The sequence below is a fragment of the Mytilus edulis genome, chromosome 12 (genome assembly GCF_963676685.1).
Source record: "Mytilus edulis chromosome 12, xbMytEdul2.2, whole genome shotgun sequence".
NCBI classification, from domain to species: Eukaryota; Metazoa; Mollusca; class Bivalvia; order Mytilida; family Mytilidae; genus Mytilus; species Mytilus edulis.
Window position 1 is genome coordinate 49876182 of NC_092355.1, and position 144179 is coordinate 50020360.

The 144179-nt window shown below is 32.2% G+C and overlaps 5 protein-coding genes and 4 long non-coding RNA genes across 9 annotated transcripts; 7 read left to right on the top strand and 2 right to left on the bottom strand.

Moving 5' to 3' along the window:
• Positions 1-11019: 11019 nt before the first annotated feature.
• LOC139497666 (glucose dehydrogenase [FAD, quinone]-like) lies at positions 11020-24711 on the top strand. The gene is made up of 5 exons (XM_071285898.1): positions 11020-11109; positions 12260-12439; positions 15761-15972; positions 21676-21865; positions 24527-24711. The coding sequence occupies exons 2-5, from the start codon at positions 12298-12300 to the stop codon at positions 24709-24711; spliced, it is 729 nt and encodes a 242-aa protein (XP_071141999.1). The 5' UTR covers positions 11020-11109; positions 12260-12297.
• Positions 24712-25978: 1267 nt separating this feature from the next.
• On the top strand, positions 25979-28777 carry LOC139497184 (uncharacterized). The gene is made up of 3 exons (XR_011657708.1): positions 25979-26099; positions 27528-27695; positions 28595-28777. It is a non-coding gene; the product is annotated as an uncharacterized lncRNA (long non-coding RNA).
• A 727-nt stretch (positions 28778-29504) lies between these two features.
• Positions 29505-32930, top strand: LOC139497183 (glucose dehydrogenase [FAD, quinone]-like). Its single transcript, XM_071285277.1, has 4 exons — positions 29505-29721; positions 30173-30347; positions 31656-31881; positions 32677-32930. The coding sequence occupies exons 1-4, from the start codon at positions 29560-29562 to the stop codon at positions 32822-32824; spliced, it is 711 nt and encodes a 236-aa protein (XP_071141378.1). The 5' UTR covers positions 29505-29559; the 3' UTR covers positions 32825-32930.
• Positions 32931-39376: 6446 nt separating this feature from the next.
• Positions 39377-45488, top strand: LOC139497667 (glucose dehydrogenase [FAD, quinone]-like). The gene is made up of 4 exons (XM_071285899.1): positions 39377-39455; positions 41518-41729; positions 43331-43520; positions 45319-45488. The coding sequence occupies exons 1-4, from the start codon at positions 39377-39379 to the stop codon at positions 45486-45488; spliced, it is 651 nt and encodes a 216-aa protein (XP_071142000.1).
• Positions 45489-49054: 3566 nt separating this feature from the next.
• On the bottom strand, positions 49055-61363 carry LOC139498715 (uncharacterized). Its single transcript, XM_071287242.1, has 9 exons — positions 61121-61363; positions 57774-57982; positions 56899-56995; positions 56102-56282; positions 55246-55325; positions 53717-54507; positions 52957-53096; positions 52331-52524; positions 49055-51305 (listed from the first exon to the last, which is right to left on the bottom strand). The coding sequence occupies exons 1-9, from the start codon at positions 61236-61238 to the stop codon at positions 50833-50835; spliced, it is 2283 nt and encodes a 760-aa protein (XP_071143343.1). The 5' UTR covers positions 61239-61363; the 3' UTR covers positions 49055-50832.
• Positions 61364-73065: 11702 nt separating this feature from the next.
• On the top strand, positions 73066-75334 carry LOC139497668 (glucose dehydrogenase [FAD, quinone]-like). Its single transcript, XM_071285900.1, has 3 exons — positions 73066-73195; positions 74037-74262; positions 75187-75334. The coding sequence occupies exons 1-3, from the start codon at positions 73066-73068 to the stop codon at positions 75332-75334; spliced, it is 504 nt and encodes a 167-aa protein (XP_071142001.1).
• Positions 75335-92094: 16760 nt separating this feature from the next.
• On the top strand, positions 92095-97333 carry LOC139497185 (uncharacterized). Its single transcript, XR_011657709.1, has 3 exons — positions 92095-92245; positions 95767-95785; positions 97190-97333. It is a non-coding gene; the product is annotated as an uncharacterized lncRNA (long non-coding RNA).
• A 22247-nt stretch (positions 97334-119580) lies between these two features.
• On the top strand, positions 119581-124460 carry LOC139498717 (uncharacterized). Its single transcript, XR_011657998.1, has 3 exons — positions 119581-119792; positions 122261-122464; positions 123537-124460. It is a non-coding gene; the product is annotated as an uncharacterized lncRNA (long non-coding RNA).
• A 13405-nt stretch (positions 124461-137865) lies between these two features.
• Positions 137866-142540, bottom strand: LOC139498718 (uncharacterized). Its single transcript, XR_011657999.1, has 3 exons — positions 142415-142540; positions 139890-140093; positions 137866-138817 (listed from the first exon to the last, which is right to left on the bottom strand). It is a non-coding gene; the product is annotated as an uncharacterized lncRNA (long non-coding RNA).
• Between the last annotated feature and the right edge of the window lie 1639 nt (positions 142541-144179).

Sequence of the window (144179 nt, forward strand, 5' to 3'; positions counted from 1 at the left end):
AATCAAAGCTTAAAAGCTATTGCGAAACTGTCTGTTTTAGAGGTGGCGTGAATCAGATGTTTATACTAAACAATTCCAAAGATCTATTAGAGTACATACAATCTAAGACTCTTTTATCTTACAATAGTATTACAACACCTTTTCTACACTTCACACAAGTACTCCCCATTCCAAATAAAAGACAAATTAAAAGAGTTGGTAATGCTTCGATTCATAAAAAAGAATAGCACACTCAGAACAAGTATCTTGTCTTTGGGAGGAACCAATCTTACCTTAAAAAGAATTCCTCACATTCTCGATTTCAACTTTTCCAACATATAGTATTTATGGTCTTTAACTCAGCCCAATAGAGCTGGAAACAGTTTGTTTGTTTTACATAAAATATTTTAGGTTTTTGTAAAAATCAGATGAATGTAAAAGACGGCAAACGCTGCAGTAGATCGACCTGTTACCTTAGGCCAGCCTTAGATAGACGGAACTTGCAAGTCAGTTTGCGATCTCGTGTAACAAAGAAAATGAGGGGTTCTGTTTCTATATGTTTACTTTAAAGAACGTCTATGACCATGCGCAATTCTTAGTTCTCTACTATCAAAGTCGGAACAATTAAGATATGGCAAATAATGAAGAAGAGAGACAACTCATTGTTGCCTTTAATAAATGTTGTGTAATAGTACTATGGTACAAGCGGTTTAAATACTGGAGCTATCTTTGCTACCATTTCCATAAAAGCAATAGGTTTTATAGAGAACACAACAGTCCCGATAAAACAGTGATCCCGGCACAACAATTTTGAACGGCAACGGCAGAGCATCAGCCGTCATACATACGTATATAGTTTATACTTTGACTTTGAATTTTACGCCATCATGAGTTGGTTGGCCGTTATGAAATAACCTTTTCACAAATGATATCGGATATGTTCCTTACGTCGTAACTATAATCCCCTTCCCTTTAATGAATGTGACCTACCGAATTAGACTATTTACCGGATTTGTTCTAACATGAGCAACAAGGCGGGTGTCACATGTGGAGCAGGATTTGCTTACCCTTTCCGGAGCACCTGATATCACCCCTATTTTTGGTGGGGTTCGTGTTGCTTATTCTTTAGTTGTCTATGTTGTGTAATGTGTACTATTGTTTGTCTGTTTGTCTTTTTCATTTTTAGCTTTATTTTTTTATTTATAAGTTTGACTATCCCTGTGGTATCTTTCGTCTCTCTTTTACTCTATATATAATTTGATAAGTAATTCATAACACTTGAATATGTCGCCAAGACTAAATGACATCACGGAATTCCAATGGATGGCAATTAAAATTTCTTAAATTTGATTATTTAAGGGCGAAAGTTGTCTTATGTGAAAATGACTACTTTACACATTTTTTCAATTTCCGGGTCAATACCTCTGCAGGTGGACTTTCAGTCCCCGAGGGTATCATCAGCTCAGTAGTTAGAACTTCGGTACTGACATCATTCAATAAATCTTTCTAAAGTTGTCCTTTTATTAATTTTGAAATTATTAAGAAACTAAGATTTTCACTTCCTTAGGCAAAGTTGACTTTAAATGGGTTTGGCTATTTATTTTAGGCATTTTTGTCACATAACTCTTCAACGGTTTCGGTTTCGGATTTTAAATGTTTGGCCCTTTGAGCGTTTTGGAGGAAGGTAAATCCAGAAAAAGCGCTTCGGATGCTGCATGCATAAAATTTATTTTACATGTTGTTTCCATTTTTTTACAATAAAAATGACTATGAATCTAATATTAAATTTGAAATTAAAATTTACCCTTCAACTTACGTGCATTCACATTTAAATTATGTTTCGATATACAAATATTTTACTAAATTATGTTTCGATATACAAATATTTTACTAAATTATGTTTCGATATACAAATATTTTACTAAATTATGTTTCGATATACAAATATTTTACTAAATTATGTTTCGATATACAAATATTTTACTAAATTATGTTTGAATCCCATTGTATATCTTTCCTGCTTATAGACAAAAACTAAACATTTATCTATTATCTATGACATACAGGTTTTCATAAGGAATAACAAAGCTGTTGGAGTTGAATTTATAAAAGATGGAAAGAGGCAATGGATATTTGCAAAACATGAAGTTATTCTTTCAGCTGGATTCATACGCTCTGCTCAGATTTTGATGCTCTCGGGAATCGGCCCTCGCAAACATCTTCAACAAATGAAGGTAATATACAAAAAAAGGTGTTTTAACGTTTTGCAATTGAGATTAAGTAGGATATCTCGCACGTTTTTGGTAGCTTTGCTTTTGTTTTGTTTTTGCTTACACATACATTCTAGTTGAAACCGATTAACTATGTTTTTCGTTACCGTTGGTCCAAAGCAGAAATTGAAATGAATGCCACTCACCAATTTCATGCAAACTTTTGTTGGATTTAAACAAGTATTAATCGAAGTAAACAGCTGCACAGCTTATTCATATTCAGATAACATTTCACTTCAATCTTCAATGATTATTTACTGCTTTTTACTATCTTTTGTTTATTTGTGTCGTCTGCGTGCTTTATCATTGGTGTATATGCTATACTTTCATTGATTTGTAGTTGATTGGTTTCTTTTATGTTAATATGTACACAACTCCAAAATTCAAAACGTGATAAACAGTTTTGGAGTAAGATGTACTTATTCAAACAAAAAGTGAGAAGCATTGAAATGTTTCGTCCAGACAATACAATAGCTCCTTTGAACATAAACACCAACACACGTGTTTTACTCTACTGAATATACATATGCATACGTTGCCAATAGTAGTTTATCAAGGTACACATGTCACAATAAAAGGTGATGCATGTACCATATGACTATATAATACCTTCCTGCAGCAAGCGTTTAACTAACTAGTACAAGTGAACACGGTTACCAAGGAAGTCGAAAGTTGAAAGTCGAAAATGGCGGGAGATACGGCCATTTTTAAATGGCGACCGCTTGATCTCTACAAATTTATAAAAAAACAAGAAGTAATTGTAACAGGATGGTGTTACGAAGTCTCCCAAACAAAGCTCCCATAACTCGACATTCATATGGTCCCATGTTCATTTGATTTGATTTTTTGTCCCATACAAGAATATATATGGCTTACGGGTGTAGATGACCTTCCCTTTAATTTCATTTGATTTGTTTTATCGTCCATTCAAAAATATCTATGGTTTAGGGGTGGGGATCTGGACCGTTTACAAGATAAAAGCATATTCTCAAATTGAAGGGGGTGGGGATGACCCCCAGGGACTCCCCCTATATTTCATGTGATTTGTTTTATTGTCTATAATCATTTCTGAAGACTGTATGTATCTATGACTTACAGTTTTCAAGTTATATTCATTTGAAAATTTTAGAAAATAAAATTCCATAGGGTTCTATAGTAACCCCCTCCCTTCTGTCTGCCCCCCAAAATACCCCTCAATAGACCCCAATGCACAAACGAAAGATTGATGGCTTATAATTACCTAGACATATTAGTCTAACATCCTATAAAACCTTAAGTTAATCTGACCAGGGGTTTTGCAGAAATGCTGCGGACAAGTTCGTTTTTAATGTGGCGGAAGAAAAAGAAAAAGAAAAAGAAAAAAAGAAGAATAAAAATAATAAGAACTGAGCAAAAACGATAAGTCTCCAAACTTTGTTTCGGAGACTTAAAAATCGTGAAAATGATATTAGAGAAGACATTGATATGAAACCTAGTTAATAGAATAACAGTGCTGATTCCAATTGTCTAGTTGAGGAACATTTTTGAAAATATTACCCATATTGAAAGGCTGCCATCTTGAAAAATCTTGAAATTTTTAAACCCAAATAGGTAGCCATTATTCGATAAAAATAAAAAATGTAAAGTGACAAAAATATACAAATTTAATTGTTCGAGCTATATCAACAGGACAAAAAGCGAGCCTATCCCCCTCCCCTCTCGAGTTTTTTTTTCTGTTTTGTAGCGGGTACAAATAATTTTATATTTTCCGACAATGTACTTTTATTGTTTTTATCCAAAAGTTCACACCCAACACTTGAAACTTGTGTTTTTAAAATTTAAATCATGGTCTTTAATGCTTAAAAGTAATCGACATAGTTAAAACGCGGACCACGAAAAGGATATTAAAATGATCTATTACGATAAAAGCCATATTCATACTACCGCTTGTTCAACATAGAATAACAGGAGAAGTTTATTTTACAAGTACAACTAAAGCACAAAAAGATTTGTATACCTGTCATTTATAAAAGTTGGCTGATTATAGGATAATTTGTTTTGTTGATATTGGAAAAGGTGGTACATTGTACTTATAAAGTACTTTGAAATGTCAATTGAATTTTTTGAATTTTGTCACGTTGTACAACTGGAAATATTTACATGTAATCAATAGAATTTTTAAATGTTCTGTAACATATGTGTGAATAATTGTGATAATTTTCTTTGTCTGCAAATTTTTTTGAAAAAAGTACAATGCGTACTGACTAATTAGTTAAACGCTTGCTGCAGGAAGGTATTATATAGTCATATGGTACAAGCATCATAGATGACAAGAACTGTCATCTGAGGACTTCATATATTGATGGTTTGGAAGCTATCTTGAATGATAGCCATTTAACAAACATGAATTTTCAAGATGTCATTATTCGCTATTTCTATTAATTCACTGTTTGCATTCAAACTTTTTTGTTAATTTAAATTGGATATTCACAAAGTGGTCAGATAAGGCGTGCACATGTAAAGGAATGTTCACATATATCAGTTTTGCTTGGAAAATCCATGTTGACTGAATATTTTAAATAATGAAGAATGGAGATCCTTTAAAAATTCAAGGCTTTATTTATTGATTTGATTTATTTCCAGCAGTTCTTCTTGTACTGTTCTGCTATTTTCCCTAGCCAGGTTCATGCCAAAAGGAAACCTGGATGAATACCGTCAGTTAGGAGTGTGAAATTGGTTTTAGACTTTTTTCAGGTTTTCTGTGTTTTCCTTTTTTTCACTGTTGTATTGTAGATGAGGTCTGTGCTAAAATATGGAGAGTGGCGGTTAGATTAATCGTTTAGACTTCTTATTTCATGATTTAGTTGATATACTTGTTTGTTTAATTCTGTGTCTTGATCTACAAAAGTCTCTGGCTGAGGGTGACCTTTTTGTTTGTTGTATTCCAGGATTGAATATATAGGGTCTTTAAAAAAGTTACTTTACAGCCGGGGTATTTTTAAATGATGTTTATTACCTTGTTAAAATATTTTATTATGTGGTCTATGGTTTCGTCGCCAGTTTGTGATGTAATTGATATACACTTTCCTTGTTTAGATGTGAGGTCTCAAGTACCAAGCCAAACGTACAGCCAAATGTTACCAAGAGTTTTAACTTGTTCTGCAATGATATTTTCCAAATATTGAACACGTTTCTGGACTTTTTTTTTAGAAGATTTACTCTTACTCCACCATATAATTTCCCTTTCGTGCTATCTGTAAGGACTACCCAGGTACGGGTTTTTACGTCACCGTAAGGCAGCCTGTATTTTACCAGAAATGTTGTGAGACTGTTTAACGACGTGAATTTCCTTTGTTATATTTATCAGACAACGCACGAGTATTTACAGATTGAAAAATGAAAATATATATACAGCCAAATAGTGTTGTACCGGAATGGTTTTGTTGTTGTTGTACCTCCGGCGGGAAACATTTTACATTTGAATCGCAAACTACTTTGAAAGTCAATGTGTCCGTTCGTCCCACTTCAGGTTAAAGTTTTTGATCGAGGTAGTTTTTTTTAATGAAGTTGAAGTCCAATCAACTTGAAACTTAGTACACATGTTTCCTAATATATGATCTTTCTAATTTTAATGCCAAATTAGACATTTTCTTCCCATTTTCATGGTCCAAATAGCATAGCAAATTAAAGTGCGGATGGGGCGTCCGTGTACTAGGGACACATTCTTGTTTTTTGTAAGATGCAAGGATATTTTTTTATGTAATTATTATGTAACATATATGAATGAATATTTAATAATTTCAAAGCTGCTAACGTATCTTGTCATATACAATAATTATTTCTTGATTGCAACTCTGAAAATATTCTGATTTCTTCATGTTCTTTTACATGTTCATTAATACAATTGAATACTTTTGATACTTATATTATCTCTCTGTTTTCCGATAAATATTAAAACCAGAATGTTCTCTCCTCAGTCTATGATAAAAATTCACAAAATCACGTGGTTAAATCTTCAGACATAATTAATTTACATGTTACCATTACAAATCTATATGCACAATACCACATTATAAAATGACTTAGACACACACGATATACTGGGGTCGTTTCAAAACAAAATAATAATTGCGTTGTCATTATACTTGCTTAGAAACTTTCACACCAAAAACGCTTATAAGCATTCACATAATTAAAAACACATATGTTTTGTGAAAAGGCAAACAGGTTCTAATATTTTAACGATTTATTGACTGCGACTTATTCATTGTTGTTTTACTTTCCAATTTACTTTGATTGTTGAATATACAATGCCACGTGGTAGCCTAGCCATAGAAGGACTGTATCAAAGATGGAGATAACTCCCTGTATAAATGATGGAAATCTTTCGAGATGTTCCGAGAATTGTATTCTGACTTCTAGCCGAGATATCGAGTGGCACAAAGACACATCCTAAACACGCCAATATATAAGCGGGAACCCCTCAGGGGGTTTGCGCAAAAAATCCATCATTTAATTGACGACGAAAAATAACCAAAGAACCTTCGAAAGCTATGGGTAGCAGAATCGGTGGTCGTTTGATATTATTGTAATAGGCGTATACCCTTTTCGATTGCAAACTAAATGTCAATTGTTTTTCATACACAATGATATTAAAATCGTTACAAAAATCAGAAGATAGTTTTTTCGGCCCTTTTCTAAAGTCCTAGCTGAATCTCCCCTTGCATAGGTAACTTGATTTTTATGATAGAATTATTTGCCCTCACTTCACTCAGCATTGAATTTTTCATGCCAGACGGGAGAATTCAATAATTTTACCATATTTGCTGTTATACTTTAAGTGGGCATTTAGGATTGAATCTAACTGGAAATTGAAGTTTGATTGGCTGCGTTGAAACATGTCATTGACAATCGTATTACATCCCTGTGTCTTTAAAAGACGCAGAAGACAAATTTGGTAAAATTCAAATAGATTTGATGGAGAATTCATGCTTATATATCCCATTTGTACATCTTGAATAAATATTACAAGAATTTCAATTTGTACAATTCTTTCAAGAAATGCACAAAAGTATGGTTTGCAGACTGAATACAGTCAAAGGGGGGACATGCACAAACGTGTACGATGAGCTGTAGTTCTGTCACTTTTACCACCCAATACAGTTTTAGATGTTTGGTTTTTAATGAACTTGAAGGCATCGATGATGCAGAACCCTTACCATCAATCCTTATCTTTACAAACTATAAAACTATCTTCATGTATGTGAACACCGATAGCCTATTGAACCACAACGCAACATAAGGTCCTAGAACAAAAAACCATTACGAAGATGGCATAGTAAACTATAGAAGTTAGTAAAGGCACCTCAACCAAAGCATGATAAAGTTGTTGAGACAAAAAGATGCCTTCCATGCTCTCATACTTATCCAGTTCATAGCCTGTGGAAAACAAGTCCCAAGAAAGAGAAATACAGGGAAATAGATAATAGACTGCAAACACTGAAAACAAGGTAACATAATCAGTTTGACGAACTTTCTACTGTCGAGTATGGCGATGCTGCTTCTCATCTCATGCACATTGGTTAAGACTTTGTATTCTCTTGTATATTCAATAATATGTTATGTATTACTGTGTGAGTGCTATGATTAATGTCATGTTAGTGTACTTTTGGTGCTTTGTTTAGTGTTACTAAAAATTTAGTGCATTGATTCAAAGAATGATTTAAAAATTATTATTTAAATTTCAATTGATTTTATTTACTTTTATATTTTAATGTTTGCACCAAAATAAATGCAATTGCTTGTGAATACCATCACGCCTATAAGTTCTTTCGAATATTATTTACACAAAATGTGCTTTGAAAATATTTTATGAAATAATGTAATATCAATTATTTTTCTTTATTTTCCACAAGAGGTACCTGGGTTTTCCTTGATTCATCAGTTCTGTGTTTTTACAAAATAAGTCTTCATAATCCCATTGATAACATACAAAATATGTAGGAATAACCAGAATAAACCAGATAAAATGTGATAAAGTAAACAAAAGACATTTCCGTATATTTGTCCGCTACAGAGCATATGCCGATGACTTTAAGTTTAAGTTCGATACCAAAAAATATATATCAAAATATATCGCAAAACACTTTTGGGGACCCTCCTGAATTTTTAGTGTGGATAATATTTGGCGAATAAGTACTCTTAGACTAGACATTTCCCTGAAACATTTCATCTTCGATTTGTTAGAAAACGTACCCGAAGTTCTCAATGTCAACTTTAAATAGTCCCACGTAAAACTTTGAGCCCTACGTTCATATTGAAGACAAAATATTTTCCACAAATGAAAGGTTAGAGAATAGATGGCAATAAGTCCAGAATAAAAAAATGTTTAAAAAATATAGAGTTAAACGGGCCAAAAATAAAGAATATGTGGTTCTAACATAAAAAGAAAAGAAAAAAAAATAATCGCCTTAAAATTTAGAAAAATACAGAAATGATGGACCGTATTAGTTAATGTACATGCCAAATCAAGACCATTCACAAAAGTGTCTTAGTTATGTATGTTTTTTTCGTATTCATTTTTCCTATTCTAAAATTGATGACTATTAGTATTGTAATACATGTAAAATATATCTACTGCATCCTGTCCTTTTTCAGTTGACCTTTGTCGTGACACTTTATGTCATTCCAAAAGGCGCTTGGGGAACTGTTGATAACTACTTTTTATTATTATTATAATTACATGGTTCCATACTAAATATTAATATTCTTTGTGATAAGGGGCTACCTTAAAAACTAAAGATCGTAAAACAGAATTCAACAATCACAACTTGTAAATGGACATCAAATTGCACACACGGTTTTTGATGGTAAGTATCGACGATACCGTCAGTTTTTTGAGAGCACTATCAACAAAAAAGGTTCCATCAGTCAATTTTTGTGTTAATGTATGCTAACTAACTCTATCGTATGACGAGTTAAATATCGAGAGTAACTCTGATTTATATATTTAGCTTCGCCCCGAAAATAACACACGGTTTCATATTGGAATTATCGTTTTAAAGGAGATGATAAGGTTTCTCGTAAAAATGACGGAAATCCTAAGTGTTTGGTGCATCAAAGTCATGCTTTTTTTCTGGTAAAAATATTGTTTTCCACAAATTTGAATTAGCTAAATTTTCGTATGTTGATTAAAATTGTATTTTAAACTGAACAGGATGACCTTTTGTCGAGTTTGATGACACTGCCGGATCAAGAAATTTTGCATAAATGGGAGCCCAATGACTACCTAAGAGGGAGGCCCGCTCTGGTCATGTTTAAGTCATTCCCTATATAATCAACTTAATTTTTTCCCGGAAAAGAGGTGCCTGGACCCCCTGGACCCCCTGGCTCCCCTCTAAATCCGCCTCTGGATGTTGAATATTTATACAGAAATTTAGTTCAAAAACTTTTTTAAGAGTTATAGGCAGTTGGATTATAAAGTATGGTAACATTAATGCGTTTCTTTTGTTGCTGAGTGCATATAACATCTGTAGAACTAATTCTCATTTTATTAATATCTATATATACTGTTTTGTAATCTTTAAGTATTTTCAATGATATTAAGTTATAAAATTAATATATAAAGTTACGAAATGTCCCAATTGTGCATTTGATTAGAAAAAGTAGCCAATGTACTGAAGTTTTATTGAAAATTGTAAATGATTGGGTTAAGAATTATAGGATTATAATAAACACATTATTCTAGAGGTTACATGCATATACGTGAAACCTGGGTTGCTCTAGATTTACACATCGATAACCTCAGTCTAGAAAAATGTGTTTGATCCTATAGTAATTTTATATAAGTTACTGATAGTTGTTACTAAATTTAGTGTTATTATTAAATCAGACTATATCACGTATCTAATGTTTTATAGGTACAAAAAAAAAGAAATTAAAACAATGAAAAAAAAAAAAAAAAAAAAAAAATGGATTCCCAAGTAATGATTCAAATGGTGAATACCAACAACTTTACGTAGCGTTCACTGTTTAACCTACTCCAATATTTGTGCTAGATTGTTTGCATCCAGTTAAAACGAAAATTTAGAAAGCAAATCATGCGTTCGCGAGTATTAAAAAGTAGTAATTTTTGTTCTATGATAAGTTTTGCATTTTTTGTCGTTTTTTTTTCAATATGCTTTGTCTGTGTGGCTTTTTGTGTTTCTTTCTTGTGTGTGGTTTTGCTCTAGATCTGTACTGATACATCCAGTCGTTGTGTTTTTCAGCCGTGGTAAATGTTTCCTAATATATTTGTTTGATTCTATAGTGATTAAAATAATAATACAACGTAGACTGCTTTATCCCTATTTTGACATTTTTACCTATTATGTCTGGTTTTTTTTCTTAAAACATCGCTGTAGACTGTCATAATAGTGAGAGTTTGAGCTAGCTATAGAACCAGGTTTCACCATGCCAAAATGCTTGAACCAAGACAGTAACATGACAATTGTTGTCCATTTATTTGGTGTATTTGAGATTTTGATTTCGCCCCATGACTCGGGACATTCTGTTTTGAATTTTCCTCAGAGTTCAGTTATGTTTTGTGATTTAACTTTTTGTTCATAATCTAACATGCTTCATGTTTGACATGTACGAATACTTATCGAAGAAATGAACTATTATGCATAACATGTATTTATCGACTAAATGAACTGTAATTATACATAATCATGTATTTTTGTTCGTCACATATGCTCTGTTAAAATACACAAATATATCAGTAGGTGTTTTACCTGGTAAGTTAAAGTATGCATAATTTTTTATACTTTGTTGGATTGTTACATTTTTTTTAATGAGAACTACTGAAAAGTTAAGAATTAGAGGAGACGTATATTTTAAGGTAAGCTTTCTTTTGTAAATTAAATTTGTTATTCTGAAGATAAAAAAAAAGAAGTTAGAACTTCAATATTTAAATGGACAGTTTAAATTCCTAATCGTTTACAGTTTACTTTAGACATTTGCGTTTTGGAATTCAATTACTGTAAGATATTTGATTAACCCTTTCTTTTTAAATAGTATACATTATATCGGTAAGAAAAACATGGTTCTAATTTTTCGCGATGACATTAATAGATTTATCATAAACATTTTTTATTGATAATTATTCATTATTTAGAAAAAACTTGATATTTCTCAGCGTTTAGAAAATGGCTTATTCTTGTACAAAGTGATAAATAATCAAATAAACTTATCATAAATACCAGGAATCAATTTTGTATATACGCAGACGCTCGTTTCGTCTACAAAAGACTCATCAGTGACGCTCAAATCCAAAAAAGTTAAAAGGGCCAAATTAAATACGAGGTTAAAGAGCATTGGGGACCAAAATACCTAAACGTTTTGTCAAATACAGCTACGGTAATATATGCCTGAGGTAGAAAAGCCTAAGCATTTCAAAAATTCAGAATTTTGTAAACAGTTAATTCATAAATATAACCATATCAATGATAATCCATGTCAGTACAAAAGTGATGCTGACATGAAATATCAAAACCCTTTCAGTTCCACGTTAAATTATTTACTAATTTTTAAAACGATCACTATTCGTTGAAACACTTTTCAGTCTGAAATATTCGCAATAAAGTTACAAGTATGCCTTAAGCTACATGTATACTACGGAGTTTATAATGATCACTTTCAACTTGGGCTTAAATCCTCATCAAACATGCCCAAGTATTGTCTCACCTATAATTAGAATTCAATATGAATAATGAAGAAATATTTTCAAAATCAATAATGATAGTAATATTTATAAAAATGAAAAAAAAATATATAGTCAATTATAATCTAGTTTATTTTTTATTGATATTTTTACCTGGGTTTACCTGTAAAATGAATGCGCGCAAATGTAATCAAAAGCTACGCGCAAACGTAAAACACTTTAATCCCCAAATGCGCGCAAACATAGTGCGCCCGTTAACATATTTCTTTTCAGGCTTAAATTTAATCAAAGGTATCAAAATTTAACTTGATCTCTTTATTTTTTGTAGATATTTGTTATTTTCAGCCAGAAATTGGTCATTATAAAATGTTTTTCGCAGAAGTGATAGTCCGTAAATCGGCAATTGCATCTCTTGTTTACTTTCTTGCAATTATTCTTCCTGAACGGAAAGTAGATCCACCCGGAATCTATGAGAAACCCTTCACAGAAATGTATGATTATATTGTTGGTAAGCTTTTTTGAGGTGACTATTTTTGCTTAAAATAAGAAATCATGTAGGGTTACTACAGCCGGCAAACCTCGGATGACTCCGCTAATTGTTTGACTGAAAGGTTTGACGAGTGCAGCTTATTTTTAAAACGAAATAGTTATCAAAGGTACCGGGATTATAATTTAGTACGCCAGACGCGCGTTTCGTCTACATAAGACTCATCAGTGACGCTCAAATCAAAATAGTTATAATGCCAAACAAATAAAAAGTTGAAGAGCAATAAGGATCCAAAATTCCAAAAAGTTGTGCCAAATACGGCTAAGGTAATCTATGCCTGGGATAAAAAAAAATCCTTAATTTTTCGAAAAATTCAAAGTTTTGTAAACAGAAAATTTATAAAAATGACCACATTGTTGATATTCATGTCAACACCGAAGTGCTGACTATTGAACTGGTGATACCCTAGGGGACGAAACGTCCACCGAAAGTGTCATCTTTTTTTCTTCATAAATGATGGTCAATGTTGTGGATGATGAAAATGTCGGTTAACGATTGTATACCTGTATTCATGATACATTGTCCGACCATTTAATGTGGCAATATGTAACTTTAAATCAACGAGGTAAATTTGTTTGTAGTCAACATGTTCAATATATACTAATCTTGTCATTTGAAATAGACTCATGATATTTTTTTTCATAATTTAGTACACATATAGTCAGCTTTTATTATACATGGCATATGGTATCAAATATGTTTCTTTTTCAAAACCTACTGACATTTAATAACATCTTATTTTTAGAGGCGATTAGGTCTTTTAAAGAAATGAGAAACTGGGCGCTCTGAATTAAAACCGATCATAAACTTTTGTAAAATTACATCAATATTGATGTTTGTTATCATGGTTAATTAGAATACTCTACATACCTTGCAATATTAGATATACGTCACCTGTAATCAATCTCGTGTTTGACTTGTTAAAAGGCAGATCAATGAAATATTGGTATTCCGATAAAAGTGTTACGCGTAATGTATTTGTTTAAACAGAATTTTTTAGACAGGTCTGACTATTTTCTTTATCAATTCAATTGATGTTGATAGGTTTTAGACACACGTTAACTTCATATTGAACTGCTATCAAGCCGTTAAACGATAAAGTGAACTGCTATCAAGCCGTTAAACAATAAAAGAAACAGTCTGGTTCAATCAAAGACCAAGTGTGCTTCAAATTTTCATTGTGTCTTTGACCGATAAATAGACAATAACTGTTCAGTGTCTTTAAATATCAGCTGTATTTGTATGAGGCTCAGAAACAGATGCAGTGCGAGTTTTAGCGAGATATTATTCCTGTTTCGAGCAATTTAAAGAACATAAACAGTTATTAATTGTCTTTATCCTGCAATCAATATTGTATATTGTTTTTGCTTTGACACAAAAACTCACATGTTTGAGCTCACCCGGCCCGAAGGGCCAAGTGAGCTTTTCTCATCACTTGGCGTCCGTCGTCGTCCGTGGTCGTGCGTCGTCGTCGTTAACTTTTTACATTTTGAACTTCTTCTAAAGAACCACTGAATGGAATGAAACTAAACATGGCATGAATGTTCCTTATGAGGTGCTGACCAAGTGTTGTTACTTTGTAGCCGATCCATCATCCAAGATGGCCCCCAGCGGGGGACTTAGTTTAGCATATGACCCTATGGGAAATATATCCAAATGTCTTCTTTTAGAGAACCACTGAATGGAATAAAACAAAACATAGCATAAATGTTCCTTATGAGGTGCTGACCACGTGTTGTTACTTTGTAGCTGATCCATTATCCAAGATGGCCTCCAGCGGAGGACTTAGTTTAACATAGGACACTACGGGAAATACATACAAATGACTTATTTTAGTGAAACACTAAATGGAATGAAACCAAACATAACATGAATGTTTCTTAATACGATACTGACCAAGTGTTGTTACTTTGTTGCCATTGCAACATTCAAGATGACCGCCAGTGGGGGACTTAGTTTAATATAGGACCCTATGGGAAATGCATACAAAAGTCTTCTTCTAAGGAACCACTGAATTGAATGAAATCAAACATAGCATGAATGTTCCTATCCTTATGAGGTGCTGGCCAAGTGTTGTTACTTTTAGCCAAATTTTATATTTTTTTATATGATTTCAAAAACCCAAGTAGAATCATGTGAGCGATACAGGCTCTTGAGAGCCTCCAGTTGCATTTATTGTCAATTTAAAATTCCCTGAAGACCTCGTAGGAATACTAAAATCACACATTCAGATTCAGCTGGAGACGGGTTAATAAAAAAAGAACGTCGAATAGTCAACAATAATACATCGCCCGAGGTGAATAATTATCTATTCTAACATGACAACTTATTTCAACAGTAGAAAAAAAAATAACAAAACATTGTGTAATTTTAAACAGAAGTGGACGAGTTGTTCTACGCTTCAGAATATGAACCGAACTCGACATTCACGTAATATGTATGCTGAAATAGACATGGTTGATTTTCTTAAACATGTAAACATTCAAGTTTTGAAGTCGATGATTGTCGTCTTAGAAAATACTGCTATATGTTTGACTGTTTGAATCAAAAACATGATTCTTATTTCTCTGAAGAAATGTTCGAAAACTAGCAGAACGTATAAAAGTAATCGCGAATTCGCATAAGGTAAAACAATACGTCATTGGAATGCGACTGCAATACACATCCGTAGATCACGTAGAAATTAATAAACATGTTGTTTTCTATTTTTTACATCACTGAGTCGATACCTCTGCTAATGGACTATCAGTCCCCGGGAGTATCATCAGCTCAGTAGTGAGTGATTCGGTACTGACATGATTTAACAAACTTTACTAAAAATTTTCGTTTATAAATTTTCAAATTATTTTGCAACTAAGGTTTCAACTCCCGCAGGCAAAGTTGGCTTAAGATGAATTTGGCTATTTCTATTAGATATTTTGACATATAGCTCTTCAACGATTTTCGGTACTTATACATCTTCGGATTTTAAATGTTTGGCTTTGAGCGTTCCTGATGAAGGTAAATCCAGAAAAGCGCTTCGGACGCAAGAAATTATTAAACGTGTAGTTTTCCATTTTTTGTTCATACAACACAAGTCCGGCAGTGGGTGGAGCTTTAGAGCGATATCTGTATAGTATACAGATACAGCATAGCGATATCTGTAAGGCTGTATCTGTTTATAAGACACCCAATTTTGGTTAAAAGAAGTTCTAAAACACGACTATTTATCAAGTGAACTTACTGTACGGCTAGCGACTACACAACGTAAACTTTAGTTTTTTTTGTAATTATATTTTGTAGTGGGAGCTGGTTCTGCAGGTAGTGTAGTTGCCACTCGGCTTTCGGAAGATTGTGATACTTCAGTTCTTCTGCTGGAAGCTGGAATATCAGATTTGGAACCTGATGACGTAACTCAAATACCATCTCTATGGGCTTCCCTTATAGGTTCAGAAAAAGATTGGGGATATCGTACTGTTCAACAAAAGTACTCCCATCTTGCTTATGAAAATGAGGTAATATCTTTTTTGATATAAATAATTTTTTGAATAAAGTAAATATTGACAATGGAACTTCTCATAGGAACTCCTTTTACGGCTAAAACTGTATTACTTTTACTATGAAGTTTTGAAAAAAATCATATCCTGGAATTGAAAGTTCATATACCTTACTATTTTTTCAAAGGCCAAATTATAGGACTGTGCGGCATATCGATCTTCAACGTGAATATGCCCCGAACTTCTCATAATTTAAACTAACACTAATATTCATAATTACTCCTACTTCCACTTTAGGGTTACCACATATTTCAATATAATCAATATACACATGTATATTTACTGGTAACATTCCAAAGTTATGTCTCTATGAGATGCAACACAAAGAGCATGACTTGGAACCAGTATGTAAACAAAATTAATTTTCTATAAATAATCTAGATCTCCCCAAAAAAGGAGTAGTTTGAGAAACAGCTGTATTTACAATACACAACCTAATCAAACATATATTCAAATAGAAAACTCTCTGAAACCAGTTTTTCTCACATGAATACTCATTTACCAGAATTATAGCCTTATAGAAATTACTGCATACACTCAAATTTTTACTTCACAGTACATTTTTATACCCTCTCCCCTATTTCAATTTTTGAGAAATTTGAAACTCTAATTATTGACAACTTACCCTATTTAAGATAAATATAACTATTTACACCACTGGGTCGATGCCACTGCTGGTGGACGTTTCGTCCCCGAGGGTATCACCAGACCAGTAGTCAACACTTCGGTGCTGACATAAATATTAATATTGTGGTCTTTTTTATAAATTTCCCGTTTACAAAACTTTGACTTTTTCGGAAAACTAAGGATGTTCCTATCCCAGGAATAGATTACCTAAGCCGTATTTGGCACAACTTTTTGGAATTTTGAATCCTCAATGCTCTTCAACTTTGCACTTGTTTGACTTTTTAAATATTTTGATATGAGCGTCATTGATGAGTCTTATGTAGACGAAACGCGCGTCTGGCGTACAAAATTATAATCCTGGTACTTTGATAACTATTTACACCACTGGGTCGATGCCACTGCTGGTGGACGTTTCGTACCCGAGGGTATCACCAGCCTAGTAGTCAACACTTCGGTGTTGACATGAATATCAATATTGTGGTTATTTTTTTATAAATTTCCCGTTTACAAAACTTTGAATTTTTCGGAAAACTAAGGATGTTCCTATGCTAGGAATAGATTACCTTAGCCGTATTTGGCACAACTTTTGAGAATTTTGGATCCTCAATGCTCTTCAACTTTGTACTTGTTTGGCTTTTTAAATATTTTGATATGAGCGTCACTGATGAGTCTTATGTAGACTAAACGCGCGTCTGGCGTACAAAATTATAATCCTGGTACTTCGATAACTATTTACACCACTGGGTCGATGCCACTGCTGGTGGACGTTTCGTCCCCGAGGGTATCACCAGCCCAGTAGTCAACACTTCGGTGTTGACATGAAAATCAATATTGGGGTCATTTTTATAAATTTCCCGTTTACAAAACTTTGAATTTTTCGGAAAACGTAGGACTTTCTTATCCCAGGCATAGATTACCTTAGCCGTATTTGGCACAACTATTTGGACTTATGGATCCTCAATGCTCTTCAACTATATATTTGTTTGACTTTATAAATATTTTGATTTGAGCGTCACTGATGAGTCTTATGTAGACGAAACGCGCGTCTGGCGTACAAAATTATAATCCTGGTACTTTGATAACTATTAACACCACTGGGTCGATGCCATTGCTGGTGGACGTTTCGTTCCCAAGGGTATCACCAGGTCAGTAGTCAACATTTAGGTGTTGACATGAATATCAATAATATGGTAATTTTTATAAATTTCCTGTATACAAAACTTTGAATTTTACGAAAAACTAAGGACTTTCTTATCCCAGGCATAGATTGCCTTAGCCGTATTTGGCACAACTATTTGGACTTATGGATCCTCAATGCTCTTCAACTATATATTTGTTTGACTTTATAAATATTTTGACATGAGCGTCACTGATGAGAATTTTGTAGAAGAAACGCGCGTCTTGCGTACTAAATTATAATCCTGGTACCTTTTATAACCAATTAAGATATAAATTCACTTTAAATGTTATAGAGATGACTGCTAACATCTGATTTTTGCATAACTTCCAGGCATAGTTATTGTTTTCCGCATAAAGACATTTGAAATCATAAAATCATAGCATTTACAAGTTAAATTGTATGTTTTATGACCCAGGGGTAGACAATTTTTTTTTTTATTTTTTATTTTTTTTTCAATAGTCAGGATTTAACATCACCCTTACAGCACCACCTGACTAGGGTGTTACAGGGTTTCAAATATATAACAACAATAGACTATTGTTTTATCAAGATTTACACAAACTAAAAAATAAATATTTTGAAAATCTTTTTTTTTTCTCTCTCTCTTTCACACTCTCTCTCTCCTTCTTTCTCACTCTCTCTTTCTCTCTTTTTTTCACAATCTCTTCATATAGAAATATCTATAGATTATTTTAAAATAGAAGAAAAAAAAAAGAAGGTTTACATGTGCTATGCATATATTACATGTTGTTTGCTCTGTTCCATAAATAGGTCAAAAAGATATATATATTGATATAAATTTGGTTGTTAGATTACCATTCAGGATAAATAATTAGCATAGGGGCCCAAAGTTTTTCAAGTTCAAAAACTTTGTTGTATTTTCTTGCTGTATATAACTCTAAGTTATAAAAGTTTCTCAGTCTATTTTTTAATTCAATTGCATTTGGAAGCTTTTCTTCTAGCTTGCATTTATATATGTATTTTTTGGCAAAAATTACAAGAAAATTTAAAAATAAGCTTTCTTCTACAAAACCAAGAAAAAAGTTTTTTTTGTTAAAATCAATGTTAACATAGAAATTTTTCAGGCAAGCACAAAACAAATATAAAAAATTTGATGTCACTTGACAATCATAAAATAAATGTCCAATAGTTTCATCTTCACATCTACAAAAAGAACATAACTTTGTATCTTTGATTTTAATCTTATATAAAAATGTATTTGTAGGAATAGTCCTATGTAAAAACTTATATTGGAAATTATACAAATATGTATCTCTACAACATTTCTGAAGTATACAAAAGTATTTTTTCCAGTCTTCAATGTTAGAATGCAGCTCATCCTCCCATTTTGAAAATTTTACAACTGGAGGATGTGCACATTTTACAATAAGATTATTATATATGAATTTGATATTTTTACTGCTAGTAATTTTCTCCAAAATTTTTTCCTGCGGAGTAAAATTTTCTAAGTCAGTATCAGTGTTTTCCCTAATACACTGTTTTACCTCCATAGGGATATTTGATATTAAACTGTAATAGTGCATATAATTATTTGTCTGAACTTTTTGTTTAATCTGATCAAATGTGAAAAAATCTCTTCTTTGATGGTCAAAAATGTGACAGAGGTTTTGCACACCGGCAACTCCCCATCTGTTAAATAATGAGAAATCTTCTGTTTTCACAAAATTCAAGATATCCATCGAGAGACACTCCTTGACATCAGTTTTAACATGTGGTTTAGATGAGTGTAAAGCTTGAAAAACATCTTTCCAAAAAGGATTGCTGAGTTGATTTCCAATCTCTAAAAATTTGAAGTTTTGTAAAGAAAAAGATCTTGCACCCCCAAATTTTTTCAATATCAACTTAAGAATATTTTGCCAGTCCCCATTCAAATTTGAAAAAAATCGCCTCACCCAACCGACTTTAAGATAAAAGTTGAAAGATTGTAAATGAACCATTTTCAAACCTCCCTCCTTTTTATCTGCAATCAGTGTATCACGTTTGATTTTTTCTGTTTTTCCATCCCATATAAAATTAAAGAATAATCTGTTGATTTCATTCAACATGGATTGACATATATTAGGTAAAGATGTAAGCAAATGAATCAATTTCGGAAGTGCAAGAGTCTTAATAACAGTAACCTTGCCAAGTAGTGTTAGCTTCCTATGCTGCCAACTTTTCAATAATTTTGAAATATCAATGATTTTTGCTCTGAAATTCAAACTGGGCATACACTCTAGATCCAAAGAGAAATTTAATCCTAAAACCTTAAAGTTTGAACAGGACCAGCTTAGATTTGTTTCAGGACATAAAACCAAGTCAGAATATCTCTTACTTCCAATCCAAACAACTTTTGTTTTAGTTGTATTTATCTTTAATCCTGAGACTTTGTGAAATTTTTCAAAACAAGAAAGGGTCTCTTTTAATGAATCTTCACTTCCATCCAGTGTAAGAAACGTATCATCTGCATACTGACTAATGAGTGGCAGATTCCCATTTATATTCACCCCTTTTATTTTTGGATTCCCTTTTAGCTGTATGGCAAGTAATTCCACCCCAATAATAAACAAATAGGGAGATAACGGGTCCCCCTGGCGACAGCCTCTTTCAAGGTTGAAAAATTGGGACATATTACCATTATTAATGACACAGCTCTTTGCATCTGCATAAAGCACATCAAACCATTTACAAAAAGAAGGACCAAAATTAAAACTAATCAAAGCCTGCTTTAAAAAATCCCATTCTATAGAATCAAAGGCTTTTTCGAAATCTACTAGTAATAACAATCCTTCTATATCATTTTTTTCTAGATAGTGCATTAAATCATATAGAAGTCTAGTGTTCTCTCCTATGAATCTCCCTTTCATAAAGCCCTTTTGTGTGTCACTAATAATGGCGAACAGTACCTTTTTAGCTCTACCAGCAAGAACTGCAGATGCAATTTTCATATCTGTGTTCATTAAGCTGATCGGTCGCCAGTTACCCATGTACCTCCTATCTTTCCCTTCCTTAGGAATACAAGTAATAATACTTTGGTATTGAAAATCTGAAAAATGGCCCAACTCATATCCAAATTGCAGAGATCTAAAGACAAATGGACCAATATCTTTCCAAAAAAATTTGAAAAAATCCACTGTAAATCCATCAGATCATGGAGACTTTCCATTTTGCATCTGTTTTAAAGCTTCCCCACATTCCCTTAAAGATAAGTTTCCCTCACAAAGAAGTTTTTGTTCTGCACTGAGTTTTATGTCATGTTTAAAAAATTGATTGTCATCATTACTGAATGACTTAGATGTATAAAGTGTCCTATAAAACTGCTCCTGTTCAAACAATATTTTAGATTGATCAGAAATTTGATTACCTTGGTCATCAATGAGTTCAGACAATTTTACATGTTTTATGCCTCTGGGGCCTCAAATTTCCTAAATTATTTTGCTGTTTCTAGCAGTATAAAATATTTAGTACATATTTAGGATAGAACACATTATTGTTAGTATTGTTGAGATATTTGTGTATTGCTAGCTTGTATTTTCTGATACCGCGCAGACAAAAAACGCAGATTTAGCCGTTACTGCTTACTATTTGGTTTTCGACAGGACACAAACACCCCGAAGCCAAACCCGATATGAATTTCATTAACCCTATTAATACCGTATTAGAACAATTGAACTCTGTGTAACCAGTTTATCCTGATTTTGTTATATCTATTCAAATTCAATATTAGCAGACTATCAACCAAATTTATTTTAATTTAAAACTGAGAAAAAATATTATGATATTCAAAAATACTTAACTTTTTTGACAGGAAAGATGCACCTTTTATTTTTCTATTTCATATATCATAAACATAGAGAGCTTACATAGCACAAGGCAAAGTGCTTGGTGGTTCATCGTCGATAAATGCACAAAATATTGTAAGAGGCAGTCGTAACAACTATGATCAGTGGGAACACGAAGGGGCAGTCGGTTGGGGATACGACGATGTTCTGCCCTTCTTCAGAAAACTCGAAAATGCTACAGATACATCTTACGGAGACTCAAGTAGGATATACTTTTATTCTTGGAGAATACTATTGTAGTATTATATTTACCAAACCAAACTTTACTCAAGGCTAGTTAATGAAGACATCCAACTAACGGAAATATGTACTAATTTTTACGAACAAAAAGACGTTGAATACTAAAACCGATGCTTTATTACTATTTGAGTTGTAATTCTATCTGCTTTTTCATTTTTTTCTCCGTTTAAAACGTTAGGATATATAATAAATTAAATGAGAAATAACATGATGTCATATTATTAGTTACATGGTGTATTGTTGACCTAATACGATATATATCGGGTGAGTAAATTCTATACGTGTTGAGAGTTAACCCATATCGAATTTACTGACCCAGATATATCGTATTACGTCACTAGCACTTGTGTAACGAATTTTTCCAAACGAGTATCTACACATGTGATATTTTGACTAGCGGCCTAGAAAAGTGATCATGTCTTAAAAGTTAAAATACTACTTCAATTTGTCCATACACAACACAAATGCCAACAATGAATTTTGTTTAGCTTTAATGAATTCATTTCGATCGTTCATTACATGTATCAATTTCTTCATCTGTTGAATCCTATCTGATTTCTTTTTTTCTTAAAAGGCCAAGTGAGCTTTTCTCATCATTTGGCGTAATTCGTCCGTTGTCCATCGTCCGTCGTCGTCGTCTTCGTCCGTCGTACATCGTCCGTCATCGTCGTCGTTGTCGTCCGTCGTCTTCGTCGTAAACTTTTACAAAAATCTTTACCTCTGAAACTACTGGGCCAAAATCAACCAAACTTGAAACAAATGTGTCCAGTGATCCGGCCAACCAACCAAGATGGCTGCAGTGGCTCAAGATAGAACATAAGGCGGTAAAATGTAGATTTGGCTTATAAATCTGAACCCAATGCATTTAGAACAAATCTGCCATGGAGTTAAATTGTTTATCATATCAAGATAAACTACCCTGTAATTTCAGATGAATCGGACAACCGGTTGTTGGGTTGCTGTCCCTGAATTAGTAATTTTAAGAAAACTTTCCGGTTTTGGTTATTATCTTGAATATTATTTAGATGAGATAAACTGTAAACAGCAATAATGTTCAGCAAAGTAAGATGTGCAAATAAGTCAGCATGACCAAAATGGTGATTTGACCCCCTTAAGGAGTTATTTCCCTTTATAGTCATTTTTTACCAGTTTTTCTTAAATTTTTGTTATCTTTTACAAAAATCTTCTCCTTTGAAACAACTGCGCCAAATTTAACATAACTTAGCCACAATATTTAATAAGACTATCTAGTTTAAAATTGTCTGTGGTGACCCAGCCAACCACCCAAGATGGCCGCCATGGGTAAAAAAACCAGAGTTTGGCTTTTAACTCTGAAACCAAAGCATTTAGAGTACATCTAACATGGTGTTAAATTGTTTATCTATCTGCTCTGTAATTTTCAGATGAATTGTACAACTGATTGTTGGGTTGCTGCCCTCCGATTGGTAAACTATAAGGACATTTTGTTTTTGGTTATTATCTTGAATATTATTATAGATATAGATTAACTATTAACAGCATAATGTCAGCAAATAAAAATCTACAAATAAGTCAACATGACCAAAATAGTCAGTTGACCACTTATTGTCCTTTATACATTTTTAGCAATTTTCATTAATTTGGTAAATTTTTGTAAATTTTTACAAAATGTTTTCCTCTCTAACTAAAGGGCCAAGTTCATTAGAGAAAATTGCAAGTAGTAAGAATGTGCAGTAAAATAAGATCTACAAACACATCACCATCACCAAAGACAATTGTGTCATGAATCCATCTGTGTTCTTTGTTTGAGATGTACATAGACCAAGGTGAGCGACACAGGCTCTTAACTAGTTTGTTTTCTAAGGAAATTAACACCATTATGCCTACAATAAAAACTTGGTAGCTTTAACTAGGTTTTATGAACTTATTTCAACTTTTTATTATTAATTTCCTCCTCTAAATAACCCTTTCAGAGTTTTCCTCAACACTTTGTTGTTTTTATGGTTATGGGATCTTTTTTGTTTTGATACTTACCTCATATGGTAACTAAGCATTTAAGATAACTAACCCTATAGTTTTTGAGACACCTTATATCAAATACACATAGTCAGTCCTTTAACCAATCAACTATAGGAGGGAAGAGTAGAGTTGTCATGCCATTAAAATAAATTTACAAGCTGTTTTGTTAGATTTTGAAAATCATTCCACATCTCTTTATTGTTGTAATTAAATTAAAATTCCTTGAAAACCTAAGGTAGATGTATACCAAGCATAGAGGCCTTAGCCAAGTTGGCCATAACCTTTTAAAACTTATATTCATAATTCCATGTTTTTCAAATTCTTAATATTATTTATAATCTAGCTGTTTAAATTCAATGCAAAATGAAGATCTGAAGTATGAAGCTATTACCTATGATCTTTGGTAAGGTTTAAATGTTGCAAATAATATGGAGCAATCTTATATTATTATTGGCAAAATGAGTCTTTATACATATATATATACCCTTTCTATATACTGCTTATATTTCTTAAATCAATCACAAAGTACACCAAATTATCACAAATCATGAACAGAAGGATTGGTTTATAATCAATTGCAGACAATTTCGTTTCAGTCATATATGAAAGTTCAAATGTTTTATAGCTTTACGAGGACTTCATGGACCTATAGTAATAAAAGAGACTACTGGGAGTATTTTACAGTCATTTTACCAAACAGCGGCAAAAGAAATTGGATTTTCTACAGTAGATTGTAATAGTGATGATCCGATAGGTAGTTTACAAGTTAATAATTTAATTTTGAATGTAACGCAACCTCTGATTAGATGATTGTTTTTTGTCTATCAGCTCATGGACGTAATTTCTTCATGTGACCGTGACGTCTTCAACGTTGTTTTTTTATAATTTACTCTGGCTTTAAATTAAATTATAAGGAATGACTGTAATATTTTGTCTGTCTATTAGAAATGACATCATAAATGCCGTGCACACAAAACAAACAGTAATATGCTAAGATCTGATATGTAGATTATTAGGGTGGTTTTTCACTATAATGAATACACATACGTGTCTTGCACGGTCGGTAGTTATTATTTAGAGCGATCAAAGAAAACTGAAAACAAGAGTTTACAGTTTGCTGCCTTTATTCAAATCTAGTTAATCTATTTTACCATTAAACAAGTCAAAATAAAAACAAAATAAGTAAAAACATAAAATGAAGGATGCACTTATGCTAAAAAAATAAATCTACAATTTAGTATTGATACTGTCAGTCATAAGAGCATTAGTAAAGGAACAGAGTGAGCTAAATTAAGTCCTGGTTGAATCGGACCGGGGTTCTTAACAAATTAATTTGTTTAATGAAACTATCAAACAAAACTCTCAGAGAAGTGTGATTATCAACTAGTTAAAAAAAGCAGGTTTAACTCGCCATTTTTTAACAATGATTTAAGTCACTTTAAAATTCAACATAAACGTCATGACACTTACCAAAGAGGAAATCCTTGATAATAGGTCTGTTCTATGTTCCTTTTGAATTTCAACCAAAGATATAGAACTATATCTTACATAACTGTATTCAGTACCCATGGCCAATAAGTTTCCTTACAAATAACTGTATACTGGTAGGTCTTCCAATTACTCCACGAAACCTCTTTCTAAATAATAAATATCTATTCCATCAGCAATCAAAGCTTAAAAGCTATTGCGAAACTGTTTGTTTTAGAGGTGGCGTGAATCAGATGTTGATACTAAACAATTCCAAAGATCTATTAGAGTACATACAATCTAAGACTCTTTTATCTTACAATAGTATTACAACATTTGACTTTTTCTACACTTTACAAAAGTACTCCCCATGGCAAATAAAAGACACATTAAAAGAGTTGGTAATGCTTCGTTTCATAAAAAAAGAATAGCCAACTTAAATGCAAGTATCTTGTCTTAGGGAGGAATAAATCCTTCCTTAAAAAGAATTCCTCTTATTCAAACAAAACATTCTCGATTTCAACTTTTCCTACATATAGTATTTATGGTCTTTAACTCAGCCCAATATAGCAGGAAACAGTTTGTTTGTTTTACATATAATATTTTAGGTTTTTGTAAAAAATCAGATGAATGTCAAAGACGGCAAACGTTGCAGTACATCGACCTGTTACCTTAGGCCAGCCTTAGAAAGACGCAACTTGCAAGTCAGTTTGCGATCCCATGTAACAAAGGTAACGAGTTTCTGTTTCTACATGTTTTACTTTAAAGAACGTCTATGACCATGCGCAATTCTTAGTACTCTACTATCAAAGTCGGAACAATTAAGAGATTGCAAATAATGAAGAAGAGAGATAACTCGTTATTGCCCTTAGTAAATGTTGTGTTATAGTATTATTGTACAAGCGGTTTCAATACTGGAGGTATCTTTGCTACCATGTCCATAAAAACCATAATAGGTTTTATAGAGAACACAACAGTCCCGATAAAACAGTGATACATGCACAACAATTTTGAACGGCAACGGCAGAGCATAAGCCGGCAATACATACGTATAGTTTATACTTTGATTTTGAATTTTACGCCATCATGAGTTGGTTGGCCGTTACGAAATAACCTTTTCACAAATGATATCGGATATGTTCCTTACGTTGTAACTACAATCCTCTTCCCTTTAATGAATGTGACCTACCGAACTAGACTATTTATCGGATTTGTTCTAACATGAGCAACACGGCGGGTGCCACATGTTGAGCAGGATCTGCTTACCCTTCCGGAGCACCTGATATCACCCCTAGTTTTTGGTGGGGTTCGTGTTCCTTATTCTTTAGTTGTCTATGTTGTATAATGTGTACTATTGTTTGTCTGTTTGTTTTTTTCATTTTTATCTTTATTTTTTTATTTATGAGTTTGACTATCCCTCTGGTATCTTTCGTCCCTCTTTTACTCTATATACAATTTAATAAGTAATTCATAACTCTTGAATATGTCGCCAAGACTAAATGACAGCACGGAATTCCAAATGGACGGTATAAAAAGTTCTTAAATGTGTTTATTTAAGGGCGAAATTTGTCTAAAGTGAAAATGACTGCCTAACACAATTTTCAATTACCGGGTCAATACCTCTGCTGGTGGACAATCAGTCCCCGAGAGTATCATTAGCTCAGTAGTTAGTACTTCGGTACTGATAAACCTTTCTAAAATTGTCCTTTTATAAATTTTGAAATTATTTAGAAACTAAGGTTTTAACTCCCTTTGGCAAAGTTGACTTTAAATGAGTTTGGCTATTTATTTTAAGTATTTTTGTCACATAGCTCTTCAACGGTTTCGGCTTCGAATTTCAAACGTTTGGCCCTTTGAGCGTTCCGGAGGAAGGTAAATCCAGTCAAAGCGCTTCAGACTCATATTATAACTTATTTTACGTCTTGTTTTCATTTTTTTTTACAATAAAAATGACTATGAATCTAATATTAAATTTGAAATTAAAATTTATCCTTCAACTTAAGTGCATTCACATTGGAATTATTTTTCGATATACAAATATTTTACTATATTATTTTTCGATATACAAATATTTTACTAAATTATGTTTGAATCCCATTGTATATCTTTCCTGCTTGTAGATAAAAACTAAACATTTATCTATCATCTATGACATACAGGTTTTAATAAGAAATAACAAAGCTGTTGGAGTTGAATTTATCAAAGATGGAAAGAGACAACGGATATTTGCAAAACATGAAGTTATTCTTTCAGCTGGATTCATACACTCTGCTCAGATTTTGATGCTCTCGGGAATCGGCCCTCGCAAACATCTTCAACAAATGAAGGTAATATACAAAAAAAGGTGTTTTCACGTTTTGCAATTGGGAATAAGTAGGATATCTCGCACGTGTTGGTAGCTTTGTTTTTGTTTTGTTTTTGCTTACACTTACATTCTAGTTGAAACCGATTAACTATGTTTTTCGTTATCGTTGGTCCAAAGCAGAAATTGAAATGAATGCCACTCACCAATTTCATGCAAACTTTTGTTGAATTTAAAGAAGTCTTAATCGAAGTAAACAGCTGAACAGCTTATTCATATTCAGATAACATTTCACTTCAATCTTCAATGATTATTTACTGCTTTTTACTATCGTTTGTTTATTTGTGTCGTCTGCGTGCTTTATCATTGATGTATATGCTATACTTTCATTGATTTGTAGTTGATTGGTTTCTTTTATGAAAATATGTTAATATGTACACTACTTCAAAATTCAAAACGTGATAAACAAATTTGGAGTAAGATGTACTTATTCAAACAAAAAATGAGAAGCATTGAAATGTTTCGTCCAGACAATACAATAGCTCATTTGAACAGAAACACCAAAAAAAAAACGTGTTTTATTCTACTGAATATACATATGCATACGTTGCCAATAGCAGTTTACCACCGTACACATGTAATAAATCGATGACGTACATCAATCAATGTAATAAACAAAATCTAACGACATGAACACATGAGAAAACAAGAGCCACACATGTAGATATGGAAGCGCTTCTGCTAATCATGAGGTTATATAAGCGAATAATAAGCTTTTACAATAGGTTAAATAAACCCATCACGATTCAAACTATATACTTACACCAGACGCGCGTTTCGTCTACGAAAGACTCATCAGTGCCCCTCGAAACAAAAATGTTCAGCTAAGAAAATATCAAATATATGATATGTCTCCTTCTACAGATACCATTAAAAGTTGATCTGCCTGTTGGACAGAATTTGTATGATCACTTGCTGTTTGCTGTTCAATATAACATAACTGCGCCATTGAATATTAACAATAAAAAGGCTTCAGAACCAGAAAGAATTCTTGATTATATTTTCAACAGAAAAGGCAAGTAATGAAACTTGAAACATTTAATGATTTTTTCAGGTTCCAATTTTTCATGCTTACGTTTGTATTATTTTTATCAAATGTGCCACGAAACAATAACTCAAAAGTGATAAGATTCATTTATTGTGTAGAGTATTATTTAAAATACCGTTATGCATTTGCATAATATAAAGTAAACAAAATTGAATACAAAATTTTTAAAACAGGGTATTTGGTACAGACGTTTGTTTTTATTTACTTAAGGATGTACTTAGGTGAGGTTTTGGAATTATTGTCAAATGTTCGGACTTCTTGGTGTTTTTCCATACAATACAATGTAAAATATTTTGCCCCATAACACCCATTTATTTTTTCATATAAGACTTAATAGCTCATGAAAGGTCATTTACCAAAATTTTAGACGATTCTTAATTTTCTTTCTTTAATTTTGAGACCTAATAATACCAATGCAAACATAAGGTAAAAGTCAGAGTCAGCCTTTTCCCGCCATATTTTAAATCTCAAATATCTCGAAAAGGAGGTCCATGACATATCAATATTTTTAACTTATTTTTATCCTTAGTTGATGCTCTACCAGCTTATAGTATCAATTTTAACTTCTTAATTTATTAATTTTCACCTAACCTCACCTAAGTACATCCTTAAGACCTATCAGTAATGCTTGAATAATAAATACTAAATACAAATAAACAACACATTATAACGGTCTAAATAGAAAACTATGTTTTATCATATGACTACGCCGAGAAAACATATGAAAAGTAAAAATTGACAAACCTTCGAATTATAAACACGTCTATATCAATATCTTAATATGTATTTTGTAGGACTTTTTTCAAGAAACGCAGTTGAAGGAATAATTTTTCAAAATGTCAACCCGCTATATACAAGAGGTCCACAAATTGAACTTCTGTTAACTAACCGGGCCTACGAAGAGGGTTTTGTTCGTAAGCAATATCCGGCATTTAAAAAAGAAGTATATACAATAACTTTAAATTAATATTAAGTATCTTTTTGAACATTTTTTTCTGTTCTAGGACAGCAGTCTAGTTTAGCTGGAATACAAACCACAGATTAACGTACCAAAAGACTGTACTTTTGAACTATTCTATTCTAATCTTATTTTTACAAATTTGAAGTGTATATAATATATGTTAAATATGTCAATGAGTAAGTCTCAATAATATTTAAGTTATGTTTAACCCCAGACAAACAATTTGCGTATCGTAATTAAATAATATTGAAGAGAACTTAATTTGTTCTCTAAACAAATATTTTTATCGTGATTGAATTTTGTTAAATATTATTTTTGCAAAAAAATCTATTTAAATTTAAAATCTAAGGCAATGCGGTTCTAATAACACGACACACATAACATTAGGATGTTTTACACATGATTAGTATTTCGTACAAATGTTACATTTCAGATTGTAAAAGAACATTTAAAACGTGTTGCTGAAAACAGTTTCATAGCGAGAATGTTCTTATTACAACCTAGAAGTAAAGGTTATTTGCGGCTTTCGGACAATTCGCCATTTAGTTCTCCTATTATAGATCCACGATATCTTTCTCACCCAGAGGACATTGAAGACTTTGTAAGAGGTATAATAATGATGTAACAACTATTCTGTAACACCTTGATAGAAAAAGTAAAATAACGATACTGAGCTCTAAAGGAAAAATCAAAACGGAAAGTCCCTCATCAAATGAAAAATTAAAACGGAAAGTCTCGAATCAAATAGCAAATCGAACACATCAAACGAATGGATAACAACTGTAATATTCTGGACTTTGTACAGGCATCTTCTTATGTAGAAAATGGGGAATTAAATCTGGATTTATAGCTACTCAACCTCAACAGTCGTATTAAATTTAATTGTATTGACATCGATGTTTGAACAAATCAAACAAACAAAAAATGTCAAAAGTAGGGGTATAACAGTCAACACTTGTTATAATATTAATCACTATAAAAACAAACAAATCAACAAAGAATCACAAACAGGCAAACATACACAGCACATCAGTAAAAACGAAAATGAAGATTAAACAACACAATGACGGGATGTACAAGTACTGAGCCTCGTCAAATGGACTTTACCACAAACAGTATTAACAGTAGAATGGAAAGTATTGTTCGACATGTACTTGATTGAAAGTACCAGTATTGCAATAATTGACATTATCTATCGTTAAAATAGTGTTTTTGTTTCAATTAAGGTGGTACCCAACACTTTAACTAATAAAATAAACGGTACCAATTTTCTTGCAGCAGATGCGCATTTCGACAATACATGTCTCTTCAGTGATGCCTTTAACCAAAATATTTGAAATCCAAAGCTTACATAGAAGATGAAGAGCTATAATCAGAAGGGTCCAAAAAGTATAGCCAAATCCGTGAAAGGAATCGGAGTTTTGGATGAGGAAGACACATTGGCTCGTTTAATTTTCTTAACATTTTGACAAAGTATTTACTTTGACCCTTTGACTAAAAAATAAAAGAATCTAACAAGTTGAACCAACCGTTTATATCAGAAAAATTACACTGGTTATATAGCAGTTTGACAAACATTTATTTTGATCATTGAGAAGCTTAATACTCCCTTAACAACAAAATATAATTTAAACGTTTAGCTGATTTTACAGAGTTTTCTCCCTGTAGTGTTAGGTACCACCTTAATTTATTGTTTAATTTTAAAACTATTCCCTTTGTGAAAGCAGTCCAGATTTTTTTTTCACTTGTCAATAGTCAATTGCATACGTTTATATATTTTTACAAAATTCTGTAATCACAATTATTGGAGAAAATTTATTTAACAAAAACACACAATAAACTTTCTGTCAATAAGATATTTCACATAAGGTATATCATACGCTATTGTATTGGATCACGTTCAAATATAATTTCAGGCATTCGGTTTATGCGTTCATTAGAACAAACTCGAGCATGGAAATCTATCGGGGCTACTTTGGTTAGACAAGATGTACCTGGACATTGTAGTGAAGACATTTTTGATTCGGATAATTACTGGAGGTGTATTGGACGTCATTTTATGACAACGGCATCTCATTTTATAGGCACCTGTAGAATGGGGTCAGTTAATGACCCGTCGGTTGTTGTTGATTCAAGATTAAGGTATAGTTAATTTCACAACATATTTTGTATCGTACCTCAAAACATCTACAACTGTCTTTTCAAAATTGTTATTCATAACAGATAATAATTTTTAACAACGTATGAAATGAAAGGTAAAGGAACCGCTACTAATTGGACTCTTATATTTTAAGATTAAAAATTATATCATGGAGATATTCCGAATGTATTCGTCGTCGTCTGCCAGATTTTTGTACATTGATGCTTTGTATCTTCTGTAGGTTGCTTGCGATTCAAACAAAACATCAAACACTTAATGAAAATAACCTCATGTTAAGATATTGTTATGCGTATGATATTATAAGCCAATACAAAAAGATAATGTTTAAAAGGTACAAGGATTATAATTATACATTTTAAACTTTCTTCTTCATATTCTTAATTTATTGTTAATTCTGTTATTCAAATATCGTTAATGTAACGAATACGAAGTATGCAATGTTCGTGTAATTCTCTGCTTCAGTTATGTTGTAAGTGAACATACTTGTGAATAATTTAATTGTTGATGTATCACGCCTTCTGGTTGGCTGAACGTCATAACGTGTGACCGTTACGTCCTAAACGTTTTTTTTAATTAATTATTCCTTAAAAATGGAATCTAGGATAACATTATCAGTACTGACTAATATATATTTTTTTGACTACTCGAAATAACCTTAAATAAAATATAAACACTTTTAATGCAGCAAAGATTCGATTTTATTTCATAATAGATATGAACAAATATTACAGTGGCCATTCTTTAGTTTTACAAATCAACATACTTTTGTCTAACAGGGTTATTGGTATCAAGAACCTCCGAGTGGCAGATGCATCCGTTATGAGATATCTTCCTTCAGGTCATACAAACGCACCAGCCATGATGATTGGGGAGAAAGCTGCAGACATGATCAGACGTGATAGAACGCACAGATATAACATCTAGACCCGTATTGACTCAATGAAATATTTTATGGATTGAGTCGTTGAAATTATTTAATGTCTTGATAAAATGTGCTGTACTGAAACAGAATAAAGACTTTTGAATTGAAGGTGTTCTTTCTGAATTTTAAATCTGTTAAGATGGTTTTCTCTTGACAGCGGGTAGATGTCTTAACAAAATTATACCATATATAAAGATAAGGCGTTTATTTACTCCGTCATTTGAAAATCAACACTCTCAGTGCTAGAAAACATTGCATACTAGATAAATCGTTTTTCTCGTTTTGGTAGTGTGAATATGTTACATTTCATTCTAAATTCAGTCTTAATTAAAATCTGCCTGTGTTTGTATATACACATTTGTTCGCACCAGACAGTTGTCAAGTCGAGATTCCAATACACCATTAAAAACGGACTAGATATAGCAGCAAAATACATGTGTATTGTTGGAAATATTCCTATACGACGAACCCCAGAATATATGTTGTTATCTCCCTAGTTTGAATATCATTATAATTTTTTTCCAGTCGTCAATCACTAATTTGTAAGACAGTTGTTGATGAATGCCATCTTACTTGAAACAAATTGCCGTTTTATTTTTTTGAATATATAATTTTTGTGAAAAACCAAATAGTTTAATTGATATTGACAAAATCGTATGAGCAATCCTAATCAGACATGATTCCATCATAGATACACAACTTTACTTGATTAAAAACTTTCAGCAAACTTACAATTACATTTGATAAAGACAACCTCTCGTTAAAGTACAAATAAAATTATATATATATACGAGAATACACAACATGCAACTAATACTATAAAAATGTCATACGCCGTGGTGCCCACCTGGTCATCCTTTATCAGGAACATTGAAAGCCAAACATTTGAAAGCCGTGTTATGAATACCAAGCCTCGTCTAAAAGTGACATGATAATACATAGACATTAAAAGGAAAACTGCAAAGGTAGATAAAATAACACCGCTAGCATATATGATATATTACTGAAACGATTGTAAAGTTGACACCGAGTATTTATCTTCATCTCTATAAGGTCTTTGCTAACGGTTATCTATACAATTAAACCTTTATCGGATCCTTAAATGCAGTTTTGTAAATGTACATACTCTGACAACTACCTCGTGGTTGCTTCGGTAAAATAACGAAGGGATGATTTCAATTTCACCACCTAGAACACTTGGTTTAATAGCTACATTGAAAACACTAACTCTCTATCACAAAAATCATGATGAGACACACAAGCCATGGAGTATCGTTGCAACTTGATCATATATATTCCGTATAAAGGCGCTGCTTTTTATTTTTCTTAAAAAAAATGCAAAGTTTAGAATTAGGAAGCTGAAATGATCTCCTTTGTCATAAAAATTTGTTTTCAACTGCCCCTTATTGTCGAATTTTAGGTGTGAGTCAAGATATGAGGCAGAATTAACTGTGTCTGTTGTATCCGTTATCTTAGATTCAATGTGATAGATGCGTATAACATGGATCGAACCGCAATTTAAATGCTTCGACGATTTACATTCAACAAGTCTACACATTTGTAAAGTAAATGCTGCGAAGGTCTGTTTGGCTTTTCTACACGTACACAACTATTTGCATTGAGACCATTACCGTGACGTCAGCCTAGTCATTTACCATGGTTTCTTTTTGTAGAATTTTATGCTTCCTTATTCATTTGTTATTTGATGTTGAAATTGACTCACCAAACAATAGCGTTGGATTCGTCTGTGTGCCTAATTTAATTAAGGGGGTGTCTGGATATACACCTGAGGTTGCCTATGGTCAACCATAGGTACCTATGGTTTGATAATTTATACACAAAATATCAAACCATAGATACCAACGGGTAACCATAGGCCGCCTCAGGCGTATATTCAAACACACCCTTAGTTTGGATTAGCTTATTTACTAATTTCTGTTCACTAATAGATCTGATTTTAAAACTTAGATTTTACTTTTTGTAATTTGTATATCGTCGCTGGGCTTCTAAAATGTCGTATATGACTTTTTTGGCTAAAAATACTTCTTGACACCAATGGTCTGGGCGGGAGGAAATCTTTTGTATTACAAAATAGCATACAGTTAGACCAATCAAAATGTGCGAAACAAGACATATTACAAAATTGCCAATGTCAGTTCTTTGTAAAGTTTGCTTCCAAAATCTTGTATGAAAACTTGAAAATCGTTGTCGAATGGCTTTGGGAAAAAAATAATTGTACATTTCTCTATTTCTGTGAAAATAATTTAAGTTCTTGGATAATCCAGAAATGTCAAAGTTTTTATTTCACTGCTATTTACAAAAATGTTCAAGTTCACATACGACATTATGGAAGCATGCATTTTGCCAAAATTTTCAAAGCCTGTTTGTGAGATATTTTTTTCTTGAAAAATTTGTTATTTACAACATTTTAGAAGCCCAGCGACGTTATGCCTTCACAGGGAATCGAACCCCGCATTGAAATCTGTTATGTGTGAATGCCATTGACACATCGACAAAACCTGTCGGCTACAAATGGGTTTCAATCTAGTATTTTATTTCATATATAATAATGAACATATGATACATATGTAGTTAGAGTGCTTTACAGGTAAAATCTTAGAATAAGTTTATTTAAAATAGGATATTTATTTTTTCAAATATAGTTGCACAGGAAGGAAATCTAATTTTAAATAGATAAGTATTTTTCATTTCCTTGGCTTTTCAATGTTTTAACAGTAATAAATGAACATGTATCCAAGTAAAATCACAAATTTACTGAAAATTCAAAAAAGAGAGTTCATAATCAAATGTCAAAATCAAATGATAAAACACATCAAACGAATTCACAACAACTGTCATATTCCTTACTTGGTAAATGTAGGAAATGGTGGATTTAACCTGGTTTTAAAGCGCTAAACCTCTCACTTTAATGACAGTCGCATCATATTCTGTTGTTTTTACAACGATGCGAGAACAAATAGACATAATCAATAAAATAGTAAAAATAAGGTTACAGCAGTCATCACTGTGTTACAATCTCAAGAAAAACAAACATATACAAAAACACAAAAAATATCTATCAAATTAAAAAACACATGTCTTGTTTCGTGTGTTGGGCGTCAGAATAGATATATATGTATATTAAGATAAATATTATGTACTTTTTTTATTTGAAAAGTACTTAGTTAATTTTCGCTTTCTGCATCTTTCAACGAGGCATACATATTGACATTTAGAATAATGATGGATAATGGAGATCAACAGTCTTAACATTTAATAAGACCATAGAATTTTTTTAAGAAAAGCCAGGTGCTACAAATACATACATTTTATGTACATGATGTAGTACATATTAAGTGATTACAATCGAAACAATATTACTTTTATTATCAATACTTTCATAATCATCAGTCACATTTCATACTTACTCTGCTAAAAATACTGTCAAATAAAAGGTCTTAAATAAAAGGTCTTTTTAATTTCAAAAGACTCATATTATCTTCGTTGACCAATGAATTAACAAAGCTACATTTTCTTCGAGCAAGTTTAAAAGAACCGAAAGATTTGTAAGACGGAGCATTACTTAAAGAACAAGTAAGTTTAAAGTTAGTCAAGATACCCAAAGTTACAACAATTGTATGTATGTGAAGTTAGTGTCCGGTTCGTTTCATTATTAAATATTCAACTAGGTGTTAAAAAATATTCAACTAGGTGCTGTAACGTGTGTCGACATTCAACTGCCTAAGTTAAAATTAATAGAAATTTAAGTTCTTTAAAGAAAGATAAAATGCAGTCGTAGTTATACTTTTAAGACTAAAACTTTATGTTAGACATAAAAACAAATTTCAAAATATATCGCAAAACCCTACCAGAGACCCTTATGATTCTTTAATGGCGATAACATTTGGCGAATATGTAGACTAATTATGAATACAGATATTTCCCTAGAACATTTCATCTTCGATTTGTTAGAAACTGTAACAGTTTGCCCCTCCGTTTATATAAACATATTGGCTATTCCTGCTTGACCCGTTAATGTCCCGCATGAACTTTAGACGTCATACAACAATCACTTTTCCATTGTGCCGTCATATATTTTCTATTATGACGTCAAAATTTTACGGGAACTTTTGTGATGTGCAATAATGGCGGACAAAACGATGAGGTGTATTGAAGACAAAATATTTTCCCCAGATAAGGGCCTGAATGAGTTACAAACAAATTGAGATTGAAAAAAAAACCACAAATCATAACTGTTTGTTCTAGTCTAATGACATGAATGATTAATAAAAAGACATTAATGAATGCATTAAATCTTGAAAAATGTAAAAGTTTTCAATAAAATCGAATTCCTACAAAAATCATGAATCAGCTTGGCGCATCATCGTCAGGGGAAAACTTGAGATCAAATGAATTAAAACTTAAGATTATTTCGTTTCTTGTACGCCTAAAATTCCATAATATCTAATTTGTAAAAGTAAAATTTGTCAGGTAGGTGTTATTTCATTTAAAAATCTTTTGCATAACGAATAAAGTCAATATGGTGGCCTACTTCTTAGTTGCAAAATGTCAAGTGTACATTTAATGGGAACTACTAGCCAATGTACTGAAAAAATAATTGAAAGTTGCTCATGACTGGTTAAGCATTTAAAGGCTGCAACACATTTGTAGAGGTTATTGGTGTGTAAACTGGTATATCCCAGTGTATCTCGGTCATGCTGGAACTTGTTAAAAAAGATAGTTTGAGAATTGCAAGGAAATTAAAGTGCAGAACGTTATTCTAGAAATAATATAGAACATCATTTGTTTTTGTACCAAAAACATTCAGTCCTGAGACTATATTTATTTTGTATTGTCGAAAGAACACATTTTTGTACAGATTTTTTTTTTTTTTATGTTTTCCTATCAAAATCCTTAGTATCATGTTGGTTAATCAACGATGATTTAATTAATCAGAAAATGTTTGAAAATTTGATAATTGTTTACAATTGCCTACGTACTTTTTCAGTTTCATTGACGAAATTCTTGACGTTTACCAAAATTTACATACATTGAGACAATGAGCAAAATTCAGACATTTGTAGCTATAACTAATTTGTCTTCCAGATAGATGTAAATAGTGTTTTCAGAAACCCCAGACGCACCTGACATTTTCTGAAAAGTTAGACTCTTTATAAAGACAATTGGTGATACGAAATACAGACATACTGAATTCAATATAAATCTCAAGTATATCTAAAAAGAAGTAATTTTTGTTGTATGATAACTTTTGTATTCTTGTTGTTCGTTTTTACTAATATGATTAAATTGTCTGTGTGGCTTTTTGTGTTTCTTTCTTGTATGTGACTTGGCTCTAGATATGTACTTATACATCCCGTCATTGTGTTATTGAGCCATTGTAAATGTTTGTGTATATATTTGTTTGTTTTTACAGTGATTGGAATAATTACACAACGTTTACTGCTTTTCCCCTATTTTGACAATTTCCCCTATTATGTCTGTGGTTTTTTTTACACATCGCTGTATATATAATTAAATGTATACGACTGTCATACAAGTGAAAGGTTTAGCGAGCTATAGAACCAGTTTACCCCCCCCCCCCTTTTCCCCACTTTCTTAATTAAGAACATGATTGAACCAAGACAGGAATATGACAGTTGTTGTCCATTCGTTTGATGTGTTTGACCATTTGATTTTGGTCTTTGATTCGGGACATTATGTTTTGATTATTCCTCGGAGAACAGTATTTTTGTTTATAATCTAACATGCTATGACATTTACAAATACTTATCGAAGAAACGAACCGTAACACATAATCATGTATTTTCTTTCATCACAGATTATCATTAGGTGTAAAACCTGGTAAGTTAGATGATGCATACCTTTATATTTTGTTGTATTGTTACATTATCATTTGATAACAGCTTCTGAAAAGGTAAAATTTTTGGGTGACGTTCTTTTTTTTTAATTCTTTTTCGTTTTAAATGGAGATTTGTCGTTTTGAAGATAAAACATTCAAAAAGATGAAGTTAGGAATGTTATGTCTAAACCAGATATATAAGATTCATAACCGATTACAGTATAAATTTTACGTTTGTTAAACACGTTTTGAAATTCAATAAACAAATAACCTCTGAAGAAAATTTGTATTTCATAAAGTAAACATGTCATTACTTTTAGGGATTACATTGGTAAAAAATAGACATGGTTTTAATGTTTCTCAATGACATGCTCAGATAAATCATAAATATTTTTAATTGATAAATCATAATTGCAATTGAAATTTGATACTTTAAACTACATGTATATATACGTGTTATAGAAATTACTTCTTCTTGTACAAATTGTTAAAACATCAAATTCCTTTTCAGTTCCTTGTTGATATGATATATTCCTTTCCAGACGTAATTAAAATCAAGATAGTTGAATTCAATTGGATTGTTTTGAATCTTTTTGTAGATATTTATCACCCAATAGTTGGTCAACAGAAAATGTTTTTCGCAGAAGTGATTGTGCGAAAATCAGCAATTGCATCACTTGTATACTTTCTTGCGATGGTTCTTCCAGAACGGAAATCAGATCCACCAGGGGTGTATGAGAAACACTTCAAAGAAATGTATGATTACATCGTCGGTAAGTTTTTAACTTTTTAGTTTAGACAGATAACTTAGGTTTGTGATCGTACAAAGATATTTGTTGAAGATTGCGTTCTTTTTTCCCATTAATTATGGTCAGTTTTTTGCATGATGAAAATTTAAAAGCTTTAATACGATAAGATTTCATATCAAAAAGAATGTACATTATTTCATGATGAATTAACAAAGAGTTTACATGTAAATACGCATAGTGTATTTATGTTTATTTGGCAATGTTAAAATTCTTTCACAACCAATGTAATTAGTAATTAATAGGGATGTTAAAAGATCTAATACTCGGATACTCGGTCATAATACTCGAGAACCGAAAAGTTTAGATTTTAGGTGAGATGCAGTGGTTTTTTTTATTACCTTTCTTAAACATATTAACGAAAGACAAACGTATTTCAAACATAGCTTGATTCTTTGTCAATTAAACAATGAATTACCGACCGCCGTTTCTACAAATAACCTATATTATAGCAATCATTATTTGTGTACGTGTTCATGAACCAAGTTCCAATAAAATTAAAAATATTTGCATATAAGTCCGACTCAGTAGACAATATATGTATCATCTGTTTCTAATGGGTTTTTTTTTTATATACGACTTGTCCATTAATTTGTAAACAACAATATTGGACTTCAAATTACAAGTGCTTTTTCGTGTTGCTCGGTCTTATTTTTTCTGTGTTTTGTTTTTCTGCACTATCAGTTGTCAGTCTATTTTCGACTTTTGGGTTTGAAAATGTAATACTTTTGCATATTTATAAACTGTAAATTAAACATGTTTCAAAATAGTTAAGTGTCCAATGAAGAGCAATTCAATTAATTTAAGTGTCCATCTCATACCAATCACGTTTACATAGAAGTCTTGATTAATAAACAAAGGTAAGTACGGCTTGTGATGAGTTAATTATCAATCCATGAAAGTGTTGTTCTGTGTACAAACACCGTTAGAAATGTCTCTAATCAGTTGCGTAGAGTTCACCACATGTCAATATGATTTTGTTCTGGTTTTCGCTATATTTTTTTGAAAATGAACTTTATCTTATACTTAATAGAAAAATGAAATAAAAAAAAATAGGTCACCGTTCATTTGCGCTCACAATCTGCCTTCGAAAGAAGCATACATTTTTGATAATGTTGTTTTTTTCTGTTGAACTAATAAGAGAAATAGCGTTAATATCGAAATAAAAAAAGAACTTAATTACGGAAATCGCTTAAATTTTACAATTATTTAGTTTATGTACTGCTTATTCGTAAACAACAATAAAAAAAAAATAGGTCACCGATGAGTTAAAAAAGATATTTCAATTTTAATGCAAAAAATAGCATTTTTGCACCAACGTGAGATAATTTGGAGCTTTTTCAATGGTATCTACATTTTAAAAGTCACCTGGGGCCAACACGAATCGATTTTTTTAAATGATTTTCGTACCATATGATAAAGTAAGAACTACTCAAGGTAACTAATAAAATTTGTAATGAAAAATAAATGTTTATTTTTTTTTTCTAAAAATCTTATACACGCGAGCCTCTTTAACATATACAACAAACTGTACTCGAGTACTCGGCCTTCCAAGCCAGTACCAGTCGAACAATTGACATAACAAAAAGTTAATAGCTGAATACGTCTGTTTCAATTTAATTTTCAAGGTGCAAGATAGCTTGGTTTCAAAGTTCACTCCAGTAGCAGACCTATCTTAAGTTAAATCTTTCGCCGTCATCATAAATGGGACAATCCAAAGTCCAAATGTGCTTGAACACTACTTTGATTTGGGTCCTTAGACCATTTAAAGCAGTTTTAAAACACAACAACTTATCAAGTAATTTTACTATACAGCTATTGAATACATACATCTGTACGAATAGGTAAACTTTGTAAGAAGAGCAAACTTTGTACGAATAGGTACACTCTAAACGTAAAGGTTAACTTTGTATGAATTGGTAAACTCTGTACGAATAGGTAAACTCTGTACGAATAGGTTAACGCTGTAAGAATAGGTTAACTTTGTGTGAATATGTAAACTATATATGTTGTTTGTTATATTTTGTAGTAGGAGCTGGTTCTGCAGGTAGTGTTGTTGCCACTCGATTATCGGAAGAATATGACACTTCAGTTCTTTTGTTGGAAGCTGGAATGTCAGATTTGGAACCGGATGACGTAACCCAAATACCATCTCTGTGGGGTTCTCTTATAGGTTTAGAGAAAGATTGGGGATATCATTCTGTTCAACAAAAGTACTCCCATTTTGCTTATGAAAATGAGGTTATATCTTTTTTATATCAATAATTTTTTTGAATAAAGTTACATAATGGTGTCTTTTTAAAATATGCAGGTGAGCGATTGACATGTTTACAGAACTATTGTCGAGAACGAAAATCAATATAAAAATAAATAACATTTGAGTCAGGTTGAAACGGTTAAGTAAGAGAATCGACATTAGTTCAACGTTTGTTTAATAGAATAAGAAACATATATATTAAAACGGTTCAATAGACTGAATCAAACAGTTTATGCTAAGTATTTTAAGTCAAACATGTGGTTTTGCTGAAAAAAATCGTATACCATTTCGCTTTGGTGACAAATTTCATACCAGTAGTTCATATTTGTATGTTCGATTTGTCAAAATCACAATCCAATCTTCTTTCCATCTATTGTAGCATCCGATAATGCGACTAAGTGTGGATTTTAAATTTCAATTATGAATGCCACGAATGCATATATTGTTATACACCCATAACAGAGAACCCTTGTTTAATTGGGGTGTTTTATGTTGTTGTAAGACATGTAAACACGTTTAAATAAGATATAAGATGAATTGGTATGAGTGCCAATGAGACAACTTTCCATCCAAGTCAAATTTATAAAAGAAAACCATTAAAGGCCAATGTACTGTCTCACACCAACCAGCAAACTGTAAAGGCTCCCATAAATTACTAGCATAACATCAACAAGTGATAATACACTGAACTTTTACATTTGACTTATGACACAATCATGACAATGTAAATACAAAATTAATAAAATAAGGTTTGATATGTAAAACAATTTCAATCAACCATAACTTGATAACAATGCCCCCACACGCAATAATGTACAGAGGTTAATGAATAATTTTGTTGTTAGGTATATACAGTAATGAAGATAGGAAATATTTATTACAAATTAAATAACTTTGTTGTTCATAGTACAATAACTGAAGTGAAGGGTAAGCAGATCCTGCTCCACATGTGGCACCCGTCGTGTTGCTTATCTGATAACAAATCCGGTAAATAGTCTAATTCGGTAGGTCACATTCAAGAAAGGGAAGGAGATTGTAGTTACGACGTAAGGAACATATCCGATATCATTTGTGAAACGGTTATTCCATAACGGTCAACCAACTCGTATGGCGTCCGTAAAATTTACGTAGGGATGATTTTAACTTCACCATTTGGAACTCTTGGTTTAAAAGCTTCCTTGTGAGCAGCAACCCTCTAGCAAGCAAATCATGATAGGAAATGCAAGCACGGGAATATCATATCAATTGGGAGATATGTACCCCGTATGCAGGTGCTACTTAAAAATTGAAAGTTCACAATTGGAAAGCTGAAATCATCTGTTTTGTCGTAAAGTTTTGTTTTTAACCGACCCTCATTGTCAATTTCTAGATGTAAGTCAAGATATGAGGCCGACTGAACTGTATCTGTAGTATCCTCTATCTCTAGTTCGATGGGATAAATGCTTTCCACATAGTCCCCAATTTTGAATTATTTAGTGAAAGAACATCATCTATATAGCGGAAAGTAGAGTTAAAGGATATTGCTAATTTCTTATCTTCTTTAGATGCACATCTTAATTTTACTAATTTTTTTTTATTAATATAGAGGGCTTACATAGCACAAGGCAAAGTGCTTGGAGGTTCATCGTCGATCAATGCACAAAATATTGTAAGAGGCAGTCGTAACAACTATGATCAATGGGAACACGAAGGGGCAGTCAGTTGGGGATACGACGATGTTCTGCCCTTCTTCCGAAAACTCGAAAATGCTACAGATACATCTTACGGAGACTCAAGTATGATATACTTTTATTCTTAAAGAATAGTTTTGTAGTATTTAAACTTACCGAATTTATACAGCTAGGTAAATTTCAATAAATGATCTGTTATTTTGCATTTGAAAGAATTAACATTTGTAATATTTTAAAGCTACTAAATTAACAAAAATGTGTACTTACAAATTATACGAACAAAAGGACATTGCACACTAAGAACTAATTATGATTAAATGGTGTATTACTATCTGACTTGTGATTCGATCTGCTATTTCAATGCTTCTCCGTTTAACACTTAATGATATAGATATACATATATATGTGTGTATATCCAACTTAAAGAGGAACATCATGGTTTCATAAAAATTTAGTTTTCTATGTTTTGTCATGTGTTCTGTTGTTTGTCTGTTTGTCTTTTTCATTTTTAGCCAGGCGTTGTCAGTTTATTTTCGATTTATGAGTTGGACTGTCCCTCTTGTATCTTTCGTAGCTCTGCATTGCTGTCAACATAAATTAATTTACAAGCTGTTTTGTTAGATTTTGAGAATTGTGGTCATTTGGATCTTTGTCAATCATTCCACATCTCCTTATTGTTGTAAATAAAGTAAAAAAATTGCCAACCTAAGGTTGGTATATACAAAGCAAAGAGGCCTTAGCCAAATTGGACTTACACTTTTAAAACCTATATTTATAATTCAATAATTTTATATAATTTGCATATCTGTAAATACTTAAATTGGATTGGTCATTTAGAATTTTTCTCTTAGTTTACAATTGGATAAACCATGTTTCCGAAACTACTTTCGTAATCTGTTCATGCGCGATACACAAGCTTGCAGGAATCCAGGGATTTTCAATGGTGTCTATTCTATTGCATATATAAGAAAAATAAAGAAATAAATAAAATGTGCTAGATCTTGGAAAATGTGTAAAGTTAAGATAAAATTCTGCAAAATGTGATGAATGATTCGGCAAATTTACGTCATAACAAAACACGACGTCATTCGAATGAAATTTTCGTTGGAAAGATTATCTGGTTACTTGAACGCTTCAAGTTCGGATAATAATTCATTTAAATAATTTTGTTGAGGTAGGTGCTAATTTATTTTAGATTCCGTTGCAGCTTTTGAACATTTATGGATTTTGGAAAGTCAATATGGCGGCCAACTCCTTAGTTATGACATTTTTCTCATTTGTGCATTTGATGGTTATTATATATAGTAGCGTTTACACAAAAATATGTAAATTAGGTTATTGGTGTGTAAACCGGGACTCATATTCACAAACTTTAAACAGAGGTCCTTCGGACTCTATACAAAAGTCCGAAGGACTTTGTTTATTCTTTAGTTTTCTATGTTGTGTCGTGTGTGCTGTTGTTTGTTTGTTCTTTTCATTGTTAGCCATGGCGTTGTCAGTTTGTTTTAGATTTATGAGTTTGACTGTCCCTATGGTATCTATCGTCCCTCCTTTGTGAGTTAATCGCAAATATCAATTACCTCTGGAAAAAAAATAATCCTATAATGTTTTTTTTTTATTTTTAATAATTTTCATACTGTAGCTATTTTGATTAAATGTTAAATGAACATCTTGAGTAAGGGGCTAACACCTTTTATCTTTGGTGAGTTTTTTTTTAAGTAAATGGAATGTGAAATTGTTATTGGCAAAATGAGTTTTAAAAAAAAATATCCTTTCTACATACATGTACTGCTTGTATGGTTTTATCAATCACTAAAAACTTGAAAATATCAATACAATTGGTTTATAATCAATTGTAGACAAGTCTGTTTCAGTCATATTTGTGAATTCATATGTTTTATAGCTTTACGAGGACTACATGGACCTATCAACATAAAAGAGACTACTGGGAGTATTTTACAGTCATTTCATCAAACAGCGGCAAAGGAAATAGGGTTTTCTACAGTAGATTGTAATAGTGATGATCCGATAGGTAGATTATTAGTTAGTATTAATGGTGTGGGTGGTTATTAACTATCATGACTACCCATGACCCATAAGGGTCTTGAACGGTCGGTAGGTGTTATTAAGAGCGCTCAAAGTAAACTAAGAATGAGAGTTTACAGTTAGTCGCCTATATTCAAATCTAGTGAATATATTTTAAGATAAGCCCAGTCAAAATAACTAGAGGCTCTAAAGAGCATGTGTCGCTCACCTTGGTGTTTGTGCATATTAAATAAAGGACACAGATGGATTCGTGACAAAACTTTGATTTGGTGATTGTGATTTGTTTGTAGATCTTACTTTACTGAACATTCTTGCTGCTTACAGTAATCTCTATATATAATGAACTTGGCCCAGTCGTAAGGGTGGAAAATATTTTGTACAAATTTTAAAAATTAAAAAAAAATATATGAAATTCTTTAAAATTGACAATAAAGGGCAATAACTCCTTAAGGGGTAATTTGACCATTTGGATGATGTTAACTTATTTGCAGGTCGTACTTTGCTGCACATTATTGCTGTAAACCGTTTATCTTTTTCTATATTAATATTAAAGATAATAACCAAAAGCTGTAAAATTTTTCTTAAAAATACCAATTTAGGGACAGCAACCCCACAACGGGTTGCCTGATTGGTCTGAAAATTTCAAGGCAGATAGATCTTAGCATAACGAGCCATTTTATCCCGTCAGATTTGCTTTAAGTGCTCTTGGTTTTAGAGATATTAGCCGAAACTGCATTTTACCCTATGTACTATTTGTTATCCATGTCGGCCATCTTGGTTCGCGGGCGGGGACATCGGACACATTTTAAAACAAGTTACCCCTATGATGATTGTGATCATGTTTGGTTAAATTAGTCGTTGTTGTTTGACAGAAATAGATTTTTTTTTAAAAATACAAAAAATTATGAAAAATTGTTTACAATTAAAATTGAGAATGGAAATGGGGAATGTGCCAAAGAGACAACAACCCGACCATAGAAAAAAAAACAACAGCAGAAGGTCACCAACAGGTCTTCAATGTAGCGAGAAATTCCCGCACCCGGAGGCGTCCTTCAGCTGGCCCCTAAACAAATATATACTAGTTCAGTGATAATGAACGCCATACTAATTTCCAAATTGTACACAAGAAACTAAAATTAAAATAATACAAGACTAACAAAGGCCAGAGGCTCCTGACTTGGGACAGGCGCAAAAATGCGGCGGGGTTAAACATGTTTGTGAGATCTCAACCCTCCCCCTATACTTCTAGCCAATGTAGAAAAGTAAACGCATAACAATACGCACATTAAAATTCAGTTCAAGAGAAGTCCGAGTCTGATGTCAGAAGATGTAACTAAGGAAATAAACAAAATACATAAATAACAGCAGACTACTAGCAGTTAACTGGCATGCCAGCTCCAGACTTCAATTAAACTGACTGAAAGATTATGATTTCATCATATAAAAATCAGGCACAATCCTTCCCGTTAGGGGTTTAGTATCATACCATCATAACATATATGAGAAGAACATAACCCGTGTCATGCCAACAGCTGGTTTTTGAATAAATGTGTTTAGTTCCGATGCATAGACCCTATAAGTGAATCAATATTAACGCCAAAATATGCAATCTTTAATGACCTGACAACAGTATCGTAACTATATCCCTTCTTAATAATTCTATTCAAAGGTTTTGTTAGTTTTTGAGGTGAATACTGACACCTTTGTGCTTTATAAAGAATATTTCCATAAAAAATTGGATGTGAAATACCTGAACGTATAAGAAGTCTGCATGTTGAGCTATATTTACGAATGATATCCTTATACCGATGATAAAATTTAGGAAATGTTTTGACTAGTTTGTGATATCGAAAACCCTGGTGTTATAATTTTTCAGTAATACATATATTTCTCTCGGTAAAATCTAAAACATTGTTACATACACGAGCGAATCGTACAAGTTGAGATATATAAACACCGTAAGATGGTAAAAAGGGAACGTCACCATCTAAAAATGGATAATTAACGATAGGAAATTAATTTTAGTATTCAGCTTTCCGTTAGTGATATAGATATCAAGATCGAGGAAAGGGCAGTGGTCATTGTTAATATTAGCTTTATTTAAAGTAAGTTCAACAGGATAAATTTTTTTAATATACATACTGAAGTCGTCATTATTGAGAGCCAAAATATCATCCAAATATATAAAAGTATTATTAAATTTGTTTATCAGATGTTGTTTCGATGGGTCTTTACTTATTTTTGTCATAAATTGTAACTCATAGCAATACAAGAACAGGTCCGCAATAAGTGGTGCACAGTTAGTCCCCATTGGAATTCCGATAATCTGACGATATACGGAATCTCCAAAGCGAACAAAAATGTTATCTAGTAAAAATTCAAGGGCATATATAGTATCAAAGCATATCCAATTGACATAGTTTTTTTGTTTATTGCTACTAAAAAATGACCTAAAAGAGTTTGAACATATATATTCACATTCTGACTTTTTAAATGCCCATTTAATTAGGTGTGTGGATTTTTTCTTAATGAGAATGGGAGGCAATGTGGTATACAGGGTAGAAAAATCAAAACTTTGAACAGATTTAAAATCACCAGTATAAGCATGCAATTTATCAAGTACTTCCAACGAGTTCTTGACACTCCAAAAGTAATTAATTCCACTATTTTCGAAGGCCTTATTTGAACAATTTATTATCAGGTTTTTTTATTGTACCAAGTGTGCTGGTAAGAAGAATAGACAATTTAGTAGTGGAACAATGGCTTGAAGACGAAATAAATCTATATTTGTAAGGTGTTTTGTGTAGCTCCGGAAGCCAGTACATAGTTGGGACTTTCATTGTATTTGGCTCTGCTTGTAAAGCGGTAGCTAAAAGTTTATGTTTGTTACAGATGTCGTTTTCTGAAAATGGAGTCAGTTGGAATGTTGGTGAATTGGTGATTTCTTTTTTCAGAACCTCAATGTAAAATTTACGTCAAACAATACTAATATTATTAGCAGCTTTATCGGCCGGGACAAAAACAAATTTCTTGGCTAGTTCTTTTAGTTTATGTTTGATACGAGAAATAATATTTTTTGTGGTTATTGTTAATAGTAAAATGTTCTTTAAAATGTTGAATACGTATATCAACTATCTTCATTACTGAAATAAAAAAAAGAGTCCAAAGATTTTTTGTCAGCTTTTTCCCGTTTTATCCATTTTATACAGTACGTATGGAGTGAGTCGTCAGTGCCGTAACTGGCCTCATCTGAGCGTTTCCCGGACTCTTTCTGACATTGAAACGCATTTAATTTTTAGCTTTTTTCGACAATATTCTGGTCTAAAAGCAAAAACATAGACTCATTGTAATTTATGACTTTAAGGTTTTATAGACAACATTGTAAAAAAGACCGATATGAACCTGACAAAATAATAATTAAAGTAACATAAAAAGGGTATGTACTCAAAGGGACAATATCCATTGTCAGAAAAATAAAATAAAATTGGCATGTACATGACACCGTTTCCATGGCAACGACCTCTGAATATACCATATTTGTGTATATTCTCATAAGAAGGATATTAGGGTATAATTCAACAAAAAAGAGTAAATGCATTTGTTGGAAATTAGTTTATTGGTAGTATTCACATGTCAACAACATCAGCATCAGGTAAATAACAAAAAAATATGAGATTACACAAACTTGTTCAAATAAGATATTCCAGAATTTCCAAATTTACTAAATTTTCACTGATTTTATAACAACCATGGCCTATATAAATGACATAAAATAAAATTTGGAATAATTAATCTTCTTTTTTTTTGTTATCATATTAAAGCCTTTACAGAAAGCTAAATTATTACAGAAAAAAAAGTATGGGTACATGATTTGGAAAAAAAGTTACAATAACAGAAAAAATATAACTTTACCTTCTCAAATTATGATGAGCTTGCCCACCTAATAATGCTGCAGAAGACAGTACATAATAGAAGTATAAAATGATTTTACCTATAAATTGTGGTTACTTTGCCCTAAGGATAAATTTAGTAAACCTAAAATATCAACTCAAGCCAAAAGATGGCAGGAATTTTTTTACTGGTTATATAGTGGAAATTTGGAGGGAAATTTTTCCCGTACTTTTCACTATTTTGTTTTTAAATATTTTTTTAGAAAATTTATGTCCAAGTTATTGGGAATAAAATATTCTATTTCTATCTTTGTCCAAAGAAATAATTTTAAATCTGAATATTCAAACATTTCCTTGTAAATGTTTGTATAATTCTGCTTTACTTGATGTATGATTTTTTTTTGATATTTTCTAAAGACAGAAAAAAAGTATATGTTAGGTAAGAAAGATCCAGCAGGACATTCTTTGGTATTTGAATGGTATTTGCCTAAGATGCAGATAAAAAAGCCCCCCCCCCCCCCCCTTTTAACTATTTAAATTAGGAATGAGACAGAGTATAACCCCCTTTTAGAGATATAACATTGGTTATCTTCCCTTTACACTTTTGGTCTGCAATCATATTATTTTATGTACAGCATAAGTAGTGTACAGTAGATTTGTAAATTTTAATGAAAAATCCAATAACCCTACGTCAAGCTAATAATAAACATAAAAAAGTACCCTTATTACCCATATGGTAGGATAATTTTCTGCCTTTATGGGGTCATTATTTTAGGACACAGCCCTTACTCAATTACAATTTGTTTTTTTTCATCTAAATGTTGATAAATCGTGAACAAATCTATCATAAGTTTGGTTATCTTCCCTTTACACTTTTGGTCTGCAATCATATTCTTTTATGTACAGCACAAGTAGTGTACAGTAGATTTGTAAAGTTTAAAAAAAAGTACCCTTATTACCCATATGATAGGATATATTTTCCTGCCTTTAAGGGGTCATTATTTTATGACACCACCCTTTATACTCGAATTACAATTTCTTTTTTTCATATAAATTTTGATATATAGTAAAAAAATCAACCACAAATAAAATCAAGCTTAGTAGTCTATTTTGTCAATAAAACTTTATCTACATGTGTATATTACAATTCATTCCTCCAAGTCATTCAGATAGGTTGATGTTGCCTGTATTATTTTTTTTGACTTTGTAACACGAGCTTTTGATGGATGTCCACATAATTCTGTAAATAGATTCTCTATTCCTTGTTGTCGGTCTCTTTTATGTGCCAGTTTAAGATGGCTTAGACCTAATCCACTGCTAGCAATTTTCGTTGCCATACAGTTCGTTATAGTTTTGCTATTTGTTAGAGGTCTCAGTGTTGTAAGCAAACCTTTTGTACAGTTTCTGTGTTGATACAACTGCATTACAGATTCATAAGTGCCAGAGAATTTGGATTTCAATACAAGACTAGGTGATATTTTCTAAAATAAGCGACGTAGAGCAACAACATCTTCCATTGAATCATGAGCGCTATACAGTTCACCAAATAAAGTGTTATAAATTTTTGGCTGTGAATATGACGGTTGATTTGGTATACACTCTTTGAAAAGAGGAAGTGTGTCAATAAATCCTTTCACTGATGACATAAAGTTATTAAGTAGACCATTTTTTTCAAGTGCATTAATTAATATTGGAACATCAAAAATTTTGGAGTTATGCCCAACAAGTACGGTGTTATGAATTTCTTTCAGAAAGAGAATAAAAGCTGTTAAGGCATTAGAAATTCCAATACTCTGAACTTCTCTATCGTCATGGTACATTTTCCCATTTTGAAACTTCAAACCAGTCACTTCTGAGGCTTGGGGTAATATTGGTCTAGCTGGTTTTATGTATTTGTTGAATTTAGTGTTTTGGCTGTTGACAGCAGACAACTGTATTATGTGAGAATCTCTGCCTGAAATAAAACCAATATAATCTAGAGGTTCAAAGTTACCTGTTAAACAAATTACATTTAGCATTAGTTACCACCTTTTTCAAAATATTGTCATGAGTTTAGAAGCATCAAATGTCAGTAACAGCAACCCAATTTAGATTTGAAGCTGACCATCTATCCCTGATGCATCTTCATGCAAGGTTGCTTGATTCTACCAAACATAGTCTAGATGCTGATATATGAACTTGAACATTGAATACAGCAAAAATGTGATGAAGTGTAAAATGTATGTCACAGTGATCTATGTTGATCAGTTGCCCACCTCTGTTCTTTCACCCTCCTTCCACATTTTAGCAAGAACTTCTGTTTTGAAAAATTGGGTTGACATTAAAGTTCTGTATTAGAAGAATCCTTTAAATTTCTATAATTCAAACAATTGTTTTCAAATTTAGCCAATGAAAAAAAAAACCAAAAAAACAATGTTTTTGTAGATCTCAAATATATATGACATTGGTTTTACACTAGTCATTTTTGGGTCCTTTATAGCTTGTTGTCCAGTATGAGCAAAGGCTCCATGTTAAAGACTTAGATGGAGAGTTGTCACATTGGCATTCATACCACGTCTACTCATATCTATATAATAACATTACATGTATGTTTCATTATACATTTGTAACACGTTATTTTAATTGGTTAACAATAATCTCTCATCATTCTAAAAGTAACCTTTATTTCAAAATGAAATGTAACTTCCTGATGACACTGGCTTCCACAATAAAGTGCACAGGTGAATAAAAGAAAAAACTGGGGAAAAAAATTCTTTTCATGATCCTTACAAAATAGTATGTTATTATTAATGAATGTTTTTTTTAGTAATTTTATAGGGTTGTAAAGGCATTTACTGCGAACATATTTTTAGAATGAAGCAAATCTGTGCTTCTCCAAAAAGTACTTCAGACAATTCTTTTACACCCCAGTAAATCTACAAAAAGAGGTATTCAAATCTTAAATACTTGGAGCCTTTTGTCATAATAAGTAATCCTTACCAAGTCCTGTTGTTTCAACATCAAAGTATGTCATGCTACTGTCATTCAAGGTTTTTGGTTCCAAAGGAAGATATTCTGGAGTAATAACTGGTGCAGGAATAGACTGAATATCATCCGATATTGCTGCATCAAGAGAACATCCTGTTTGATAGGAGACACCTTCTCTGACTTCTACAGATGCAAGCTTTTGGTGCCTAAATGAAATAAGATTTATTTCAATTATCAAGAAAAATAGTTACCCAATTTTTATATTTTTTACCATTTGGGTCTTATGCTATAAATATTAAATATTATTTGTCTTGAAAACTCCCATTTAAGTTATAAAAATATCAAATTTAATTTCAATACAAGCTTTTTACTGATTTTATGGAAATGAAAAAAGCAAATATATATATATGGTGTTTCAGTATTAATCTATGAGTTACTAGAGGCTTTTGAGGTTAATTGCTAGAAGTTGTACTTTTCAAGGGTTATTCCACTTTGAAAAATAAGGTTATTCAATAGATGTGGTTTTGTAAAGGTTATTCCACAATGAAAAAATATGGTTTTTCATTGGACATTATTATTTTTCTCATACACAGGTAAATAAATGGGTTATCTTTTGAAATAAAATATACATTAATTACATCTTAGCTTTCTTTTCCAGCCGTTTTCTTTTAAATGCTCTTGTAGGTGCCAATGCCCTCTGCTTTGATCGCTGATAATCTCTTAATCTGGCAAGGCGCTGAGTACGGTAACCTGGTGAAAGACCCAACTTCTTATTAACCTGAAAAATGAAAAATAACAAATAAGACTTCATATTTATATAAAACTATTTTTTCTTACAAAAAACAAAATAATAAGAGCTAAGTAAACAGATCTACACTACAAGAGCAATTATTCTTTTGAATGCTGACCTACAAAAACAAGACTGAGGTGTTATGTCAGCATTATGTAAAGTTTTCAGATAAGTTCTAATCTTTACAATATATGCTGCTTCTACATACAAAGATATTTGCCTTGGATGTTTATTTGAATTTGATGAGCCACAGTCAAAGTCCCATAACTCTTAAAAAGTTGTTGTAATAAAAAGGTTGGGAAATATGCAAATCTGCTATGTCTTCAGACAGATGGCCATGGGTGGACAAAGGACACCACAAACACTATGTACTGCCCACTTTTCAAGTAGGGGCTCTAATGAATATACTGTGGATTCATTTATTTTCGTGTATATCAATTTATGTGGTTTACTGAAAACTTGCAAATTTGTGGATATTTGATTTCATGGTTTTTCCAATCTCTGTATACATAGCCTATTACCAATATGTTATTCATGAAAAATTTAAATGGTTCACATGTACCCTCGAAACCCACGAATAATAATGAATCCAATGTAGTAAAACTTACATTAACTAGGTATCTGTGACCTGTATTCTTCTGGGCAACACTTGCTGCAACTCTGTAATTCAAATTTCCAGAAGAACTGTAATGAACATGCTTTGGTGCTTTAGCAGAAACCATTCTGTTGAAACTCTCATTAGCTTGAGTACTTCCGACAGTTGACAATTTAAGGCTGTTCTTAGCATATCCTTCAAAAACACTTTCCAGAGACTTTTGTAGACTTGCACCTGACAGAGGTTTTCCTTGAGGAAATGATTTAAAAACAGACTTTGGATTGCTGAGAAATTTACACCATCGACTTGAGCAGCATTGGTGATCGCCAAAAGGATGTTTCGAAAGTGCATTGAGATCTTTTGCTATTTGTTCTGGATTACCTTCACCTTGTGCTAATATATAGTTAAAGCAACTTTGTAAATATTTGATTATTTTAACTGTTAATACAGGATGATTTTTCTTGAGAGAGTAAAGACTGTTTCCAAGAATCTTCTTTAAGTGATTTCTATCAGATATCTTTTCAATGCTATTACTGATGTTTGCCCGTACTCGTCCTATTGTTGTTGAATCCTCATCTCCAACTAATGCAGCTACTGTACAGCCTTTACTCTGTACACCTTTCACCATTTCTATCACCATATCAGCCTCCATTCCCTTTGAACTACCTTCCCAGTTACGGTAGCATGCATGCTTTCTTGGACTTTCATTTCTGGATTCTGCTCTACTGCAAACTCTGCACTCTTTTGATCTTACGGAGTAGTTTATAATTTTCCCCGTCTCTGGACCAATCATGGAACAATGACCTAGTAATCAAAAATAAGTTCTTAAATCAAAACTGTTTATGATATGTATTTATTATGGCAAGCCGTTTTACTATTCATTCTAAAATCAAGATATCTTATGTAATCTGGTTTTTATAAGATTATCTGAGATATTTTGTTTACTACATATCAAAACATAAGATATTTAATAAATATTTTTAATCTTATAAATAATCTTTATATACTGAAGTCAAGGTCAGATGGCACCTGACAGTTGGACATGTTCACCTTAACTTTTTTCTCAATTGGACACTGAACCATGAAAATATGGTCAAGGACAATAGACATGTGACAGAAGGAAATTTCTTAACATAAGGCATCTAAATACAGATTATGAACATACAGGTCTTCAATCTTTAAAAATATAAAGCTTTTAAGAAGAAAATTAACACCACCGCAAATGCCAACTCACTATCCCTATTTTTAGCTTTCTGCAACAAAAGTCTCAGGCTTGACAAAAAAAAGGAAATGAGTTATGATCAGCAATAGCCAATACGACAACTATTCATCATTTCCAAATGGCATATTTGTACATGTAGTTAATGCTTGTTTAATTGATATTTCACCTCATAACAGTCCATTGACTCAACCTGACTAGAAAGATATAAATATTTGACATGAAAGACCATCATGTTTTATTTTGTTTCTTGGTGTTATCTGTAATATGATGTTATGTCAATGTCTATTTTCATTCTTATAACTGATGGTGTCTAGTTATACCTGATTTGCTGTCATATGCTCTACCACTTCCTCTTTTCTGCCATCCTGCATCTACAGCAACCACAAGTTTACCCTTCTTTCTGTAATTTATAAAAGTACTAGTAAATAAACTAAACATAATATAAAATGTAACTGGAGATGTCAAAGATTGTATAAATCAAATGAAATCGTCAATCGTAGTCAGAAATATATTGTCTTTGTGTCCAAACCCATATTAACCATAAGCATTATTGGATCAAATCATTTAGTCAAATGTTAGAAATCTAAATAACTTGAAGTCACATTCCAAATTTTTATAATGAAAACTGAAGATCTCAGTTACTGAAAAATAAAAATAATGTGTTTCTTATTTTTTACAGTGCATGAAAAATTTAAATTCAATCAATGCTTATTATAGTGTACTGTTATACCACTGCCTAAGGTTAGGGGGAGGATTAGGATCCAACTAACATGATCAAAAGCCACCCCCCACCCCCACCTATATTAAGTATGTATGTGCCTGTCCCAAGTCAGGAGCCGGTAATTCAGTGGTTGTCATTTGTTTATGTGTTACATATTGGTTTTCGTAGATTTTTTTAAATGTAAAATAAGGCTGTTTATTTTCTTGTTTGATTTGTTTTACATGGTCATTTCGGGCCTTTTTTAGCTGACTATGCGGTATGGGCTTTGCTCATTGTTGAAGGCTGCACAGTGACCTGTAGTTGTTAATTTCTGTGTTATTTTGGTCTCTTGTGGAGAGTTGTCTCATTTGCAACCACATCTTCTTTTTAATCATTATAATTTAAATTATAAGTATCCCATTGATGAATTTGAGTTAAGTTTAATGTTTTAATTTTTATTTATTTTAGGTACATACTGTTCTACAGCTGCCAATTCCTTCTCCAGTGCTTCATTTGTTGATTCCTTGGCTACCTCTTCAACAACATTCCCTACTTCTTTCAGTCTTGCACTAACAAGTTTATAACTGAATGCTGGAATATTTAGCTCTGATAGGAAACTATTAGCTTGTCTTTCTCCAAGCCCAGAGTGAACAAGGGCTGTAATAAAATAATCAAAGATACAATTATCTAAATAATGATGCAGTACAATTTTGATGAATATTTGCAGACTTTTTGATCTCGCAATGCTGATGATTTTTTTTAAATCATTTTTTATAGTTTTAGAACTATACCAGTTAATTAAAACATAAGAACATGTTTTTTTTTAATTTCCAAGGGGCATAACTCTTTAAAAAAGTTGATATCCCACCATTTTATAATTTATTTCAAGATATTGCTGATATTAACCTAAGAGTATAAGTTATACAAAAGTCTGACATGAACCGTACCCCCATAGAGTGCTAACAAGGCCATTTTCCATAAATCTAACATTTCCAAGGGGCATAACTCTTTGACAAAAAGTCAATCATCCAGCATTTCAAAACTAGCTCTATAGTATTAGTTTTATAAAAATCTTGCAAGAACTCTATCTGTTAAAATGCTAGCAAGTTTATATGACCGAATAAATATAATGGCTCAGATATAGTAATGTATGACATAAACTTTAACCAACTAAGTGAACCCTGAAAATGAAGTGATAGTGAAAAAAATTTGCCTGGATGCTGATTGACTAAATTTCATGACTGGATAACATTGTGCATTCATGTCCATGTACCTGTTGCAAGTTTACTGTTGACATCCCATACTCTGTCATGACGCTTTCCAGTAGGAACACTGTTTACATGCATACAAATGGTATTAAAACACTGTACCTGAAGAAAAAAAATGGTTGATTTTATAAAGAGACAAATGGTCAAACGTTAGTATTTGTATGACAAGAATCTCATCAAAATTAGATGTCATTACTCTCTTCCCATCTTTTCAATGTTACTTTTTAATGACAAAAAGGCAGACATAGCATAAATAGTGAGTAAGTCATGTCATACCGTTACATATACAAAAATGTAGTAACATCCTCGGTTTGTTATTAAAATGCTAGAAGCATGTCATATCAAAATCCTTCTTTTTTTTTATTATAATGCTTCATTAGGTATGAACATGCATATCAAATTGTCTTTTCCTATTTCACATTGGAAATTAATTTACATTATACCATTCAAGATTACAGACCCCCGGTTTTTAGTAGTACATGTACATGTTCATGTATTTTGTATATTTAATGCTCTCAAATAAAAATATAGTTCTAGCAAATTGTTTAGGTGAGTGTTGCTGAGGTCTTCAATGCATTGAACACAACCAGGGAGTTAGCACTCATCAATTACATATATATATATTGAAATTTAGTATTGACTCTTAGCTTTTAGAATGGGCTTTCTCTGGTTTGATTTTCTGAACTTTGACCTAAAGATTTGATTCTTGTTAAAACACATATGTTACACAATGTATTCCAATGATGACAATTGATCATTAAAATTCAGGGCTGTTCTTGAATCATAGATTGAAATTATTTTTGATGGATAGAAAGACAAGCTGAATTCATTCAAAGTGTTCAGACATTTTAGATTTTTTGTTTAAATCTGAATTACTTACTTTCAGTAGACATCCAAGACCATATGTCTGTATGTCAATAGTATGTCCAAGCTGTAGGGGCAAACCACATTTAAGACATGCTCTTAGACCAGTGGCAAGGACATCTAGCTCAACAATTCTTCTCCCTTCTCTCCAGTCCTCAGATGACCTAGTTTGTTTTCCTTCATTAGATACCTCTTCCTCCCTTGTTGCATTTGAGATGTTTGGAACTGCAATTATAAAAAAAACAATAATGAATGCAGGTACAATTTACATGTATACATTTTATATTCATTCATATACATGTATATATAATGTGTTACTGTGTTACTGTGTATATACTCTGAGTGATGATACTCCACTAGGATGCATTGCCGTCATTTTTGGAATAATTGTGCAGTTATTAACCATTACAGTCACATCATTATTGGTGTCATTAATCGTAAACATAAATGAATAATAAAAGATACAATGACGGAGAGATCCATATAAGTTCAGGAGTTATTATAATAGACAATACGTATGAAGGTTTAGTCTTGGGGTATGTCAACATTTTACATGCAACTGTTGTCTTAAATTAAAGTCATATGAAATTTAAAAATAAAACATACAATGTTTCATACAAAAGTACATGTACATATTTGAAAGGCTTTTCTGTAAATTTATTAAAATATATGTCCTCCCTCTTTCAATTTGTTTTTGTCAGGTTTTCTTTGTGCACTGTGGCAATAAACATAGAATAAAGAAAATTATTTTAAGTCTGGTTACATGATATATATTACAAATATAAGCTTCGTTTTGTTGTCAAACCCCCCAAAAGGAGACTAGTATATATATACATACATTACATATAAACTGTTCAAAAAGTTACAAAATGTCATTGAATTCAAATCAAGAAAGTCAAACCTATAATAAAGACCCACCCATATAAAGCCTTGTTATTGGAAGTAGCTTAGTTTTAATAATCAGAAATTTTTGTTTTTGTTTTTATCATGTTTATTAGAATCGGATGATGCACTTTCAATTGTCTAAAATTTTAGGTGTGATACATGTTATGTATTTACAGATTTTAATAGAATATATTTATTATTATGATTATAACTAGCTATTTTTATCAATCATGCTACCCACCCCTAGAAAAATAATTTTAGGCAACATTACTATTTAAATTCAAAGGGATTTATTTCCTAAACACATATATTGGTCAGGCAGATGACAAATACAAATATTTTGAATCCAGATTTTCCCCAACAACCTGTGTAAGTATTAAATTTTGATAAAATGATTTGATTGGTAGCATTAAACCCCCCCCCCCTGAAGTGAAATTATATATTCCCGTAAGTGATAAATAAGTACAATATATCCCGTCTTAAAATGCTGGAGACACGCATAAACATTGAATAAATGTTCTTATGTAAATTTTAACATTTGTACCGGAGCAACAATTTTTTTTTGGATAGGGAAAGGAGGCTTGGATTATCTAGATCTAGAATAAAGAAGAAGTTCAAATGTGTGCAAGTCATTCGTTCTGCATACTCAGTCAATTCTATGATTTTATTTCCCTGTGTCCTATACATGTACATCGAATCCAGATCTGTTCACCCAAAAATATGTTTACGTCCAATTATGTTTGTCCCTTTCACACCCTACATGTTCACACCCAAAGTCCTTTTGCACACTTTTTATTGGTTTTGTGATTTATAATAATTTAGTAATTGAGTTTTGGTATAAAGTATATTGGTATAAATAATTTTTGTTCATTTCTTCAAAATAAAGTGTTATTATGACAGGTTTTTTTTTGTATTGCGATCTTTTATGTTTTTCATTTAAATTCTTCAATGTTTTACTCATACCTGGCTACAGTATTAACATAAAAGGAGATTTAAAAAACAATCATGATTTTCAGGTCTGTTTGCACCCTATACATGTTCACACCCTACAATGTGTTTCTCGTACCTATCTGCAGTATTTATATCAAAGCAAGAGACCAAATTAAGCTTTAACCAATTAACAGCAATCATACATGTACATAAATAACATTTAATAATTAATCATCAATTTGATAAAAAATAAACAACATTTGATATGTCTCTTATGACACAATTTTATTCTGGAAATATATATAATTTTTCTAGGGAATGTATATACATATGAAAAAATATATCTAATAATTCAACTGGAATTTCAACAAAAATTGGGTGCAAATATGTAAGGCGCGAATGGACGTAGGGCGCAAAGGTGTGTGGTACGTATAGATTATGGGGTTTCTACACAATGTGACATTGATATTTTAAAATATCAGCCACAAGCCACAAATTGAACCTTTTTTACGAGTGAGTGGAGCAAATGAGCTAAATGTCAGTGGCGGATCCAGAACTTTTCCTAAGGGGGGGGGGCTCTGACTGACCTAAGAGGGGGCCTGCTCCAGTCATGCTTCAATGATTCCCTATATTATCAACCAAATTTTTCCCACAAAAGAGGGGGGGGGGGCGGGCCCCCCTGGATCCTATGAATGTTTCTCATTATGTCGAGTGGCTGATATTTTATGATATCAATTTATATAAAGGAGGAAACTTGATTATCTTTTTATTGTTCTGTTACTGGTCTTTTCCCTCGTCCTAAGACAGTTTTACACTTGACAAAAGCAAGCTTGATAACATCTCTTGTATTGTGACATCCCTGATAACTTCTCCTTTCACATTGTGACGTGGCTGATAACGCATGGTGTTGTTTTTAAGCCTTGATAGGATAATTACAGAGCGACTGAGCAGGGTTTATGTTTATTGAGCAAAATAGTCCAAATAATTATAAGGTCTGGCAATGCTATTTTAATTTTTTTGGGACAACCTCATAGGAAGGCGTCCCAGAAAAAAAATAGCCTTGCCAATCATAATTATTTTGACAAGGCGTGAAACAGACTTGATCCCTTCACATCCTGGGGCTAACTTCAACTTTTACAGTTAATAAAGATTATGAGAAAGTATTTGATTTTTAATGAAAAGGACCTTTGAAAGTGGAATTAAAATATGACTTGTCATGCTAGTCCAGGACATTTATTCTTGAAGGCAAATGTTAACCTTACTCAGTTACTGGTATTAAAACTCATTAGTCCAAGATTGCTCTGACGTCCAACGGTTTTTTGCCACAACTTGCACAAGCTGGCCAGTGAGGGCCCCTCAGTCCAAGATTTTCTGGCGAAACAGTCGTTGGATGTAAAAACAATCTCGGACTAATACTATATAAAGATTATCTTTATGGTCAACATAATTTTACGTATATAATTTATTCATTGTAATATTATATACAGTAGTTGTAAAACTTGTGTTGATGTTGTCGTGTATTTTTCGGGAATCAAATGGATTACTTACTGGAAAAATAGTTGTGATCATTAGAGTAAGTCGATGTTTTGGTCCATCGGGCATGTTGACTCTCCGACACCTTCAGATATCTTTTAGATTTGAAGCCATGCTTACGTATTCTTGTCATCACTGCAGCTACCAACGTTACGTTACAGCAGACGACTGTTGTTGTTTACAAATGGCGCCGGAAATTAAACGATGTCGTAATCGTGCGATCGCAAAATTATTTCCATAAAACAACAATAAAACAACTTTCATTTAACAAAAGTTTCAATATATTCAATCGTTTAATAAATTTTGTATTTATTATTTATTTGTACAATAATAAGTTTCGTATTTTACCGACAGTTCGAGTTGCGCAGAAAATTCAAATTCGTCAGGTTCATATCTCCTTAATGAGAATGTGAGGCAATGTGGTGTACAGGGTAGAAAAATCAACACTTTGAACAGATTCAAAATCACCAATATAAGCATGCAATTTATCAAGTACTTCAAACGAGTTCTTGACACTCCAAAAGTAATTAATTCCATTATTTTCGAAGGCCTTATTTTAACAATTTATTATCAGGTTTTTAATTGTACCAAGTGTGCTGGTAAGAAGAATAGACAATTAAGTAGTGGAACATTGGCTTGAAGACGAAATAAATCTATATTTGTAAGGTGTTTTGTGTAGCTTTGGAAGCCAATGCATAGTTGGGACTTTCATTGTATTTAGCTCTGCTTGTAAAGCGGTAGATAAAAGTTTATGTTTGTTACAGATGTCGTTTTCTGAAAATGGAGTCAGTTGGAATGTTGGTGAATTGGTGATTTCTTTTTTCAGAACCTCAATGTAAAATTTACGTCAAACAATAATAATATTATTAGCAGCTTTATCGGCCGGGACAAAAACAAATTTCTTGGCTAGTTCTTTTAGTTTATGTTTGATACGAGAAATAGGTTTTTTGTGGTTATTGTTAAAAGTAAAATGTTCTTTAAAATGTTGAATACGTATATCAACTATCTTCATTACTGAATTAAAAAAAGAGTCCAAAGATTTTTTGTCAGCTTTTTCCCGTTTTATCCATTTTATACAGTAAGTATGGAGTGAGTCGTTGATGATATTACGACACTCATTCCAATTAATAATTGACGGGGGACGATATTTAGGTCCTTTACTGAGGAATGATTTTAACTCTCGGTCTTGAACGATGTTAAGATCTCCTGCTATAACATGGGAAATGGGTCCATAAATATATCGGAGGTACTACAATTACATGAAGTAGGTGTATTTTCACTAATATTAACATCTTTACACAATTGACTATAATTAAACACAAATTTCCGGATAGATTTCTGGTAAATATAACAAATAAGAGGTAGCTCAGTATTGTCAAAATATCCAGGAATTTGTTCTTTAACAGAATGGTCGTTAAATATACTGGCAATATTTACAAAATCAAAACCTTTATTGACATACTTTATTTTAATAAAATGTTTTTTATGATCTTCAGGGCGATCAATTTTGGGAAATAGTTTAGAATAACAATATGCCATAATAATTTGAACAATATCATGCTAAGGACTGCTATATGAAATTGTGTTGCAATCCTCCAAAATTTTATTTAACTTATTAACCGGTAATGAACAGAGTTTTGTTAACAGATAATGTCTGCCGTTGTTTTTTGAAATAGAAATTAGGTCCGAAATATTGGTATGATTGGTCCGAAATTTTCTTTGATTGCGATTTGTTCTACGACCGTGAGAACGGTTTTTACGAACAGTTTTAGAAACTATATCCAAAATGTTAACGGAATCGGTTCTAGATATATTACCAATTCCCATGATATTATCATTAAGACCGAGAGGGTAGACTGTGTGTAATTTTTTAATCCAAATTAATTCAATTATTTTCCGTGATCGTACAAACTTTGAATGAGATTCACCAGGCTGCTTATTTACTACTTCTAAAGGTTGAACTGCTAAATATTTAAAAGGATTGTTGTGCTTCTTAAGGTGTTGGTAAATGATACTTTTGAATTTATTGGGTCTTTTAAAACGATACAGATGTTCTTGAATGCGTTTAGATAAATATCGTCCAGTTTCTCCTACGTACTGAATACCACATCCCGGTTTGTTTCATGTGAGTAAATAAATAATACTGTTTGTTTTTCAAGTTATATCAGTTTCAAAATTCAAAGAAAATGTGCGACCATTAAACGTGGACCTTACCGCATTGTTGGTGGAAAGACGGGGACATGTAAGTCATTTTTTGGCATGACACTTATTGATAGAAAGGTAACCACGATTTTTATTGTTAAAAATGTTAGAGATGGTAGTATTTTTAGAAAACCGATTTTGAAGATTGAGACGTGTAGATACCCTTTGAACAAGTTTAGTATTTAATATTTATCCATTTCTAAGCTTCATAATTGTTTTTTGTTAGTGAATTACATAAAGGAGCAAAGACTGGCGTTCAGAATATGAACCAGCATTCAATAATATTAGTTATGTAAAATTGATAAATCTGTTCGGCTAAAAATGTCAAACGCTATCAGTATTAATTATCCGAAAAAGATAGGGTAAATCAGGGTAGGACTGATGGCTGACTAAATAGTAGAATGGTGCTGAATATTGAAATACTACTTTTTGATAAATGTTCCTAAAGTAATTAACTAGAGCAGTTCTCGCTCGGACACACACTCCATAATCTAGTATATTATAAGAGCATAAACCTGAAGCAAGGGGAGGCACTCTACTGCCTCCACTCTGCACTAAAGACAAACTTGACCATTTTGATTATGTTGACTTATTTAAAGATATTACTTTGCTGAACATTTTTAGTGTTAACAGTTTATTTCTAGCTATAATAATATTCAAGATAATTACCCTAAACGGCCATATTTCATAAAAATCACAAATTTAGGAGCAGCAATCCAACAACGGGTTGTCCGATTCAACTGAAAATTTCCTGAAAAAAGACCTGATAAACTTTTTTACCCCAAGTAAGATTTGTTCGAAATTCTTTGAATTCAGAGATCGAAGCCAAATTCTAAATTGTACCCGTATGTTCTATTTTAAAATCTAAGGATTTTCTTATCCAAGGAATAGATTACCTTAGCCGTAAAGTATTTGGCACAACCTTTTGGTATTTTGGATCCTCAATGCTCTTCGGCTTTGTGCTTGTTTGGTTTTGTAGCTATTTTGATATGGGCGTCACTGGTGGGTCTTGTGAAGACGAAGCGCGCGTCTGACGTACAGAATTATAATCCTGGGGTGACAACTATTTACACAACTGGGTCGATGCCACTGCTGGTGGACGTTTCTTCCCCGAGGGTATCACCAGCCTCGTAGTCAGCACTTCGGTGTTGGCATGAATATCAATTATGTGGTCATTTTTTTTAAATTTCCTGTTTACAAAACTTTGAATTTTTCGAAAAACTAAGGATTTTCCTATCCCAGGAATAGATTACATTAGCCGTATTTGGCACAACCTTTCGGAATTTTGGATCCCCAATGCTCTTCGGCTTTGTGCTATTTTGATATGGGCGTAACTGATGGGTCTTGTGTAGACGAAGCGCGCGTCTGGCGTACAGAATTATAATCCTTGTGCCTTTGATAACTACTTAACCATGGTAGGCCAGGTTACCGGACACATTTCTTAATCTACATAACCCAATGATAAGTGTGGCACAAATCTTAAATTTGACTCAGCAGTTTCATAGAAGACGATTTTGAAAATGACGACAGACGCCCAGTGATGAGAAAAACTCAATTGTCTCTTTGGGTCAGATGAGCTAAAACAAAACAAGTGAATACATGAAGTGAGGGATGAACTATGGTGAAAATTTTAAAATCTACAATTTATTTTTGATAGTATCAGTCAAAAAAGCATTAGTAAAGGAACAACATGGGCTGATATTAGTCTTGGTTTGACCAAACCTGGATTCTAACCACCGAGTTTCCTTTTAACAATAAATTTCTTTAACCATGTTAACGAAACTATAAAAAAAAAAAAAGCTGTCAGAGAAGTGTGATTATCACATTGTAGAAAAAAACAGATTTAACCCGCCATTCTGGTTTTTGTACAATGCATTATTAAATCAGTTTTTAAAATCGTGTCAAAGGTTGATGAAGTCAAACCTCTGATTGTGTCATGTCAGGCTTATGGTTTTTGTCAGATTTTTGGAATCCTCTGATTTTATCCATTTGAATGCCTAAACAAATTTTTCCCATTTTTTTTAGTTATCTTTCACATGTATCATTATAAGCCATCTGAAAAGTCTTATAAAAAAGCGTTGTTATTTTTTTTTTTAAAGTTTTGAGAAATTAAACTTGTCAATGAAAAATCAAGAGAGAAAATTTCCCGCCAATTTTCAATGGCATATATCTCAAAAAGAAGCACATTAACCAATATTTTATTCTTGCTCTTTTGGTTCCTTTATTAATTCCCTATCAATATATACTAATGTTATGAAAAACTCATTACTTTAAAACGGAGTAGCGAACTTCCTTGAGACCATTTGGAGCTAAATACACAAAAAAATCTTATTAGAATTGCGACATTCGTCATTCATCAATATTGGTTGAATAAACTGCAGGGCATAGGTCATCTCAAATATAATTTGCGATTCCGATGACATTATGCTAACATTACGTGTGTTTAGTGTAACAAATTCATAACCATGTATCTCTGATGAATTTTTGTATGGTCACCAATCGTCAGCAATATATGTAAACATGCAAAATCGGTGATTTGGTCTTTGATTTAATACATTTTATGTTAACTTATAAGATTTTTGAATACTTGATCTTGATTGTAAATACTTATTATTTTGCATAAGGATATCACAATCTTTCTGAAAGATCAAAAATGGCGTAAAGCCTTTGTAGACTACGAAGTTTTAAACAGAAATACCTTAAGACAGATTATTAATTATACAATAGCAAATTGCCTTAAAAGTGGAGTCTAGCGTACACGTGTTATCCTTAAACACTAAATTTTTGCCTTTCATTCACCATTTTAGCAATTTTTTGGGGGGCACGTTAATGGCAATGCAAAATTAAACTAGTGGTATGTTTAATATCTGCCCTTTTAATCTGATTAACACAAAATTTGACATTTAATGACTTTTTCAAAAGAAAATTCGAAAACATAGACCTTAATTTTAAATGTATGTGTTGTTTGGCTACTGGCATACCAACTTTTCCTACAGTTTTGTGTTTCTGGTCTTTTTATCAATCCAAAGAACAAGAAACAACTTTTTGATTTTACAGATATTAAATATTTTAGGTTTCTGTAAAAATCAGATGAATGTTAAAGACGGCAAACGTTGCAGCACATCGACCTGTTACCTTAGGCCAGTCTTAGAAAGACACAACTTACAAGTCAGTTTGCGATCTCGCGTAACAAAGGTAATGACAACTCCTTGTTGCCCTTTGTAAATATTTTGCATCATTATAGTATCACAATCGGTTGAAGAGTGGAGTGATATCCTTCTACCTTTTCATAGGAAAATAGTAGGTCACACCAGTCATGCTACATTTTCATAGCAAAACATTATAATTAAAAGAGCAAACCGGTCGCAATAAAACCAAATTTGTAATACATGCACAATAACATTTTACGGCAATGACAGGGCATATCAGGGTAATACATACGTAAACTCTATTTTTATTTGAATATTACTCTGTATATAAATAATTTTATTAGTAAGTCATAGTACTTGAATACGTCGACGTCAACAACAAGTTCTTAAATTTGATTATTTAAAGGCGAAACTTTGTTTAACTACTTTACAATAAAAAGATATGCATCGAATATTAAATTTGAAGGTTGAAGAGTATCCTTAAAATTAAGCAGGTATTCGTATTCAAATATATGTTTCCATATACAAATAGTTTACTAAATCATGTTTGGATCCCATTGTGTACATATGTAACTATCCTGCTTATAGATCATGTAGTTTAACTAACTAAACTAATTATATCTACATATTATCTATGACATATAGGTTTTAATAAGAAGTAACAAAGCTGTTGGAGTTGAATTTATAAAAGATGGAAAGAGACGACGGATATTCTCAAAACAAGAAGTTATTCTTTCAGCTGGATTTATAAGCTCTGCTCAAATTTTAATGCTCTCGGGAATCGGTCCTCGTAAACATCTCCAACAAATGAAGGTAACCAAAAAATGTATTCTCACAAATAGTTTTAATTTTTATAATGATTTTGCACGTTTGCTTGGTTTTTTGCTTTCACTCAAATTTTAAGTTTAAAACGATTAACTAAGTACAGTTATGTTTCTTAATATAGTTAAGAAAAGTAAGTCCAAAGAAGAAATTGAAATCAGTGACACTCACCAGTTTCCTTCCAAATTGTGTTGTTATTTTTCAAATGAAACAGCAGAACAATTTATGTTTAGATAGTATCAACTTTATCCTTAATATGTTAAATGCAGATGTATTGCTTTTAACTATCCTTTGCTTATTTGTGTCGTATGCAGGCTGTATCATTGATGCGTGCACTTCATCCCTCATTGATTTGTAGTTACTTGGTTCTTAATTGATATACGTTTTGAGTTACACATATGGATAAGAGACCGTTTTCTGCCAATCATGCGGTTTTGTAAAAATATAAGCGGAGAATGAGCTTTTACAGAAGGTTAAATATTCTGCTCAGAATATATCAAATATGTCTTCCTTTACAGATACCATAAACAGTTGATCTGCCTGTTGGACAAAATTTGTATGATCATTTACTGTTTGCTGTTCAATATAACATCACTGCACCATTGAGTATCAACAATAAAAAGGCTTCAGAACCAGAAAGAATTCTCGATTATATTTTCAACAGAGAAGGCAAGTAACGTTACCCAACTTTCAATGATTTTTTTTCTGTTCTATTTTTTCATGATTACATTTTTTTTCAATTGTACCACCTAAAATTTACTCACTAAGATGATAAGATTTATATATGGTGTACATCTTCCGATTTCAAATGTTTGGCTTTGAGCGTTCCTGATGAAAGTAAATCCAGAAAAGCGCTTCGGACGCAATAAATTATTAAACGTGTTGTTTTCCATTTTTTAAATCACTGGGTCGATACATCTGCTGGTGGACTATCAGTCTCCGAGGGTATCATCAGTTCAGTAGTCAGTGCTTCGGTACTGACATGATTTAACAAACTTTACTAAAATTGTCCGTTTATAAATTTTGAAATTATTAAGAAACTAAGGTTTCAACTCCCTCAGGCAAAGTTGGCTTTAGATGAATTTGGCTATTTATTTTAGGGTTTTATGACACATAGCTCTTCAACGATTTTCTGTACGTATACATCTTCGGATTTCAAATGTTTGGCTTTGATCGTTCCTGATGAAGGTAAATCTAGAAAAGCTCTTCGGACGCAATAATTTATTAAACGTGTTGTTTCCCATCTTTATTAATTAAATTGCCATCATGCATTTGTTATATTTAAAGTAAACAAGATGTATACAACTTTTAATAAAAAGACAACAGTTCGTACATACGTTTTTGATTTACATAAGACCAATTGGAAATGCTCCAGTAACAATATGCAAAAAAACCTAATTAAAACCTTAAAGAAAACTCATTTGCTCTTCACATTATAACGGTCAAAATAAATGCATTGTTTTATCACATGACAACGCAAAGTAAACATATGAAAAAGGAAATAATAAAAAAGTTAGAACATAATAGTTATTAAACACGGCCGACACTCGGCTAACCGAGAGATTGGTCGGTTAATCTATATTGAGTATGCGGCTATATCGGCGGTTGGTCTGTTAATCGGGTTGGCTAAAGTCTGTTAATCAGATGTCATCGAGAAAATCATTGAAAGTTCAGCATGTTTCATAGTATAACTTTCTAAATATATTTTCATCATAAAAAGTATTCATGTCTAACAAAACAATTCAATGTACTGAATTCAGTGGTGTAATTTTTATTTTTCTAGCTTCGATGTACGATCTATAAAGTGAAAAGGCAGGTTACTCATCAATAAATTTATACACATTTTACACACATAAAATGTACACAAAATGACACATTGGTTAAATTTACTTGCATTCAATATTTTGAACATCGAAAAAAGAAAGGCATTATGTTTGTTAACCATATTGATATCATTGTGTAAAAAATCTACACGAAAATCTGTATTTTGGTGACATAAATCAATCTTTATTTAAAACCTGGTCTGTTAATGGGTCGGATGTATAAAACTCGGTCTGTTAATTGGTTTGTTAAGAGTTATGGATGGCAATAAAAGTATAATTTTATTGCTATATGGGGTGCTATCGGATCAAATGAGTAGGCTCAAGACGAGCGGCTAAAATATACGAAAACACCACATGAGCAATGAAACATAGCATATACGGAAACCACACATGCGATTGAAAATTGATAAAAATGGTTTCAAAAAGTGTAATATTAAAGTAATATTAATTTCATCCAAGAATGATCGCATATATCATGTTGATTCTGCTTAAGGGGGTTCGCGGGTCTAAATCATTTATATAGGATTTCTCTATATTTTTCTATAAATGAACTTTATCTTATAGTTAATAGAAAAATATAATAAAAAAATGGGGTCACCGTTCATTTGCGCTCACAATCTGCCTCCGAAAGAAGCATACATCTTTGAAAAAGTGTTTTTTTCTGTTGAACTAATAGGAGAAATAAATGTAATATCGAAATAAAAAAAGAAATTTATTACAGAAATCGCTCAAATTTTACAACAATTTAGTTTAAGTACAGCATATATCGAAATTATATTAAAAAATATAGGTCACCGATGAGTTAAAAGAGATATTTCAATTTTAAAGCCAAAAAATGGCATTTTTCCACCAAAGGGAGATAATTTGGCACTTTTTCAATGATGTTTACATTTTAAAAGTCATCTGAAGCCAACACGAATTAATTGTTTTGAATGTTTTTTGTACCATATGATAAAGTAACAACTACAAAAGGTAATAAATAAAATTTGTTATGAAAAACAAATGTTTAATTTTTTTCTGAAATTTTTATACCCTCGAGCCTCCTTAATTGTCATGCATGACACAAATTTGTCATCTACATTGGTAACTAATATATATAAATCAGAGATAAACGTCGTAATGTAACTAAACATCAGTAAGTAAAATATATTGGGATGACAAAATATGAAAAGAAAGAAAGAATAACGAGTAAGATAAACAAAATGTAGAAAAAATTGACATAACAATTTAAAGAGTACAGAAATCAACAAAACCCCCAATCCGGACCCTCATGGTATACACGAGAATCTGGATGGAAACGCAGAATATAGAATAATATATAAGGACAGTAGAGAGTGATACATTGCTAAAAACGAGAGAAAAATAATACTTGTTTAAGAATACACACATGAAACACCGATGACTGTTGAAACAGTAACGGATTGCGATGTACTTGTATTGGTGACAAATTCTAGAAGTTTACATGCGGACAACTATGGTGGCAGGTTAATGCCATTTTGCGTTTTAGCGCTTTAGCGTTTTCGCCTTACATATACTATATGGCGGAAACGCGAAATTGCGAAGTCGAAAATGCGAAACCGATTTCTCGTTTTCGACTTCGCGTTTTCGCTATTTCGCCCTATAGGATATGAAAGGCGAAATCGCGAAAACGCGAAATGGACTTCACCGGCCACCATAGACAACTGTAGTTCTCCTCTGCACTTATGTAGAAAGGAACTAAACGGAATAAAATTAATTGAAACTTAAAATAATCAAATGTAGCTGAATTCGCTCCTTTCCGTTTACTTCTTTAGAGTGATTTGTAAACAACATATGATTAAGTAATAGAAGAAAAGAACCAATTGGATGATGCTGACGAATTAGGGTTTAACGTCCAGTGACAAATATCATGTTCATATGTGAACGAGAACACGTTATATGTACCCTGTGTTGTATTAGAAAGACACTTTCAGTCGGAATTGAGAACGTGCTACTTCAAACAAACACAAAAATTAAGGCTGATTGAAAACGTCAATAAAAAATTCATGCATATTCCAGAGGCCAATACATATCACGCTATATTGAAGTGACACACCCTTCAATAAAATGCAAAGAAAGTCAAAATAAAAATGCTCTTTCTAGGATACTGCGGCACCGTATTGTCATTTGTGTTTACTCAGGAACATCTCATTCTTAAATTTGTCGTGGCTAAATAACTCTTAACTGACACAATTTCAATTGTCCAACCCATTAACAGACTTTAGTCCTATAATTTTCACTAAAACGTGGTATTATTCACGTTATTTTACAATTATGAACTTTTTACTAATGTCAATTTATTTTTTAGAACCACAGTACTATTTTTTGTCCTTTAAATGATATCTAAATTTGTTTGTTTCGCCTTTTATTCAAAAAATTTATATGCGTATAAGCATAAATACTACATACTTGCGCGACGCCTTTTAGTTTTACTGAAAACTGCGCAGACTAAGAAATGTTTTTACAAATGCAAAATGTTCTATGATAGATATCATTTTGTCAGACACTTTTCTTTTTTTTATTTGGTTCTTATAACATGCCAAAAATCTGTATATTTAATAGAGTTTAACATTAAATAAAGCGTTTTACTCTTAACAGACGTATAACCAACCCGATTAACAGACCAATCGCCCATATAGCCGCATACTCAATATAGATTAACCGACCAATCTCTCGGTTAGCCGAGTGTCGGCCGTGTTAAAGGTACCAGGATTTTAATGCAATACGCAAGAAGTGTGTTTCATCTACATAAGATACATCATGCAGTGACGCTCAAATCGAAATATTTATGAAGACTTTTCATATATAACAATTACAAAGTTGAATATCATTGTAGACCCAAAATTCCCCAAAGTAGTACTTAATAGGGCAAAGGTAATCCTTTTTTAAGGGATTAGAAAATCCTTCGAAAAAAAATATAGTTTGTCATCAGGAAATTTATTTAAATTACCATATAATTGATTTTCATGTCATCAACGTCTATATTAATTTCTTAATTTGTATTTGAAGGAATTTTTTCAAGAAACGAAGTTGAAGGAGTAATTCTTCAAAATGTCAACCCGCTATATACAAGAGGTCCACAAATTGAACTTCAGATTACTAACAAAGCATATGAAGAGGGTTTGGTTCTTGATCCATACCTGGCATTTAAAAAAGAAGTAATATATAAAATAAGTTTCAATAAATATTAAGTATCTTTGTTAACATTTTCTTCTTAATCATTATATTTGTACAAATAGATTATTTTTAACTTTCTCTTGTCTGTATGCTATAAGAATAATGAAAGCAGCATGGTTCATCCGTTAATATACATGTAGTGACATTTTAAGAATCTTATTTCATGAGATTTGTCATAAGAAAATGCAATGGCGTTTTTGGGAGTTTACTTGATTGAAAATTGATATTGTATAAGGTATTTAAATGGTTCGATAAAAATTTATTTAGTTATACTGCTATTAAATTTTACTTAGTTCAATACTAAATCAAAATCACATCTAGAATAGCAGTTCCGGTTAGCTAGAATACAAGCCACAGGTTTACGTACTAGGAGACTGTACTTCTGAACGATTCTACTCAAATCTTTTTCTTCTAATTTAAAGTGTATCTTGTATGTGCTATATATATCATCGAGGTAGTCTCAATGTTAAATAAGCTATCTTTTAACTCCAGACAAAGTGTTGCTTTTCCCAATTTTTGTATCTAATTTATTGTGAAAATACACAATTATTTGTTCTCTATTTTATTATTTGATTAGTGATTGAATATTCTGGAACAAAATTCGTCTAAACATCATTTCATCAAAAATATTAATTGTGTTTTGAATAATTAAAGAAAGTAGTTTCTAATAACACATTACAGTATTTTTTTGGCATACGTTAATTATTTCATACCCATATTTCAGATTGTAAAAGAACATTTAAAACGTGTGGATCAAAATAGTTTCATAATGAAAATGTTTTTATTACAACCAAGAAGTAAAGGTTATTTGCAGCTTTTGGACAATTCACCGTTTAGTTCTCCTATGATAGATCCGCGATATCTTTCTCACCCAGAGGACATTAAAGACTTTGTTAGAGGTATAACTAAGGATATCACAACTATAGTGTGAGGAAATGATAACAAAATAACATAACAATACTAATCTCTGAGGAAAATACCAAACGGAAGTCCCTAATCAAATGGCAAATCGAACACATCAAATGAATGGATAACAACTGTCATATTCCTGACTTAGTACAGGTATCTTCTTATGTAGAAAATGGTGGATTAAATATAGCTACTCAACCTCTCACTTGTATAACAGTCGTATAAAATTTAATTATATTGACATCGATGTTTGAACAAATCAAACAAACAAAAAATGTCAAAAGTAGGGGTACATCAGTCAACACTTATTATAATCTTTATCACCTATAAAACAAACAAATCAACAAAGAATCACAAACAGGCAAACATACACAGCACATCAGCAAAAACGAAAATAGAGATTAGACAACACAATGACGGAATGTACAAGTACTGAGCCTCGTCAAATGGACTTTACCACAAATAGTATTAACAGTAGAACGGAAAGTATTGTTCGAAATGTACTTTTTGAAAGTACCAGTATTGTAATAATTGTCATTATATTTCTTTAAATTGTTTTTCCAATTACGTTATTGTTTAATTAATTATTCCCTTTATTGAGACAGTCCACATTCATTTAAGTTTTTCATTTGTCAATAGTCAATTGCATACGATTATATCTTAATATATTTTTTACAAAATTCTGTAGAAACGATTAAATTATCACAAAGACTGTTTTATTGGACAACATATATCTAACAAAAGCACACAATAAACTTACTGTCAATAGGACATTTCACATAAGGTATATCCCACGCTATTGTATTGGATCACGTTCAAATATAATTGCAGGCATTCGGTTTATGCGTTCGTTAGAACAAACTAAAGCATGGAAATCTATTGGTGCTACTTTGGTGAGACAAGATGTACCTGGACATTGTAGTGAAGACATTTTTGATTCGGGTAATTACTGGAGGTGTATTGGACGAAATTTCCTAACGACGGCAACTCACTTTATAGGAACATGTAGAATGGGATCAGTTAATGACCCTTCGGTTGTTGTAGATTCAAGATTAAGGTATTGTAATACTTAATGAGAGATTGATTTTCACAACATAGTTTGCTGCCATACATCAAAATGTCTATGAATGTCTTTACAATATTACTAATTATAACACATTGTTATTGTTAGCAACGTATTAAGGTAACCGAGATGTCAACGCCACTGTTTGGACTTTTTAACTTGAAGTGTACATTGATACTTTGTACTTTTTTGTAGATTGCTTGAGCTTAAAAAAACTTCAAACACTGAATGAAAATAACCTCAAGTTAAGATAGTGTTATGCGTATGAATATATGAGCCAATACAAAAAGATTGTGTTTAAAGGGGTATATACAATCAAAGATGTTGAGGTATACTCACTATTAAACTTGTTAAAGGCTTTGCACACATATAAATATTTTATAAATGATTTTGTTGTAAAATTGTCATTTTACGTCAAATATGCAAAACTTATAAAACTAGATCACACACAACATCATAAACGTATATGGTCAGATTATATCATCCTATCTATATCAGTTTAGATAACAGAGTTTCAAACGGATTGGAGATTGTTTTTTTGTTTTTTTTTAATTCCAATTGCATTACAATTGTTCATATATACTTTTCAAAGGTACCAGGATTTTAATTATACATTTATAACTTTCTTCTTATTATTAATCATTTATTGTTAATTCATTTATTCACATATCGTTGATTATTGATGTAACACGCCTTCTGGTTGGATGAACGTCATAACGTGTGACCGTTACGTCCTAAGCGGTTTTTTTAAATTAATTATTCCTTAAAAATGGAATCTAGGATAACATTATCAAGACTGACTGTAAAAGATGTAAACACTTTCAATACACCACAGTTTCGATTCTATTTCTTCATAGACAGAAACAAATATTAAAGTCGTTCCTTCATTTTACAAATCAACATACTTTTGTCTAACAGGGTTATTGGTATCAAGAACCTAAGAGTGGCAGATGCATCCGTTATGAGATATCTTTCGTCAGGTCATACAAACGCACCAGCCATGATGATTGGAGAGAAAGCTGCAGACATGATCAGACGTGACAGAACTCACAAATATAACATCTAATCCCGTATTGACTCGAAGAAAAAATTTATGGATTGAGTCGTTGAAATTATTTAATGTCTTGATAAAATATGTTGTACGGAAAAAGAATAAAGCAGTTTGAATAGAAGATGTTATTTCTGAACTTTATATCTTTCAAAATGGTCTTCACTTGCTGACATAGTAGGCTATATTTTTATATCCCATATAAAGATAAAGTGTTCTAGTAAAGCAAACTGATATTTCAGTCTGATTTTTACTCCGTCATTTGAAAACAAGGCAGTCACCAATGTCATATTGTAAGGTCTGATGATCCCGGGAACTATTTACTAGTATCTTTTATAACTTTACATGTTAAGTGTTACAGAGTTTACGGCACCAGATACGCATTTCAATCATTAACTAGCATCACCTTATCAACCAGGCCGAAAAAAGGAAAATATAAAATCAGTATTTAAACCAAAAGGGATCTAAATCATTAGCATACAAAGAATTGGAATCATGCACGATGAAAATATTTCTCTAATATTAATGGTTACTTAAATATTTGAAAAATGCAAATTCACTAAGTAATGACTGTAATATTCGAAATAACATAAAAAATGTGGGCGTATCGGGTTATTTTAAAATGTGCAGCACATTTTCTATGTTATTCCGAATGGACAGAAGAAATATTCCAGTCATTTCTTATAATTTAATTCTTAATTCCATTTTAAACCCGAGTAAACCATGACAAAACTTTGATGACGTCACGGTCACATGAGAAAATTATGCCTATGAGCTGAGAAACAAAACAAAACAATGTCATCTAATCAGAAGACGCGTTACATCCGAAATTAAATTATTTTGAAATGATCACAATATTTAGAATTCTAGTACCGACGTATATTTAAAAATCCAATTGTGAGTCATCGTCTGCGGAAGTTCTCATATAGTCCAAATATTAACATCAACGGTACAAAACTTTTCCATCATCGTGTTTACGACTTTTATATTGCTATGACTCGCCTTTACATAGTCAATAATAATGCATCATTGATATGTCACGTTAATGTCTTATTGTCTTAATACTGCAATCTAGAAAAAAACATTTTCAATTGTTCTTTAATGTTTAAATTTTATTTATCTATGATTTAAATAAAATTGTGGAAAATCCACCCCTAAAAGGTCTCATATCAGGCAGAGAAGTATACAGCACAATGAAATGTACATTACCTGCTGAAACCTGCAATCCATGGTGAACGAATTCGTTTAAGTATGGACTAAAATATAATCAGTAAGAATAAAACATAATGATTTATAGGTTTCAAACAAAAAATTATTAACAAAAATTGTAAAAGAAATGTTTGAGTCGTTCCATGCATCATTGTATACATTGGAAACAAGAACATTTGAAGAGGTCGTATGAAAACTAAATGTAGTATGCATGGGGAAAAGTGATATCAGGTTAATTACTGTATATGACATAGTAATATACAGTCAACGCATTTTGACTGCTCAAATAAAACAAATGCCGTATCAAAAAGTGTATGAGGACTATGTTACCAACAGAAAAAAAAAAACAGATATACACATGAGGGGGATATATTCAGGGTATTTGTGATGTAAACAAAAGGAGACCAAGTAAGATTTCCAATTATTTATCAAAGTTCAGATGAAGTAGTGTAAAAGGTATAAGCAACCATGGTGTCTCCAACAATGAGAAAAAACTAATATATCGAATGTCGATGTAAATATATTTGCTGGAGCCAAACCCTCTCTAACATATTATAGTCATTTATTATGACGTTATTCGCTTATTTGTATGCTCACATCATCTGTTAAGAATGCAAAATATCTGAAGACTAATTGTATCTCAAACAGAAGATTTCCAGATTGCTTAAATATTATGGAGGTTTAATCGAAATATATAAATTAAAAAATATCAACCAACTTTGGATTATCATGCAAGGGTAAACATGCATTACAGGGGACGCTTTAACTATCAACATACCTGGTCTGTTAGTGTTCATGTATTGTCCTCAATTTTTGTTTGTAACCGTAAGCTTGATATGCTATTCTTAAACAATGAACAAATAGACCATCGATAAGCTACTGTTTCTATTAAATCAGATCTTTAGTATTGGGGAAAGTCACTTCTTTTCTCGTTAAACTATGAGCAAAAGAGAGGCGAAGTATATCAAAACATCCACACTGACGAGTCAAAATGTAACTGACAAAACCAAGGCTATCAATCAAACCATTAAGTTTGATTTTTGATAAATGAAGCGATCATCAAACATCTTTAAACAAGTGTGCAATTAACCAGTTCAACAAGTAGTCTTTTAAAAGCTGATTCATTAACTCGCTTCATTTTGGAGAACATATGAGTCCATTAGATCTTGTTCGTAACCTTCATGTGTCTCTGTTAATTTGTAAAATTTGATAATTGATTAATCATTGTCAAATAAATCACCTTTAAATAGACTTATTAAGAAGGGATATAGTTACGATACTGTTGTCAGGTCATTAAAGATTGCATATTTTGGCGTTTATATTGATTCGATTATAGGGTCTTTGCATCGAAACTAAACACATTTATTATTAATAAACCAGTTGTTGGCATGACACGGGTTATGTTCTTCTCATATATGTTATGATGGTATGATACTAAACCCCTCACGGGGAGGATTGTGCCTGATATTCATATGATGAAGACATAATTTTTCAATCAGTTTAATTGAAGTCTAGAGCTGGCACGTCAGTTAACTGCCAGGGCCCGGTTGTTCAAAAGGCTGGATAAAGTTATCCACTGGATAAGCTTGTAGATTGGATAAATGTTTATTCAGTGGATTGCTATCCAGAGGTTAAATTGTGTTGTTCAAAAACTGGTTAAAGATTGTCCAGCTATCCACTGGACAAAATGCTATCCAACTCCCATAACCAGTGGACCCTTAATGATATTATTCAAGCTCTGTTTCAGAAAGTACATCACGATTCGCGAAAAGTCAGAAAATGGCATTTTCCATACATGTACCTTTTCTGTATATTAAACTATCCATGAGCGTACCTACGGCCCACGATGATATATACCAGAAATTCATTGAATATATATGTTGATGCAGTTCAAATATTTAAGTGTGACATAGGTATACGCTCATAGTCAAACATTTAAAAAAACAGTTTAAAACAATTCGTCTTACTCTGATCTTCTCGTAGTTTTCATTGAATCATCGAAATTTTAAACGAACTGCAGACCGGAGAGGATTTCTGGTATTCCCTGGGATCCAACGACAAACTTATCTTCATGCTAGATAATGGCTTGTTTCTTTAGGACTAAAATGAACATATTTGAGACAGGAAAACAGGATATTCCCGTATCTAATATTCATGGATTAAAAGTGACATTTTGGCAGACCGTCGAATTTTGACCAAAATCAGAAGGAGCTGTGACAAACTTCAAAGAAATTTAGGAATGTGAATGAAGTTTTTTATAAGTTGTTCATACTAAAACATTTCCTTTTTTTTTTTTTACTAAATTCTAAATTTCAATATTAAGAACCCTGTGACCCAGACGTTAATCATGTCGAAGCATGAATATGTCTTTTGTAGCGTAAAAACTGCAAAACTTTGTTTAGAATGTAATCTCCGAGGAATGGTGGTTTCTTAACAGGAACACATTTTGCATAAATATTTTTTACTCAACAGATGGATATTGATGTTAATTTAATTACATCTTTACCTTCAGAAACATGTATTTTGTTTTATAAATGACGAGGTCGTCGCCCTGGAATGATCTGGAAACTAGGAGATTCATCCCAGATTCATCTTCATTGAAGCTTTTAAGAAAGGTGCTTTCTTTCACGTCCGCATTTCTATCAAGTATGACATGCCAAATTAGCATTTATGGCAACGATTATCATTGATGGCGAAAATGATTTACAAAACTGTATATTAATGAAGGCCTGGACAGGGTATTGGAAGCATAGGAGAGAGGGGCGGAAGAAGGGAGAGAGGGGGTGGTAGAAGGGAGAGAAGGGAAAGGAGAAAGGGGGATAAAAAAGGAGACGAAAATGTATATTAAAATTTAGCAAGAACACAATTATGTAATAAATGAGTTAATCAAACGATTCAAGTGCTAATAAAAAGTAAAAAAAAAAAAAAAAAAAAAAACGACCCGAGGAAATATTGAAACGGAAAGTCCTTAATCTAACTGCAAAATCATACAAATGAATAACAACTGTTATATTCCTAATAGGTACAGGCATTAATTTTTCTTATGTAGAAAATTGTGGATTGGACCTGGTTTCATGGCTAGTCAAACCTTTCACTTGTTTGACAGTCGCAGAAAATTCCCCAAAATGGCATACTAACGGAAAAAATATTCCAAACCTCGTCACTAATTCATTACAATCTCTTATATATGGAGAAAGACTAAATACTAACAATTTCCAGGATTTTTTTGTGAGCATGTGAATGTATAGAGACACATGTCACCATCCTTGTTTGTTTTTGTTTAGATAGATTTCTTCAAAGTTAACCGATATGCATACATTTTGGCAGAAAAAGGATGAAATTACTTAGTATAGAGTAACGTGCTTTTATCTGAGAGGTATTGAAAAAAACATGTAACGGGATCTGAATGGTGTTTGTTATTTTGTTTTCATTTTCCCTGTCTGGTTTCGTAAATTTCCTATTAATTTTACTGGTTTAGTTTTATTTCCAACTAACAGGGTGCACATTCTGCTTCAAAAATGTTATTAGTGAACAGTGATTTTCAAGGACAGTTTGAATTGATTGATTTGAGGTTGCAAATGTCCAGTTGCAAATATTCCAGGCATGTTCAGGACGACACAGTACAATTTGAAACTGTTGAGTCTAAAAGACGCATTTCTAGTGCAGCCACCAAAAAAAAGGTTACTAATAAAAACATTCCGTCAGTTGTAAAAGTGAAAGATAAATAATACACGTTTTTAATATAATAGTATATTCTCTGTATGATGTAAACGTTTGGGTAGTGTGCATAGTTGCAGACAAACCTTGCAAACTGTATTAAATGTAAGTTCAACATTCTGTCATTCGTGAAAAAAATACATTAAAAAAATCTGAGAACATACATGCATCCTCTATAAGAAAAACACTCGGTACATTATAAAATGTCCACCTTGAAATTGAATACCGTAGAAGGAGGAAGTCGGACTATGTGCTCTGCGTGTCTTTGTATATTTTTAAAATTCCAAATTTAGCAAACTGTCATTTAAAAAAAGTCTTGACTGAATATGCGCACTTTATCATGATATGTGTATTTGTTTGGATCGTTTAAATAACAGGTCAAACAACCGTATGTTACGGTGTGTTTGATGACTTATATTGAATTGACCTGTATATATGTTTATTTCAATTTTGTTCTGCTATTATACCACTTCTGTCAAGCTGTATATTATGTATATCTGCCTTGTAACAGTGTAAACTGTCAGAGTGTACAATAAAATCTTAAATCTTGACGAAAAAATGTAACCGGTTTTCATATTGAAATTATGCGATGTATAAATACAAATACGGACAGTGGCGGATCCAGAAATTTTCATAAGTGGGGGCCCACTGACTGACCTAAGAGGGGGCCCGCTCCAGTCACGCTTCAATGATTCCCTATATAAGCAACCAATTTTTTTCCCAAAAAAGGGGGGGGCCGGGCCCCCTGCCCCCCCCCCCCTAAATCTGCCTCTGACGGACGATATAGATACAAGACAAAGCTATCAAGACCTAAGTAATTTAAGAACTCTATATAATAATTATAAAGAAAAATACACTTATTATGATTTCAGTAAATTTAAAGCATTTCACTTGTTTGAACAAGTACAAGAATAAGATAAAATCAAAATAATATTTGATTTTATGTTGATACTATTTCCGTTTGAAATAGGAATAGCGAGAATTTTAAATTGCATATTTTTATCTAATAAAACAGATAATTTTTGTCGAAGGTCATGCATTGTACCTTTATATATTTGTACTATAGTGAAGATATCATCTTAATACTTTTTTTTTTATCACATCGTTTCAAAAATCTGGATGAACTATAACTAAAAATTGATGTTGGAAAATTGAAAACCTCTGTCCTTGTTGTTAAATTAAAGTATAAGTCGACACTGTTTACTAGAATATGTGCTTTAGTATTGTTCAAGTTAACAGACCAATATGTTTTTAAAGATTTACCATCGCTTAAAAATAGTTCAAATGGGAACATGCCTCATTAATATATTAAGAATATAAAAAAAAAAAAACGATGATATAAGCAATTATAGGTAATCACAAGGCCTTAAACAATAAGAAAACCCCATATCGTATGGTTGGCTATAAAAGGCCCCGATATGAAAAATATTAAATCATTTCATTGACAAAACTAACTGCCTAATTTATAACAAAACAATTTACGAAAAACAAATAAAACCAACGAAAACCACTGACCTATAGGCTCCAACTTTGTGACTGGCACACAAAGAATGTGGCGGGGTTAAACATGTTTGTGAGTGCTCAACCCTCTCTGTTACTTGGACAGTGGTATAACAGTACATCATAAGAACAAACTATAAAAATCAGTTGAAAAAGGCTTAACTCATCAGATGGATACAAATAGAAATACATCTAACAAAAACACAGAGTGAACATGGATGGGTACTTATACATCTCAAAAACAAAAATACACTTAGTATATATATGAGAGTGGTCGCAGTTACTGACAGCTAGTTCAAAGCCAATAACTACTAATGAAAAAGTCATGTATTTAAGACTGAAATATCAATCTGTACACATCCAACATCCAATGGATTTAGTGTAAAGACGACATTTACAGTCAGAGAAAAACATGACCTTGTGCAATTGCAAACTACAGGTATCGCCAGATTGTAGTATCGTGAAAGTATACCTATGTTGGTTTAATTTTGCTAGATTTTGATGTCTCAGAATTCAGTCATTCGTCTTGGTGGGAACCTTAACATTAGAATGCAGTAACTTTGAATTTGGTTAAAATAAGATACTTCATAATTTTCTCATTGACTAAAATATTATGTTATCTAAGAAGATGTTTGTATTTTGGTGCTACAATTATTACTCTTTCTTTATATTTGCTAATGCTCGTTTAATTACCTTGGATATTTTTGGGATACTGAAGATAGGCTACTGCCACACTTTTACAAAAGAGTCGTTGGAAATGGTAGTGTGATGGAAAATAATAGATGCATACTTTACTGTAAAGGACAGGGTTTTAAATATACAGGTACTGAGGTATGTACGATCAAGGGTAAAATAATTAACAAATAGCCCTGCATATTTTACAATCAAACGCAGTTAAAATTCGCCAATGTTTTTATTTGCAGTCTGCTAATTAGTGTTTATGTGGTGATAATGCCTTCCGTAATGGACCAGAGAATGTAAATGATAATGCTTGTAACACACATTGTTATGGTGACTCAACACATATATGCGGAGGAGAACGGCGTTTGTCAGTGTATGCAACAGGTATAATTAATGCCAAACAAAACACATAACATGCACTACTACATATATATATTGATCAAAATATAGACAGGGGAAGGTGGTTTTTGAAAATCATAAAACAAGGCTTAAAAATCGGCCTGTTTGAAATTGCCAATTAGAAATCAAATGTACTAGTAATATATAAAACGTACGCTTCATAACTTCCTTAAAATGGTCTTTCTGTCAAATTTTAAAAAGCTATTCTCTTTTAATAAATACTGCTAATCATGGTTATTTTAGTACATTAAAGTAAAATACAGGAAAGTGGTTTCTTATATCTGCAGATAAAAAAATGTTTATTTTAAATATAAGTGATTTCACTACTCTTATGTTTTAGTATTTTACCTTACGGATGTAATATACAATTGAGAATGGAAATGGGGGATGTGTCAAAGAGACAACAACCCGACCAAATAAAAAACAACAGCAGAGGGTCACCAACAGGTCTTCAATGTAGCGAGAAATTCCCGCACCCGGAGGCGTCCTTCAGCTGGCCCCTAAACAAATATATACTAGTCCAGTGATAATGAACGCCATACTAATTTCCAAATTGTACACAAGAAACTAAAATTAAAATAATACAAGACTAACAAAGGCCAGAGGCTCCTGACTTGGGACAGGCGCAAAAATGCGGCGTGGTTAAACATGTTTGTGAGATCTCAACCCTCCCCCTATACCTCTAACCAATGTAGTAAAGTAAACGAATAACAATACGCACATTAAAATTCAGTTCAAGAGAAATCCGAGTCTGATGTCAGAAGATGTAACCAAAGAAAATAAACAAAATGACAATAATACATAAATAACAACAGACTACTAGCAGTTAACTGACATGCCAGCTCCAGACTTCAATTAAACTGACTGAAAGATTATGATTTCATCATATGAACATCAGGCACAATCCTTCCCGTTAGGGGTTTAGTATCATACCATCATAACATATATGAGAAGAACATAACCTGTGTCATGCCAACAACTGTTTTTAGAATAAATGTGTTTAGTTCCAATGCAAAGACCTTATCAGTGACTCAATATTAACGACAAAATATGCAATCTTTAATGACTTGACAACAGTATCGTAATTATATCCCTTCTTAATAAGTCTATTCAAAGGTTTTGTAAGTTTCTGAGGTGAATACTGACACCTTTGTGCTTTATAAAGAATATTACCATAAAAAATTGGATGTGAAATACCTGAACGTATTAGAAGTCTGCATGTTGAGCTATATTTACGAATGATGTCTTTATACCGATGATAAAATTTAGTAAATGTTTTGACTAGTTTGTGATATCGAAAACCCTGGTGTAATTATTTTTCAGTAATACATAAATTTCCCTCGTTAAAATCGAAAACATTGTTACATACACGAGCGAATCGTACAAGTTGAGATATATAAACACCGTAAGATGGTGACAAGGGAACGTCACCATCTAAAAACGGATAATTAACGATAGGAAATGAAAAATCATCCCTTTTATCATAAATTTTAGTATTCAGCTTTCCATTAGTGATATAGATATCAAGATCGAGAAAAGGGCAGTGGTCATTGTTAGTATTAGCTTTATTTAAAGTAAGTTCAACAGGATAAATTTCCTTAATATACATACTGAAGTCGTCATTATTGAGAGCCAAAATATCATCCAAATATCTAAAAGTATTATTAAATTTGTTTATCAGATGTTGTTTCGATGGGTCTTTGCTTATTTTTGTCATAAATTGTAACTCATAACAATACAAAAACAGGTCCGCAATAAGTGGTGCACAGTTAGTCCCCATTGGAATTCCGATAATCTGACGATATACGGAATCTCCAAAGCGAACAAAAATATTATCTAGTAAAAATTCAAGGGCATATATAGTATCAAAGCATGTCCAATTAACATAGTTTTTTTGTTTATTGCTACTAAAAAATGACCTAAAAGAGTTTGAACATATATATTCACATTCTAATTTTTTGAATGCCCATTTAATTAGTTGTGTGAATTTTTTCTTAATGAGAATGTGAGGCAATGTGGTATACAGGGTAGAAAAAATCAAAACTTTGAACAGATTCAAAATCACCAATATAAGCATGGGATTTATTAAGTACTTCCAACGAGTTCTTGACACTCCAAAAGTAATCTATTCCACTATTTTCGAAGGCCTTATTTGAACAATTTATTATCAGGTTTTTAATTGTACCAAGTGTGCTGGTAAGAAGAATAGACAATTTAGTAGTTGAACAATGGCTTGAAGACGAAATAAATCTATATTTGTAAGGGGTTTTGTGTTACATAATATACATATATTGAAATAGGTTTTCGCCCATGGATCAATCGTAATGTCATCTATACGGAAATTACAAAAAGTTCGTAGTTGACAACACAAACCAGAAAAAGTCGTGACAATGACAAACCCTGATTTATTAGGCTGTGCAATGTATTGCTAAGCATCAAAAACATATTAAGCGTTTGAAGTGTTTATGGAAACTGGTGAATGCAGTGTGTTGTATGACTACGAATCAATGTGGGAGGGTTTCCAATATGCTACTGGATATTCGATTTTTATGTTGATGTAAAACAGTGATATTCAAATCAAGTCAAAACAGAATAAGTCATATAAGAAACACAACTTATTATAACTGTCAATTGCGGTCGTACATTTTTGCAATATCATTTCATGACGTAGAGGCCGTTATCAGAATGAAATTAACGGGACATTAATTGATATTTATTCATTTCCAAGACACAACAATATCATCTCTATCCTGTCATCTAATACTGTAGCATTCTACTTTTTAAAAAAGGAACAAATTGTAACGTTTTTCCCTTATTTTAAGTTTTCTTCAATATAATTACCGAAACGTTTACGTGTTCGTACATGTTAAACATGCTATGTGTGAAGGAGTATGTCTGTAGCCTATAGGGATCAAGTTTTTTGGATAATTTTATAGATTTGAATTAAAAGTGAGGATTTGTATATTGAGATAACACAATTGTCCTTACATTGCATTGTTTTTAATACCAAACAAGAACGAAGTGATATACTAGAATATGATATTAATATTCACGTACACTCGAGATTTCAATCAAAAATTTGATTTGACACACACATGATTAAATGTTCTTATCATCATTAAGGGAGTTCGCTTCTCAGTTTCAAAGTTATCAACTTTTCAAAACACTAGTTTATATTGATAAGGGATTAATAAAGGAATCCAAAGAGCAAAAAAAATATATAGGTCACCGTGCTTGTTTTCGTGATATTAGCCAATGAAATTTTGGCGGGGAAATATTCTTTCTTGGCTTTTCATAGCTTTATCATTGACAAGTTGAAGTTCTCAAAAACTGTTAAAAAGTAATTAAAATTTTATAAGACTTTTACAGATGGCTTATCATTATACATGTAAAAGATTTACAAAAAGAAAAATGAGGGTCACCGGGGAAATCTTTTCAAGGCATTCAAATGGATAAAACCAGAGGATTCCAAAAATCTGACAAAAAATCTAAAACATGACAAGCCAGCTTCCTTAAGTGTGTAGAAATATCAGTCTGCTGTAACTATAACTTCCGTTTAAGATGGCTCGACCTATTCGAAGTTTTGTCAGAAGTGCCGCAGTTTTCGTTATTTTAATTTTTACAGACAGTGAATCAAATTGGCCGAAAAACAATATAGGATGTTCAGTACCTTTTAAGCTCAAAATTTTACCTTTAAACCAGGTATGTAATAGGGACCCTTTTCAATTAAATAATAGAAAAAAAGAGGGGTTGACATATTTTTTATCGAAATATAAAAAAAAAACTGTCTGTGACACTTGGTCCAAAACTGTGATATAAAAAGCTGAAATATAGCTTCAAAGAATTAGCCAAAAAGATATAGGTCACCGATTAGGAAAAATAATGTTTCCTACAAATCCAGAATTTGGGTTCGAAATGGTGAGATTGGGCGAAAGTCATTTTGAGCCTTTCACAGATACACATAATAACAATGACGTTTTGTTAGTAACAAAAATACAAAAAAATAACATTTTTAATCAATCAAAACAATAAAATAATTTTCGTGTGCATGGTAATTCATGCGTGACATTATGCGCAGTCGAATAGTCCCAAACTCCCTTAAACCAAACACTCTCATACCTTTATTCGATGTAACCAAATAGATGCATCTAGATATTTTTGTCACTGTTTTCTTTCACATTATATTGTCTACCTGAGCTAAGTTTAGCATTGATGTGACTGAAAACTCGTTATTACAAAACGAAAGTATGTTAGTAAAAAAAAATAACTCTACTTCAAATAGTATATGGTAGAAATCACTAACTATCGTTATAATGCCGGGTTTTACACAGATACCAATACACAGTAATTTTAATCTGGTATCACCAAAGTTGAACAAAGATATTTAGAAAAACATATGAATATACATGACATTGCGTTGAACATTTGTTGAGGAAGCATACATATGAGTTATACTACAACAGTATCAGAAACAGTACAACCGACATTTCAAAAAAGTCCTTCATCACAGACTTTCTGTTTGATATCTAGTGCACACTGTTTATTTTGGAAGCATAACCAAAAGTATAAAATATTCATGCTGTTTAACCATTTAGTAAAATTAAATGATATTATTTTGATTTAAACCATACTAAAGAAATCAAATGCAGAATATCAAATTAAATGTTATGGCAGTTTGGTGTGAAATCTTTTAAGAATAATCATCACTTCTTCCTGACCAATGGAGAACAATTGATAACATTAATTAAATCTCCAATGCTTTACAGATCTTTATTAGAAATCGTCCGAGAAGAAACAGACATGTTATTCAATACATTTTGATTATAACTCCTTAAAAGAGAATCAACTAAACAATGTTAAGGTTGATTTGATTCTTAACTCTCTGCCCGACTGGGCCTTAAACCTATATCTTTCACTTCTTACAGCTCATTTCTACGACAATTACACCTATCATTACACAGACGCCTTGTCCCACCGCTAATTATAGCTGATGATTTGTTATCTTCTCTTAGGTTTTCAGTAAGAACGTCTAATCATAATTTACCCAAAGTATGTTTAAGTGTACAGGAATGCGCATCTACTCATATCGTCAGTATAGTTACCGAATACTATTCTACTTTTTAGAAGCATATCATTGTGATCACTATGAAATTTTAATCAAATACGTTAGTTATTTTTTAGTGATAAGTGCTAATTATGCCGCCTTCGGATTTCTTATGATTAAGATATACCACATGTTATAACATTTAGAAATTGTATAGAAAATCAACCTAACAATGTTATTAAGGATTCGATTTTTTACTTTACTTGCCATTTCTATTTTCCTTTCATTATATATATATCTATATTTTTATCACATCGTTTCAAACGTCTGGATATTTTATGTTTATATTAATAAAAATTAAGCTTACTATGTCATATTGGTTACTTTGCGTTTGCATCTATATTGTCTAGCAACTGAGTTAATAAAAATAACTAAATTCATACAGCTTACAAAATGTATTTGCTTTATTACAAATTTGTCCAAATCGGGATCTTTATGATATACCTATTTACCTATAACATATAGTTGATGAGTTATGGATGTCAAAATAGTTCAAAGAGAAAACTTGCTTTCATGAAGGTTGACTTGATTTCAGAAAACCTTTGTTTGTTTTTCCTTATATGTTTCTAAAGTTTGAAGAAAAACATGTTTGTAATTGTACTGCATCCGAACAGATCCTCAAAGCTCAATTATTAATTATTAAAATAAAACAAATTTATAATTTAAATGCAACACGCACATGATAACGAAATGTACCTTTTAATATTGTAATGTGTTACATGTACATGTAAATTCTGCATTCGGGTACATTTTGTAATCGTCTATGTTACCCCTTTTATCTTCGTTTACATGTATAATTACGAAATACAATTCAAATATGATTATTGGTATCATTCATATAAAGCATAGAATTACAAAATTCGTCCAAATTGTCTTTATGATTTATTGTTTTAAAAATTGCATTATGTTTTGCCTTGGCTTATGTAAGGGTGAAGCCAGAATAAATATTTTCTGTCTTTTTTTCAGTATTGTTTACCGCATTGCCACTTGTTGAAGTATGATATAAACTATTTCAGCAAGGCCACAAATATAAACAAGATGGACAATAATTTTATTGCAGAAACTGCAAGCATTCTTTAATGTATCTGATTACTTCAAATGATTCTATGCATAAGGTAGGAACTGCATACATATTTCGGTTACAACCCTACGAACTATTCCAGTGATCAAAATAATACATTGCATGCCAAAAATACCTGTGATGTTTATAATATGCTAGTCAGATCTTCTTACAAGAATGACATAGAATAAAGAAAAAAATATGAATTTTATTACTTTAAAATCCAAGCAATAAGATTTTCACTAAAAGAACTATATATATCTAAACGAAATACAGAACACAATACAGACATATGTATTAGGCATTGGGACGAATGTGAATATTTACGACAATATTATCTTTCACAAGATTTCATATCTAGAAAATTATCATTTCAAACATATTGCTTATATATATGATAACACCAGGCATGAATAATACACGGTTTAAGTATTGACTTTATAGTTGTTTGTCTCAGTATACATTTCACTTTTAATGATTATAATAATATTAAATATATCATATTCTTCGCAAAAAAATATAACACATTTATTTGTATAACTTATTAAAACAGGGAAGTTTAGTAGAACTTTCATTAAACATTTTGATTCTAAGTTTATTAAGTTTTAATTATGAGTTCCTTATGCAGTTTTATTGTATTGACCACGGTGAATAACTGTCATACTATTACCTATTCCTACTTTTGCTCAATTTGTTGTAATATGTTTATCTAATTTCATTAAAAGGTACTTTTAAAGATCATATTTTACCTGATATGTTCTAGCTTTTTTCCATTTATTGAAACATCATCATTAAAATATTTTCCCCCCAAAAATATATCTTTCATTGATTGTCTTTGTTAGTGCTGAAATACATCTTTTTTTTTTGTAGAAAAGGTATTCTAATTTTCCCAATCATGAGTGAAATTCATATAAGATACTATCATTTATGAACGTTATATACTCTTTTTCATTTGAGTTTAAAAATATGCAACCAAAAGCCAACAGAAGTCTTTATGTCTGTATACACGAACCAACAGGTTGCATTCCCAATTCAGCTAATACAGCTGAATGACTGCCTTTGAATTAAGTCGAAACAGTTTCAGAAAATACTATTTTTAGTTTTACTGATTCCATTGATAAATATTTGAAATCAAAAGTTTTGATGTTCTGTTCTGTTCTGTTTAATAACTATGTTTCATTTCATGCAATAGTAATATAAGGCTCACACAAGAATTAAAAAAAATCGCATAGAAAAAACATCAATACTATCTGATAAAGATTTTGTTTCATGATAATACAAAGCTTTAAAAAAAAGAAGTTTACAGCATCAGCGAAAATTCCAACTACATATAATGGCAAAGACTCCCATCAAGTATATAAATGAGACCTGTCTGTCCAATATGGTTGGTCTTCACAATGTCAGTGAACGATGAATCAACTTCAAACGAAGTTCTTCGTAATTTTACATTGTAACAATCAAAACTGAAAAGAATTATTCAAAGAATAACAATTATAATGCTTAATATAATCTTTTGATAGTTTTGCCATATTTGAGTCAAACTTTATTGAAAAGATGTGAACATATCGGTTAACTTGTACTCTATAACTAAATTGCTGTGCCATTTTTGCTACACAATTAAACGATACATAAAAAACAAAACGATTTTCATTCACAATTTCGAGCGGAAAGTACAGTACCGACGGAATACACTTAAATAAATTTTTGAATTTCAATAAAAAATAATCTTTCGTTCCCAAAAAACTAGTGGTATTTGCTGGTCTGATATTTAAAATGGAGTATCTATTATGGTTCAATATTTAGAGAAGCTTATTCGTTACGATAAATATAATGCCTGCTATATCCATTTTGACAAAAGATTGCAGTTACTAATTCCATCTTTTAATTTTATTTGTGTCACTTTTATATTAGTTATCGGGAATCAGCGGAGAAATTGAAAAAAAGAAATGCCTTATTCCTGACTTTGTAGAGGTATTGTTTAAAGAAAATGGTACGTCAAACATAATTTAAGCACAAACGCATTAAATTATTACATCCTCCTACTTGTATGACAGTTGTATATAGGTCCGCTTTATGGTGACACTATTTGATAAGTAACCCAACAATAAATATTAATTTAATGTCACAATTACTGAGATCGGGTAGCCAAAATTGTGTCAACATACATCACAGACATACAACACTATTGACTTAAATTTTCAAACAAACATATAGTTTTACATGAATGTAACAAGGACGCAACCATACACAAGTGTAGTAGATATCAATAAACCTATTATAGACGCCAGGATTAGAAAATAACCAAACACGCGTTTCTTGTGAACCTCTATTGATTTGAACATTTTGCCAGTTGACCATAGCTGAACAAAAAAATTAAGACGATGTTTGCATCTCAAATGCCCTATTATAATCAAATATGTCTGCATAAGCTATCTATCAATTAAAAAGGACCAGATATAATTGAAATGTGACTTGCCTTAGCATTTTTGTGGTTGCTGACATTTTTTAAGAGGAATAAAGTTTAAATTGATCTGATTTAAAATTATAAATTATAAGATTATGCTTTACTCTTTTGACAACAAAAGTAATAATGGTTGTTAAAAATTATAATACCTCATATTATTTACGATCTTAAATAATAGAACTGCTTTTAAATACAATGATAAAATTGAAATGTCGATGATAAGAGTATGTCATAAGAGTAAATAATCGGGCTAAATGCAATTTAAGGATAAGTGAGACGTTAATGGTCAAGAGAAGAGCGCCAATTAGAAACAATAAAACAAAGATTGAGCTACGCAAATCTCTATTACAGCCAAGATGAATTTAAGTGCTGTGGAACATGTGGAAGGAGAAGTTTTCCTAATTTTGTAATCATACAGACGAAAAGGAAACATAGCATGTCATAATGCAGCATACTGTAAAGCGAATTGATAAATGTATTTAAACTTATTTACAATGACCGAATAAAAAAATATTAAATTATTCAAATCAATGCAATGTAGTGTAACGAAAACTTTAACGATGCGTATCTATATCCAATATTTTATTGATAAAACTCTATATCTTCAATCAGGTGTCAGATTGTGGATAATAATGGAATGAATATTAAAAATAATACATTCTATCAGATTTCCTGTGGGTTTATATAAAATAACGCTTGCTGTCCGCAAAAGACACTTATCACTTTATTGAGGAAATGTTAAGAAAGTTCATTTTGATTTGTATCCTGCTTGTGGATCTTGGGATTTCACTTAAGGTAAACGATCAATTTAATATATTTCAATTTCAGAAGTAATTACATAATACTTATCATTTCATAACGAATGAGGTTTTAAAAATAACGCACAAAAACAATTTTTAGTTAAGGAATTGGAAGATATTTTGATCTTTCCTTACATAAACATTAACTCTACCGACTTCACTACACCATTTGCGCATTTCGACTTTAAATGTCTCTTAGATTATAAACTCATCATCGATATCAGGTTAAACATTGTATACACCTGACGCACAAAGACCAGTTTGAGACATGGTGACACTGGAAACAAACTTAAATGTTAAAATGCCAAATAAAGTACAAAGAGAACTAAAGACTCAAAATTCCGAAAGGTTTAGCAAAATACAGATAAGGTAAAATATTCCTTTTGTTAGACATTCGTAGTATTCCGATTTATTCAAAGTTTTGTAAACTTTCAAAATTGACCATTTAAATTATACTGCATGTAAAAAGAGATGTGATGACTTATAAGCTAGTGCTCGAGTTCTTGGATGCAACCTCCAACAGCGATGGCATCAAACCAGTTGTTAAATATAGTGATTTTTAATACCAATATATGAAAATTTAAAGCCTAGTTATCAAGTTGCAAAGCTGATAAAACCAAAAGCAGAAAAAACAACAATATGAACCAAATAAATCGCTAAATCATGTCAAAGGTCAAAAACAGGATAACCCAAAAAACACAACACAATCAAACAATAGACAAAGAGTGCATTTCTTTCTTACAAAAACGATACAAATGGCTAAGCGCGCACATGTTTTTATAATTTGTTTTTAACATACATTTGCAAATTTTATATAAACTTTGACAAACTATGCACTCGCTAACAATGTAAAGTTTGTCGTTCATGGTTTGTTAGTACAAATGCTACATTTGTTTCTAACTTCAACCTTGAATTTTAGTAAAATTATAAGAAAACATTGGAACGATCTGCAAAAAGACAAACAATGCAATATAATCGCCATCCTAGCACCTAACATAGCGCATACACGTTACAAAAATAGAAAAGAATTACTTGCAAAATCAAGGCATTAGTCTACCAACAACATGTGCATGCATTATTGAAAATTCAAACAGGGTCAGTAAACACTGATTACACGATGTATTTGTTTCTACTTTTGTAGCGTAAAAAACGATAACAAACGCCACACAACGTTTATTAATGTTAGTAAGAAAGAAGTGTACTCTAAATCAACGATATGCATAACACACCTTATACAAACAGTCCGAGTGTTTTATTAGTTTTTATAGTTTTGTTTGTTAAGCAATTGTTTTTTCTTCTTCCTCGTGATGTAGCAAACAATCATTGAGCAACCTTCTGAGACTTGATCAACCTTTAAAGATCAAGCTGACCTTCAAATAACTTTTGGAATTTTCCGTACTGGTATACAAGGTTATAACAAAACAGGATATAGTATATACAGAAGTTATACAATATTTGTTAAATCATATACTAGTATTGATGGATTCTTGGAATGAAAGATGTGTATGCGTGAAATACCAAGAAAAAGTATTATATTCATGGCACTATGGTAAAACATATTTTAGATTTTGTCGAAAATATTTTACAGAGAGAGCGATTTTCAAAATTTTAAAGATATAAATAGGTGTCAAATTTTGAAGGTTATTATCTTTATACTAAATGTTTAAAATGATCTGAGACCAGTAACATTTATGTTGAAGAGGATGTTGAGTGTATTGAAGATATCAACCACTAAAAAACGATGATGAAATTTTGGTGAGGTAAAAAAGTTTCCCTTTCTATTTTTTTAAATTCTTATTGGAGCATGTGGAGGGACATGTAAGTTTTTTTGTGTAATACATATTTTTTTATTATTTTCATATCATTCTCAATTTTCATCTAAAAATAAAGATGTACAAACAATAGTTTTGTAATTTGAACTCATACATATATATGGTTAAACCATTATTGTTACTAAATTATAAAATACTAGGTTAACAATAAAATACAGAATACATCTTCATTGAGCTTTATTTCTTAATAAAATTATCAATATTTGACCATTTTTCTTTTATTTTTATTGCTTTATTGGTCGAGCACATACTTATAGTGACCATGTCAATTCTATAATAATACCTAAGCCATTCAATTGTTTTCACCAACAGATGGGACTATAAATCTTACTCTACATAGGTAAACATATCTCTTCAATATGAGAATACATGATATTTTACACCCACGATTATACTTGATAAGGTGTAAGTTTTTGTTTATATTTGGTGAGGTGAAAAAGTTTCCTTATCAATTTGTGTTTTATTCTTATTGAAGGGACAAGTAACTTTCTATTAAATGACACAAATTATACCATCAGATAATTTACTTTGTCCAATCTATTTGAGTTATGCATTTTTGCATTTTACCATGTGCAAAATATTATAAATTGTGATTTCTAATTTTGACCCCTTCCCTCAAATATAATTTAAAGGCCAGATGACTGAATTGTTAACAACACTACTGTTATACTTCTGAATACTTCAACAATTAAATATCCAACTTCGCATAGACTTGATGTGGCCTTTTTAAAACATTGAATTCATACGTCACTGTTGTGTCTTTTGTAGACAAAACGCGAGTCAAGAGCAAATACAAAATTTCTAACTTGGTATCTATGATCGGTTTATTCATAGACAAAACAGAAAAAATATAAATCTGGATTTTGTTTCCTTCAAAATTTTCAGTCAGTAGTTGCGTAGTTAAGTGTTTTTGTATGGTATAGCATCAAATTGTGGCTTTTATTTTTCCATATGTGGTACAAAACAAAATCAATTTCATAAAACCGAATCTATAACAAAAACCGATGTTTATGTATACATAATCCAGCTAAAGACAGGAAACAAGACAAGACAAAACTCCCGGAAACAGACGATTAAAAATAATGACAACGTTGCGTTGATCATGACAAATTCGCATCGTTGGGAGCAATTATAAAGAATGAAGGGACAAACTTATTGGAATAACAAAAAGAAGCATAACCTTTCACAAACATAAAGAAAATATGCATAAACAATGAACCATTTACGATGTCTTATTGTCATTTATAATACCTGTTTAACGAACTCGCTCACAAGAAAGAATTGTCATTAGAGATGTAAATAACTGTGAAATATAATTCTTTAATATGTTCTACATGATGAGTTCTGGTGTTATTGATATATAAATCAATTTTCTTATTGCACATTAATGCAATACAAACTTGTTTTGATGTTGCTAATGCTTTCAAAAAGCTTTTTGTGTTTTTCTTAAACCTGGATTTGTTTTCTTTTAATCAATTAATGACTTTTCATCAGTTGTATACTACTGCTGCCTTTATTTTGATTATTCCTTGTTGTCTCGTTTTTCACACAGCGCGCAAAAATGATATGTTTGTTGTCGTTTTGTGTATAGTCGAAAACTTTGTGATTGTACTGTAAATGTAATTGAAATCATTCAATACAGATTATTCGAGATGCAACTTATGCTTTCATATTTATTTTTCAGTGCCAAATACAAGTGCTTGGTAAGTCAGTTTTCACTGTGTATTAAACATCAGTACAATTAGAATACAATTTAAAAAGATGCAAAATGTATTTGATCCATTGTGTTTGTTTTCGAGCATGAAAAGAATGTTGTGGCCCTGTTATACATATGGAATTTACGTGTGGAAAGTCGGAAAGTTTGTTGAAAAAAACGTTCAAATTTTTCGTCCGAATAAAACTTGCTATGCATATAGGGAAACTACACTTATCTGAGCCCCGGTTCTCTCCTCCATTAAAAAGTACGCGAAACGGTTACGTCATCTTTCTCATCTACAATATGTGACGTCACATGTATATGCCTGATGTCAATCAACACTAGACATATTTATACTTTTCGTACGCTTCTGGATTGTTTCAGTATTGCAAAATTAAGATTTAAATGCACAATTTTGAGATATTACATAAAAAAAAAAAAATTAAAAGAAACAATGAACCGTCAAATGGTAATAATCGTTAAAAGCAAATTGCATTATAATTAATTATCGTTTTTTTTATGAAATTCTTCTTTGACTGATAATTTCATTTCTCAACACAATACAGTGATATGAAAAAATATCGCTAGAAACTAAGGGTGCACATGCCGTTGTCAATTATATGAACTACGTCGTCTAAGATAAAATAACGATAAACAGATTTTCATTGATCCACCGTAAGGGCACAAGCGAAAAAATCAGTCTCGTTAAGATGACCAACGATAACCTATAAATATTGATAGTTACTTATTATAATCCATGCATTTGTAATTTGTCATTTACACTATATATTTGATTTGACCGAGGGGTACTCTTAACATCTTTGGTAGATTTGAGACATGCATGGTCGGTTAAAACTAATGTATTTTGTCAAATTATTAACCCTTTAAGACATACTTTAAATATATGGTATATTTTAAAATAAAAGAAAAATAAGGAATATAAATTTTAGTAGTTTAACGATTGACACTCGTTTGTAAACATTCAACAAAAAGAATGGGTATTGAGCACGTGTTTAACATGTACAATGATGTACAATCAGATAAAAGTTTATTTCAGTGACAGATTTATGCGTATTGCAATCCCCGGATGTTTACGAGAGGGTCACGCTCAGGTCACTTTGAATACAGACAATATGTCGGCGAATTGCTTCCTGGAAGCAAGCAATTAAAAAAACTTAACTTCTTCTGAATGTGCACAAATTAAAGAATTTTCTTTTAAAAAAGTATATGTACATATTAAGTTAAATAATGAAAACTATCCATTTTGTTGTAAATAAACATATGCTTCCCTTTTTTAATTTGAGGTTTCATATGACTGTAAGGAATAACGCGAGATTGCAGTTAGCCAATCAGAATAACGTATTATAATTATTGAAACATACATCTTATGTAATTATTTAAATTTGTACAGGTTCGTTTGATTACCTTGGATGTTTTGTTGATAATCCTGGTAGGCTACTGTCACACGGTTACAATGGAAACGGACATTACCCTAAAATGGAAAATAACAGATGTATACTGTTCTGTAAAGGGCAAGGTTTTAAATATGCCGGCACGGAGGTAGGTGTGATAAACATCAATTGATTAACAAATACCTCTGCTTATTTAGCAATTAAACACGATACTAATGTGTTAAATAGATAGATAAACATGATAGATACATACTCTATTCCCTAAAAACTAAATACAAGTTTACAGAGAAACAAACAATATAAATAAAAATACGATTATAGTAGAGATAAACAAATACAGTACGTTTACGTTTTTATTTGCAGGCATCTTCTTTTTGTTTTTGTGGAAACACTGTAAAAGATTCTTACACACAGAACTATGAATGTAACGAGGGATGTTTAGGTGACTCAACACAAATATGTGGAGGACAATGGCGTTTGTCAGTCTATGCAACAGGTAAGATAAATATCAAACAACGTATATAGTATGTATTCCTTCGAGTATATTCATCTCACTATTAGCAGGGTGAAGATACCATTTCATATGCCCTTGGCTCAAAAATATCCCCCTTTGGATATTTTTAATAAAGATCAATATAAGATTTAAACAGTGATTTCCATGTCTTCCTTCAAAAATGATTTTTTTTTAGAAAATTAAGATTTATTCTATTTTAATCAAGTTTCGCAGGTTAGTTTCAATACAGACATGTACCACGACAAAACAAAGACTTTGAGTGTAGAAACGTCTTGGTTTTTATATATTATATCTAAACTTTAGATCTTTGAATGTTCTTACCATTATTACAAATGTATTATGATTGTTTTTTTTTTACTTTATCTTAATTTGTTTGTGTCATTTGCAAGTCTCCGTTTGATAAAGAACAAGATACGTACATTTGAAATTATCTGTACAGATGAGTCCATTTACAAGTTTAACTATCATTTGCTTTTCTGAAAATTCGAATTCAAAGACTGACTAGACGCTCGAAAATGTAGTAATTGTTAAAAAGGATTGTTTTACATTTAGAGGCTAGAATACAGTACAATTAAAACCATGATAACAATAAATTAATTTTGAAATCAATCAGGATATTGCAGTAAATCATTGAAAATTGAAATAAATCTTAATGTAAATGTTCCTACAAATAATATCATGTAAGCTTTTTATACTAATAGTATATTATTTTTATTGTAATAGGTTATCTCCCTTTGAATAGTCGTAATATCAGTCTTACTCAGCTTAAAAAAGACTATAAGTTGACAACGCAGACGAAGAAAGCTGTGAAAATAAGAAAAGGGTCTAGCTCTGTACTTGGCTGTGCAATGCATTGTTTAGTCTTGAAAACATGTAAAGTGTTTGAAGTGTTGAAGGAAACTGGTGAATGCAGTGTGTTGAATGACTTCGAATCACTGTGCGAAGGTTTCCAATATGCTGTTGGATATTCAATTTTTATGTTGATGTAATCATCTTTATATCACTTTCAACAAATTATCAAAAATACAAAATCTCTTTTAAGAATGATTGCTTATCTCTTTCAAAATATCAAGCTTTTTAAACGAATGTTATAAATTAATAGTATATGAATAAATTAACTACAAAATTTGAAAAATAGAAATGGGTCTGTGCTAGTTTTTGAGATAAAAATCATTGAAAACTGTGAGGGAAATATTTCTCTATAAATTTTTCATATATTAAACATAGACACTCTTTTTCTCTCAAGAATATGACAAAATAACAAGAATTGTATTGCAATTTTTAAATTAGGCTTTTCAAACTATGTATAACAAAATTATGAAAGGAAAAGTAGGGGTTAGTGGGGGAATTTGTTTAATGGCAATACATGGATAAAACTAAAGGATTCCGAATATCTGACAAAAATTCAAATACAAGAGGAGCGAAAATCCTTAACAAATATACACTTATCTCATGTGTTGTATTCTGCTATTGATAAATTTCCACTGTTTGTCGCTGATTTATAAATGTTGTTATTCAATTCATATAAATACATAATTAACTCGACCGATTCTGCATCCTCTCGAGGTAAAGATCGATAGTGGATCGGAATATAAAGACTGGATTAGTCGGGTTTATACATAATATCTATAAAAAAGAAGATATGGTATGATTACCAATGAGACAACTATCCACAAAAGACCAAAATGACACAGACATTAACAACTATAGGTCGCCGTACGGCCTTCATCAATGAGTAAAGCCCATACCGCATAGTGAGCTATAAAAGGCCCCGATAAGATAATGTAAAACAATTCAAACGAGAAAACTAACGGCCTTATTTATGTAAAAAAAATGAATCTAGTTTGATTTGTTTTTAAATATCAAACTTCATAAAGAATGTTATGTATCTAGAATAAAATTCAAAACATTTAGATTGTTCAAATAGATTTAAATTATTTCCATCATGCTGAATAAACATTTGGTTCTTTTCTCCGAATAAGGTGTCTGTCTTTCAGTTTTCTTATAGAGTAACAAACATAATTCAATAATGAAAAGCTGTTACTTATTTTATAAGACAACATTATACTAATGTTGAGTCACAGTACATGTACATGTGAAGTAGAATGTCTATTACTTTAGCGTTGCAATTGCTCCTTGATATATTTTTAAATTTAAAACTAAATAAAGGCAACAGTAGTATACCGCTGTTCAAAACTCATAAATCCATGGACAAAAAACAAAATCGGGGTAACAAACTAAAACCGAGGGAAACGCATTAAATATAAGAGGAGAACAACGACATAACACCGAAACGTAACACACACAGAAACGGACCAAGCACCAGACAAAACACCACGAGAATAACAAATATAACATGAAAACCAAATACATGAATTTTGGATAGACAAGTACCGTGCCACGTCTTATCTCAATTTCTCAAAAATAAGAGAAAACACAAACGACTCAACGTTAAAATGCAACACACATAGAAACGAACAATAATATAACAATGGCCATCTTTCTGACTTGGTACAGGACACTTTAAAGGGGAATAAAAGTGGTGGGTTGAACCTGGTTTTGTGGCATGCAAAACCTCGCACTTTAATGGCAAAGTTAATTATAACATTGAAATGACAACATAATATTACAGGACTACAATACAAATTAATAGAACATATTAGACAAAGAAAAACATGATTAATAGATAACAAAAAGCACTAGGTTTAAAATTCAATACGCCAAAAACGCGCCTTGTCCACACAAGACTTACAAGTGACGCCCAGATATAAAAGATCGAAAGTGAAAAAAGTACAAAGTTGTACAACACTGAAGATCAAAAGTTGAAAAGGTTTCGCCAAATACGGCATTGTTTTTATGCCCGGGATAAGAACATTCTTATTATATAGAACAATTCATGCTATTGCAAACAGTAAATTTTATCAAATGAATATGAAAGAGATATACATAAAGAAACTGAAGTATTAACTAATTACAGAAAACTAAACCCGAATACATAACGCCCAGATATAAAAGATCGAAAGTGAAAAAGGTACAAAGTTGTACAGCACTGAAGATAAAAAGTTGAAAAGGTTTTGCCAAATACGGCATTGTTTTTATGCCCAGGATAAGAACATCCTTATTATATAGAACAATTCATGCTATTGCAAACAGTAAATTTTAACAAATGAATATGAAAGAGATATACATAATGAAACTGAAGTATTAACTAATTACAGAAAACTAAACCCGAATACATAATGCTATTAAAGTTTAACACAGAATAGACACACCCGAATCAGTCCAGGCGTCAACGTAATTAAAAAAATGTGACGTCACATACGATGGCGAAAAGGCACAAACGTTATGCCACATTTGAATTTATGAAATTTAGAAACAGCATGACGTCACATATGAAAAACTATCAAAGTGAGATAGAATTAGGATAGATTTAAGATTATATTAGAACTAAATACTGATAATTCATTTAAACAAAATGCATATTGCAATACTTATATATATGTCCAGTTTGTTATGAATCCAACTTCAAACGTAAATAATCGTACAAAATTTAATATAATTAATAAAGGCGGTGATTAATTTTTCTATCCGTAACACCTAAATATAATAAAAAGACGTCAACACATTTGACAAAATCCGATGAGAATTACAAATATAACATTAAATATGTAAACTAAATACATGAATTTGGGATCAACAAGTACAGAAACACGTCTTATAGTAATGCGAATTCACATTCAGCAAAACAGTCACAATCGGGAATAAGTCACGTTTGGTAATTAAAAGATTAGACGACATAATGACAAACCACAATCTACCATGTGATAAAAATGTCCTTAGCTAGTTTGGTTAAAGAGACATCATATGGATCCACCAATTCGTGATGGTGTCCATAAAATTTACGGAGTGTCAATTTTAATCTGTCCTCCTCATAACTTTGTTGGAGCAGTTTCTGCGTAAGGAGCACACTCCTGTATATGAAGTCCGTATAGTGTGAACAAGCACGTGAATAACGTATCAATTGTGATAAGTAAACACCATACGAAGGGGCAGAGGGTATGTTACTGCTTAGAAATGGGAAATTGATAATTGGGAAGTTGAAATCGTCCCGTTTATCATAGATTTTCGTGTGAAGTCGTCCATCTACGTCAATATTGAGGAAAAGATCAAGGTATGAAGCAGTCCTTCTAGTGTCAGTAGTATCCTTAATTTCAAGTTCACTGGGATATATGAGATGTAAGTATTGGCTGAATTATGGGTTGTTCAATGATAAAACATCATCAATATATCGAAAAGTAAAATTAAAGAATTTCGCAAGGTGCTTTTTCTTTTTGTCTTTTAAAACACCCAAAAGAAAATTGGAACTTACCTTATCAAATGAAAACATCAAGAGCAGAAACATATCAAATATATATATATGAAAATAGCTGTCATGCGTATGTCCTGGTACAGGCATTTGTCAATCCAATGGTACTAAGAACTAAATGATACAGACTTCAATTGAACAATTCAAATAAATCATGTGACAAAATTTTAGAAATAGAAAAGGAATATTATACTAATAAAACAGTCTCCGCCAAAATTAAAGCACGAACTAAATGGGCCGAAGACGGGGAGAAGTCGACCAAATACTTTTTTTAATTTAGAAAAGAAAAATGGGCAGAACAAATTATGGCAACGTGTAAAAACAGAAAACGGTGAGTATAAATGTGACATTGATTCCATCTTTAATGAACAAGAAAATTTTATACTATATTTGTTGCTACAAAAGGCTGGGACAAAACAGCAGGCGAAAAACTTTGTCAGTTTATGATAGATAAGGTAAGTAAGGAAGATATAGAAATGTTAGATAGAGATATAAATAACTGTGAGGTAGAAAAGGTATAAAAATAACTCAAATAGAACAAATTACCTTGCGAAGATGGTATAATTTTATGTTTTATAATGGGATATAATAAAAGACGATTTCTTTAGTTTAATACAAGAAATTATTAATGATACTATATTGAGTAACTCTCAACATAAGGGGGTCTTAACCTTGGTACATAAAGGAGGAGAAAGGGAAAATATAAAAAAATTGGAGACCACTAACTTTACTAAATTGTGATTATAAAATTATTGCAAAGATTCTATCTGAAAGACTTGAGAAAATATTGCCTAAGATTATTCACACTGACCAGAAGGGGTTTGTTAAAGGTAGAAATATAAGCGAGGCTAACCAAATGATTCAGGACATAGAATATATTGACAACGAAGATGAAAAGGGAATTATATTATTTTTGGATCAACAAAAAGCGTTTGATAGGGTTGAATGGTAATGGATAGATTTTGTATTTGAGACATTTGAATTTTGCGGGAAATTTACAGTATGGATAAAAATGCTATTATACAATGCTACTACGTGTATTAAAACCAATGGGTTTGTATCAAGATACTTTTCGATTACTCGTTCCACTATGCAAGGGTATCTTTCTTGTATATCATACAGGCTTAACCCATGGCATGTGCGATTAGGGGTTACATTAAAATAGAAGGATTAAAATTACCAGTAGAGGGAGGGAACTTTATAGAAACCAAATAATGTATGTTTGTAGATGACACCCAAGTATTTAATAAAAATGAAAAATCTGTAGAAAATACTTTCAAAATTGTGTCCTTATACGAAAAAGCTTCGGGTTCTAGAATAAACTATGACAAAACAAAGGGCTTACTATTAGGGGCTTCTAAAAGAAAACGATTTAAATTTGATAAAATCAAATGGATCACAGGCAATGTTAAATATTAGGGGTGTTTCATGGTTATGAAATAAATGACGATGCTATTTAAAGAAAAATAATAAATAAAGTTTAAAATTGTATACACGTATGGAAAAGTAGAAAGCTTACATTTAAAGTTAAAACACTTATAGTTAAAATATGATACTTTCTCTCTGTTCTTACGAGATCGAAATACGAGGAATTCCGGACAAGTATACTAAAGAGCTAAATAATATAATTTGGAACTTCATATGGGACGGAAAAGTGAATAAGGTATATAGAAATGTCTGCTGTTTGCCTGAAATAAAAGGGGGGATTGGAATGGTAAGTATAGATACGTATATAAAAAGTAAACAAACAAAACTTGTATATCGTTTAATTTAGGAGCCATTTGAAAGCTAGAAAGCGATCGGTAAGTATTGGCTTCGGAAATTTGATGAAAAATATAATGATGCCTTTTTTGTATGTAAATGTTCAAGTAAATGGTTTTAAACATGAACCAACTACCACAAGTTTATCAAAAAATTATAAATACATGGTCAGGATTCATTCAAAATGTTGATATACCTTCAAATAAAAGTGATATTTAAAATACGAGGATATTTGAAAACTCTTCTATTTGTTTCACAAATAAACCATTCTCTATTTTTTTTTTTTTAAAGCTATTCAGGATATTTGGAATTCAGAAACTACAGTTTTTGTTAGCTATAATGAAATTTATAGGAGGCTGATTGATAGGAGAAATTGTATTTCTGAATTTTCAAAAATTAAACAGGCAATTCCTAAAGATTTCGTGCAAATTTTGATATCTTGCGGAAACCAGAATTTGCATCATGAAAATAAAAAAAAGATATCAAATAACCTTGAGATCATTAACTTAAACAACCAAACAGTCAAACCATCAAAGTTAAAACTCAAATATATTCGTACGGTTTTAAATAAAGATATATCTTCAAAATGTCAAATTAAGTGGGAGGAAATATGTGGAACGAATATACCTTGGGAAAATATATGGTCGGGACTAGAACATTTGAAAATTGAAAATAAAGTGAAAGAATTTCAATGGAGATCCATGCACAATATTTTATATACTGAAGAAAGATAAAAAAAAAAATGAAAAAAAAATGAAGATTTCAAAGGGAAAATGCCACATTTGTCAAAATGACAATGATACAGAAACCCTGCAACACTTATGCTCACCTGGCCCGAAGGCATGACTGTTCCTTATGAGGTGCTGACCAAGTGTTGTTACTTTGTAGCCGATCCATCATCCAAGATGGCCGCCAGCGGGGGACTTAGTTTAACATAGGACCCTATTGGAAATGCATACAAATGACTTCTTTTAGAGAACCACTGAATGGAATGAAACCAAACATGGCATGAATGTTCCTTGTAAGATGCTGACCAAGTGTTGTTACTTTGTAGCCGATCCATCATCTAAGATGGCCGCCAGCGGGGGACTTAGTTTAACATAGGACCCATGGGAAATACATACAAATGACTTCTTCTAGAGAACCACTGAATGGAATGAAACCAAACATGGCAAGAATATTTCTTATGAGATGTTGACCAAGTGTTGTTACTTTGTAGCGGATCCATCATCCAAGATGGCTGCCAGTGGGGGACTTAGTTTAACATAGGACCCATGGGAAATACATACGAATGACTTCTAGAGAACCACTGAATGGAATGAAACCAAACATGGCATGAATGTTCCTTGTAAGATGCTGACCAAGTGTTGTTACTTTGTAGCCGATCCATCATCCAAAATGTCCGCCAGCGGGGGACTTAGTTTAACATAGGACCTTATGGGAAATAAAATTGAGAAAGGAAATGGTGAATATGTCAAAGCGACAACCACCCGACCATAGAGCAAACAACAGCCGAAGGCAACCAATGGGTCTTCAATGTAGCGAGAATTCCCGCACCCGTAGGTGTCCTTCAGCTGGCCCCTAAAATATGCATAATAGTACAGTGATAATGGACGTCATACTAAACTCCGAATTATACACAAGAAACTAAAATTTAAAATCATACAAGACTAACAAAGGCCAGAGGCTCCTGACTTGGGACAGGCGCAAAATTGCGGCGGGGTTAAACATGTTTATGAGATCTCAACCCTCCCCCTATACCTCTAGCCAATGTAGAAAAGTAAAAGAATAACAATACGCACATTAAAATTCAGTTCAAGAGAAGTCCGAGTCTGATGTCAAAAGATGTAACAAAAGAAAATAAATAAAATGACAATAATACATAAATAACAACAGACTACTAGCAGTTAACTGACATGCCAGCTCCAGACCTCAATTAAACTGATTGAAAGATTATGTCTTCATCATATGAATATCAGGTACAATCCCTCCCGTTAGGGGTTTAGTATCATACTATCATAAAATATATGAGAAGAACATAACCCGTGTCATGCCAACAACTGTTTTTTTAGAAATAAATGTGTTTAGTTCCGATGCAAAGACCCTATCAGTGAATCAATGTTAAAGCCAATGTTTAACATAGGACCCTATGGGTAATGCTTACAAATGACTTCTTTAAGAGAACCACTGAATGGAATGAAACCAAACATGGCATAACTGTTCCTTATGAGGTGCTAACCAAGTGTTTTTACTTTGTAGCCGATCCATCATCCAAGATGGACGCCAGCGGAAGACTTAGTTTAACATAAGACCCTATGGGAAATGCTTACAAATTACTTCTCTAAGAGAACCACTGAATGGAATGAAATCAAACATGACATGAATGTTCCTTATGAGGTGCTGACCAAGTGTTGTTACTTTGTAGCCGATCCATCATCCAAGATGGCTGCCAGCGGGGGACATAGTTTAACATAGGACCCTATGGGAAATGCATGCAAATGACTTCTTCTAGAGAACCACTGAATGGAATGAAACCAAACATGCCAAGAATGTTCCTTATGAGGTGCTGGCCAAGTGTTGTTACTTTGTCTCCGATCCATCATCCAAGATGGCCGCCAGCAGAGGACTTAGTTTAACATAGGACCTTATGGGAAATTCATACAAATGACTTCTTTTAGAGAACCACTGAATGGAATAAAACCAAACATGGCATAAATGTTCCTGATGAGGTGCTGACCAAGTGTTGTTACTGTGTCTCCGATCCATCATCCAAGATGGCTGGCAGCGGGGGGGCTCAGTTTAACATAGGACCCTATGGGAAATGCATACAAAAGTCTTCTTCTAGAGAACCACGGAATTGAATGAAATCAAACATAGCATGAATAGTCCTTTCTTTATGAGGTGCTGGCCAAGTGTTGTTACTTTGTAGCCAAATTTTATCTGTTTTTATATGATTTCAAAAACCCAAGTAGAGTCAGGTGAGCGATACAGGCTCTTGAGAGCCTCTAGTTTTTAAGTTGTAGTACATCATAGTTAATTTTAAAAAATCTCCAAGAAATCAAATCAAACATAGAAATAAATAATCCTTTTGTTTTGAAAAGGACATTCTATAAGGTAAAAAAATGAGGGAATTAAAATATGATATTTTTTTCAAATATAATAATCATATATTTTAAATGGACACTATAGAAAATTAAGAATTCAATAAATTTGACAAAAGGCATCAAGCACCGGAAGATATTTATAAAATTTGGAAACAAAACTTTAAAAATAATCTAAAGTTTGTTCTTTTTTTGAAAGGCGTTGACATCATTGAAAAGACACAATTGGATTCGGTTATAATGAAAATTTAGACAGTAAATATAGTATAAGCTTTCAGTCAAAGTACATTTTTTATGGTTTATCGTATTAAAATATCGATTTTATCAATTTATACAAACATAAAAAAAACAACAATAAAAATGTATTACCCTATCATGTTTATTGTAGTAAATGCACATTTTTTGTGTGAGTATCTTCTAACATTTAATATTGATATTAGTACGGCGGCTTTGTGAAAAATTGTGCCATTCTGCTACAAGCATGAAATTTGGCATAGACCTTCCTCAAGTATTACTATTTAATTTCAGATAGAGAGGCATTTGAAAATAATGTCGAACTTCAGGTAAAATCCAAAATGGCGGACTTCATACTTTAATCAACCCAATGTCGAAGGCTAGTATGTGAAAAGGTGTTATAATTATGCTACTATCACAATATTTGGTACACACATTTGTTTTTTACTAATTTTGGATATATAATATCGATTAGATGTTTTGAAAAACGCTACTTTCGGTAAAATCTAATATTGCGGACATTGTACTAGAATAAGCTTATTTTTTAGGGAGGGTAATTAAAATAGGTTTAAACGTATTGCTACTATCATTACATTGTGCAGGAACCTTTCTCTTGTGCTTCTCATGGATACAATGTATAAAACATATTTCTTTAAAACCCTTACTTCCGGTAATATCCAAAATGGCGGACATAAAAATATCAATTAATTATTTATATATTAAACTTTTTTTTAAAATGTAAAGAAAATGTTGTTTATTGTGCTGGTCATTAAATTTTTGGCGTTATGTTATCCTCAAAACCACTTATTCTATTCTGTTGTAAATGTTTAAATACGAAGTAAACACTTCCGGTAAAAAAAAAAAAAATCTGGCGCAAAATTCAAAGATGAGTCCTCAATCCAAATCTTCGATGTAGAGTTTTGGATAGATTGATTAAAACAAAATAAAATTTAAAACAACTACATGTACTACTATTCGGCCAAGAACACATGTTTATTCACGATCAGCACCACATGAACTCAAGGCAGTCTACGGGAGACCCAATTTTTCACATTAACAACGACCGCATCATCTCTTCTTACATCAACATGTACAAGCTTCTGACAAAATGATGAGGCTTCAGAAAGAGTTTTTTAAAAAAGGGATCCTCTTTGTCCCTGCGCCATCCATTATCGCCTGGACTTTGTAGCATAAGAGCCAATTCCAAGCTCGTCCCTCTAAACACCAGCCTTAGTATATTGTAAGTTTAACATGCTGGAAAAGACTAGACCAAGTTGAGGGAATAGCCTCAATTAGCCTTTCATTTTGCGCAAATAGTTATTTTCTTGCTTGGTTAACCATGTTAACCCAATCTGTTAACTTGGTGCGATCTTACAGTAAAACCGCGGTGATCTAGGTTGATAAATCATTCTTTATGTTAAAGTCACATCTTCAAATGCCATCAATATCTCAAACGCAGTCTTTTTTTCTTTTCAAGTAAAGAGAGAACTTTATCACAACCGGTAACGGCATGGATCACAAGAAAGGTGTGCGCTCAGTCATTGCCTAGTGCATTTGAAAGGTCATTGATAGATATTAATTCAAAGTTTTTTGCCCTCCCAAACCCAATCTATAGTTCGTCTACCCCTATGTCACGGATAAACAAAACAGTAATGGCAGCATCATCAGTAACGACTGTTCGAATAATGAATCGTTTAAGTTTGTGTTTCATTGCATCAGATACATGCACCATAATTCTAGTGTCAGCCTCTTAATGTGAACATGGTGCTAAACTTGAAATACATCACGTTGTAGATAAGATAGAACATCCTGAGCATTTCTTCCTACAACTGCCATACGCATCCGATAATTCATCCACTCGTGTTACAGTTTCAAGGTATTTTGTTGAGGTAAGGACATAATACCCAATCAGCATACTCGTTAGGCCGCAAATACATGTTTATTCACAATCGGAGAGCGGATTTTCCACATTTACAAAGACTGTTATTGTTTCTTACATCCATAATGTACAAGCTCCTAATAAGATGAAGAGGCCGCATGGATCCTATTTGTTCCTTCGCCATTCATACGCGTCTGGACTAGTTAGCAAAGGAACCAATTCCAAGCTTGTTACTCATTCATACCCGCCATGGTATATTGCACGCTTTAAGTGCTGAAAAAGACTGAGACGTGGGAATAGCCTCAATAAGTCTTCCCTCTTCCAAAAACGCATGTTTTCCTGCTTTGTACTTACTCTAAATGCTAAAGTCACATCTTCAAACGCCATCCATGTCATCAACGCAATTCCTTTTCCTGCAAATGTGTAATCTCTCAATGCCTAGTGCATTTGAAAAGTCATGTATTGATATGTATCTTAAGGTTTTTCACTTCCAAATGCAAACCAAAGTTTGTCTGCCCCTATGTCACGGAGTAGCGAAACAGTAATGACATCAGTATCGACAGTTCGAGTTATGACTCAGTTAGTTATGCATCAGAAACATCCATCTTGATTGTAGTGTAAGTCTTTTCATGTAAACATGGTGCTAAACTTGAAACATCATCAAGTGGTGGATTACACTGAAAATCCTGAACATTGGTTGCTACAACTACCTTTTCCTTCAAATTTTATTGAGCAAGCTGCTGTGAACGAAAACTAAAAAGTTCTTTCTTACTGTCGTCATCTCTCAGAAAACTTTGCCAATTTTGAGGAATTTGTTTTGACCCTGGATTGGTCTGTGTATTTCCTTTCCCCAAAATGTCTCTCTTGCTACTTGTAGCAGCTTTCAAACTACCAGTATTGTCTATGTACGCATCCGAGACCACATCCACTATTGTTACAGTTTCAATGTGTTTGCTAACGAGTATGCTTATGGGTATTATGTCCTAACCTTAATAAAATACCTTGAAACTGTAACAAGAGTGGATGAAATATTTTATAATTATGGTAGTTGTAGCAACAAATGCTCAGGATGTTCAGTGTTATCCACCACTTGATGTATTTCAAGTTTAACACTATGTTCACATTAAGAGACTGACACTAGAATCATGGTGCATGTTTTGATGCAGTGAAACACGAACTTAAACGAGTCATGATTCGAACAGTCGTTACTGATGATGCTGTCATTACTGTTACGCTATTCCGTGACTTTGAATTAATATCTATAAATGGCCTTTCAAATGTACTAGGCAATGAGTGATCGCACACACTAATTGTGATCAATGCCTTTACCGGGTGTAATACGGTTCTCTCTTTGCTTGAAAAGAGAAAAAAAAAACTCTGTGGGAGACATTGATTGATTGTATTTAAAGATTTTACTTTAACATACAGAATGATGTTTGATCAACCGAAATCACCGGGGTTTTACTGTAAGATCGCACAAACTTATCAGAGTGGGTTAATATGGTTAACGAAGCAAAAAAATAAATATTTGCACAAAAGTGAAGGCTAATTGAGGCTATTTTCTCAACTTGGTCTGTCTTTTCCAGCATGCAAAACGTGCAATATACTAGGGCAAGTGTTTGGGGGGACGAGCATTGGATTGGCTCTTATGCTACCCTGTCCAGGCGCTAATGAATGGCGAAGGGACAAAGAGGATCCCTTTTAAAAACTCTTTCTGAGGCCTCATCATTCCGTCAGAAGCTTGTACATTGTGGATGTAAGAAATGATGTGGCGGTTGTTGTTAGCGTGGAAATCGGGTCTCCAGTGCACTGCTTTGTGCATGTGGTGGTAACTGTGAAAAAAAATGTATTTTTGACCAAATAGTAGTAATTTTAAAAATGTTTTATTATTATAGTGATTTTTTTTAATCAATCTTTCCAAAACTCTACATCAAAGAAATGGATTTAGGACTCATCTTTAAAATTGACGCCATATTTGTTACCGCAAATGTCAACTTTGTATTTAAACATTTACGACAGAATAGAACTAGGGGTTTTGAGGATAACTTAAAGCCAAAAGTTTAATGACCAGCACAAAAAACAAGATTTTCTTTACATTTTGAAAAAAAGTTGAATTTTGATATTTCTATGTCCGCCATTTTGGATATTACCGGAAGAAGGGGCTTTAGAGACATATTTCTTATACATTGTATCCATTAGAAGCACCAACGAAAAGTTCCTGCACAATGTAATGATAGTAGCAATACGTTAAAACACATTTCAATTACCCTCCCTAAAAAAAGTCATATTTTAGTACAATGTCCGCCATGTTAATTTACCGGAAGTAGGGTGTTTAAGACATCTTATCTATATAAATTATCCAAAAGTAGTACAAAACAAAGATTTATACGAAGTATTATGATTGTAGCATGATAATAACACCTTAAAGTTTTCAAACACTAGCCTTCGATATTGGGCTTATATAAGTATGAGGTCCGCCATTTTGGATTTTACCGGAAGTGAGACATTTTTTTCGAATGCCTCCCTATCTGAAATAAAAGAGTATTAGTTGAGGAAGGTCTGTGCCAAATTTCATGCTTGTAGCAGGACGTGCACAATTCGTCTGAAATATGCTTGTAGCCGCCGGACTACAGTATATATTTTGTACACTTATTTTAAATCCAAGGTAAAAAGGGCACTACATTTTATTGTCATCTATTTCTCCTGGATAGATGGTTTATTTTGTAAACAAGGACCCTTAGCTTGTTCCTGGACGACGAAGGTAATTGTATACAGGAAATAGAGAGAGAGAGAGAGAGAGAGAGAGAGAGAGATAACGATGAAATATACATCTATGAGACAGTGCCCTTACCATGTTTACGGCAGAAATAATTTTAAAAATCTACGATACAGTGATCCAGGGACACGTAACATAAAAACATAAAAACAGATGAGACATATGTGAATGAGACAGTAACCAAACGACACAAAGAAACAAAAAAAGGTATGTCATATTTGCTAAGGACAGATTAATTAAACAGAGAATACAAAGATGAGATACAACCTTAACGACACAAGTACTGAAGAAAAAAGTGGTACTCTTCCTTGAACTTTCTAACATAAACGATTCAAACGACTAATTAACCGCGCACATGTTTCTAACATACGTTTGTATAGTTTACATAAACTTTGACAAACTATGCACTCGCTAAAACTGCATCCACTCTTCGTCGTTCATCGTTTGTTAATCCAAACGTTTCATTTTTTTTCTAACTTCAACCTGATTAAACAATGTGTTTGTTTCTACGTTTATAAGTAAAATCACAAAAATACTGAAATCAGAGGAAAATCTAATCGGAAAGTCCATAATCACATAGCAAAATCAAATGACAAAACACATCAAAAACAAATGGACATTACTGTCATATTCCTGACTTGGTACAGGCATTTTCAAATGTAGAAAATGGTGGATTTGTTCTGGTTTTAAAGCGCTAAACCTCTCACTTTGATGACAGTCTCAGGGTCAGTAAAGACTTATTAAACGATTTATTTGTTTCTTCTTTTGTAGCGTTTAGAAAACTACCACAAACGTGACACAACATTTACCAAATTTTGATTAAAAAGAAATGCACTCATAAACTTTGACAAACTATGCACTCTCTAAAATTGCGTCTGCAGTTTGTCGTTCATCGTTTGTGAGTCCACATTTGTTTCTGAATTCAACCGGTTAAACGATGTATTTGTTTCTACGTTTTGTAAAAAGTCTGTTTACCAACATGTGCATGCATTATTGAAGTTCAAACAGGGTCAGTTAACACTGATTAAACGATGTATTTGTTTCTACTTTTGTGGCGTTTAGAAAACAAAACCAAATGCCGCACAACGTTTACCAAATTTTGGTTAGCAATAAATGCACTCCATTAATAAATCAAAACTCAATCGACAAAAAACATTAACAAAATTCAACGAGACATTATCCGGCGAAATGTTTCATATACGCTAGAGGAAGAGTACCCCATCGAAAAAAAAATAATAAAAAGGTTGCATATACGCAAAAATGAAGAAATAATAAAATTTGCCATTAGAAGTCTTCGGGATTTTTTCCCTAAAGAGACAGTAGGTAGATACTTTCTGAAAACTTTTGTCCTTTGTTAGATTTGTCCTACTCATAAAAGTTATCAAGATAATAGACACAGCTTACATTTTACCCCTATATTCTATTTTATGCTTTCGCAGACATGTTGATTTGCAGGCGGGGTCATGGTTCACATTTTTCTTAATTAGATAACCTTCTTTTGATTGTGGTCAAGTTTGGTTGAAGTTGTCTATAAGGTTTCAGAGGAGACGATTTTTGTAAAAGATTTCAAATATTTACGAAAAAATGTTAAAAATTACTCTAAAGAACAACAAATAACTTCCTAAGGGGACAAAGGTAGCCATAGCGACCATGTTGGTTTGCAAGCGAGGTTGTCGGACATATTTTTAAACTATATACCCCAATAATGATTGTGACAAAGTTTTGTTAAATTTGGCTCATTAGTGTCAGAGAAGACTCCAAGTGATGAGAGAAGCTCACTTGACCTTTCAGACAAGGTGAGCTGAAATCAGATACCCGATTTAGCTGATAATTTCAAGGTAGGTAGACCTTCAGCTTGACCTAATGAATACTTTAATTTCTTGTATGATTTGCTCTGAATGCTTATGTCTTTTTAAATATAAGTCAAAAACTGCATTTCACCCTATGTTTTATTTTTAGCCTTGGCAGCAATGTTTTCTGAGAAAACAGAAATTAAAACACCAACTTTGTTGTAGTTCAGCTTATGTTTGGTTTAATTTGTTGCAGAGGAGAAGATTTTTTGAACATGATAAACAAATTGTACAAAATTGTCCTTTAAGAGCAATAACTCATAAATGGTCAATTGGTAATTTTAGTAATTGAAAACTTTTTCGTAGATCTTACTTTACTGATCTTTTTTGCTGTCTACAGTTTATCTTTATCTATGGTAATAATATAAGATAATAAGTTAATAAGAAATAATAACTGTAAACTTTCCTAAGAATTACCAATTTAGTGTCTGCAACCAAAGAATTGGTTGGTAGATACATTTGAAAATTTCAAGGCTTATAACTTGATCGAATGAACATTTCACTCGTGTAAGATTTGGTCTAAATGCTTTAATTTATAAATAGCGGCATTTCCCCCCTGTGATCTAGGTCATACCGGCCATGTTTTCTTTTTACAAAACTGAAAAAAAGCGCAAACTTTATTCAAGATAGCCTAAGGATCCTTCAACTGAATTATAGTTTAATTTGGTTCAGTAATTCCGGAGGAGGAGATGTTTGAAACCGTCTACACCGGACGGACGACGAAGACGACGGACGACGACGGACGCCATGTGATGGCAAAAGTTGATTTTTTCATTTGGAAAGGCGAGATGAAAAAAAATAATTCTGACAACTATATCAAAATTAAACGCTATTAACCAATGGAACAAGTAAAAAAACCAACTGCCATATTCTTGACTTAATACAGATTGAGTCTGGCTTTATAGCTAGCGAAACCTCCACATTTATGAAAGTTGTTTCGTTTGGTTCAGTTATTCCGGAGGAGGAGATGTTTGAACCCGTTTAAACCGGACGGTCGGCGCAGATGATGGACGACGACGGACACCATGTGATGGTAAAATCTGATTTTTCCTTTGAAAAGGCGAGCTAAAAAAAAGAATTCTGACAACAATATCAAAATTAAACGTTATCAACCAACAGAACAAGTAAAAAAAACCTGCCATATAGCTACATGTATAAAGCCAGGCTCAATCTGTATCAGTATCATAGGTATTTTAGCAATATCTTGGGCTAGTTCGAAAATCAGTGCGGATATTTTTTTTTAATTGTACATATGAGAGTGCTAACAATGCAATTATTTATATAACTAAATAATGTTTCCAAGGGACATAACTCTTTTAAAAATAAATATCTGACCTGATTTTAGAACTAGCCCAATATATTGCTAAAAAAAACTATGAAATAAGTTCCACAATAATTGTACACGTGAGACCTGAACGCACAGACGGACGGAGGGACAGAAGGACAAACATTTGATATTTCCATTGACCACGCATTACGTTACGCGTGTCACAAAAAATATAAATGTACGATTTGTCCTCAAGCAAAATTTTGGTTAAAAGGCTTTTTTCCTCGTTGGTCAATTAGTTATTTGTTACTTTAATTTTTCGCACTCGCCTTCAAACAAACTATCAATATTAAGGTGCCACACATATGTTTTAATTTGGATCGAAACCATGACAAATGTAATCAAAACCTTGACGAATGTCTAGACTCTTAACTAAACAATGCCAATCGCTTAACCAAACCGTACCAATTTCGATATTCTGATTATCTTGCGTAATTTTTTTTAAAAACAACAATTTCAATTTAGATCTAATGACTTACAATATAGATTCAAGCATGCATTTTACTTTGTATTTGCTCATTAGTAAAGAACTGAAACAATCGTGTTTGGAAGTATCATAACTAATTCATGACCAACTTAACCAAACTATGACAAAAAAAAAACCCACTATACTAAACACTTCTCGATATGACGACATTACTACCCGTGAAACGTTGCACTAAAAACCGATTGCTTGATTATGTAATTGTTTGTCATGTTCCCTTTAATAGTGTCTCTGGGCAATTTACAGTAAACTCGTCATAGATACCAGGATTGAAATTTTATGTTTACGCCAGACGCTCGTTTCGTCTACAAAAAACTCATCAGTGACGCTCGACTCAAAAAATGTTAAAAGGCCAAGGTCAAAAGTGAAAGAGCATTGAGGACCAAAAATTCCTAATTATTTTGCCAATTACAACTAAAGTAATCTATTCCTGAGGTAGAAAAGCCTTAGTATTTAAAAAAAATAAAATTTTGTTAACTGCCAGTTGAATTAAAACTATGAACATATCAATGATAACTCATGTCAACACAGAAGCGCTGACTACTGGGCTGGTTATACCTAAGAGCAACAGTAGTATACAGCTGTTCAGAACTCGTAAATCGATGGGGAAAAAACAAAATTGGGGTAACTATAAGAGAACATCGACACAACATTAAAATGTAACACACACAGAAACGAACTAAGCATAAGATAAAATCTGATGAGAATAACAAATATAACATCAAAACAAAATACATGAATTTGGGATAGAAAAGTACCGTGACACGTCTTATAGTAATGTGAATAGTTATCAAAGGAACCAGGATTATATTTTAATACGCCACATGTTCACATACCACATATTCACACTGAAAATTCACACTCAGATATAAGAGAAAACAACCGACACAACGTTAAAATGTAACACACACAGCAACGAACTATAAAATAACAATGGCCATATTCCTGAATTGGTACATGACATTTTTTAAAAGAAAAAAAATGTAGGTTGAACCTGGTTTTTGGCATGCCAAACCTCCCGCAATGTTAAAAATAACATTAAAATAACAACATAATATTACAGGACTACAATACAAATAATTGGGAAAACATATAAGACAAAGAAACACACGAATAATAGCTAACAAAAGGCACCAAGTTTAAAATTTAATGCACCAGAAGTGCGTTTCGTCGGGGAAATAAATCTTCAAGTGGCATCGACCCAGTGGTTGTAAATAAACTAATCCACGGTCGACACTCGGCTAACCGAGAGATTGGTCGGTTAATCTATATTGAAGTATGCGGCTATATGGGCGATTGGTCTGTTAATCGGGTTGGTTATACGTCTGTTAAGAGTAAAACGCTTAATTTAATGTTATTCTATTAAATATACAGATTTTTGGCATGTTTTAAGAACCAAATCAAAAAAAAGAAAAGTGTCTGACAAAATGATATCTATCATAGAACATTTTTCACTTGTAAAAACATTTCTTAGTCTGCGCAGTTTTCAGTAAAACCAAAAGGCGTCGCGCAAGTATGTAGTATTTAGCTTATAGATATACATAGCAATTTTTTTTAATAAAAGGCGAAACAAACAAAAGATATCATTTAAAGGACAAAACAATAGAACTGTGGTTCTAAAAAATAAATTGACATTAGTAAATATTTCATAATTGTAAAATAACGTGAATAATACCACGTTTTAGTGAAAATTATTGGAATAAAGTCTGTTAATGGGTTTGGCAATTGAAATTGTGTCAGTTAAGAGTTATTTAGCCACGACAATAATTTTGCTACTTTTATATTTTCCCCTTAAAAAATTTAAGAATGAGATGTTCCTGAGTAAACAAAAATGACAATACGGCGCCACAGTATCATAGAAATAGCATTTTTATTTTGACTTTCTTAGGATTTTATTGAAGGGTGTGTCACTTCAATATAGCGTGATATGGATTGGCCTCTGGAATATGCATGAATTTTTTATTGACGTTTTCAATCAGTCTTAATTTTTGTGTCTGCTCGAAGTAGCACGTTCTCAATTCCGACTGAAAGTGTCTTTCTAATACAACACAGGGTACATCTAACGTGTTCTCGTTCTCATATGAACATGATATTTGTCACTGGATGTTAAACCCTAATTTGTCAGTATTATCCAATTTGTTCTTTTCTTCTATTACTTAATCATATGTTGGTTACAAATCATTCCAAAGAAGTAAACGGAAAGGAGCGAATGCAGATATATTTGGTTTTTTTAAGTTTCAATTCATTTTATTACGTTTCTTCCTTTTTTCATAAGTGCAGAGGAGACAGAGATAGTTGTCTATGGTGGCCGGTGAAGTCCATTCGCGTTTTCGCCTTTCATATTCTATTGGGCGAAAACGCGACATCGTGAAGTGAAAAGGCGAAATGCCGGAAAATGCGAAAATGCGAAATCACGAAGTCGAAAACGCGAAATCAGTTTCGCGTTTTCGCCATATAGAATATGAAAGGCGAAAACGCTAAAGCGCGAAAACACAAAATGGCATTAACCTGCCACCGTAGTTGTCCGCATGTAAACTTCTAGAATTTGTCACCAATATAAGTACATCGCAATCCGTTAGTGTTTCAACAGCCATCGGTGTTTCATGTGTGTATTCTTAAACAAGTATATTTTTTCTCTAGTTTTTAACAATGTATCACTCTCTACTGTCCTTATCTATTATTCTATATTCTGCGTTTCCACCCAGATTCTCGTGTATACCATGAGTGTCCGGATTGAGGTATTGTTTATTTCTGTATTCTTTAAATTGTTATGTCATTTTTTTCTACTTTTTATTTATCTTACTCATTATTCTTTCTTTATTTTTCATGTTTTGTCATCCCAATATATTTTACTTACTGATGTTTAGTTACATTACGACGTTTATCTCTGATTTATATACTGGTTACCAATGTAGATGACAAATTTGTGTCATTCATGACAATTAAACAGAATCAACATGATATATGCAATCATTCTTGGATGAAATTAATATAACTTTAATATTACACTTTTTGAAACCATTTTTATCAATTTTCAATTTCATGTATTGTTTCCGTATATGTTATGTTTCATTGCTCATGTGTTGTTTTCGTATATTTTAGCCGCTCGTCTTGAGCCTACCATTTGATCCGATAACACCCCATATAGCAATAAAATTATACTTTTATTGCCATTCATAACTCTTAACAGACCAATTAACAGACCGGGTTTTATACATCCGACCCATTAACAGACCAGGTTTTAAATAAAGATTGATTTATGTTACCAAAATACAGATTTTCGTGTAAATTTTTCACACAGTGATATCAATATGGTTAACAAACATAATGCCTTTCTTTTTTCGATGTTCAAAATATTGAATGCAAGTAAATTTAACCAATGTGTCATTTTGTGTACATTGTATGTGTGTAAAATGTGTATAAATTTATTGATGAGTAAACCGCCTTTTCATTTTATTGATCGTACATCGAAGCTAGAAAAATAATAATTACACCACTGAATTCAGTACATTGAATTGTTTTGTTAGACATGAATACTTTTTATGATGAAAATATATCTAGAAAGTTATACGATGAAACATGCTGAACTTTCAATGATTTTCTCGATAACCGCTGATTAACAGACTTTAGCCAACCCGATTAACAGACCAACCGCCGATATAGTCGCATACTCAATATAGATTAACCGACCAATCTCTCGGTTAGCCGAGTGTCGGCCGTGCAATGATTACAATATAGTTCAATTAAAATTGAAGATGCAATTAAATAGTCATCACCGGCGATGTATTTTTTTTCCAGGAAAATGTAAGATGGGAGGAAATACAAAATATAGAAATGATAAACTAAATTTAACCAGTGAATGAAATATACGCTTATACACAAGGAAGAAAACAATGAGTGGTAACATTCATTTTTATATTATCAAAAACTATTTCGATGGACGAACAATTACGGAATGTGAAAGTATAATTAGAAAATATTTCAAAAATAGAAAGACAATGAAAATTAAGTTTTCGTAGAAACAGATATATTATATGATTGTATTCCAAACTTTTCCCACTCGAATTTTTAGTAAGTAGGTACAAAATACTTCACAGGGTTATACATCTATGTTAAAACATTATATGTACAAAATAGGTGAAAATCGATATCGTATGAATTCTAACAATATTATTTTGAATTTATAATTGTATGTCTGATAGAGCTCACATAATATAATTGTTTAAAAGGAAGCATTAGTACATGTATGATGTGCTTAATTATAAGTTGGATTATGTGTGTGTTTTGTTTTGGACTCATATTATATTCAGGTTTGTAGATGTGTAGTAGTACACGTTATTTGTAATGATATTTTTTTTCTAAATCATCATGGAGGTTGGGATGTTTATGTACGAAATAATTAAAATCATGAAAAGTTATATATAATACAATGTAACAATGATTCTGTTAAAGTTGTTTTTTTTATGACGTAGTCAATTCTGTTAGTAAAAAAGGGTGTGTATGCTTATTCATTTCTCTTAAAAGTTAGTTTGGAACAAAAGTGTTTTCCAGACTTAGTTTATTATGATAGAAAGGCCGATTCTCTATAATACAAATTAATATTAAAGAAAACAGCTGATTACCTCGGTGTATATATTTGTGCATAACTCAATGACACTGTCAGGCTAAACAAACCATAGTTCATTCGCCTAGACATTCTTAAGTGTATAAACCAGTGCATTTGCTGTGTGCATATTACATGTATTAAAAAGAAATCGATTGCTTTTGTAATTAAAATTTATGTTAAACAAATGGTTTCAATTCAATTTACATTTTTATTTTTAATGTGTTAATTAAAAGCTAAGTATCTATCATCTAATAAAAGCACGAATCTAAATTTCTGAAAGTATTTCGTTCATACAATCCGTTAAAATTTATTTTAGAAAGCGATCTTAAAAATGTGCATTCTAACATTTTCATTTTGGCTTACGTTTTAATGTGCGTAGCGCTAGGTGACACCAGTATCGTGCGACAATTCTAAGCAAATCAGTTTCGGCCACCTTCAGTCAGAATGTAGATGTGAAACCCTGTGCCTCCTGTATAGAGAGTGACACGTTTATAACACATGCAACATTTTTAGAGGTCAGCCGGTGGCCTGTTAAAACGCAAAATATATCCCTATTTTGTATATCCTTTTTTTCAAAGGCAGTCAAAATGTCCTATTGTTTTTATCTCGATGGGGCTCTATAACATTACCTACCTAATGGATTTATAAAATAAACCTTTATTTCACCCCAAAATGCGAACAGAAATGACAATTGTATGTCACTTTGCCTTTGAAACAGGATCCACTATAAATAAATATATTTAAACTAAACAGGATGTAATTGATGAGTTACTCGAATGAAGACAAAACAACTGTCTTTTTGAAATAAGTTTATTGAAATATTCAATAGCGATAGGCAATAAAATATTCAGCTTCATTATATTCTTTGTAGCTGTTAAATAAGAATACATTATTGAAAAAATGTGTTAAACAAGACATTGGCTATGTTTCACATTAGTTTAAAAAGTAATAATAAATGAAAAATTACAAGAATAAAATATTACAATACAATGTTAAATAAAGTTCAAATATTGGATTCGGAAAATGGAAATACTTATATAGATCCGTCACCCAAAATGTTTCAAATTGTCATATTTTTTTGGCATTATATTTGTAGTTTCGCAGTAAAAACGAAAGTTTGAAATCTTTACTATTACCAATGTTATTTCAACTGATCCGGCGGAGCTTACGTTTTAATTTGCATAAGGACAGTCTATTTGAAGATGTGTGTGATAAGGATGATTGCCGTTATAATTATATCTGATTTCTAATCAACTATTAGTGTCATCAAAGGTTGATGAGTTTATTCTAAAACACCTATTTGTAGATGGACTGGTTTTTCATGGGCGAACCGGTTAAACTCCGCCTAGTCAATTGAAATAAATTGAGTATTATACATACTTTGAATACTGACACTGACACCTTTGAGCATCAAAAAGATATCATTTGATTGATGCTTTAATTTTTGTTTTTAAGATGATAATAACTTTTCTTTAATTTATGCAAACTCTTCTTGTTTTTTTTTACATTTTACCAATTTTGTACATTTTAATAGAATGTCGGTTGTTATCACTATTGTGTGTAATATTCTTGTGATCTTTTTCTCAGATAATGTTTTTGATATAATGCTATTAGCTTGAGATTTATTGATTAACTATTTTTTATTACGGCCTTCAACAATGAGAAAACTACATAGCGTTTAATTAATGAATGACTATAATATTTTTTCTGTCTATGAAGAAATAACATAAAAAGTTTGGTGCACACTAAATAACGCGTGTAGCGGGTTATTTAACAGTGTGCACCACATTTTTTTATGTTATTCCGAATAGACAGAAAAAATATTACAGTCATTTCTTATAATTCAATTCTCAATTCCATTTTGAACCGTAGAAAGCCATGAAAAAACGTTGATGACGTCACGGTCACATGACTAAATTATGTCTATGAGCTGATAACAAAATTACGTCAGGCAATCAGAAGACGCTTACATCCAAAATTAAATTATTCGACTTTAAAGGGCTTAAACGTGAAAAAATATGACACCATTCAAACAATAAAATAAACACCCTAGTTACACTCTCAATCGAAAACTGATAAAGAGTTTACAAATATTATACATTTAAGTATGATTGTAACACTACAAGGCTAAGTGTGCTGAAAGTAAAATGTAACATTTAAAACAATTTCCAGATGCGTTATGGTGCTACCAATGCGGTGATAGTTCGAAATTAGGACCATGTGTAACAGATACAGCCGGCATGGAAGCGGAAAATAACAGACGGTATGCTTCTCTAAAAGAGCCGGAAACGGATAAGGACAAAGTTCCATATAAATATTTAAAGGATTGTTTAAACACCAGTGAAATCTGTATTATAGAAAGAATTGAAGAACAGGGTGAGATATATCATGATAGACTGTAAAAAAAAGTATAACAAAAATACCGAACTGAAAAGGTAATTTGAAAAGACAATGCATAAAAGTTGACAAAATCTGACCAAAAGAACAAATGGAAAACAACTGTCATATTCCTGATTTATTACTAGCATTTGTATATGCATATGGTGTGTTAAACCTAGTTATAACAAGTTAGTAACACCTCACACTTGTTTGCCACTTGTTTACTATTTCCATTAATTTGACAACATTTTGTGATCAGCACAGACAGACAAAAATAGGTTCGTGTGTCAATAATTGTGATACAGTGGACAAAACTGTGTAAAAATACATCCGACATACAACACCATTGACACAAAAATCAAAATAATTTTATTTATATGCCAGCTGAGGACCATCGCCAGATTTTTCCTCAGTTTGGAACACCCAATTGGTGGTCATCGGCTGTTGTCTGCTCTTTTGTCGGGTTGTTGTCTCTTTGACATATTCCCGATTTCCATTCTCAATTATAAACATACGTACAAATTAATATAATAAAACCACAAGAAACATAAGTGGAGTTTTATTAACCTTATGTGTCCGAAATGGAAATGAACGATAAAAAAACATAAAAAAGTTCAGTACCCCACGACAACCACTCATTATCAATCAATGAAATAACAAACCTTAACTAACTTGAAAAGCATGGCTTGAACAGGCAACTGTCTGGGGGTAGATACGGAAGTTTGTTGCTTATTAACTCTCAAGAATAAAACTCCTAACATGTTTTTACGAAGTCTTATCATACAATTTAATTGAATTCGATAAAACTTGTTAAAGGTCAGAAAGTATTTTAAAAATTCATCAAAACATACTACACAATTAATAAAGATATCATGCCTGTATATGTATCGAGTCACTGAATAGGTTTTAACATCTTACTCAAATGCATGTCCTGTATTTTTTTTAACGATTCTCATCCTTCAGATTTTACGATATTATCTGCCGCTCATGTACTATAAATTGTTTTTCCTCTTTGACCAAATACTAAGTTATGTGTATGTTGTATTTTTCCATTATTATAATATTACAGGAAAAACGCATGCATATCTACGAGACTGTCACTATACCGGAAGGAGCTACTCGATTCAAGATCCAAGGTTTGATGACCTTGACCCTAGTCTCAATCACACCACGTGCATATATGAAAAGGGATCAAGCAAGAAATTGGTGTGCGTTACAATCTGCAATACAGACTTTTGTAATGGACCTCAGATTGCTGGAGGATCAATATTACAGATACAAACATGGCTGCACGTATTATGTGCTGTTGTAGTGATTCTCAGACACATCTCGTAACATTTGTTTTCTTCTAAAATTAAAAATTAAATCTCAATGTCTTAACCGCAAATAACGCATCATTTTAGTCAGGCTAAAGATTGTAATGCATTGCTTCGTCTACCTATTACAATTTACCTTTCAAAGATATGTATACGCCCCCATTTTCCTAAAAGAGAATAAACATTTGTGGAAAATGAAAACATAAATATGAGTGCATTTTTATATAACAATATGCCTAATTTTGGTGGTTTCCCCTCCATTTGATTGGAAAACACATATATATCTTTCAAAGTAAAATACTATTTAATCTACTAGATATATATAGATGCCATGTTTTTTAAAAAGTCAGTAGTATTTGAATCAGAATATTTTCTGGTCATGCTTACAAATATCTATCATCATTCATTGAAAAATTGTATAGATTAGTTTCACTTGAATTTTTGAATAAAATTTTGTTTACATTTCAATATGTATTATTTAGTAGTTTTCGTTTAAGGTGGTACCCAACACTTTCACTAAAATTAATTTGGCTCGTTTAATTTTCATAAAATTTTAACAATGTATTTACTTTGACCCTTTAACCAAAATATATTAATTTCAAAAATTTTGAACCAACCATTTTATCAGAAAAATTACACTGGTTATATAGCAGTTTGACAAACACCAATTTTGATCATTGAGACAACATAAAAAAAGAAGATATGGTATAATTTCCAATGAGACAACTCTCAACAAGAGACAAACATGCCACAGAAATTAACAACTATACCGTCACCGTACGGTCTTCAACAATGAGCAATGCCCATACCGCATAGTCAACTATAAAAACTGTGATTTTAAAAGTATTTAGGAGCCTGCCAATTTTGTTCAATTGTAATCATTGACCATAATAAAAGTTTAATTTTATGAATAAATGTGAAATTCTAAAAAGTGATTAAAACGTGAATAGAAGGATGTAAAGGAGTATTGTTATGAAATAACAACCAACCAAACAAAACAAAACAAAAACAAAAAAACAACATCTAGAGGTCAACATATGCTATAAATTAATACATGAATTAATGCACGAGTGTGTACAGTACATGTAACCTGTATGTCAAGTTTTAAATTGCCGTGCTCAGTCTTTAATTTTAAAAGCCGTAAAAATTATCAACAGTCCGTAATCACTTTTCTTGGGATGTTTCTCACTTAGACCACAAACAAAGAGATGTATTTATGATTCACATGATTTTATTTCCGAAAACAATATTACCAATTTTTAGTTAGCTCTTTACAAGCAATATTCATACATCTGAAAAATGTCGCCGGTAATTTTGCAACGATTACGTCGAAAAAGTCTGCCAGTGACGTCGTGCACTTTAGCGCTAACGTTGAAGTTACAAAGGGGGGGACGCAATTTTTAGGATAAATCGCGTTTATCATAGAATCCAGCACGGTGACATATATTTTTTATTTCAGATTTGGAGAAAGCATGACAAAATGCAGTTCATGCAGAAAAATGATAAAAATGACATTTTCAGAAACACTTTATTTCTATATTTTTGGGATTAAAAAAATCCCACTTTGAGCATCTGGTTCGCAATGTCAAGCAAAGCTTGAAAATTTGTATAGACATTCGTGTAGGGATTAATTTTTTTCCTTATTGTCACTTATCACAGCTTCAAATTGAACCCGATCTTAATAATTTACAACAAAGAATATTTGCTCCAAAAATTTTATAACGTTGTTTAACTTTTTGGCAAAATTGCACAAATCCCCAATTTTCAGCCTCAATTTTCTCGAAAACGAGCACGGTGACCAATGTTTGAATAAATCTGAACTATTAAGAAGACACTGTTAGTGAATCATCCTTTAAGGTGGTACCCAACACTAGTACTTTCACTAAAATTTATTTGGCCCGTTTAATTTTCAGAAACATTTTGTTAAAGTATTCACTTTCACCCTTGAACAAAAATATAAAAAATTCAAAAATTTTGAACCAACCGTTTTGTCAGAAAAATTTCACTGGTTATATAGCAGTTTGACAAACACTAATTTTGATCATTGAGCAGCTTAATATTCCTTTTACAACACAACGTAATTAAAACGTTTAACTGACTTTACAGAGTTATCTCCCTGTAGTGTTAGGTACCACCTTAAATATAAAAATAAGAAGTCGGATGTTTGTAAATGAGAAAGACAAAGGGAAAGAATGAGCAACACGAACAACTTCGGGTATCCCTTTTTTTACAGTCGGATGTTTGTAAATGAGAAAGACAAAGGGAAAGAATGAGCAACACGAACAACTTCGGGTATCCCTTTTTCTCTCTGTGTTTAATTATGAATGTTGATAGTACTGTGTGTGTGTGTGTATGTTTGTGTTGGGATGGTGGTTACACAGATTATGTAATATAAAAATAGCATGTGGTATGATTCCCAATGAGATAACTCTGATCCCAAGGCCAGATGAAGTACAATGTTAGAGATTATAATAATCGCCGTACCGCCTTAAACAATGAACCACCCCATACCGCATAGGAAGCTTTAAATAAACTTTTAGTGCCATAAAGAGCCTACTTTTTATGTAAAAATGGCGAGATTTGTTATGAATTACAAACACACTATACATCCGAGTTCAAATAAAGTGGTAGTTCAGCAATTATAGCACACGTACGGCGACCTTCATCAATGTGAAAAATCCATACCGTTTTGTCGGCTATAAACATGACTTTTTTACAACTTTCGTGCCGCAGATTCAGCGTTTATCGGTAGTTTGTACATTTTTCCTTTGATGTGTACTCGCTGATAATGTGAGATAAAAAAATATTGGGTTAGTACGCAAATGACATGCGCGAATGCAACGCCTAAGGATCTACTTTCCCCTTTCATCACACAATTGCGCATGATTTTTTTCCGCAGAAACGCACGAGATTTTTGGCGAATGAAATACTTGACATTGTTTGAAACTTTCACAAAGTCCGTTTAACCTTTTTGAACGATTGTTGTGAAAATGTGAACAGAAAATGCTTGAAAAACCCGATAGATTAAAAAAAAAACAATGCGTTATATGAAGTATAACATATCGTCCATGCTGAGTTTTTATTCATACACAACCAATACATAGCCTGGTGCTGTTCCATGTAGTTTTCTTTTTCTGTTTCTTGAGAATTATTTGTTTTACCTGTTCAGTAACTATTAAGTGTTACAATTCATATTTAAACGCAACACATAAATAGTTACCAAAAAGGTACCGCTATCGCATGAGGGAAGCTAGGAAAAAAAATGAAATTTACGCATTTTCGACATTTTTGTGGGACCATCACAATCTAATTAAAATTAAATCTCTCACTCGCTCATTTTTTAATGCTTAGTTGGTGCTCCCACGAGTGAGTGAGAGATTTAATTTTGATTAGATTTGGACCATCATATACAATTTTAAAAGATGTGGTTTTATTGTCAATATGACAGATATTCATAGAACAAAGTACAAAAAAGTGAACCGTGATATTCATATGCGGATCTAGGATAAATTTAAAAAAAAAAAGGGAGGGGGGTAACCGGGGGTACCAAACTATTAAAAACAGTAATATATAAAAGTCTGCTTTGACCAGAATTGTATCCTTTATAACGGGGTGACAGTGACCCGTGTGGCCTACCCCTAAATTCGCTTCTGAAATTAAAGGGAACAGCAAGGCCTTTAAACTCCAAGTTTCATATTTCTGGTCCGTGTTGAAAATAAATGAACATGACTTTGAAAAAGCAAGAATTATAAGCTAAAAATTTTGTGACGTCTATTAAAATGTTTGAAATAATTATGAAGTCGACAGGAAATGAGCTTGTTCAGATAATTTACAGTCCGACAGCTTACATTGCCTCCCGTATCTGGTATAAATGTCTCCTCACAGTGCTTTCTTAAAATTATTTGAACTCAATGTGATCGTTTTCATGATGAACACTGAGCGAATAATGACAAAATAAATGTTATTTTATCCACTAAACTATAGGCGCCGTCACGTAAAATTGGCACCATGTTTTTTGTCAAAATTTTCTTAAATATCGACCGCGTTTACTATTAGTACCGTCAATTTTATTACTACCACTGGGTCGATGCCTCTGCTGGTGGACTATTAGTCCCCGAGGGTATCACCAGCCCAGTAGCCAGTACTTCGGTACTGGCATGAAAATACGGATTTTTTGTGTTATTAAAATTTCCTGTTACAAAATATTAGAAATTATTATAAATTAAGGAATGAATCTCCCTCATGCAAAGCTCTGATTCCTTTCACGGATTTGGCTATACTTTTTGGACCTTTTGGATTATTATAGCTCTTCATCTTTTATATAAGCTTTGGATTTCAAATATTTTGGCCACGAGCATCACTGAAGAGACATGTATTGTCGAAATGCGCATCTGGTGCAAGAAAATTAGTACCGTCAATTTTAATACTAAAGATCATGTATTTTAATTAGCGGAAGAAAAATCCTGTCCAAATATCCTCTATATATATAGCTACTGTCCTACCTTTTATTGTGTTTGCACTGTATAATCCTGACCTTCACATAATCCAAGATTATTTTGTATGGTGGAATCCGACATTGTTATTACCGGAAGTGTTGCCGTGGAGTTCCACGTGCTCTCGGAGCTTTTCGTCATCTTTACGTAAAAAGCGCGGGAAATTGTATCATCATTGACAATGGTATTTAAGGAATGACTGTAATATTTTTTCTGTCTATGAAGAAATAACATTAAAAATTTGGTGCACACTGAATAACGCGCGTAGCGGGTTATTTTTAAAACAGTGTGCACCACATTTTTTATGTTATTTCGAATATACAGAAAAAATATTACAGTCATTTCTTATAATTCAATTCTAAATTCCATTTTAAACCGTAGAAAACCATGAAAAAACGTTGATGACGTCACGGTCACATGACTAAAGTATGTCTATGGGCTCATAACAAAATAACGTCAGCCAATCAGAAGACGCGTTACATCCAAAATTAAATTATTACCGGATAGTAACGAATGTTATGGAATAAGGGATCCTAAAAAAACCAAGATGGCGGTTCTACAATGTAACTAATCTTGGAAATGTGAAGGTCAGGATTATACAGTGCAAACACAATAAAAGGTAAGACAGTAGTGGATATTTGGACAGGATTTTACTTCCGCTAAATGAAAAACATCATCTTGAGTAAACGCGGCTGATATTAGAAAAAATTTTGACAAAAAACATGGTGCCAATTTTACGTCGCGGCGACTATACAGTAAGTAAAATATAATTAAATCGTTGAACTCAAAATAATTATCGATGAAAAATCTGCTGATTCATATCGTCTCATTCTTATTTCTGACTATCACTATGCTTATGTTTTGTGAAAAATAAAGAAATTTGACTAACCGGTATGCTACCATTTTATTTGCCATACACTTTATCGCTAATCCTGGCTGACCCGGCCGCTTGAACTTTTAAAGCATACGACAATCACTTTTCCGTTGTGACGTCACATTTTGTTTTATGACGTCAAAATTTTATAGGAACCTGTGTGAAATCCAGAAATGGCGGACTAATAGCGAAAAGGTGTATTGTTAGTGTCATGTCCAAAGCAGAATATTAATGAAACGCATGCAATACTTTGTGCAAGAGAACGCCATGTTTACTGCACTGTGACAAAATTTCAAATGACGTAATGCAGCCTGTGACGTCAAGTGTGATTCGCCGTGATATGACGCGAAAAAGATCTACAAGAAGTTGGTTTGTTATTTTCTCTGTTATTGTAGTGATTTTTTTTTTAAATTACCGATAAACAGAAAAACGGACTTTTTGTTTTTGATACTTACTTTATCACAGAAAAATCAGGCTTCGGGCTCACCTGATATTTTACTGTAATAAAGTCAGTATCAAAAACAAAAAGTCCTTTATTCTACATGTATAGACGGGTGTATCTGTAACTGACCTAGAAAACATGGGTGCATCAATTAACCTCTCATGACCGATCCACCATTACAACTGTGAAAAATAACGCACATGTATAATACATAGATCAAAACATTGTCGATTTTCTGTTTGCATAAATTTTGTATTTCTCTTATATTCACTATGGAGTCCAATGATATTGCCTACAATGTAATTCAAAGTTATAAATAAAAGGTGGAGGCATTTCTTTTACAATTAAAGTTGTACAAATAATCGTAGAAAATTTTAAGATATTGAAAAACTCAGTAAATAAAAATATGTAAATAAACAAGTCGTGCCGACTACACACAATCCCTTTTTTATTTTTAAATAAAACTTGCATGTTAGACTGGTAGACGAATGTTGACAAGTCGTCAAACTTAAATTATCTTAGATTGCCTCTGTTTGTATATAATATCTACACATGAGATGTCCCAAGTCAGGAGCCTCTGGCCTTTGCTTTTTTAGTCTTGTATTATTTTAACTTTTAGTTTCTTGTGTACAATTTGGAGTTTAGTTTGGTGTTCATTAACACTGAACCAGTATATATTTGTTTAGGGGCCAGCTGAAGGACGCCTCCGGGTGCGAGAATTTCTCGTTGCATTGAAGACCTGTTGGTGACCTTCTGCTGTTGTCTGCTCGATCTATGGTCGGTTGGTTGTCTCTTTGGCACATTCCCCATTTCCATTCTCAATTTTAGTTCCAGGATGTTGAAAAGGAGGACTGCCGAGTGCGGGTCCCCAAACAATACACAATTTGTATTGGAAGCGGTAAAGAAACATTTGATTAAACATGAATGAAGCTTCATTAGGGGGCCCGGTACCTCCCTTAATCCGTTCCATTTCTTTAGATAATAACAATGAAACCTACCCGAGACTGCATTATAAGTGACACAGTGTTTAATTGTCCTCATACGAGAATTTATCAGGTCAATAAAATTCACATCGGGTGAGGCGAAATCATACCCGATATGAATTTTATTGACCCGATTAATTCCGTATTAGAACGATTGAACACTGTGTAACAAATTTATCCTGATTAACCAACCAATTTGCGAGAAATTACTCTAAACTTCAAGATAAACTGTGTTACAAAGCATATCAACCATGCAGGTGTGTATTGACGATTTTGTTTTATGCATGACGACAATCTTTATGCTGCAAAATGGACAGACGTTCCGACAACATTCACTCAGACAAACATACTGTTAACAGACGAGTGAAAACACGAGTGAGGCGCTCAAAATATAATTAAAGTGGGAAACCAAATCAGCGTATAGATATATTATAAATGGCAGTGACGCCTTCTTGAAAACTTATGAAACTAACATGTATCTCAAGTAGAAAATCTTCAAAATCTTTAACTACGATATTGAAGATCAGCCGATCCGAGAACACAATTATTTCGTAGTGCATTTCTTTTAGAACATAAATGAAAATAAAAAAAATCCCACCTGCGCTTTCTCAAAGAAATTTTTACAGTGTGTTGTACTACTTTTGGGACAAATTATATCAAAATTATAGAAAACTTCATCGGCCCTAACTCAAAATATGGACAATTCTATGTTTAAGGTGACTTGAAATCTTTTGACAGCTTCCCAAGTGCTAATTTTTAACCTTTTTCAGCTGGACTAAATCACTACTTTCCTTTAAAATTCTGGACCCAAATTTTTTTTACAGTGTAATTTCACCCCCTTACTTGCAATTTGAGGCATTAAACATGGAGAAATAAATTTGGAAGGGATATAAAAATTAATGGCAAGTAACCCACTGTCAACACTAGGGACTATATAAATCGTCAATACATACCTGCATGGTTGATATGCTTTGTAACACAGTTTATCTTGAAGTTTAGAGTAATTTCTCGCAAATTGGTTGGTTAATCAGGATAAATTTGTTACACAGTGTTCAATCGTTCTAATACGGAATTAATCGGGTCAATAAAATTCATATCGGGTATGATTTCGCCTCACCCGATGTGAATTTTATTGACCTGATAAATTCTCGTATGAGGACAATTAAACACTGTGTCACTTATAATGCAGTCTCGGGTAGGTTTCATTGTTATTATCTAAAGAAATGGAACGGATTAAGGGAGGTACCGGGCCCCCTAATGAAGCTTCATTCATGTTTAATCAAATGTTTCTTTACCGCTTCCAATACAAATTGTGTATTGTTTGGGGACCCGCACTCGGCAGTCCTCCTTTTCAACATCCTGGAACTAAAATTGAGAATGGAAATGGGGAATGTGCCAAAGAGACAACCAACCGACCATAGATCGAGCAGACAACAGCAGAAGGTCACCAACAGGTCTTCAATGCAACGAGAAATTCTCGCACCCGGAGGCGTCCTTCAGCTGGCCCCTAAACAAATATATACTGGTTCAGTGTTAATGAACACCAAACTAAACTCCAAATTGTACACAAGAAACTAAAAGTTAAAATAATACAAGACTAAAAAAGCAAAGGCCAGAGGCTCCTGACTTGGGACATCTCATGTGTAGATATTCTATACAAACAGAGGCAATCTAAGATAATTTAAGTTTGACGACTTGTCAACATTCGTCTTCCAGTCTAACATGCAAGTTTTATTTAAAAATAAAAAAGGGATTGTGTGTAGTCGGCACGACTTGTTTATTTACATATTTTTATTTACTGAGTTTTTCAATATCTTAAAATTTTCTACGATTATTTGTACAACTTTAATTGTAAAAGAAATGCCTCCACCTTTTATTTATAACTTTGAATTAGGCAATATCATTGGACTCCATAGTGAATATAAGAGAAATACAAAATTTATGCAAACAGAAAATCGACAATGTTTTGATCTATGTATTATACATGTGCGTTATTTTTCACAGTTGTAATGGTGGATCGGTCATGAGAGGTTAATTGATGCACCCATGTTTTCTAGGTCAGTTACAGATACACCCGTCTATACATGTAGAATAAAGGACTTTTTGTTTTTGATACTGACTTTATTACAGTAAAATATCAGGTGAGCCCGAAGCCTGATTTTTCTGTGATAAAGTAAGTATCAAAAACAAAAAGTCCGTTTTTCTGTTTATCGGTAATTTAAAAAAAAAATCACTACAATAACAGAGAAAATAACAAACCAACTTCTTGTAGATCTTTTTCGCGTCATATCACGGCGAATCACACTTGACGTCACAGGCTGCATTACGTCATTTGAAATTTTGTCACAGTGCAGTAAACATGGCGTTCTCTTGCACAAAGTATTGCATGCGTTTCATTAATATTCTGCTTTGGACATGACACTAACAATACACCTTTTCGCTATTAGTCCGCCATTTCTGGATTTCACACAGGTTCCTATAAAATTTTGACGTCATAAAACAAAATGTGACGTCACAACGGAAAAGTGATTGTCGTATGCTTTAAAAGTTCAAGCGGCCGGGTCAGCCAGGATTAGCGATAAAGTGTATGGCAAATAAAATGGTAGCATACCGGTTAGTCAAATTTCTTTATTTTTCACAAAACATAAGCATAGTGATAGTCAGAAATAAGAATGAGACGATATGAATCAGCAGATTTTTCATCGATAATTATTTTGAGTTCAACGATTTAATTATATTTTACTTACTGTATAGTCGCCGCGACGTAAAATTGGCACCATGTTTTTTGTCAAATTTTTTTCTAATATCAGCCGCGTTTACTCAAGATGATGTTTTTCATTTAGCGGAAGTAAAATCCTGTCCAAATATCCACTACTGTCTTACCTTTTATTGTGTTTGCACTGTATAATCCTGACCTTCACATTTCCAAGATTAGTTACATTGTAGAACCGCCATCTTGGTTTTTTTAGGATCCCTTATTCCATAACATTCGTTACTATCCGGTAATAATTTAATTTTGGATGTAACGCGTCTTCTGATTGGCTGACGTTATTTTGTTATGAGCCCATAGACATACTTTAGTCATGTGACCGTGACGTCATCAACGTTTTTTCATGGTTTTCTACGGTTTAAAATGGAATTTAGAATTGAATTATAAGAAATGACTGTAATATTTTTTCTGTATATTCGAAATAACATAAAAAATGTGGTGCACACTGTTTTAAAAATAACCCGCTACGCGCGTTATTCAGTGTGCACCAAATTTTTAATGTTATTTCTTCATAGACAGAAAAAATATTACAGTTATTCCTTAAATACCATTGTCAATGATGATACAATTTCCCGCGTTTTTTACGTAAAGATGACGAAAAGCTCCGAGAGCACGTGGAACTCCACGGCAACACTTCCGGTAATAACAATGTCGGATTCCACCATACAAAATAATCTTGGATTATGTGAAGATCAGGATTATACAGTGCAAACACAATAAAAGGTAGGACAGTAGCTATATATATAGAGGATATTTGGACAGGATTTTTCTTCCGCTAATTAAAATACATGATCTTTAGTATTAAAATTGACGGTACTAATTTTCTTGCACCAGATGCGCATTTCGACAATACATGTCTCTTCAGTGATGCTCGTGGCCAAAATATTTGAAATCCAAAGCTTATATAAAAGATGAAGAGCTATAATAATCCAAAAGGTCCAAAAAGTATAGCCAAATCCGTGAAAGGAATCAGAGCTTTGCATGAGGGAGATTCATTCCTTAATTTATAATAATTTCTAATATTTTGTAACAGGAAATTTTAATAACACAAAAAATCCGTATTTTCATGCCAGTACCGAAGTACTGGCTACTGGGCTGGTGATACCCTCGGGGACTAATAGTCCACCAGCAGAGGCATCGACCCAGTGGTAGTAATAAAATTGACGGTACTAATAGTAAACGCGGTCGATATTTAAGAAAAATTTGACAAAAAACATGGTGCCAATTTTACGTGACGGCGCCTATAGTTTAGTGGATAAAATAACATTTATTTTGTCATTATTCGCTCAGTGTTCATCATGAAAACGATCACATTGAGTTCAAATAATTTTAAGAAAGCACTGTGAGGAGACATTTATACCAGATACGGGAGGCAATGTAAGCTGTCGGACTGTAAATTATCTGAACAAGCTCATTTCCTGTCGACTTCATAATTATTTCAAACATTTTAATAGACGTCACTAAACTTTTAGCTTATAATTCTTGCTTTTTCAAAGTCATGTTCATTTATTTTCAACACGGACCAGAAATATGAAACTTGGAGTTTAAAGGCCTTGCTGTTCCCTTTAATTTCAGAAGCGAATTTAGGGGTAGGCCACACGAGTCACTGTCACCCCGTTATAAAGGATACAATTCTGGTCAAAGCAGACTTTTATATATTACTGTTTTTAATAGTTTGGTACCCCCGGTTACCCCCCTCCCTTTTTTTTTTAAAATTTATCCTAGATCCGCATATGAATATCACGGTTCACTTTTTTGTACTTTGTTCTATGAATATCTGTCATATTGACAATAAAACCACATCTTTTAAAATTGTATATGATGGTCCAAATCTAATTAAAATTAAATCTTTCACTCACTCGTGGGAGCACCAACTAAGCATTAAAAAATGAGCGAGTGAGAGATTTAATTTTAATTAGATTGTGATGGTCCCACAAAAATGTCGAAAATGCGTAAATTTCATTTTTTTTCCTAGCTTCCCTCATGCGATAGCGGTACCTTTTTGGTAACTATTTATGTGTTGCGTTTAAATATGAATTGTAACACTTAATAGTTACTGAACAGGTAAAACAAATAATTCTCAAGAAACAGAAAAAGAAAACTACATGGAACAGCACCAGGCTATGTATTGGTTGTGTATGAATAAAAACTCAGCATGGACGATATGTTATACTTCATATAACGCATTGTTTTTTTTTAATCTATCGGGTTTTTCAAGCATTTTCTGTTCACATTTTCACAACAATCGTTCAAAAAGGTTAAACGGACTTTGTGAAAGTTTCAAACAATGTCAAGTATTTCATTCGCCAAAAATCTCGTGCGTTTCTGCGGAAAAAAATCACGCGCAATTGTGTGATGAAAGGGGAAAGTAGATCCTTAGGCGTTGCATTCGCGCATGTCATTTGCGTACTAACCTAATATTTTTTTATCTCACATTATCAGCGAGTACACATCAAAGGAAAAATGTACAAACTACCGATAAACGCTGAATCTGCGGCACGAAAGTTGTAAAAAAGTCATGTTTATAGCCGACAAAACGGTATGGATTTTTCACATTGATGAAGGTCGCCGTACGTGTGCTATAATTGCTGAACTACCACTTTATTTGAACTCGGATGTATAGTGTGTTTGTAATTCATAACAAATCTCGCCATTTTTACATAAAAAGTAGGCTCTTTATGGCACTAAAAGTTTATTTAAAGCTTCCTATGCGGTATGGGGTGGTTCATTGTTTAAGGCGGTACGGCGATTATTATAATCTCTAACATTGTACTTCATCTGGCCTTGGGATCAGAGTTATCTCATTGGGAATCATACCACATGCTATTTTTATATTACATAATCTGTGTAACCACCATCCCAACACAAACATACACACACACACACAGTACTATCAACATTCATAATTAAACACAGAGAGAAAAAGGGATACCCGAAGTTGTTCGTGTTGCTCATTCTTTCCCTTTGTCTTTCTCATTTACAAACATCCGACTGTAAAAAAAGGGATACCCGAAGATGTTCGTGTTGCTCATTCTTTCCCTTTGTCTTTCTCATTTACAAACATCCGACTTCTTATTTTTATATTTAAGGTGGTACCTAACACTACAGGGAGATAACTCTGTAAAGTCAGTTAAACGTTTTAATTACGTTGTGTTGTAAAAGGAATATTAAGCTGCTCAATGATCAAAATTAGTGTTTGTCAAACTGCTTTATAACCAGTGAAATTTTTCTGACAAAACGGTTGGTTCAAAATTTTTGAATTTTTTATATTTTTGTTCAAGGGTGAAAGTAAATACTTTAACAAAATGTTTCTGAAAATTAAACGGGCCAAATAAATTTTAGTGAAAGTACTAGTGTTGGGTACCACCTTAAAGGATGATTCACTAACAGTGTCTTCTTAATAGTTCAGATTTATTCAAACATTGGTCACCGTGCTCGTTTTCGAGAAAATTGAGGCTGAAAATTGGGGATTTGTGCAATTTTGCCAAAAAGTTAAACAACGTTATAAAATTTTTGGAGCAAATATTCTTTGTTGTAAATTATTAAGATCGGGTTCAATTTGAAGCTGTGATAAGTGACAATAAGGAAAAAAATTAATCCCTACACGAATGTCTATACAAATTTTCAAGCTTTGCTTGACATTGCGAACCAGATGCTCAAAGTGGGATTTTTTTAATCCCAAAAATATAGAAATAAAGTGTTTCTGAAAATGTCATTTTTATCATTTTTCTGCATGAACTGCATTTTGTCATGCTTTCTCCAAATCTGAAATAAAAAATATATGTCACCGTGCTGGATTCTATGATAAACGCGATTTATCCTAAAAATTGCGTCCCCCCCCTTTGTAACTTCAACGTTAGCGCTAAAGTGCACGACGTCACTGGCAGACTTTTTCGACGTAATCGTTGCAAAATTACCGGCGACATTTTTCAGATGTATGAATATTGCTTGTAAAGAGCTAACTAAAAATTGGTAATATTGTTTTCGGAAATAAAATCATGTGAATCATAAATACATCTCTTTGTTTGTGGTCTAAGTGAGAAACATCCCAAGAAAAGTGATTACGGACTGTTGATAATTTTTACGGCTTTTAAAATTAAAGACTGAGCACGGCAATTTAAAACTTGACATACAGGTTACATGTACTGTACACACTCGTGCATTAATTCATGTATTAATTTATAGCATATGTTGACCTCTAGATGTTGTTTTTTTGTTTTTGTTTTGTTTTGTTTGGTTGGTTGTTATTTCATAACAATACTCCTTTACATCCTTCTATTCACGTTTTAATCACTTTTTAGAATTTCACATTTATTCATAAAATTAAACTTTTATTATGGTCAATGATTACAATTGAACAAAATTGGCAGGCTCCTAAATACTTTTAAAATCACAGTTTTTATAGTTGACTATGCGGTATGGGCATTGCTCATTGTTGAAGACCGTACGGTGACGGTATAGTTGTTAATTTCTGTGGCATGTTTGTCTCTTGTTGAGAGTTGTCTCATTGGAAATTATACCATATCTTCTTTTTTTATGTTGTCTCAATGATCAAAATTGGTGTTTGTCAAACTGCTATATAACCAGTGTAATTTTTCTGATAAAATGGTTGGTTCAAAATTTTTGAAATTAATATATTTTGGTTAAAGGGTCAAAGTAAATACATTGTTAAAATTTTATGAAAATTAAACGAGCCAAATTAATTTTAGTGAAAGTGTTGGGTACCACCTTAAACGAAAACTACTAAATAATACATATTGAAATGTAAACAAAATTTTATTCAAAAATTCAAGTGAAACTAATCTATACAATTTTTCAATGAATGATGATAGATATTTGTAAGCATGACCAGAAAATATTCTGATTCAAATACTACTGACTTTTTAAAAAACATGGCATCTATATATATCTAGTAGATTAAATAGTATTTTACTTTGGAAGATATATATGTGTTTTCCAATCAAATGGAGGGGAAACCACCAAAATTAGGCATATTGTTATATAAAAATGCACTCATATTTATGTTTTCATTTTCCACAAATGTTTATTCTCTTTTAGGAAAAAGGGGGCGTATACATATCTTTGAAAGGTAAATTGTAATAGGTAGACGAAGCAATGCATTACAATCTTTAGCCTGACTAAAATGATGCGTTATTTGCGGTTAAGACATTGAGATTTAATTTTTAATTTTAGAAGAAAACAAATGTTACGAGATGTGTCTGAGAATCACTACAACAGCACATAATACGTGCAGCCATGTTTGTATCTGTAATATTGATCCTCCAGCAATCTGAGGTCCATTACAAAAGTCTGTATTGCAGATTGTAACGCACACCAATTTCTTGCTTGATCCCTTTTCATATATGCACGTGGTGTGATTGAGACTAGGGTCAAGGTCATCAAACCTTGGATCTTGAATCGAGTAGCTCCTTCCGGTATAGTGACAGTATCGTAGATATGCATGCGTTTTTCCTGTAATATTATAATAATGGAAAAATACAACATACACATAACTTAGTATTTGGTCAAAGAGGAAAAACAATTTATAGTACATGAGCGGCAGATAATATCGTAAAATCTGAAGGATGAGAATCGTTAAAAAAAATACAGGACATGCATTTGAGTAAGATGTTAAAACCTATTCAGTGACTCGATACATATACAGGCATGATATCTTTATTAATTGTGTAGTATGTTTTGATGAATTTTTAAAATACTTTCTGACCTTTAACAAGTTTTATCGAATTCAATTAAATTGTATGATAAGACTTCGTAAAAACATGTTAGGAGTTTTATTCTTGAGAGTTAATAAGCAACAAACTTCCGTATCTACCCCCAGACAGTTGCCTGTTCAAGCCATGCTTTTCAAGTTAGTTAAGGTTTGTTATTTCATTGATTGATAATGAGTGGTTGTCGTGGGGTACTGAACTTTTTTATGTTTTTTATCGTTCATTTCCATTTCGGACACATAAGGTTAATAAAACTCCACTTATGTTTCTTGTGGTTTTATTATATTAATTTGTACGTATGTTTATAATTGAGAATGGAAATCGGGAATATGTCAAAGAGACAACAACCCGACAAAAGAGCAGACAACAGCCGATGACCACCAATTGGGTGTTCCAAACTGAGGAAAAATCTGGCGATGGTCCTCAGCTGGCATATAAATAAAATTATTTTGATTTTTGTGTCAATGGTGTTGTATGTCGGATGTATTTTTACACAGTTTTGTCCACTGTATCACAATTATTGACACACGAACCTATTTTTGTCTGTCTGTGCTGATCACAAAATGTTGTCAAATTAATGGAAATAGTAAACAAGTGGCAAACAAGTGTGAGGTGTTACTAACTTGTTATAACTAAGTTTAACACACCATATGCATATACAAATGCTAGTAATAAATCAGGAATATGACAGTTGTTTTCCATTTGTTCTTTTGGTCAGATTTTGTCAACTTTTATGCATTGTCTTTTCAAATTACCTTTTCAGTTCGGTATTTTTGTTATACTTTTTTTTTACAGTCTATCATGATATATCTCACCCTGTTCTTCAATTCTTTCTATAATACAGATTTCACTGGTGTTTAAACAATCCTTTAAATATTTATATGGAACTTTGTCCTTATCCGTTTCCGGCTCTTTTAGAGAAGCATACCGTCTGTTATTTTCCGCTTCCATGCCGGCTGTATCTGTTACACATGGTCCTAATTTCGAACTATCACCGCATTGGTAGCACCATAACGCATCTGGAAATTGTTTTAAATGTTACATTTTACTTTCAGCACACTTAGCCTTGTAGTGTTACAATCATACTTAAATGTATAATATTTGTAAACTCTTTATCAGTTTTCGATTGAGAGTGTAACTAGGGTGTTTATTTTATTGTTTGAATGGTGTCATATTTTTTCACGTTTAAGCCCTTTAAAGTCGAATAATTTAATTTTGGATGTAAGCGTCTTCTGATTGCCTGACGTAATTTTGTTATCAGCTCATAGACATAATTTAGTCATGTGACCGTACGTCATCAACGTTTTTTCATGGCTTTCTACGGTTCAAAATGGAATTGAGAATTGAATTATAAGAAATGACTGTAATATTTTTTCTGTCTATTCGGAATAACATAAAAAAATGTGGTGCACACTGTTAAATAACCCGCTACACGCGTTATTTAGTGTGCACCAAACTTTTTATGATATTTCTTCATAGACAGAAAAAATATTATAGTCATTCATTAATTAAACGCTATGTAGTTTTCTCATTGTTGAAGGCCGTAATAAAAAACAGTTAATCAATAAATCTCAAGCTAATAGCATCATATCAAAAACATTATCTGAGAAAAAGATCACAAGAATATTACACACAATAGTGATAACAACCGACATTCTATTAAAATGTACAATCTTGGTAAAATGTAAAAAAAAACAAGAAGAGTTTTCATAAATTAAAGAAAAGTTATTATCATCTTAAAAACAAAAATTAAAGCATCAATCAAATGATATCTTTTTGATGCTCAAAGGTGTCAGTGTCAGTATTCAAAGTATGTATAATACTCAATTTATTTCAATTGACTAGGCGGAGTTTAACCGGTTCGCCCATGAAAAACCAGTCCATCTACAAATAGGTGTTTTAGAATAAACTCATCAACCTTTGATGACACTAATAGTTGATTAGAAATCAGATATAATTATAACGGCAATCATCCTTATCACACACATCTTCAAATAGACTGTCCTTATGCAAATTAAAACGTAAGCTCCGCCGGATCAGTTGAAATAACATTGGTAATAGTAAAGATTTCAAACTTTCGTTTTTACTGCGAAACTACAAATATAATGCCAAAAAAATATGACAATTTGAAACATTTTGGGTGACGGATCTATATAAGTATTTCCATTTTCCGAATCCAATATTTGAACTTTATTTAACATTGTATTGTAATATTTTATTCTTGTAATTTTTCATTTATTATTACTTTTTAAACTAATGTGAAACATAGCCAATGTCTTGTTTAACACATTTTTTCAATAATGTATTCTTATTTAACAGCTACAAAGAATATGATGAAGCTGAATATTTAATTGCCTATCGCTATTGAATATTTCAATAAACTTATTTCAAAAAGACAGTTGTTTTGTCTTCATTCGAGTAACTCATCAATTACATCCTGTTTAGTTAAAATATATTTATTTATAGTGGATCCTGTTTCAAAGGCCAAGTGACATATAATTGTCATTTCTGTTCAAAAATAGGGATATATTTTGCGTTTTAACAGGCTACCGGCTGACCTCTAAAAATGTTGCATGTGTTATAAACGTGTCACTCTCTATACCGGAGGCACAGGGTTTCACATCTACAATCTGACTGAAAGTGGCCGAAACTGATTTGCTTAGAATTGTCGCACGATACTGGTGTCACCTAGCGCTACGCACATTAAAACGTTAGCCAAAATGAAAATGTTAGAATGCACATTTTTAAGATCGCTTTCTAAAATAAATTTTAACGGATTGTATGAACGAAATACTTTCAGAAATTTAGATTCGTGCTTTTATTAGATGATAGATACTTAGCTTTTAATTAACACATTAAAAATAAAAATGTAAATTGAATTGAAACCATTTGTTTAACATAAATTTTAATTACAAAAGCAATCGATTTCTTTTTAATACATGTAATATGCACAGAGCAAATGCACTGGTTTATACACTTAAGAATGTCTAGGCGAATGGACTATGGTTTGTTTAGCCTGACAGTGTCATTGAGTTATGCACAAATATATACACCGAGGTAATCAGCTGTTTTCTTTAATATTAATTTGTATTATAGAGAATCGGCCTTTCTATCATAATAAACTAAGTCTGGTCATTTTTAAGAGAAATGAATAAGCATACACACCTTTTTTTACTAACAGAATTGACTACGTCATAAATAAAACAACTTTAACAGAATCATTGTTACATTGAATTATATATAACTTTTCATAATTTTAATTATTTCGTACATAAACATCCCAACCCCCATGATTTAGAAAAAAAATATCATTACAAATAACGTGTACACATCTACAAACCTGAATATAATACGAGTCCAAAACAAGACACACAAATAATCCAACTTCTAATTAAGCACATCATACATGTACTTATGCTTCCTTTTAAACAATTATAGTGTGTGAGCTCTATCAGACACAAAATTATAAATTCAAAATAATATTGTTAGAATTCATACGATATCGATTTTCACTTATTTTGTACATATAATGTTTTAACATAGATGTATAACCCTGTGAAGTGTTTTGTACCTACTTAGTAAAAATTCGAGTGGGAAAAGTTTGGAATACAATCATATAATATTTCTGTTTCTACGAAAACTTAATTTTCATTGTCTTTCTATTTTTGAAATATTTTCTAATTATACTTTCACATTCCGTAATTGTTCGTCCATCGAAATAGTTTTTGATAATATAAAAATGAATGTTACCACTCATTGTTTTCTTCCTTGTGTATAAGCGTATATTTAATTCACTGGTTAAATTTAGTTTATCATTTCTATATTTTGTATTTCCTCCCATCTTACATTTTCCTGGAAAAAATACATCGCCGGTGATGACTATTTAATTGCATCTTCAATTTTAATTGAACTATATTGATATCAATGATTAGTTTATTTACAACCACTGGGTCGATGCCACTTGAAGATTTATTTCCCCGACGAAACGCACTTCTGGTGCATTAAATTTTAAACTTGTTGCCTTTTGTTAGCTATTATTCGTGTGTTTCTTTGTCTTATATGTTTTCCCAATTATTTGTATTGTAGTCCTGTAATATTATGTTGTTATTTTAATGTTATTTTTAACATTGCCATTAAAGCGGGAGGTTTGGCATGCCAAAAACCAGGTTCAACCTACATTTGTTTTTCTTTTAAAAAATGTCATGTACCAATTCAGGAATATGGCCATTGTTATTTTATAGTTCGTTGCTGTGTGTGTTACATTTTAACGTTGTGTCGGTTGTTTTCTCTTATATCTGAGTGTGAATATGTGGCATGTGAACATGTGGCGTATTAAAATATAATCCTGGTTCCTTTGATAACTATTCACATTACTATAAAACGTGTCACGGTACTTTTCTATCCCAAATTCATGTATTTTGTTTTGATGTTATATTTGTTATTCTCATCAAATTTTGTCTAATGCTTAGTTCGTTTCTGCGTGTGTTACATTTTAATGTTGTGTCGTTGTTCTCTTATAGTTACCCCAATTTTGGTTTTTTTTTCCATCGATTTACGAGTTCTGAACAGCTGTATACTACTGTTGCTTTTAGGTATAACCAGCCCAGTAGTCAGCGCTTCTGTGTTGACATGAGTTATCATTGATATGTTCATAGTTTTAATTCAACTGACAGTTAACAAAATTTTATTTTTTTAAATACTAAGGCTTTTCTACCTCAGGAATAGATTACTTTAGTTGTAATTGGCAAAATAATTAGAAATTTTTGGTCCTCAATGCTCTTTCACTTTTGACCTTATTTGGCCTTTTAACATTTTTTGAGTCGAGCGTCACTGATTAGTTTTTTGTAGACAAAACGAGCGTTTGGCGTAAACATAAAATTTCAATCCTGGTATCTATGATGAGTTTACTGTAAATTGCCCAGAGACACTATTAAAGGGAACATGACAAACAATTACATAATCAAGCAATCGTTTTTTAGTGCAAAGTTTCACGGGTAGTAAGGTCGTCATATCGAGGAGTGTTTAGTATAGTGTTTTTTTTTGTCATAGTTTGGTTAAGTTGGTCATGGATTAGTTATGATACTCCCAAACACGATTGTCTCAGT

Excerpts from the sequence above, each read along its gene's own strand:
- LOC139497183 (XM_071285277.1), top strand. The coding sequence starts at position 29,560 with ATGTATTTTGTAGGACTTTTTTCAAGAAACGCAGTTGAAGGAATAATT. Across the intron at positions 29,722-30,172 it reads ATCCGGCATTTAAAAAAGAA|ATTGTAAAAGAACATTTAAA; the intron begins GTATATACAATA and ends GTTACATTTCAG. Across the intron at positions 30,348-31,655 it reads CATTGAAGACTTTGTAAGAG|GCATTCGGTTTATGCGTTCA; the intron begins GTATAATAATGA and ends ATATAATTTCAG.
- LOC139497668 (XM_071285900.1), top strand. The coding sequence starts at position 73,066 with ATGAAAATGTTTTTATTACAACCAAGAAGTAAAGGTTATTTGCAGCTT. Across the intron at positions 73,196-74,036 it reads CATTAAAGACTTTGTTAGAG|GCATTCGGTTTATGCGTTCG; the intron begins GTATAACTAAGG and ends ATATAATTGCAG. Across the intron at positions 74,263-75,186 it reads GTTGTAGATTCAAGATTAAG|GGTTATTGGTATCAAGAACC; the intron begins GTATTGTAATAC and ends TTTGTCTAACAG.
- LOC139497666 (XM_071285898.1), top strand. The coding sequence starts at position 12,298 with ATGTTTTTCGCAGAAGTGATAGTCCGTAAATCGGCAATTGCATCTCTT. Across the intron at positions 12,440-15,760 it reads AATGTATGATTATATTGTTG|TGGGAGCTGGTTCTGCAGGT; the intron begins GTAAGCTTTTTT and ends TATATTTTGTAG. Across the intron at positions 15,973-21,675 it reads ATCTTGCTTATGAAAATGAG|AGAGCTTACATAGCACAAGG; the intron begins GTAATATCTTTT and ends TCATAAACATAG.
- LOC139497667 (XM_071285899.1), top strand. The coding sequence starts at position 39,377 with ATGGTTCTTCCAGAACGGAAATCAGATCCACCAGGGGTGTATGAGAAA. Across the intron at positions 39,456-41,517 it reads AATGTATGATTACATCGTCG|TAGGAGCTGGTTCTGCAGGT; the intron begins GTAAGTTTTTAA and ends TATATTTTGTAG. Across the intron at positions 41,730-43,330 it reads ATTTTGCTTATGAAAATGAG|AGGGCTTACATAGCACAAGG; the intron begins GTTATATCTTTT and ends TTATTAATATAG.
- LOC139498715 (XM_071287242.1), bottom strand. The coding sequence starts at position 61,238 with ATGACAAGAATACGTAAGCATGGCTTCAAATCTAAAAGATATCTGAAG. Across the intron at positions 57,983-61,120 it reads TGATCACAACTATTTTTCCA|TTCCAAACATCTCAAATGCA; the intron begins GTAAGTAATCCA and ends TTATAATTGCAG. Across the intron at positions 53,097-53,716 it reads GTCACAGATACCTAGTTAAT|GTTAATAAGAAGTTGGGTCT; the intron begins GTAAGTTTTACT and ends TTCATTTTTCAG.